We start from the raw sequence: 144,179 nt of genomic DNA, 5'->3' as shown, positions 1-144,179 counted from the left end.
CTGATGGACACATTTTATGTTAAGGGGCACTCTAATGGGCATATTTTATGTTAAGAGCAACACTGATGGACACGTTTTTTTTTTTTTTGCCCATCTTTCTGAGTCATAGCACAGACTTAGATTTGGACCTCGGCCCAAAGAAAATTTTAGCGACCGGACCTCCTTGAATATTCATTACCCCTGCCTTAGACCGATCATCTTCTGTGCTTTGTGTTGTCTGTTTTAGAACAAGGAAGGAAGGAAGGTAATTTGGCAGGATCAACCAGGTACTTTATATGGAAGTACCTGTAAATGATATACGAGTTATAAAATACATAGAAAAATAAATAACTAGAGTAATATACTCTCTAAAGCAGAACTCTATGCACACAGCTAAATGCCAGATGAAATGCATATATGGAGAAGTGTGTGTTTTTTTTTTTTTTTTTTTTTATCCATGCCAGATTTGTATTTGTTGTACACTATAAGATTTATACAGCTATGCAACCCTGCACATCCAGGTGAATGACAATGCTTTGTTCAATCACCACTGTATCCCTAGTACAATTGTTAACCCCTCTAGCTGACCTAACACAAATCATTGCTTAGCTAACATACACGTATGAGGAGGAGAATTTATTTTGAGTTTGTTCTTTGGTGGAAGGTTATGGTAGTACCAAGAAATATATAGTATTTTATATGGATTAAAAAAAAAAAAAAATATTTACCATCAAATGAAAGCCTAATTTGTCCTGAAAAAACAAGGCATGATCCACCTGGATGCACAAAGTACTTGTAATATGTACGGTTTTACGAACACATGTCAAAGTTGCAAAATTGTGCTTAGGCATTTAGATTTGTATACCCTTAGTCAAGCAGGGGTTAATGTACTCCACTACCCTGCCAGCTGATTGGACAATGAAGAAGCAGAATTAGATGTGGTGATCTCTCTGCTCACTCTCCCTCTCCTTAGCGGCATGTCCCTTGCATGCTGCGTACCTGATTGGCTCTTAATCCTGCCTTTTCCTATATCCGTTCTCCTGTAAAGGAGATTTCTAGAGGCCAAAGCCAAGTCAGATTCCGGTACTTAAATTTGTTACATTGAAAAAAGTATTCATACAGTGTTGCAGTACTTTTGTCTATCTCTAATAGAGGTCATACCACTCACCTGAGCTTAGAGCACTATTTACAAACTGATCAGATTGGTTAAAGAGAGTCCACCTTTTTTGAGAAAAAAAAAAAAATTTGCATATTTTTTTTTTTTTTTCCATATGCTCCTGTATTGTTTTCATCCAAGGTCCATGCAGAAATATACCTTCTGTTCTGGGGATGAAGGAAGTAATCAGTGGACTACAAGTGCAGTGACAATAACCCAATGTTTTTTTATGGAAATCTAGTTCTTCCACTGCAGTGGAAGATGGGACTTGTAGTCTTTCCATTCACAGGGGTCTGTGTATGTATCAGTGTACAGTACTGCGGAATGTAGGAGACCCGGTCCTTTATGTCCCCACCCCTTTTCTGCGCTACAAAGCCAACACCCCCTCCCTTTCTCTGCAATGCATGTCTGTGTGAGGACACTTGTGCTGAAGGGTACAGTGTACCCCCATGTCTGCGCATGAATGCAAAGGTGTTCTGCTCATCCCCAGGCAAGAAGTCCCATTGATGTCTGTTGGGATGTAGACACTGCTTCCAATTTTACATTTATACCAGCACATACTGTCCAGGTTTGGGGCCATGCACCTACGCAGATGTCAAACTTGGAGCAGCGTCAGTCCTTGCATCTGTTGCGTCCCATTAGAAATTGAGACTGTTTGCCCAGTGACACAGAACACCTTTGTATCCCCGTGTGGGGGAACGTGGCCCTTACATGAGCGTAGGCTCTAGTATGTGTATGTGAATGAAGCCTAAATGTTAATAACTGTAGGCTGATTTTATATACTGAGAACGTAACTAAAACTCATGTTGGCAGTGATTCCAGTACATGTAAAACATGTTTTTTTTTTTTTTTTCTTCTTTTAAGATGTATCCGTGTAAATCGATATCAGGGTGTTGATCCAGACCTCAAGAAGGCTTGTTTTAACAGTGGTTTAGTGTATGAAGACTTGGGGTTACCCAAAGAAATGACATTATGGGTGGATCCATGTGAAGTGTGTTGCAGGTGAGTAACCAATGTAAGGTGGCCATAAAACTCTGATAGTATTTGGATGTTCAAACACAAATCTGACAATTCCTGTGTTCGATTTATTTTTAGCCATACACAGGGTGTCCTGGTTGTACAAGCATTTTTTAGTTTTTGTAGGACGGAGGAGAGGTATAGCAGAGCAGTGATATTGCCTTGGCAAAGCTCTTCTTCCTTTTTTTATTTTTTTTATTTTTTACAGATGTCTTGTTAATCGTCGGTGTGTGTCAGGCGCCCTAGGTAGTTCAAACTGCCAGTCTGTATAACTCTGTGCTCTATTGCCCTATATGGGGCTTTGGGAGGCGCCAGTGTCAGACTTGGCGGCAGGATAAGTATGTATGAGCGGTTGTCTTTGCGTGGGTCATTTTAACTTTCAAATTCTTTCTAATGACCGGGTTGCTTTTGAAATTATTTTTAAGTAAAACCTAAAGCAGAGCTCCATTCAAAAGGGGGAATTTCTGCTTTAAGCACTCCTCCCTCCCCCAGATTTTGGCATTTTTTTTTTTTTTTTTTTTGGTTAGGGATTGTTTTGTAAGGTACCTGCTCACACTTTCGCCTCGAGCGGAAGTTCTCCTCACCCCCTTTCTCGTTGCAATCTTCTGGGACACGTTACAAGTCCCGGAAGATGGCCCAACCAATGGGGAGGCTCTGTGTGCACCTGGCTGTGAAGCCGCAAGGTGTCTCAGCCGGGTGCCCACAATCGCAATGCTGGCGCCGCGGAGAGGGAGAGGAGCAAGGCTTCGGGCGGCTGGATCGTGGGACAGGTGAGTGTGCGTTTATTAAAAGTCAGCAGCTACACTTTTTTTTTTTTTTGTAGCTGCTGACTTTTAATAAGCACAAAAATTAGTGGAACTCCGCTTTTAAGTGACAATAAATCATCCACCTTACTCACCGCTCAGTGTCTGCTACCCCTCTGTCAATCCCTCCTTTGGCTTCCTCTCACCCAACAAATTAAATTCAACAAGATACTATCAAAAAATTGCAAAGCAATCCACAACTCTCTCAAACATTGCTCTGGAACTCCCAACCCTAATCTGTCTGACTAGCTCCTACTCTGTCCACTTTCAGACGTTCCCTAAAAAAATTAATCTTTTAAATCGAGGCCAGATAGGCCTCTCTAAACAACTGTACATTAATTTTCTCCATCAGCTCATCCAGCATAGCGATTACCTTTGTTTTGTATGTCTTGATCCTCCCTCTTGGATTGTAAGTCCTCTTATTCCTACTGTATTGTAACTCTACTGTCTGCCCTTATATTGTAAAGCACTGTGCAAACTGGTGACACTATGTAAATCCTATATTGTAATACTTTTGTAATTTTACCACATTAGCAAAGCTCTGAGGAAAATTCCCTTGCAAAGTCAAGCTGCCTTTGCAAAGTGAACAGTATTTGCCTTTAGTAAATGTCATTGGCAGTTGTTAACAGAAATGGTCAATTATGTGCGGTGTAGTAACCATGATCAGTCCTTTTGCATGGATCTGCCCTGCAGTATGTTGTATCCTAGATGGCACATTGTACTTTAGCATTGCCATTTGCATGGTCTTACAAAACATGCCCATTTTTGTGCTTCTTGCAGTTCATCAACAATTTATTAGGCTACATTCACACCTGAGCGTAGCGTTTTCGCGCGTTTTTTACCGCGATTTGTACCGCGATTTACAGGCGTTTTTTGATTGAATAGATACCAATGGAAAACGCCTGTAATCTGCCCAAAAAGAAGCTCATGTACTTTTTTGAGCGTTGGGCGTTTTGTAAACAGCGTCAAAACGCTCAGATGTGAACAGTAGCCATTGAAATGAATAGGAATTGTCTTGTTGGGCGTTTTTAAGAGCTGATCCTAGAGCAGAAAAACCCCCCAAAAATGCCTAGATGTGAACAGAGCCTTACTGTTACTATTTATTTTACTTTTTTGTTTGTTTGTTTTTATTTGTTTGTTACAAAAACTCCAAAGAAATTTTGAGAAAAGGAACTCCTCTAAGCAGTGCTTGCATCTCAGTAGGCCATAAAACATGACCACAGGGAAGAATCAGAAAAGCAACATCCCATTCTGTGACAATCATTTTCTGCCTACGAGGCTGCTATGCCTTTGACAGGGAGATGCTTGGAACAGACTTCCAGCAGAGGTAGTGGGTCCGTCAACAGTAAGTGGTTTCAAACATGCTTGGGAGACACACAGATCTTTACTCGGACAACAAATTTAACAAAAAATAATAAAACATGTATAAATGCATTTTTTTTTTTTTTTTTTTTTTTTTTTTTTTTTTTCTTTGCCTTCACTTTTCTATGTGTCTTTGAAGATGTGGAAGAAAGGGAAAATAAAATGTACGTTTTCTTGTAATCCTCAGCAGGTTTTGAGCTAGAGGAGAAAAAAAAAATTGTTTCCATAACACAATAGCAAGTGATGTTATCGGAGGGGGTCTGATGCTGACTGTTTAAGGTTAAAGAGGCTGTAAACCCCCCCTCCTTTTTTTTTTTTTTTTTTTTTTTTTTTTTTGTTTTTGTTTTTAATATAAACATGTCTATACTTGCCTGCTTTATGCAATAGTTTTGCACAGAGCAGCCTCAATCCTCTTATTCTGGGGTGCCCCTGGCCCCTCCTCTTTATCCAGTGCCCCCGCAGAAAACCGCTCACCCTGGGGGCAACCGTGCGGGCTCGCTCCCGAGTCCCGCTGCTGCATCTATTAACACAGACAATGGTACTTGGCCCTGCTCCTGTGTCACTGAATTTTGATTGACAGCAACTGAAGTCAATGGCTCCTACTGCTTTCAATCTGTCCACTGAGGAGAGCAACCGTGGCTGGAGCTCCTGGATCAGATCGGGCTCGGGTAAGAAAAAGAAGGGGGGGGGGGGGGTTGTGTCCATTGAATTGCATGTAACACTGTGAGCAGTGACGCATTTCTGGTGGGTGACTTCCTGTCGACAACCGGAAGTTTGCGAGATGACGCATTTCTGGTTCGCTGATTGTGTTTTTTGTGCTTTCTCCTTGGAGAATTTTTGTGCTTTCTCCTTGGAGAAATGTAATCTGCATAATTTCTTTAACTGGGTAAAGCTGTCTATACGTGGATTGAAGGTCAGCAGGGACCGGACGAATTTTGACTCATGTATAAGCAGTGAGGTTGTACAGATGTCAATCTACCGATCGACATTTGTACAACCGCCCTGTCAGATTATCACTACTCAAATCAGTTTTGACTAATTTGATGACAAACCTAAAAAATCCTTTGTTTCCCTAAACGTCTTTCAGGACAGCACCTTGAGAGATGGCTCCTCTCTCTAACCAACAGGAAACACCCATTACACCAAGCTTTAAAAGGAGGCTTCTCCCCACAGCTCCTAAAAAAAAAAAAAAAAAAAAAAAAAAAAAACTTTAAGGTTTCCTCCGGCCGAGGAACACCTAAGTGGGAGTCAGGGGCTCTTAAGGTGTTGTCCTGAGACCAGGCTCCCTGCCTCCACCTTGCCTTTAATCTTTTGGAGAGTTTGTTCCTCCCATCCACATGTTTGGCAGTGCTGTATGGGCTCCTTCTTCCCCCTTCAGTGCTCAGGAAGAGCCAGTACTGCTTGTGAGCAGCAACTGGCGGTGAATATTCTTCTTTTTTTTTTTTTTATTTATTTATTTTTTTTTTCTTTCTCCACCGCCACTCGTGTTTTTTTTTTTTTTTTTGGCTCTGTCTTTCCGGATGCAAGAAGAGGCTCGTCTGGCCGGAAGTGAGGTTACCCGGGAGGGGCGGCGCTCGTGGAGCAGGCGCACTGCATCACTTCCGCCGGAAGCACAGGGGGAGAGGGGAGGAACAAGGCTGGTGCTTATTTCCAGTTCCAGTCTGGCGCAGGGGCGCTTTGGGAATCCGGAACCGGTCTCCTGAAGCCATCAGAACACGCTGCCAACACCGCTATGGACGGAGTCTCTGCAGCAGGTGGGACAGGCACCAGCAAGGCCCAGGTAAGGGGTAATTGTGTACTTGCCCTTATTTTTACTGTGGAGTCTCTCTCCTTCTCTCTTTATTTCTTTCTCCTGCGCCCCCCCCCCCCCCCCCGGTGGCCTGGGGCCTGTCTGGGCACACGGGGGTTTATTTTGACACTTTGACCCTGAGGTTTATAGGCTGATTCATTAGAAGGATTTTGTTTGGTGGTGGTGTTCTCGTTATGGCAGGCTAAAAGTTATGACCTAATGGTTAAATCAAAGTTACCTGAACTTTGGAAGAAAACACTTTGTCAGGCATGCATTGACTCCCTGGTTAAAGAGGAAGCGTCTTCGGCATGCATCGACTTAATCGCATCAGTTAAGAAGGAACTGGATGCTACCATTCAATTTTTTTTTTCTTTAACAGATCTTTCCTCGAGTCAGCCATCTGCTTCGCAATCCTCTCAGGGCTCACAGTCAATCCCTTTGGTGGAAGTGGAAATGGGTCCTCCTACCCAAGGAAGACTTTTCCCCCTCTCATTCTAAAGAAGGTTCGGGGGAAGGGCCAGAAAATATACCCTCAAAGTATAAACTGTCCTTAGAACAAGTAGACGTTTAACGGCAGTTTATATCACTTTAGGCTTGGGAGAAGAGAGAGATTTATCCCTGGATGATAGGATGTATGCAGGTCTGGGTGAACCTAAAGGTCGCACCTTCCCGGTGCATTCAACCATCTCAGAGGCCATTAAAAAAGAATGGGCAGAACTAGAGAGGAAACCCTTTTTTCCTAATTTAAAAGGCGTTTTCCTTTTTGATGAAGACCCAGAGGCACTTTGGAATAAAATACCAAAAATTGATGCAGCTTTCTCCCAAGTTTCCAGATCGACTGATTTGGCATTTGGGAATATTAAAAGATCCCATGGACAGAAGAATGGATCCAGCAGCTTAAGAGCTTGGAAATCCATCACGGGCAATCTCAAACCAGCTGTGGCTGTCACTTGTGTATCCAGAAACTTGGAGTACTGTGTTAACCAGCTCAAAGCCCATATAACCGCAGATTCGCCAAAGCAAGAAATCTTGATTCTTTTTCCACTCTAGTAGGGGGAGGGTGGTAACCAGCGCTATGGATAAGACTACCAGGCTCGTGGGGTATTTAGGTTGCAGCCACCAACCGTCCCCTAAGAAAAACTTAGGGGCTGATATATAATGTGGGGGTTTTTCCACTCTGTCTACGGCCATAGCGGATGCATCGGCAGAATCTGTTAGCTAAAGCTGTTGATCTTGCCGTCATTTTAACTCGGCCAAAAGAGCTCTGTGTTTGAAGACTTGGCCCGGGGATACGGCATCCAAGAGCAAGCTTTGTGGGATTCCGTTTCTAGGGGATCTACTGTTTTGGTCCTGAGTTGGGCTCGGTTTTGGTCAGGACAGCTGACAAAAAGAGATCATTCCCTATTAAAAAGAAAAAACAGCCAGCTAAAAGTCTTTTTCGACCTCAAAGGGCTCAGCAGGATATTAGGCCCCAAGAGAAAAGGAAAAATTGGTCGGTGCAAAATTCTAGGGGAAAAGGAAGCGTTCTTTTCCATCCTCCTATGTCAACCAACAAAGCACAATGACCATCTGTTGCCAGTGGGAGGAAGGCTGAAAGAATTCCTCCCCCACTGGGCAGCTATGTCAAATCAATATATTTTGGCTATGCTGTCCCAGGGTTAACAGATGGAATTTTCGAATCCTCCTCCAGAAAGATATTTTGTCACAAACCTTTCAAGAGACCCAACAAAAGCCCTGGCTACGAAGGACCTATTAAAGGACTTTTTTTTTTTTTTTTTTTATTAAAAAAAGATATATATATATATATATATATATATATATATATATATATATATATATATATATATATATATATATATATATATATATATATATATATATATATATATATATATCATATTTTTTTTTATAAGAATTGAAAAAAAAAATGTTTTTAATAATTAAAAAAAAAGAAAAAATGTATTTTTTTTTTAATTTAAAAAATAAATTAATAATAATAAAAACACTCCCTGTCCACTTACCTTTAAGCAAAGGTAACTGGACAGAGAGCTGAAGCCTGCAAAAACTTCCCATCTCCTTCCAAAGAGCAGATGAGAAGGAAGGCATTGAGAACATGCATTACTCCCGGCCACCACAAGAGGGCGCCAGTTCCCCTAGCCTCTCCTCTAACAGAAGAAGGCCGAAAAGCCGGGGCCTCAATTTTTGGATGGCGTGGAAGTCCGTGCACTCGGGAAAGAAGGTGGGGGCGCAAAAGGGACAGGACACCTCCTGCAGGGCCCCCCAGGCGCCAGGTCGCTAATTCTAGTCGCAAATGCGACCTGGCGCCCGGGGTTTGTCGAGGCCTGCCATAGTCTAAAACTGATTATTATATACACCAATAAAACACATTCTATTTGACCAACTTGTGACCCTGTGGTTTCATTATCCAAAAGGCTCTTTTTGTCAGATGCCAGCATGTTGGGATGGGGAGCCCACTGGGATCAGAATCTGGCGCAGGGTGTTTGGTCCCAGGCCGAGGCAATGAAGTCCTCAAACTGGAGATGGTTAAATGTGGTCGCTTTGGTTGCCTTCTCTCTGAACCTCCAGGGGTCCCATGTGTAAATCTTATCGGACAACGCCACGGCGGTGGCTTATTTAAACAAGCAAAGGGGCAGGACCCTTCAGTTGCTGTCGACTGAAATCCTGGAGTAAGTCAGTTACTTTCCTTTATCAGCGGTCCATCTCAAAGGCACGTTAAACAAGGTGGCAGATTTTTTGAGCAGACGGAAGATTTGGGAAGTAGATTGGAGCCTGAATCCCGAAGTCTTTGCATTAATCCCCAGGACTTGGGGACGGCCAGAAGTGGACTTGTTTGCGTCAAGAGAACACAAAGCTCCCTCATTTCTTTCCTCTCCACTGAAACGACGGTTCCCTGGGGATATGTGCCTTGGCACATCCTTAGAACTTTCTACTGGGTTATGCTTCCCTCCCCTTCAGCTCATTCTGCTGGTATTACGGAAAATGCAGAAGGAGAGAGCGTCGGTGATTATGATCGCCCCATTTTGGCTAAAGAGAGCTTGGTTTTCAACTATTCTACAGTTGGAAGTCAAACCTTGTTTTCAGCTCCCTCCCAGAGGTGGCCAGGCTGAACCTCACCGCCTGGTATCTGAGGAGCAGCTATTAAAAAAATAAAGGACTCTCAGAACCTCTAGTGACCACTTTACTTTCTAGTAGGAAGAATGTTACTAGGGCCATCTACGCTAATATTTGGAAAACCTACAATACTTGGTGTCATTCAACGAATTGGACCTTGGAAAGTATTGTATCAGTTTTGGAGTTCCTGCAGAATGGTGCGGAAAAGGGTCTGGCAGTTAGTACTCTTAAGGTGCAAGTAGCCACCTTAGGAGTATTTCTGGAGAGACCAGTTGCCTCAGAAGCTTTGGTCGCAAGGTTCTTCAAGGCGCTTACTCGTTCCAGCGCCTGCAAAACTTTTCCCCAAGTGGGATTTGTCAGAGGTTCTACAGGCCTTCACAAAGGAGCCTTTTGAACCTTTAGAGCAGGGGTGTCAAACTCAATTTCATTGCGGGCCGCATCAACATTATGGTTTCCCTCAAAGGGCCGGTTATATTTGTAGGATTTGATGTCCAGAGCACCCCACACCCCCTTACACCCTTACATGAGATGTCAAGAGCCCCCCCACCATCATAAGTCAGTCGCCGACCCTTCCTTACATCACAATTCACCCCCTTACCTTGTGCTACTGCCAGGAAGAAGATGCGGATGGAGGACCAGAGAAGGGCTAGAGTCAGCTTACAGAGTCTGCTGAATGCTGAGACCAGGGGAGGCAGAGACAAGGTGGTGTTGTGGCTGCACAGAGGGGTGCGGGATCTGTAGGAGGAGTTCTGCCCTCCTCTCTGCTGAAGACTGCTGAGAAGGGGGGGTGGGCAAAGACGAGCCTTTTCTGCAGCAGCACAGAAGCACACGATCTGCTGCCGACTACTGAGACAAGGTGGGAGCAGAGACAAGGGGGGTACCGCAGCTGCAGGAGAGGTGTGAGGGCCACATGAAATGACCTGGGGGGCCGCATTCGGCCCGCGGGCCTTGTGTTTGACACCTGTGCTTTAGAGTCCATTTCCTTAAATCTTTCCCTCAAGACATTATTTCTAATTGCAGTTACATCCGCAAGAAGAATCGGTGTACTGCACGCTCTTTCTGTTAATGAGCCTTTGTCTATCTACCCTGATTTAGAATTATTCTCAAAACAGATACAGGTTTTTTACCAAAGGTGGCGTCAGTTCAAAACCGGTCTCAAGATATTGTCCTAACAATTTTTTTGTCCTAACCCTTCAGGGGCTAAGGAAAGACTGTTTCACAATCTAGATGTGAGAAGAATCCTGTTACACTACCTTGTGGTTACAATGGACTTTAAGTCTTCAAACTCTTCTTTTTTCAGGCAACAAAAAGGGCCACCAGGCATCAAAGGGGTCAGTTGCCAGGTGGCTTAGGTCAGCTATTTTAGAGGCTTACTCCCAAATGAAATTTATCTCCCTCGTCTGGGATTCAAGCACACTTGATTAGAGTTCTTGCCACTGCATGGGCAGAAAAAGCTGGTGCCACCCCGGATCAGATTTGTAAGGTCGGCAAGTGGTCAAGCTATCTACGTTTTTACGCTATTATAGGTTGGACCTTCTGTTAGCAGGGGACCAGGCTTTTGGCAGAAAGGTCCTTCAGGCTGTGGTCCCTCCCTAATTAGTAAGTCTCGTTAATCCTCTCAAGGTGCTGTCCTGATAGACGTTCAGGGAAAATTCAAGTTAAACTTACCGTTAACGTTTTCCAAGAGGCTTTCAGGACAGCAGCAGCCCGCCCTGTTGTATTTTTTACTATTAGCCATATTTTGATTGTGTTCAGCATGGGCCGGAGGTACTCTTCTCCAACTGAGGAGCTGTGGAGAGAAGCCTCCTTTTTAAAGCTTGGTGGAATGGGTGTTTCCTGTTGGTGAGAGGGAGGAGCCATCTCTCAATGTGCTGTCCTGAAAGACTCTTGGAAAACAAGTTACCAGCGGTAAGTCTAACTTGAAGTTTTAGTATGCAATCTGGCTGGCAGGACCTTGTACTACAAAGGTTAAAGGAGATTGTCCAATGAGATCTTATAAAGGGCTAGCCGACTGCCTTAATGAATACTTCTGTTCAGTTTTTACAGAAGAAAAAGGAGAAGGACCTCCACTTGAAAGGATGACTAATGAATCGTTTGATGCATGTGTCTTTACAGAGTAAGACGTTCTAAGATTGCTGTCTAAAGTGAAGACAAATAAGTCACAGGGTCCTGATGAGATACACCCAAGATTATTAAAAGAGCTTAGTGGTGAGCTGGCAAAACCATTAACAGATTTATTTAACCAATCATTAGTAACAGGTGTCGTCCCGGAAGATTGGAAATTGGCAAATGTCGTGCCCATTCACAAGAAAGGTAGTAGGGAGGAATCGAGCAACTATAGACCAGTGAGTCTGACATCAATAGTAGGCAAATTAATGGAAACCCTATTAAAGGATAGGATTGTGGAACATCTTAAATCCCATGGATTGCAAGATGAAAAACAACATGGGTTTACTTCAGGGAGATCATTTCAAACAAATCTTATAGATTTTTTTGACTGGGTGACTAAAATAATAGATGGTGGAGGTGCAGTAGACCTTGCATATCTAGATTTTAGTAAGGCTTTTGACACTGTCCCACATAGAAGACTTATCAATAAACTGCAGTCATTGAGCATGGACTCCCATATTGTTGAGTGGATTAGGCAGTGGCTGAGTGACAGACAACAGAGGGTTGTAGTCAATGGAGAACATTCAGAACAAGGTCATGTTACCAGTGGGGTACCTCAGGGATCTGTACTGGGACCAATTTTGTTTAATATCTTCATAAGTGATATTGCAAAAGGCCTCGATGGTAAGGTTTGTCTTTTTGCTGATGACACAAAGATATGTAACAGGGTTGATGTTCCTGGAGGGAAATGCCAAATGGAAAAGGATTTAGGAAAACTAGAAGAATGGTCAGAGCTCTGGCAACTGAAATTTTATGTGGATAAGTGCAAGATAATGCACCTGGGGCGTAAAAACCCAAGGGCAGAATATAGAATATTTGACACAGTCCTGACCTCAGTATCTGAGGAAAGGGATTTAGGAGTAATTATTTCAGAAGACTTAAAGGTGGGAAGACAATGTAATAGAGCAGCACGAAATGCCAGCAGAATGCTTGGATGTATAGGGAGAGGTATAAGCAGTAGAAAGAGAGAAGTGCTTATGCCGCTGTACAGAACACTGGTGAGACCTCACTTGGAGTATTGTGCGCAGTACTGGAGGCCATATATCCAGAAGGATATAGATACTCTAGAGAGTTCAGAGAAGAGCTACTAAACTAGTACATGGATTGCAGGAAAAAACTTACCAGGAAAGGTTAAAGGACCTTAACATTTATAGCTTGGAAGAAAGAAGAGACAGAGGGGATATGATAGAAACTTTTAAATACATAAAGGGAATCAACTCGGTAAAGGAGGAGAGCATATTTAAAAGAAGAAAAACTACCACAAGAGGACACAGTTTTAAATTGGACGGACAAAGGTTTAAAAGTAATATGAGGAAGTATTCCTTTACTGAGAGAGTAGTGGATGCATGGAATAACCTTCCTGCAGAAGTGGTAGCTGCAAATACAGTGAAGGTGTTTAAGCATGCATGGGATAGGCATAAGGCTATCCTTCATATAAGATAGGGCCATGGACTATTCATAGGATTCAGATATATTGGGCAGACTAGATGGGCCAAATGGTTCTTATCTGCCGACACATTCAATGTTTCTATGTTTCTTATAGTCAGCTTTAAGCTGGCTATAAACTGTTAGGTTTCGAGCAGGCTGAATGGGGGTGGGGGGGGGGGGGGGGTAAAAAAAAAAAAGATAAAAGATTCCTACAATTAGACAAACTCTGTTAATGGAGGAATCCCCCAAGTGCCGGTCTGTGCTGGATCAGCCAAATTTCAGTCAGTGTATGGCCAGCTTTAATCCTAACACACAAGTTGAGCTTATATAAGTAGTTGCCAGTCTACTACAGTCCTACTACAACCGGCTGGTAAAATTTTAATTTTGAGGCGTTTTTATTTTTAAGACACACGCTTGATTGTACATTTGCTAGAAGCAGAGACAGTGATTAGAGTGCAGTACCCCTCTGCAGCCACCAAAACCACAGAAAGCAATGGGCTCTGCGTTTCTTCCAAAATAAATACCACCAGGCAAGCTGTGTGGATGATGTATAGGTGGGACTTCAATCACTTTTTGCAGATAAGAACTTTTGACTTTAAGGATTTGCCTACAGGTTGCAGGTCCATGGTTCAGAAATCCAGTTATGAAGTAAAAAAGCCAGGCAACTAGCGTTTTCAGAAGGTCGTCAGAATTACCTATACTTCTCTCATGACGGTCATAGTTTTAATAGTTCAGATGACACTGCAAGTAGTCTTTTAGTACTTATTCAGACAGCTGATCAGGCCCGTCCTTCAATCTGGTACGCTGTGTGTGGACAAACCTCAGAGCTGCATGCATGCAGCCCATAAAAGAATGCAGACTAAACAGATTTACTGGTACAGTCATATGTCAAAATTTTGACAAGCAGACAGGAGCAGGTGCAATCACAACCATGCAATTGTGTGCATGCTGCTGAGTCTGCATCCATTTCTATGGGCTACCTGCACACAGCTCCGTGGTCTTTTTGCTCGCAGCGTACATCGGCTCAGATCGGAGGTCGAATCTGATTTCTCCCCCCCCCCCCCCCATCTGAATAAGCCTTTAAAGCAGGGATCTTCAAACTTTGGCCCTCCAGCTGTTGTGGAACTACATGTCCCATGGGGCATTGTAAAACTCGGACATTCACAGACATGACTAGGTATGATTGGAAATTTAGTTCCTGAACTGGAAGGCCATAATTTGGATACCCCTGCTTTAAAGCATACGTCAAGCCGAAGAGTGGGAAAGATGAGAACTGCTATCTGGGCCTCTTGGAGTGATCTATCCTCCCTTCCTGACCTGCTGGCAACAGTTTTCCTAAGACTGGAAGTAAAGGAAAATTTGCATAGCAGATTCAAAGCATCCTGCTACTCTACTAAAAAAAATCTTTTTTTTTTTTTTTTTCCTTCCAGTCTTCATTGCTGTTGGAGGGTTGCTGTCACTTTCTGCCTTGTAAAACGTTATAAGCAGGACAGCAAGTGAGGACAAATCACTAAAAGGTAGCTTTGTATAGCAGTGAAAGGCTGACGTGGGTTCTAATCCTCCACTCAATCAAAAACTAAGATAAAAGGTTTTTTGGCTGAACATATACTTTAAGAAACTCATCTGATTTCAGCATTGCAGTATACTTGAATGCTGCACTAATACTTTGGTTTTCTGGGTAAATCGGTGAGTCTTCTGCTGGGACTTGTTCTGAGGTAGCCAGGGAATTAAGTGCGTTTCATTTAAACGTATGTCCTTTTACTCTGTTTCTGGGGAAATGTCTGTTTTTGGTGTGGGTTGTATTGCTTTTCTTGCTCAGCCCTCCTCTACCTGGAACATTGCTCAGTTGGGCACATGTCTCCAAGTCTAATATTCTTTCATGGAAAATTCTGTAATTTGGCATTTACAGAGCCTCATAATGGCAGGATTAGAAAGGTACGGCATGTAACGAACAATAACCTATTTGGCAGCCACATTACAAATGTCCACTGGAGTCCAGAGAGTTTGGCCAGGCAGTTGATACCTTAAGAAAAGCTAAACTGCGCTCTTGTTGATATACAAAATAAAGTTTAAAGTGATAATAAACCCAAAAGCAAGAACTTTATTCTGCAGCTTACCAGTTCTTAGATGTGGTTGCTGAATTCATTTTCTTAAGACTTTCAGGATCACCAGATGAAAATAAAAGAAAGTGTTGGTTTTTCAACAGAACAAGCTGTCCTACGGATGTAGCACTTAAGATTGAGAGAAACCATTTAACATGGACACGGGTACTAACAATGATCAGCTTTTATTTATGAAAAACCTTTATCCCAAAGGAACAAACTGGTGCAGTAACTGCTTAAAAAGTTGTCAGTGTATTTAAATCTGCTAGTGCATCTAATATTGCCTCCCCCCAGACTGACTATGCTGCTTTCCAAATGTCTCTCTGTTGCACCTTCATCCAGTATGGAGGCACACTAATACAGGAGGGGTGCTACCAGCCAGATCACTAGGTGAAAAAAGCGGGGGGGGGGGGAGGGGGAACAAAATATGAACGCAGTAACCACATGCAGTGATTGGTAAGCAGCAGTATATAACATTTTTGGGGTTTAATACCACTTTAAAAAGGCACCACAAAAAATAAATTATCTTTGGGTTATTTTGTGTACTCTAATGCAGGAATAAAATTAAATCTAAAAATTGTGCAGCGCGGCCTTGTCCCAAGATTAAGGCTTTCTGGGAAGCCATCACCCTGTGGATCCAAAAAACAACCCTCAGACTTAAAGTTCTCTCCTGTGCACTCTTTCACAAGACCCCCTTCCTTCGTCAAATTGTGTAAGAAAAGTGTCACTCCACACTTATTGAATGCAGCGAAATCCCCGATCCCCAGATTCTGGAAACAATCAGTGTCCCTCGTTACTGGACTGGAAAAGGGAGGTAGATGCTATTATGGAGACGGAACGGTGGATACACAGTCGAAGACCAACAAGAGAAATTCAAAGACACTTGGATGTAGGTTGGATCGAGGTTGGATGTATTACTCTTCAGAGGTCCCTACGAACAAAATTTAATTACAGGAATTGCCTAAAGAAAAGTCTGCAATCGCTGCATGATCCCCTTAGATGTACCCAATATTAGTTGTTAGAGTTGTTTGCTTTCCTTCTATTCCTCTTTTCTAGGGTTTTTTTTTTTTTTTCCCCCTACTACCTTCTTTCTCCATGATGATGCTTTGCTTGAATCGCATCTGAACATTGCCTGCTCATTGCAAAACTGCGGCTAATTCAGGTATGTTCAAATGGTTGTGATATGTATTGTACTTTTGGTTTACCGCTACCTAGTCGCTCACCTGATGAAGGTTTGGGGACAGGTGGAGAACTTAAAGGGTAACTCCACTTTTGTGGGGGGGGGAAAAATGGCAAAGAGAAAATATAGCGTATACAATTGTGACACACGTCGTATTTTAATTGAATGTTCTTAAAAGTGACCTTTCATTTTCAATCTGCAGTGCTGTAATTTTCTGAAAATGCAATATGGCTATCTGGAGGTGTTCTGTACACAGAATGTGTTCAAAACGTCCCCAGAAACATAATTTCCGGCTTGTGTGGATAAAAAAAATCTGAAAGTACTCCAGTATTCAAAGAATAATGTTAATTATCAAAATAAAAGATGTATAATATATAAACCATACAGTATAATCACCTTCAACAAATCCAATGCAATCAAATGTTAAAAACAAATGCAGTGCCTTGCGAAAGTATTTGGCCCCCTTGAACTTTGCAACCTTTTGCCACATTTCAGGCTTCAAACATAAAGATATAAAACTGTAATTTTTTGTGAAGAATCAACAAGTGGGACACAATCATGAAGTGGAACGAAATTTATTTGATATTTCAAACTTTTTTAACAAAAAACTGAACAATTGGGCGTGCAAAATTATTCAGCCCCTTTACTTTCAGTGCAGCAAACTCTCTCCAGAAGTTCAGTGAGGATCTCTGAATGATCCAATGTTGACCTAAATGACTAATGATGATAAATAGAATCCACCTGTGTGTAATCAAGTCTTCATATAAATGCACCTGAACTGTGATAGTCTCAGAGGTCAGTTTAAAGAGCAGAGAGCATCATGAAGAACAAGGAACACACCAGGCAGGTCCGATATACTGTTGTGGAGAAGTTTAAAGCCGGATTTGGATACAAAAAGATTTCCCAAGGTTTAAACATCCCAAGGAGCACTGTGCAAGCGATAATATTGAAATGAAAGGAGTATCAGACCTCTGCAAATCTACGAAGACCTGGCCGTCCCTCTAAACTTTCAGCTCAAACAAGGAGAAGACTGATCAGAGATGCAGCCAAGAGGCCTATGATCACTCTGGATGATCTACAGCTGAGGTGGGAGACTCTGTCCATAGGACAACAGTCGTATACTGCACAAATCTGGCCTTTATGGAAGAGTGGCAAGTAGAAAGCCATTTCTTAAAGATATCCATAAAAAGTGCCGTTTAAAGTTTGCCACAAGCCACCTGGGAGACACACCAAACATGTGGAAGAAGGTGCTCTGGTCAGATGAAACCAAAATCAAACTTTTTGGCAACAATGCAAAACGTTATCTTTGGCGTAAAAGCAACACAGCTCATCACCCTGAACACACCATCCCCACTGTCAAACATGGTGGCGGCAGCATCATGGTTTGGGCCTGCTTTTCTTCAGCAGGGACAGGGAAGATGGATGGAGCCAAATACAGGACCATTCTGGAAGAAAACCTGATGGAGTCTGCAAAAGACCTGAGACTTGGACGGAGATTTGTCTTCCAACAAGACAATGATCCAAAACGTAAAGCAAAATCTACAATGGAATGGTTCACAAACATATCCAGGTGTTAGAATGGCCAAGTCAAAGTCCAGACCTGAATCCAATCCAGAATCTCTGGAAAGAACTGGAAACTGCTGTTCACAAACGCTCTCCATCCAACCTCACTGTGCTCAAGCTGTTTTGCAAGGAGGAATGGGCAAAAATTTCAGTCTCTCGATGTGCAAAACTGATAGAGACATACCCCGAGCGACTTATAGCTGTAATCGCAGCAAAAGGTGGTGCTACAAAGCATTAACTTAAGGGGGCTGAATAATTTTGCACGCCCAATTTTCAGTTTTTTATTTGTTAAAGTTTGAAATATCCTATAAATTTTGTTCCACTTCATGATTGTGTTCCCACTTGTTGTTGGTTCTTCACAAAAAATTAGTTTTTTATATCTTTATGCTTGAAGCCTGAAATGTGGCAAAAGGTCGCAAAGTTCAAGGTGGCCGAATACTTTCGCAAGGCACTGTATCTAGTGATTCTACTAAAGAAACAGTAGTGCCAGAAAATTCACAGTGGGTTTGATTTACTAAAACTAGAGAGTGCTAAATCTGTTAGCCAATCGGCTTCTAACTTCAGCTTTCTCAATTGACCGTTTGTCGACCACCCGACGTAGATTTACTGCGGCAAGGTGGCTCGGTCACGCACCCTGACGTAACTGTATGTCGGTCGCGCACGGGGTCCCCGCGATGTTCTGAACCAATCAGTCATCAGGTCCAGGCCAATGATTTTTTGCCTGGACCTGGTGATCGGTCCTGACCAATTGCAGAACATTCTGTGCCTGTGTAATGTAAATACAGGCACAGGAAATGATGCAATCTCCTCTCCTGGAGCCCTTTTCAGTTCCAGCGTGAGAGAAGAGCGCTTTAACTTTGAGTGCACAAGCACTACACTGACACCAGTATATGTAGGCACACATTTAACCCTCTGATCACCCCCCAGTTAACCCTTTCACTGTCAGTGTACACTGTATTTGTGTCACCTGTGACTTCAGTTAGTGTGACACACAGTTATTGGTAGTTAGAGGGAGTCCCAGATAGGTTTAGGGTACCTGCCATATATCCCCTAATAAAGATTTAACCCTTTCACTCCGTTAGTGTCACTACTATAGTGTACAGATCTTTTTTCTGATCACTGTATTAGTGTCACAGGTGACATCGGTTAGCGTTCACATTAGCGTCAATACAGAATAGCGTCAGATTGCCCACAGCATATTTTGTAATACTTTTAACTTGGTCAGTGACACACACACTCACACTAAAAACACCTCCATTTCTAGTATAGTGTCTGAACGGATGAATATCTTTGATCCTATAAGAACTATACTAGCGTCCTCAATAGTTTAGTTTGTAGTGTGTTCAAAACGCTGCATTAGCAGGATCAGCCCCGACACCTGCGTTTTAGCCCATCCACCCACCCATGAAGATTTAGCAGATTACCATCACTTCCAATACACAGCACACTAAATCGCAGCATTAGCAGAGTCAGGGCTTCTCTGCTAGCACTAGCAGTTACATTTTTTTAGTAGTGGTTCAAACAGTCCTTGACAACCAGGTGCTTTTTTTTACCTGTAAATCACACTATGTACATAATAATAATAATAATAATAATAATAATAATAATAATAATAATAATAATAATACATTTATTGGCCAAAATGTCTAAACAGTGGTACTCTAGAGAAGAGGCCTGCACGATGCTGAGCATGACAGATGAGAGCAATGGGGAAGCCTCACTGTCAGAACCAGGTTCAGTATTCAAACCTGTAGGGAGCAGTGGCACCCTGACAGCTCTGACGATGGAGTAGTGGTCCCTACTAAGGTCAGGCGTACCCGACCCTGTTCTTCTGTTGCTGAGTTGCAACAAATGCAGGGTTCTCATATGCAGCAGAGTGTTGGTACTAGTGCCGCTCAAACTTCTTGTGAACTGGCAAGCATCAGCGGCCTAGTACATCCTGGTCATAGTCAAACCAGCACTGCAGTAACACTTGGTGACGTGGCGAGTCCCATAAGTGCAGTTCAAGCTGGTGCGGTGGCTAGCACAAGTAGTGTCCCGCAGCCACCAAGAATTGGAAGACAGGCCATAGACCCCATAGTGTCCTTCCTGATGCGCTTGCAACTCCTGATTGGAAGCCCAACACTTCTGCAGCGCCCATACTCTCCTCTCCCCAATTCACTAGCCAACCCAGAATTCAGGTGGAAACAGCCGGTTTTATTCTCCTTTTTGTTTATGAGCCTTTTTTTTTTTTTTTTTACGCAAGATCTGTACAGATCTATTGTGGACCAAAGCATTTTATAAGCCGACCAATTAATCGCCACAAATCTGAATTTGCATGGAAACGAATCACTGTTTCCGAATTTAAAACCTTTCTGGGCCTATCCCTCCTCATGGGCATTACTAAAGAGTGAGTTGCAGTCATATTGGTCCACTGACCCAATTCATCATATGTCTGTGTTCTCTGCTGCCATGGCCATAGAAACATAGAATGTGTCGGCAGATAAGAACCATTTGGCCCATCTAGTCTGCCCAATATATCTGAATCCTATGAATAGTCCCTGGCCCTATCTTATATGAAGGATAGCCTTATGCCTATCCCATGCATGCTTAAACTCCTTCACTGTATTTGCAGCTACCACTTCTGCAGGAAGGTTATTCCATGCATCCACTACTCTCTCAGTAAAGTAATACTTCCTCATATTACTTTTAAACCTTTGCCCGTCCAATTTAAAACTGTGTCCTCTTGTGGTAGTTTTTCTTCTTTTAAATATGCTCTCCTCCTTTACCGAGTTGATTCCCTTTATGTATTTAAAAGTTTCTATCATATCCCCTCTGTCTCTTCTTTCTTCCAAGCTATACATGTTAAGGTCCTTTAACCTTTCCTGGTAAGTTTTTTTTTTTCCTGCAATCCATGTACTAGTTTAGTAGCTCTTCTCTGAACTCTAGAGTATCTATATCCTTCTGGAGATATGGCCTCCAGTACTGCGCACAATACTCCAAGTGAGGTCTCACCAGTGTTCTGTACAGCAGCATAAGCACTTCTCTCTTTCTACTGCTTATACCTCTCCCTATACATCCAAGCATTCTGCTGGCATTTCGTGCTGCTCTATTACATTGTCCTCCCACCTTTAAGTCTTCTGAAATAATTACTCCTAAATCCCTTTCCTCAGATACTGAGGTCAGGACTGTGTCAAATATTCTATATTCTGCCCTTGGGTTTTTACGCCCCAGGTGCATTATCTTGCACTTATCCACATTAAATTTCAGTTGCCAGAGTTCTGACCAGAGTTCTGACCATTCTTCTAGTTTTCCTAAATCCTTTTCCATTTGGCATTTCCCTCCAGGAACATCAACCCTGTTACATATCTTTGTGTCATCAGCAAAAAGACAAACCTTACCATCGAGGCCTTTTGCAATATCACTTATGAAGATATTAAACAAAATTGGTCCCAGTACAGATCTCTGAGGTACCCCACTGGTAACATGACCTTGTTCTGAATGTTCTCCATTGACTACAACCCTCTGTTGTCTGTCACTCAGCCACTGCCTAATCCACTCAACAATATGGGAGTCCATGCTCAATGACTGCAGTTTATTGATAAGTCTTCTATGTGGGACAGTGTCAAAAGCCTTACTAAAATCTAGATATGCAATGTCTACTGCACCTCCACCGTCTATTATTTTAGTCACCCAGTCAAAAAAATCTATAAGATTTGTTTGACATGATCTCCCTGAAGTAAACCCATGTTGTTTTTCATCTTGCAATCCATGGAATTTAAGATGTTCCACAATTCTATCCTTTAATAGGGTTTCCATTAATTTGCCTACTATTGATGTCAGACTCACTGGTCTATAGTTGCTCGATTCCTCCCTACTACCTTTTTTGTGAATGGGCACGACATTTGCCAATTTCCAATCTTCCGGGACGACTCCTGTTACTAATGATTGGTTAAATAAATCTGTTAATGGTTTTGCCAGCTCACCACTAAGCTCTTTTAATAATTTTGGGTGTATCTCATCAGGACCCTGTGACTTATTTGTCTTCACTTTAGACAGCAATCTTAGAACGTCTTCCTCTGTAAAGACACATGCATCAAACAATTCATTAGTCATCCTTTCAAGTGGAGGTCCTTCTTTTTCTTCTGTAAAAACTGAACAGAAGTATTCATTAAGGCAGTCGGCTAGCCCTTTATTCTCTTCTACATACCTTCCGTCCTTTGTTTTTAATTTAGTTATTCCTTGTTTTAATTTCCTTCTTTCATTTATATATCTGAAGAATGTCTTCTCCCCCTTTTTCATAGACTGAGCTAGTTTTTCTTCTGCCTGCGCTTTAGAAGTTCTTATAACTTGCTTGGCCTTTTTTCTGCCTAATCTTGTAGATTTCCTTATCTTCATTGCTCTGGGTTTTTTTATAATTACAAAATGCTAGCTTTTTATTTTTAATGATGTGGGCCACTTCTGCTGAGTACCACAGTGGTCTCTTCCTTTTTTTGCTTTTACTGACAAGTCTAATGCAATTTTCTGTTGCCTTCAATAGTGCACCTTTTTAAGTAGTCCCATTTCTCCTGGACTCCATGTAATCCGTTCCAGTCTGATAAGGACTCATTTATGACTAATTTCATTTTTGAAAAGTCTGTTTTTCTAAAATCTAAAACTTTTGTTTTTGTGTGGTGTGATTCTTTCACAGTTCTTATATTAAACCACACTGACTGGTGATCACTAGATCCCAAGGTTTCGCCTACAATGACATCATATACCGAATCCCCATTTGTGAATACCAAATCCAAAATGGCCTCCCTCCGGGTTGGCTCCTCAACCACTTGTTGCAGAGACAACCCCAGTAGGGAATTTAGAATATCTGTACTCCTGGTAGAACTTGCTATTTTGGTTTTCCAGTTTATATCTGGAAGATTGAAATCTCCCATAATGATAACTTCTCCTTTCATTGTCATTTTAGCTATTTCTTCAACTAGTAGATCATCTAGTTCTTTAACTTGACCAGGTGGTCTATATATCACACCTACACGAGTTACTGCATGATTAGCAAACTGCAACGTAACCCAAACTGACTCTATGTTGGCCTCACCAACTTGTATTAGGTTAGATTTAATGCTATCTTTCACATACAGGGCCACTCCTCCTCCTTAATTGCCTTCTCTGTCTCTTCTGTATAAAGAGTATCCTGGTATGGTTATGTCCCAGTCATTTCTTTCATTAAACCATGTCTCCGTAACAGCCTCTAAATCTACAATCTCTGATGCCATTATTGACCCAAGTTCATTGATTTTTTTTACCTAAACTGCGAGCATTTGTAGACAGGACTCTGAGCTTATCATTTCTTAACCTCTGTGCTTCTGACCTGTTCTGGCATTGTTTCGGGGGGCAATTGGACTCTTGTATTTTCACTCTTTTGCCCCCCCCCCCCCTTCCTAGTTTAAATACTCTTTCGCAAATATGAGCAAATCTTGCGGTTCATGCACTTCTGTGACAATGAACTCTGTCGTCCTTGGGGTCAACCTGTATATGACCGGCTCCACAAAATTCGGCCCCTCGTAAATCACTTCAACCAGAAGTTTGCAGCCTAGTATACGCCCCAACAAGCTGTCTGCGTTGAGTCCTTGATTACATTTTTTGGCCGCCTTGCTTTTAAACAGTTTCTCCCCAGCAAGCGTGCCAGATATGGGGTCAAGATGTATAAGCTCTGTGACAGGGCATTAGGCTATACATGTAGTTTCCAAATTTACGAGGGCAAAGATCGCAATGTGGAACCCCCCAACTGCCCAGACTACATGGGGAGCAGCGGCAAGATTGTTTGCAACTTGGTGTCACCCTTATTCGGAAAGGGGTACCATTTATACTTGGACAATTATTACAGAAGCCTGACACTTTTTAGTCACCTTTTTTGATTTTTGAATTGGTGCTTGTGGCACCGTGGGATCTAATCCTCGGGGCTTCTCCCAACGGCTTGTAGATTCCCAGCTTAAAAAAGTGGGACAAACGGAATGTTTTCGTTCTCCATTCACGCAGATACAATGTCCAAATTGCAACAGTGACTCGTGGTGTTGGGAAGCCCCTCTGTGTCCACGGATACAACCTTAATATGGGAGGGGTGGACTTCAACGACCAGATGATGGCGCCGTACCCAATTCCCCGTAAGGCCAGACGCTGGTACAAAAAAGCATCTGTATACTTATTTCAATTGGCTCTGCTGAACGCTTATGTGCTATAGAAAGCACCAGGAAGAAGTGGATCTTTCCTAAAATTCCAAGAAGAGTTTATCACAGCCCTTCTGGATACAGAAGGTGCTGTGGCCAAAAATCACAATCCAGATACAGTTAACCGGCTGCATGAGAGGCATTTTCTGGATGTCCTCCCTGGTACATCTAACCAAAGAGCACACCAAAGAAGTCGTGTCTGTAGAAAACACTGATATAGGCGTGACACCCGCTATTTTTGTCCCTCCTGTCCTGGCCAACCTGGTGTCTGCATCGGAGACTGTTTCCGTCGCTACCACACACTAGTAGAGTATTAGTATAGGGTACAGCACGGCACAGTCTAGGGCACACTTTTTTGCACAGGGTCTCGAAAGATGTTAGACACCTTGGGGTGTCTACTTTCCGAAAAGGGGTAATTTGGGGGGTTTTTGTGCTATCTTGGCATTTCATGACCTCTGTTGATTTCACTCCTCACTACCGATCAGTTTCAGAAGCCATGAAATGCCAAGAAAGCATAACCCCCCCCCCCCCCAAATAACCCATCTTGGCATTTCATGGCCTCTGAAACTTTGATAGGTAGTGAGGAGTTAAATCAGCAAAGGCCATGAAATGCCAAGATAGAACAAAACTCCCCCAAATGACCCCTTATTGGTAAGTAGACACACCAAGGTATTTGCTTAGAGGCATGATGAGTATTGTGCAGCGCTCATTTGTTTTGGAAAATGAAGACCGAAAATACTACTTTTTTTTTTTTTTTTGTTTAAATTTTCAAAACTTTGTAACAAAAAGCAAAATGCCACTCAGCAAATCGCTTAGGGAGTCCACTTTCCAAAAAGGTCATTGGGGGGGGGGTTTGTGCTGTCTTGGCATTTCATGGCCTCCGCAACTGTGATAGGTAGTGAGGAGTGAAATCAACAATTACGAATTGCAAATACGCCCATAGAAAGCCTGAAGGCAGTAATTGGGTTTTCGGAGTCCAGTACACGGCTAGACTGCTAAAGTCTCACGTGTTGTATCTCAGTACTCAGGAGAAACTGCAGAATGTATTTTGGGGTGTCGTTTCACATATGGCCATGGAATGTTTGCGCAATATATCATTTTAAGTGACAACTTTGTTTAAAAAAAAACATTTTTTTTTTTGTCTTTTTTTTTTTTCCCCCCAAAACTTGTGGCGAAGCATAAAATTCCTCTTTTGTTCATTGACGGACACAGCTCCTGATTCTTCTTAACCATTTGGTTATACTGCCCCCTACAGGAGTAGGACACAAGGCAGGAAAAAGCTTGACTACGCCTATGAGCAGTCCCAGGGGGTATACACCCACACTCAACTATAGGCACTATAGGCATCCTTTTAAATAGATTTTTATCTTATCTTTATTTTGTTCCTGTGAGAATCTACCATCAACTTCCGGACTGGCGACGGACTGGATTATCTAGATCCAGAGGGTCCCCCCAGTCTGACGAGCGTGCGCACAGGCCTTCGTTCCGGGCTAGGTCTGTTGCGAAAGCCCCACTGGACGGGGGTTGGCCTGCGAGTTAAATGTCTCGTGAGGGCGCATACGACCTGGCCTCAGCCTGAGTCGCAGCGTTTCTCCTAGCTGACAGCCACCCACATCCCGATGGAGCAGTGGTCTTGTCAGCCAGGAGTGGTGCCCACCCGGTTCCTGGTATGGTAAGACGCGGTCTCCTCCCCTCCCCCCGTACCCATGGAGGGTTTTTGGGTTGGACGTGGGCCCCTCCCTGGGACGGTGGGACCCCTGAGGTGGCGGGGGGGGGGTTGCCCCAGTGAGTCTGGCTGGGGTGAGTGCACTTACGGCTGGGCCTCCAACAATTGAGGCCGTGGCTTGCGGCCAGCTTGGTACTACCCTTTGGGAGGGGTGGCGCTGTGGGGGCGGTTTAGTTTGTTATGGCAACAATGCAGCCATTAATGTGGAGGGCACCTAACCCTTTTAGCGCTGCGGGACCATCAGGATATCCTGCCTGCGTGTCTGCATCACGGTGGGCGGCCCCCTTTTTAGGGAGGCTGTTTCCTATTGTGCGGGCCTCTATGGAGGGGCTTGGAGGGCAACCCCCTTGTTTTTTGCGGGGTCCAGTAGGTAGTCCATTTGTGGAACCTGGATTGGCGTTTCCCTTGCGGGATCGCAGTCGGCGGCCCTCCCCTGATATGTTTTTCCAGGTGACCTTTAGTATATAGCGTCCACCGCCCTCCCTTGACTCATCTGTCCATCAGATCCTGAATCTGTTTTGGCTGCCACGGATGCGAGCCACTCTACTGGGTCTGCGTCCATGCACCCTGAGTGCTTACAGTGAGGATGTTTCCTCTGCTCCTCTAGCCATGCATGAAAAGGTGATAGTAGATGCACTGTTTGTGTCGGAGCGTGAAATTTTAAACATGGCTGAGATGCTGCGTCGTTATAGCTGCAAAGGTTGGGTCAACTCAATATTGAACCCTACAGACTTAGACTGGGATGCCATTCAAGTTCCTGTGCATGTAAAGACAGGCGTCCCAATAATTTTGGTAATATGTATGTCCAAACTAGGTATTCTGGTCAATAATAATCACACTCCATTTTGGCAGAATCAATCTTTGAACATGGTATTGTGCCTCATCCTGAGCTCAGCTGAAGTGTTGGCATGGTGTCGCTTGTTTCGCTCAGATCCTAACTTGTAGACCACGCAAACCTTTTTTGGTTCGAAAACCGGAATTTAATTTGCTGAATTCTATCCTTTTTCACGTACCTTCAGCATGAATGTGCGGTCACCATTCAGTTTGGCCTTGTTTTACCTGTGCTCCAAACAAAAGATTTTTGGAATTCTTCCTTCCAGAACCCTAAGCACAGGCCTATAATAGAAAGAATTTGTGGGGGCTGATTTGGGTCCTGTTGATAAGACCGGGGTTCTAACCAACCACCAGTTAGTCTCCCTTTTTCATGTACTGTTATCAGCTCACTCATCTATTTATATTTCATCTTGTTTATTTGATGTCAGTTCAGTTACAAAGATATAAACAGTCTTATATCCCATTATGCCCGAAGTATCAAGGAGCCCCTTGCTTTTTTCCATCGGCTCTGATCCTGCACACAGATTCAGGCTTACTCGAAGCAAATCACATGGGTTCCCTGTACAGTGGATTATTTTGCGTGGTATTGTTTACTGCTGGGGTGTCATCCTTAGAACACTGGAAAACCAAGATTAATAAAACACTCTGTACAGGTCCCTCTCAAAAAATTAGCATATTGTGATAAAGTTCATTATTTTCTGTAATGTACTGATAAACATTAGACTTTCATATATTTTAGATTCATTACACACAACTGAATTAGTGCAAGCCTTTTATTGTTTTAATATTCATGATTTTGGCATACAGCTCATGAAAACCCCAAATTCCTATCTCAAAAAATTAGCATATTTCATCTGACCAATAAAAAATAGTGTTTTTAATACAAAAAAGTCAACCTTCAAATAATTATGTTCAGTTATGCACTCAATACTTGGTCGGGAACCCTTTTGCAGAAATGACTGCTTCAATGCTGCGTGGCATGGAGGCAATCAGCCTGTGGCACTGCTGAGGTGTTATGGAGGCCCAGGATGCTTCGATAGCGGCCTTGAGCTCATCCAGAGTGTTGGGTCTTGCGTCTCTCAACTTTCTCTTCACAACATCCCACAGATTCTCTATGGGGTTCAGGTCAGGAGAGTTGGCAGGCCAATTGAGCACAGCAATACCATGGTCCGTAAACCATTTACCAGTGGTTTTGGCACTGTGAGCCAGGTCGTGCTGAAAAATGAAATCTTCATCTCCATAAAGCTTTTCAGCAGATGGAAGCATGAAGTGCTCCAAAATCTCCTGATAGCTAGCTGCATTGACCCTGCCCTTGATAAAACACAGTGGACCAACACCAGCAGCTGACATGGCACCCCAGACCATCACTGACTGTGGGTACTTGACACTGGACTTCAGGCATTTTGGCATTTCCCTCTCCCCAGTCTTCCTCCAGACTCTGGCACCTTGATTTCCGAATGACATGCAAAATTTGCTTTCATCCGAAAAAAGTACTGTGGACCACTGAGCAACAGTCCAGTGCTGCTTCTCTGTAGCCCAGGTCAGGCGCTTCTGCTGCTGTTTCTGGTTCAAAAGTGGCTTGACCTGGGGAATGCGGCACCTGTAGCCCATTTTCTGCACACGCCTGTACACGGTGGCTCTAGATGTTTCTACTCCAGACTCAGTCCACTGCTTCCGCAGGTCCCCCAAGGTCTGGAATCGGTCCTTCTCCACAATCTTCCTCAGGGTCCGGTCACCTCTTCTCGTTGTGCAGCATTTTCTGCCACACTTTTTCCTTTCCACAGACTTCCCACTGAGGTGCCTTGATACAGCACTCTGGGAACAGCCTATTCGTTTAGAAATGTCTTACCCTCTTGCTTGAGGGTGTCAATGATGGCCTTCTGGACAGCAGTCAGGTCGGCAGTTTTACCCATGATTGCGGTTTTGAGTAATGAACCAGGCTGGGAGTTTTTAAAAGCCTCAGGAATCTTTTGCAGGTGTTTAGCGTTAATTAGTTGATTCAAATGATTAGGTTAATAGCTCGTTTAGAGAACCTTTTCATGATATGCAAATTTTTTGAGATAGGAATTTTGGTTTTTCATGAGCTGTATGCCAAAATCCTCAATATTAAAACAATAAAAGGCTTGCACTACTTCAGTTGTGTGTAATGAATCTAAAATATATGAAAGTCTAATGTTTATCAGTACATTACAGAAAATAACTTTATCACAATATGGTAATTTTTTGAGAGGGACCTGTAATATGAAACTGATCTATGACCATTGAGGTTGCCTGAAAACCTTTTCAGAAAATTTTGCGGGGTATGTGGCTTGCAGAATCCTCTACTAATATTTATAGGAAACGTTTATCCAGGGAATATCTGATTGCCTCTCGGGGGATCAGGAAACAATTTTCTACAGCAGGGGGAAAAATTCTATCATGCTTTTGCTGGGGTTTTTCGCCGCCTTCTAGGTCAACTGTGGGTATAGGATTGTGTAGGTGGGATTGTAGGGTTGGGTTTTCTTTTTTTTGTTTTGGTTGAACTAGATAGACATGTCTTTTTTTCAACTTGACTATGTACTTGTTCGCCATTAGACTGAGAGAGAGAGAGAGAGAGAGGGCACAGGTGGATGTTCTTTCAGAGTGCATGCGCCGATGACGTCATCGGCTGCATATACAGTAAACCTCTCCTAAACAGTGCACGTTAAGGAAATATTTACAGTACCTATGAGTAGGCCTATAATAAGGCTTACCTAATAAGTACAATCAATCGATGGAAGTTTACTTCCCCTTTAATGCTCTACTCGCCTGGCCTGTCAGTTTAGGTGGACGGCCATTTCTTGGTAGTTTTGCAGTTGTGCCATACTCTTTCCATTTTTGGATGATGGATGAAACAGTGCCTCTTATACTGAGCTTAAATTACACACTTTAGATAGGGGTATCAGAGTAAAGGGAGTTAAACGCAAATGCACGCCATGCTTTTCAGATATTTTATTTGTAAAAAAAATTTGAAAACAATTTATTTTCTTTACACTTCAAAATTATGTGCCACTTTGTGTTGGCCTCTCACACGTCAAACGCAAGGCGCGTGGGCCGAATCTGGCCCTCTAGACTATTTCATGTGGCCCTCGCACTTTTCCTGGAGCTGCAGCACCCCTTCGTCTTGGCAGCAGATAAGAGGACAGAACTCCTCCACCAGATCCAGTGCTTCTCTACGCAGCGGTGGAGAGGCTAGTCTGTCTGCCCCTGCCCCCCTCAGCAGTCTGCAGCAAAGAGGAAGACAGAACTCCTCCTACAGATCCTGCATATGACGTCCGGTCAGGATAATGTAACCACCTTCCCACCGTCATTTGCCTATAGGGCGGCGGGAATTGGTTAAGGCGCTTAATATGAACTGACTCCATCGAAAGCCGGTTTGGTCCACGTCATATGAAATGATTAAGGTTCAAAAGGCATTCAATTTACATATATGTGAACAGAGCCTAACCTGCAAAAATATGTGCATCATATTTTATTTTTCCTACAAAGGTGAACTTATCCTTTAACTGTCAAAAGTAGATCTGTTTGTTAAACATGGTGGAGTTCCTAAGTCCTAATAAATGTCTTGTTTAACAAATTACTTTGATTTGTTTCACATAGACTAATCAGTGTTCCTGCCAACCAGAATCCTGCTTGGGATATTTACAATTACCGATATACAGTGGGTACGGAAAGTATTCAGACCCCCTTAAATGTTTCACTCTTTGTTATATTGCAGCCATTTGCTAAAATCATTTAGGTTCATTCTTCTTCCTCATGAATGTACACATAGCACCCCATACTGACAGAAAAACACAGAATTGTTGACATTGTTGCAGATTTATTAAAAAAGAAAAACTGAAATATCACATGGTCCTAAGTATTCAGACCCTTTGCTCAGTATTTAGTAGAAGCCCCCTTTTGATCTAATACAGCCAGGAGTCTTTTTGGGAAAGATGCAACAAGTCTTTCACACCTGGATTTGGATATCCTCTGCCATTCCTCCTTGCAGATCCTCTCCAGTTCTGTCAGGTTGGATGGTAAACGTTGGTGGACAGCCATTTTTAGGTCTCTCCAGAGATGCTCAATTGGGTTTAAGTCAGGGCTCTGGCTGGGCCATTCAAGAACAGTCACGGAGTTGTTGTGAAGCCACTCCTTCGTTATTTTAGCTGTGTGCTTAGGGTCATTGTCTTGTTGGAAGGTAAACCTTCGGCCCAGTCTGAGGTCCAGAGCACTCTGGAGAAGGTTTTTGTCCAGGATATCCCTGTACTTGGCCGCATTAATCTTTCCCTCGATTGCAACCAGTCCTGTCCCTGCAGCTGAAAAACACCCCCACAGCATGATGCTGCCACCACCATGCTTCACTGTTGGGACTGTATTGGACAGGTAATGAGCAGTGCCTGGTTTTCTCCACACATACAGCTTAGAATTAAGGACAAAAAGTTCTATTTTGGTCTCATCAGACCAGAGAATCTTATTTCTCACCATCTTGGAGTCCTTCAGGTGTTTTTTTAGCAAACTCCATGCGGGCTTTCATGTGTCTTACACTGAGGAGAGGCTTCCGTCGGGCCACTCTGCCATAAAGCCCCGACTGGTGGAGGGCTGCAGTGATGGTTGACTTTCTACAACTTTCTCCCATCTCCTGACTGCATCTCTGGAGCTCAGCCACAGTGATCTTTGGGTTCTTCTTTACCTCTCTCACCAAGGCTCTTCTCCCCCGATAGCTCAGTTTGGCCGGACAGCCAGCTCTAGGAAGGGTTCTGGTCATCCCAAACGTCTTCCATTTGAGGATTATGGAGGCCACTGTGCTCTTAGGAACCTTAAGTGCAGCAGAAATCTTTTTGTAACCTTGGCCAGATCTGTGCCTTGCCACAATTCTGTCTCTAAACTCTTCAGGCAGTTCCTTTGACCTCATGATTCTTATTTGCTCTGACATGCATTGTGATCTGGAAGGTCTTGTATAGACAGGTGTGTGGCTTTCCTAATCAAGTCCAATCAGTATAATCAAACACAGCTGGACTCAAATGAAGGTGTAGAACCATCTCAAGGATGATCAGAAGAAATGGAAAGCACCTGAGTTAAATATATGAGTGTCACAGCAAAGGGTCTGAATACTTAGGACCATGTGATATTTCAGTTTTTCTTTTTTAATAAATCTGCAACAATTCTGTGTTTTTGTGTCAGTATGGGGTGCTATGTGTACATTCATGAGGAAGAAGAATGAACTTAAATGATTTTAGCAAATGGCTGCAATATAACAAAGAGTGAAAAATTTAAGGGGGTCTGAATACTTTCCGTACCCACTGTAGCTATAGTCTATCCATGTTTGGGCAGAGTGGGAATGGTGGGTGTAAAAGAAAGCTTTGACCTGTTTCCTGTGGCAATGATTGCATGGAGTGTCTATTTATTGCTGTTTCACTTTCTTTTCATACTAGGTATGGGGAGAAGAACCCTTCTTTTGTGGTGGCCAGCTTTGACAGCAAAGATGATGAAAAGATAGAGATTTCTCAGAAAGTGAATTATGCCATGGACAAAGTTACATCCGATTACCATTCTGGATCTTCATCAGAAGACGAAGTGTATATAAGTCCTAAAAAGACCCCTCCCACTCAAGTAATACCAAGAACATGTGACGTTTACCAGGTAATCAATCTCAGGGTTTTTCTGCATGCTTTTGTGGGTCAATCGGACAGAACAGTCCCCTTTCGGAGGGGCTATAGATGGGCTACATGATCGACACTTGTCTACCTTTTTTTCTTTCAAAAATTACATACATACATTATCATACCTTTTCTTCCTTCCAGCTGTCTGCTGGCCACTCCAGTGACCTCTACTTTGGTGTTGAGCAATCCTTACTGAAGGATGTTCACATATGACGTGTAGACGCTATGCAGTGCTGCAGTGGCACCACCCTCCTCCCCATTCAGGTGTGTCCGTGACATTCTGGGTTTAGAGGACGTGGGTTCAATAACCGGGGTGCGAGGGCATGTGTGTATGTGTAGATAGATGTATATAATATTGGGTATATATAATATTGGGTATATGTGTGTATGTATGTGGACAGTGTCAAGCTCGGCTGTTCGTGCACTGCAGTACTAAATGCTATGCCCAATATAGGAGAGATTCACACATAATCCAAGAATCCAAATTGGTACCAGAACATTGCTGTTTATGTATTAACAATTGTTAATGTATAAAAAAAAATGAGGTGTGTAGTAGTATATAAAAATGGTTGTCTCAGTTGGATCAGCTTTCCAACTGTGGAGGGGGTTATCCCCATCACTGAAGATTTGTATTCTCGATGCTTGTTATCGTCCCATGTTTGTGGGAATTAATATGGTGGTTAATAAATTTCATTGGTGTTGAAGGTAATACACTAGGTTATGCAGAGATGGATAACCTCGCGCTTATGGTAGATATTGTGCATAAATTAATGAATTATTAATATGTGACTGTGGGTGTATAGCTGCTAGGTATTTGTGCCTTGTAGTGTTTTGGAGTTTCCCTGCCAAGGAGAGCAAAAGCTAAAGATAACCTAACCATCAGAGTGAGCGCTGAGGCTTGATTGTATATAGGACCAAATGGCTGATGATTCAGTCCAGTCAACTGCCCATCGTTTCTACATATGCAGTGCCCGCCCACACTTTAAAACCTACAAGAAAGACATTCTAACTCCTGCCCTACCCATGAAACCAGGTCCATAAATGATATCTACATTTTAGACAAAATTTAACCCTTTTACTAAGCCTACTTCAAAATAAGAACATTTAGGAGATATGCCAAACATATGCCTGCATTTTTAAGTATGTATATTTTTTCCTAATAAGGCTGATGTGTAAGAACACCCATTTACCACACTGGCCACTTTGTGCACTCTTACTTTATGCACTTTACTGGGCAAGGAATAGTTAATGAGCTGTACAGCAAGTGGAGCTGAGGTCATGTTTAAATCTGATATCCTCTCTTCTCATTTCCTTGTTTTTTTTTTTTTGTTTTTTTTTTGCATTTGAATGTCAGGCTCATTTTGCTCCTAAGCAACAGTAACTGGTTCTAAAATAAGCTGTATGTAGAGAGGACTGCCTTTGTACACAGTGTAGTGTGAGCCTGCCGCCTGGAAAAGGCTTGCTGCAACCTTTTTAATTCCTAATAAACATGATTCTGTATCCTGTAACCATAGGGAATCTGATGTACATGTTGGATGTAGCAAGATATCACTGAAGAACATAAAGGGAACCTGTAGTGGCAGAAATATGGGAATTGCCATTGCAGACTTATTTGTGAAGGTCAAAGCTTCAGGGCTGTTAGCCTTGTCCTTGGTAAGCTTTGACCTGGAACAAGCGTATGTATATTAGGCGGTAGGACATATGGCGAGATAGGTAGTGGTATATTAGGTGGTAAGACACATGGTGAGAGATGTAGTGGTAGATTAGGTGGTAGGACATATAGTGAGAGATGTAGTGGTAGATTAGGTGGTAGGATATATGGTGAGAGATTTAGTGGTAGATTAGGTGGTAGGACACATGGTAAGACATGTAGTGGTAGATTAGGTGGTAGGACATATGGTGAGACATGTAGTGGTAGATAAGGTGGTAGGACATATGGTGAGACATGTAGTGGTAGATTAGGTGGTAGGACATATGGTGAGACATGTAGTGGTAGATAAGGTGGTAGGACATATGGTGAGACATGTAGTGGTAGATAAGGTGGTAGGACTTATGGTGAGACATGTAGTGGTAGATAAGGTGGTAGGACACATGGTAAGACATGTTGTGGTAGATAAGGTGGTAGGATATATGGTGAGAGATGTAGTGGTAGATTAGGTGGTAGGACATATGGTGAGAGATGTAGTGGTAGATTAGGTGGTAGGACATATAGTGAGAGATGTAGTGGTAGATTAGGTGGTAGGATATATGGTGAGAGATGTAGTGGTAGATTAGGTGGTAGGACATATGGTGAGAGATGTAGTGGTAGATAAGGTGGTAGGACACATGGTAAGACATGTAGTGGTAGATAAGGTGGTAGGATATATGGTGAGAGATGTAGTGGTAGATTAGGTGGTAGGACATATGGTGAGACATGTAGTGGTAGGACATATGGTGAGACATGTAGTGGTAGATAAGGTGGTAGGACATATGGTGAGAGATGTAGTGGTAGATTAGGTGGTAGGACATATGGTGAGACATGTAGTGGTAGATAAGGTGGTAGGACACATGGTAAGACATGTAGTGGTAGATTAGGTGGTAGGACATATGGTGATACATGTAGTGGTAGATAAGGTGGTAGGACACATGGTAAGACATGTAGTGGTAGATAAGGTGGTAGGACATATGGTGAGAGATGTAGTGGTAGATTAGGTGGTAGGACACATGGTAAGATATGTAGTGGTAGATAAGGTGGTAGGACATATGGTGAGAGATGTAGTGGTAGATTAGATGGTAGGACATATGGTGAGACATGTAGTGGTAGATTAGGTGGTAGGACACATGGTGAGAGATGTAGTGGTAGATAAGGTGGTAGGACATATGGTGAGACATGTAGTGGTAGATAAGGTGGTAGGACATATGGTGAGACATGTAGTGGTAGATTAGGTGGTAGGACATATCTTGAGAGATGTAGTGGTAGATAAGGTGGTAGGACACATGGTAAGACATGTAGTGGTAGATAAGGTGGTAGGATATATGGTGAGAGATGTAGTGGTAGATTAGGTGGTAGGACACATGGTGAGAGATGTAGTGGTAGATTAGGTGGTAGGACATATGGTGATACATGTAGTGGTAGATAAGGTGGTAGGACATATGGTGAGACATGTAGTGTTAGATTAGGTCGTAGGACACATGGTGAGAGATGTAGCGGTAGATTAGGTGGTAGGACACATGGTGAGACATGTAGTTGTAGATTAGGTGGTAGGATATATGGTGAGAGATGTAGTGGTAGATAAGGTGGTAGGATATATGGTGAGAGATGTAGTGGTAGATAAGGTGGTAGGATATATGGTGATACATGTAGTGGTAGATAAGGTGGTAGGACACATGGTAAGACATGTAGTGGTAGATAAGGTGGTAGGACATATGGTGAGAGATGTAGTGGTAGATTAGGTGGTAGGACACATGGTAAGATATGTAGTGGTAGATAAGGTGGTAGGACATATGGTGAGAGATGTAGTGGTAGATTAGATGGTAGGACATATGGTGAGACATGTAGTGGTAGATTAGGTGGTAGGACACATGGTGAGAGATGTAGTGGTAGATAAGGTGGTAGGACATATGGTGAGACATGTAGTGGTAGATTAGGTGGTAGGACACATGGTAAGACATGTAGTGGTAGATAAGGTGGTAGGATATATGGTGAGAGATGTAGTGGTAGATTAGGTGGTAGGACACATGGTGAGAGATGTAGCGGTAGATTAGGTGGTAGGACACATGGTGAGACATGTAGTTGTAGATTAGGTGGTAGGATATATGGTGAGAGATGTAGTGGTAGATAAGGTGGTAGGATATATGGTGAGAGATGTAGTGGTAGATTAGGTGGTAGGACATATGGTGAGACATGTAGTGGTAGGACATATGGTGAGACATGTAGTGGTAGATAAGGTGGTAGGACATATGGTGAGAGATGTAGTGGTAGATAAGGTGGTAGGACATATGGTGAGACATGTAGTGGTAGATAAGGTGGTAGGACATAGGGTGATAAGCAAATGTGTATTCAAGGTCCGTGACCCACAAAGTTGTGATGGAAGGATCTGGATATCACTTCTGGAGTTTTTACCATCAGAAACCCATAACAGGTTTTCTTTTATTATATTCTTTAGAGATCACTACCCCCCGAACCTGCAATGCTATTTTGAGATTGCTGGACTCATTGTACCCCAACCACAGAAAATTTCTAATCTGACTGGTTGCTACATGGCGAAGACAGTTCCTATAAGGAAACTTCAAAGTGACCTCATTACAGGGTCACATAAAGGCAGGGACTGGGCAGCCTTGAAAAATTGATCTATACATACTTTGAGTTGGCCCATCGTTCAATGCGTGTGCTTCACTGCTTCCTGGCAACTGCAGGTATTCGAGGAAATAAAGTGTGGGACAGGCGATCGGTTTTCCACATACATCAAAAGGGTTGGTTAATGGCAGCTACCAGGGAGCAGTGAAGCGGCAGCACATACAGGCCACTGGAAAGGTAAGTGTAGCTGATCGTCTTTACAGGACTGCATTGTGGTGGCTTTTTTTTTTTTTTTTTTTTTTTTTCGACCCTGTGGTGACTAAATAGGGAAGGGAGATGCCTGATCTCCTCATTCTGATCATTTGGTTCCATTACCAGGAATCTGCATACCAGTGTTCTGACTCAAAATATATTACACAGCTTAGCCAGCACCTGTCTTGACTAGTTTCCTTTTACATTGCTGTTTTTATTTTCTGTTTTTATCATTTTTGTCCAGGTGCCTGAGTTTGTGCCACAGCTGACTCTTCCTATTTGGAACAAGAACCCAAAGAGGAGGCAGAATGCCAATTTCCAATATCAGCCACAGTTTGTGCCTAGCTATCAACAAGGAAGGAATAAGATATATGGGCAAGTACCATGGATGCCGCCTATGATGCAGAATGAACAGAACCATTGGACTAATCTACATATGCTGAGTGCTGGCCGCCAGTGCTTAGCCTAAGGATGAAGTGTAGTCACAATATGGATGGGAGTGTATACGTGTGTAGCACATAGGTCACATTGTTACCGTAGTGTGTTGCCCTAAGTGCTCTATTTCCAGAGCAATTTGAAAACCCCCTTATATTTAGCACTTTCTCCATGTACTACATGGAGGTTTTTTTCCTCCTCCAGCAACATATAACAAGGCTATCTTTTGAACAGCACCCTCTTCTGACCAAATGGAATATTGCAGTGGTTGGACTGTAGTCCTACCACGGGGGGTTGCAGTGCCTCCTGTTTTACCGCATTGATATTCCAAGCAGATTGAGGGTTTCTGCCATTAAGGCGGGGTTCACACTTATGCGAATAGAATGCGGGTTTCTCCACATCCAATTCGCATGAAAGGAGAGTGTGACCGGTTCTCAATGGAGCTTGTTCACACATCTTTGTGGCTGCTGCGAAGCAGATTGCACAGTTTTTGACTCGATTTCAGGTCCGAATTCAGGCAAAAATTTGGGACTGGTTCGTCCCTGAAACGGAGAACAGGGACACACCGGACCCCTACAGTGAGCCGCATCCGCATTGGGTGTGAACCCAGCCTCAGTCTTTTTTTTTTTTTTGCCTCGTGAACACAAGGAATTTTCCAAACTGCAAAACTGTATGTGGTCTCCATAGAGATAATGTGTATTTCAGGGTGCATTCACTACCTGAACACATCTCTATGCATGTATATGCTCTCTGAGTCTAATATTGATGCTGGACCAAACTGCAGAAGCATCCTTTTTTCTTTTTTTTTTTTTTTTATTTGTTGCACATTTTGTACAAGTAGTTTGCGAAACACTCTTGTTGTGGTTAGGGTTCTAGTTAAGTGCCTGAGTATTTTTTAATATTTAAATATTGTGACTTGCACAAAATCATGTTAATCAATTGTTGTCCTGGAAGTTTCTATACCAAATATTTATTTTCATGCTCGATTTAATTTTATGTATTAGACTAATGTCATTTTATTGTAATAAATATAATAAAAATAATGTATTACAGCAACATTAAACCATGTTGGAATGATTAAGCAGATGTTACAAAGATGGTATTTGTATTATATTTATGTATTTGTAACACCTGATATACTACATAAAAGTTAATGAAATAACACCGCACATCCTGGCTCGTGTATAATTTGTCAATTTCCAAGCTATGAGAGGACCTCTTCACTACTACTACTATTGTGCGGACCCTAAACATAAGCTTTGCATCAGAACTCCAGCCAAAAAAGATATAAAATGATTCAGCTTTTGCAGTACTTGCCTTTTTAATCAAATTTCCACCTTACCACTTTTCTTTCTGCCACTAGATATCCTCAGTTTGTATCTAACCCAGGCTGTGACTGAGCAGTAAATGGAGAAGCTGCAAAGTGATGAGTGCATCTCTCACTCTGTTCCTATCATCATGCTTCTTGTCAGCACATGAACCGATGGGCCCCTTGTACTGTTTCTTCCTCACACTTCCTGCTGTACAGGGACTGCAAGAGGCTAGTACTAGGGTAAATCCAGGTACTTGCAATGCTTGCATTTATTGATGTATAATTCCCAGCTGTAATCAAATCAATACAATAGCAGGCTCCCATCATCTGTACAACTGGTTCTTTGAAGCCTCTTTTCTGAGACACTTAAGCTAGTGAGTATCAGCGCTGCTCAATAATTGGCTTGTGCCAATTACAGTGGGTACGGAAAGTATTCAGACCCCCTTAAATTTTTCACTCTGTTATATTGCAGCCATTTGCTAAAATCATTTAAGTTCATTCTTCTTCCTCATGAATGTACACATAGCACTCCATACTGACAGAAAAACACAGAATTGTTGACATTGTTGCAGATTTATTAAAAAAGAAAAACTGAAATATCACATGGTCCTAAGTTTTCAGACCCTTTGCTTTGACACTCATATATTTAACTTCCATTTCTTCTGATCATCCTTGAGATGGTTCTACACCTTCATTTGAGTCCAGCTGTGTTTGATTATACTGATTGGACTTGATTAGGAAAGCCACACACCTGTCTATTTAAGACCTTCCAGATCACAATGCATGTCAGAGCAAATGAGAATCATGAGGTCAAAGGAACTGCCTGAAGAGCTCAGAGACAGAATTGTGGCAAGGCACAGATCTGGCCAAGGTTACAAAAAGATTTCTGCTGCACTTAAGGTTCCTAAGAGCACAGTGGCCTCCATAATCCTCAAATGGAAGACGTTTGGGACGACCAGAACCCTTCCTAGAGCTGGCCGTCCGGCCAAACTGAGCTATCGGGGGAGAAGAGACTTGGTGAGAGAGGTAAAGAAGAACCCAAAGATCACTGTGGCTGAGCTCCAGAGATGCAGTCAGGAGATGGGAGAAAGTTGTAGAAAGTCAACCATCACTGCAGCCCTCCACCAGTCGGGGCTTTATGGCAGAGTGGCCCGACGGAAGCCTCTCCTCAGTGTAAGACACATGAAAGCCCGCATGGAGTTTGCTAAAAAACACCTGAAGGACTCCAAGATGGTGAGAAATAAGATTCTCTGGTCTGATGAGACCAAAATAGAACTTTTTGGCCTTAATTCTAAGCGGTATGTGTGGAGAAAACCAGGCACTGCTCATCACCTGTCCAATACAGTCCCAACAGTGAAGCATGGTGGTGGCAGCATCATGCTGTGGGGGTGTTTTTCAGCTGCAGGGACAGGACGACTGGTTGCAATCGAGGGAAAGATGAATGCGGCCAAGTACAGGGATATCCTGGACAAAAACCTTCTCCAGAGTGCTCTGGACCTCAGACTGGGCCGAAGGTTTACCTTCCAACAAGACAATGACCCTAAGCACACAACTAAAATAACGAAGGAGTGGCTTCACAACAACTCCGTGAATGGCCCAGCCAGAGCCCTGACTTAAACCCAATTGAGCATCTCTGGAGAGACCTAAAAATGGCTGTCCACCAACATTTACCATCCAACCTGACAGAACTGGAGAGGATCTGCAAGGAGGAATGGCAGAGGATCCCCAAATCCAGGTGTGAAAGACTTGTTGCATCTTTCCCAAAAAGACTCCTGGCTGTATTAGATCAAAAGGGGGCTTCTACTAAATACTGAGCAAAGGGTCTGAATACTTAGGACCATGTGATATTTCAGTTTTTCTTTTTTAATAAATCTGCAACAATGTCAACAATTCTGTGTTTTTCTGTCAGTATGGGGTGCTATGTGTACATTCATGAGGAAGAAGAATGAACTTAAATGATTTTAGCAAATGGCTGCAATATAACAGAGTGAAAAATTTAAGGGGGTCTGAATACTTTCCGTACCCACTGTATATGTGTACAAATAGATATCTTATTAAATCAATATCATACCATATGTGGTATATTATAAAGTGCTTAGTGATTAAAAAAACTCATATCATAAATATTTAAATCCAAGCAAATATGCAAAAATCTTATAAATTATAAAGTGCTATATATTCATTAGTGTAAACATATAATTAATATCGATTATAAAAGTGTCCAGTGCTCAGTGACCATATTTAAATTAATCTCCTCTTCATACAAAAGTGCTCAGTGCTTGTCTGCTGTCTTATGCCAGAAATGGTCAAAGTGCACAGTGCTCAGATGTCTGGGTGCTCCCCTCTCAGTCCCCTACTCACCGGACTGTAAGAGGAATCAAGCCTTATAAGCATAAACAAACGATCAGGATCCCAGGACAGCACCAAGTTAACAGCACCTCAGATCAGTATCTCCTCATATACAGGTCGCAGCAATCTCCGATACATATCCAGGGTTATAGATCCACCAAAAAGTTCAAATGGAGAGACCTCATCGTGCAGTATTGCCAACTTTATTCAAGAATAATTAAGATTGCACTTACAGCGTATAACATCAAAATATACGGTATCGGCTCCTAATATGGAGACGCCAATCTTTCCTCTGCGTTCCACCCGCTCGGACCGGAAGTGACGTAGTGCGTGAGAGTAACGGCTTGACACGCTTCGCTCTGCCAATCAGAGCATTCTCAAAAGCTTGAGAATCATCCTGTTTTCGAATTTAAAACTTTTCTGGGCCTATCCCTCCTCCTAGGCATTACTAAAAAGAGTCAGTTGCGGTCATATTGGTCCACTGACCCAATTCATCATATGCCCGTGTTCTCTGCTGCCATGGCCAGGACTAGATACGAGTAAATCTTGCGGTTCATGCACTTCTGTGACAATGAACTCTGTCATCCTCGGGGTGACCCTGAATATGACCAGCTCCACAAAATTCGGCCTCTCGTAAATCACTTCAATCAAAAGTTTGCAGCCTTGTATATGCCCCAACAAGCTTTCTGCATTAATGAGTCCCCGATTAAATTTTCTGGCCGCCTTGTTTTTAAACCTATTCTCCCCAGCAAGCATGCCAGATATGGGGTCAGGATGTATTCGCTCTGTGACAGGGAAAAAGGCTATACATGTAGTTTCCGAATTTACGAGGAAAAAGATAGCAATGTGGAGCCCCCCAACTGCCCAGACTACATGGGAGCAGTGGCAAGATTGTTTGGGACTTGGTGTCACCCTTATTCGGAAAGGGGTACCATTTATACATGGACAATTATTACAGAAGCATGCCACTTTTTAGTCACCTTTTTGATTTTGGAATTGGCACATGTGGCACCATATGACCTATTGCCAGGGCTTCCCCCAACAGCTTGTAGATTCCCGACATAGACAGGGGGAGAGAGCCTGCTTGAAGTGTAATAAATTGTTTGCAGTGAAGTGGAGGGACACACGGAATGTTCATTCTGTCCTCCATTCATGCAGATATTACGCCCAAACTGCAAAGGCGACTGGTGGTGTTGAGAAGCCTCTCTGTGTCCCTGAATACAACCTTAACATGGGGGGGGGGTGGACTTCAATGACCAGATGATGGCACCGTACTTAATTGCCCGTAAGGCCAGACGCTGGTACAAAAATGTGTCTGTATACTTATTCCAATTGGCTTTGCTGAACGTCAATGTGCTATACAAAGCGTCAGGAATAAGTGGATCCTTCCTAAAATTACAGGAAGAGATCATCACAGCCCTTGTGTATCCAGAAGGTGCTGTGGCACAAATTCACAATCCAGGCGTGACACCCACTATTTTTGTCCCTCCTGTCTTGGCCAATCTGGTCTCTGCATTGGGGACTGTTTCCGTCGCTACCACACACTAGTAGAGTATTAGTATAGGGTACAGCACGGCACAGTCTAGGGCACACTTTTACACAGGGTCTCGAAAGATATTAGAGGACTATCGCATTTTGAGAGACCCTAGCCTGGAACATTTAAAGTCCTTTTACAGTTCCAAAAAAAGTGTAAAAAAGAAAAGTGTAAAAACAAAACAAAATGGTTGTTGTTTTATTGAGTTAATTTTCTGTTCTTACTCTACTTTTTCTACTTTTACTGTACTTTATAATACTGTTATACTGTAATGTTTTATTGTTACTGTTTTTCATTGTTAACCATAGTTTGCTTTGCAGATACCACCATTTGCAGATACCACCATTCTTCTGTACTGTATGCTATTATAATGTAATGTTTTATTGTTACTGTGTTTTTCATTGTTAACCATGGTTTTCTTTGCAGATACCACCATTCTACTGGTTTACCGCACTGTATACTATTACATTGTAATGTTTTATTGTTACTGTGTGTTATTGTTAACCATTGTTTGTTTTGCAGGTACGCCCAACAGCGTTTGCTCTCAATATATACGGGAATCAATAATTGCAGCACTGTAGGAGGTGTTTTCCCCACCGCAGTTAAAAAAAAAAAAAAAGAGCATATATGGCGAAGCATAGGGGATGGGGTGGACACAGAGTGCAGATCTCCCCTATGCTTCGCAATATATTTTTAACACTTTTCTTGGCTGAGATTTCTTCATCCACATCATTCCATGCGAATGGAGGAATCTGCTCTTCTTTTTTTTGTTCAGTCCATGGTCTGAACGGGAAAAAAAAGAACATTGCATGTATTTCCATCATTAGAAGTGGGTGGATGATGAGAGGTCTAATGGTGGGCATATCACACACTTTCTGGTGGATGAAGAAATCGCTACATCGATCAATGTCAATGGAGGAATCTATTAGGTTCTATTTTTAGTCAGCCTAAGGCTATATGAAAAAAAAAGAACCTTACAACATATGCCCAACAAGGACCAGCAACATACTGGTACGTCACTGGACTTTGAGTGGTCATACCAGGATTATGCCTGCATATTTAGGCATCTTGGTATCGTGTTTTTTTTTTTTTACAGCTCCCGGTCAGCTTTCATGTAAAAGCAATCCTAGCAGATAATTAGACGCTAGACTGCTTTTACAAGCAATGGGATGGGGACCCCCTCCCGCCACCTTCCACGTTTTTCTCTGGCTCTCCTGTCACACTGGGTAACCCTAGACTGCAGCCGGTGGTTCTGTCAGCTGACTATAGAGCTGATTGGAGACCAGAATGGCTTCAATTATTTCTATGGCCTAAGATACTGGAATTACAAGAATTTCATGACTTCGGTTTCGCCAGATATAAACAGTGCCGTTTGTAAATTGGGAAAGCATCTTATCGTGCCAATCTTGATGTGGTCACATGCTTTAAGGGCAGAGGAGAGATCTAGAGTCTAATAGACCCCAATGTTTTTTTAAAAAGAGTAACTGTCGCTACTTATTGCTATCATAGGGGATATTTAAATTCCCTGTGATAACAATAAAAATGATTAAAAAAAAATATATAAAAGGGGAAGGTGTCCAAATAAAATAAAAAGCAAAATTAATTAGAATAATAAATACATTTCAAGCAGCCCTGTACTCCCCGTGTTTGCACGCAAAGGCGAACATACGCATCGTTCTGGTTTCATATGTAAAAAGCAATTGCATCATGCATATGAGGTATTACCACGAACGTCAGATTGAGGGCAGTAATTCTTGCAGGAGAGATTCTTTATAAATCTAAAGTGGTAACCTGTAAAGCCTTTTAAAAATGTACGTAATTTGTTGCCGTTGCATGGGCGTCCGCAATTTTAAAGCATGTCATGTTTGGTATCTATGTACTCAGCATAATATCATCTTTTATATTTCCCAAAACAATTGGGAAATATGTAGTGTATGTGTGCATTAAATTTTAAAAAAGTGTTTTTTCCCAAAACATTGCATTTGGAAATTTTCTGCGCAAATACAGTGTACAAAAAAATTGCAACACCCACAATTTTCTTCTGTAGGGCTTCTGCTTTAAAAAAAAATATAATGTTTGGGGGTTCAAAGTGATTTTCTAGTAAAAAATAATTTTTTCATGTAAACAAAGTGTCAGAAAAGGCTTGGTCTTCAAGTGGTTAAAAGAGTGGGTGATGTGTGGCATAACTTTTTAATATTGCGCATAAAATGCCAGGACAGTTTAAACACCTCCCAAATGACCCCTTTTTGGAAAGTAGACACTCCAAGGTATTTGCTGAGAGGCATGTTGAGTCCATGCCATATTTTATATTTTGCCACAAGTTTTGGGAAAATTACAATTTTTTTTTTTTGTGCTGAACACCCCTGATCAGTGTCCAGACCCCCTTAGCAGAGTTCCGGCCTAGGATGCCTCCCCACCTGGTCAGGCTGGCATCCGTGGCGACCACTGTCCAATCCAACGGAGAGAAGATTTGCCCTGTTGAAGCACTGGAAAATGAAGCCACCAGATCAGGGACCCTCTCGTTCCCCAGCTCAGGCAGTTCTGATTTTTCAGAGACTGCGGACACTTGTCCTATTTCACCAGAATCTCCCTTTGCAGGGACCTCCTGTGGAACTGTGCAAACAGAACTTCTTGTGAAGGTAGAGACCATCAGGCCCAACACCTGCATACAGGTCAGAAGGGAAGACCAGCTGCTGGACAGCAGGAAATGAAATGCAGCATGCAATTTCTGGAGTTTGTCCAGAGGAAAGAACATTCTGGCTAGAGCCGAGTCCAGAGTCCGACCCAGATAGTCCAACTTTGTAGAAGTAATCAGAGCAGACTTCTGATAATTCAGAAGCCAGCCGAACTCCGTCCGTATAGTGATGTCCACGTTGTCCACCAGCGCAGTTGGGGACTTCGCTCGCAGGAGAAGGTGGTCCAAGTAGCCCAGTACCACGATCCCCCCACTGATGTAACAATGCCAGGGGGACCACCCAGTCACAGATGAAGGGGAGTGCCTAACAGACAGGAGGGGAACCCAGGGGTCAGACCGTCCCATGGAGGGACCCACAACCATCCCAAGACCCTCCAGGGGAAGAGGGGGGACAACTACGTACCAGGAACCAAGTTGGCACCCCCATCAAAATGGGGGTCTGTCAGCCAGGAGTAATGCTGCAATGCAGCCCGAGACCCGGTCGTATGCGACCTTGGGAGGCGTTTATCTCGCAGGCCAGCCCCCGTTCAGTGGGGCTATGTCGGGGCTTGACTTTTTACCTATTTTGTTACATTACAGTCTTAGGTTCAATGTTTTGTTAATCTGATATTTATGTGATGGATCAGAACACAACAGTCTAAGTTGGTGAAGTGAAATGAAAATATGCTCATTAGAGCAAAGTTTGTAAACCGCTTTTTGTTCTTGAATTTAAATAAACTATTTTGATGGAAAAAAAAAAAAAAATGGTATCTTTGAAGGAAACCCTTGGTAATAAATGGAGGCATTGCAACTGCTTAATCGCCATTGTGACTTGGAACAAGCATACACCTTTTTTTTTTTCCTATAACTTTCAAGATCAGTGAATCCAGGATCCGCATGGCATTTTCAGATACACTTGTTCTAGTTTATTATTTAAGTACACAACTAAGAAGAAAAATGAGAAAATATGGCTTTATTTATACATTCACAGTAAACTGCTTTAATTTTCCATAATACAAATCATTCCCATTATCCCAAAAATTCACAGTAAAATATTTATGATTTCTAGAGCAAGCGGCACATTTTGCTTACTGTTGGTCAGTTTGTTCCTTGACGTTGGTTTCCATGCAGATATCAGGCTTTGTTCTCTTATTGCTTTTGTTTTGTGCAAATTTAACAAAAGACTCAGAGGTTGGCCATATGAGGCAGCCAATCAAATTAAGGAAGAAGGAACACAATTCTGTCATATGGAAAAGGTTTTAAAATAGCTCTGTACGTAGCCTTGATAGAAGGTTATTACTGATAAATGGAAAAGGTCAGCAACTTTCAAAGTAAACAAGAGAAATTTTTGTATTGCTGGAGAAACGTTTCAAACATCTCAACCCAAAATAAAAAAAAAGTTTTTCATTAAAAATCAAAGTCCTTTCTATCACATTTTATGAATATTTCATAGTAATGGCTTCAAGAGCAATTTAACCAAAAGAATTTCACGTGTCTCTGCTTGAGCTGACAGCAGGGGTTGATATAATGAAGCCTTTAGACCAGGGGTCCTCAAACGATTGCTCTCCAGTTGTTCAGGAACTACAATTCCCATGTCTGTGAATGTCAGAGTTTTTCAATGCCTCATGGGACCTGTAGTTCCACAACAGCTGGAGGGCCGAAGTGCCACTATTCTTCCCACTGACACCAATGATAGGATACTATTCCTCTTACTGACACCAACTGCAGGGCCCTATTCTTCCCCATCTGAATGGAGAAATGTCATCAGCACACCAAAGAATCCTCAGACGGGTCCAAAGCTTTATTCATGTAGTCACACGGTACACATACAGTGTTTCAGAGCCACACAGGGCCCCTTTGTCAGGGGCCCTGCATGGCTCCGAAATGTTGCTGTATGTGTAAAGTGTGACCATGTGAATAAAGCTTTAGACCCTTCTGAGGAATCCTTGGTGTGCTGATGACATTTCTTCATTCAGATTGCCTGTGGTTTCCAGCCGGTGGTCATTACAGCACCCAGCATTATTCTAGCTATTCTCATGCATGTGTGCGTGGGGAATATTGTGTTTAGTCTATTCTTCACCATGACACCAACAATGGGGCACTATTCCTTTCCCTGATACCAACAATGGGGCACTATTCCTTTCCCTGATACCAACAATGGGACACTATTCCTTCCCCCGATACCAACAATGGGGCACTATTCCTTCCCCCGATACCAACAATGGGGCACTATTCCTTCCCCCGATACCAACAATGGGGCACTATTCCTTTCCCGATACCAACAATGGGGCACTATTCCTTCCCCCGATACCAACAATGGGGCACTATTCCTTTCCCTGATACCAACAATGGGGCACCATTCCTCCCAATGACACCAATGATGGGGCACTATTCCTTCCCGATACCAGCAATGGGGCACTAATTCCTCCCACTGAAGCCAACTGCACGGCCCTCTTCTTCCTTCTGATACCAATGATGGGGCACTTTTTCTTCCCCTATACCACCAATGGTGCAATAATCCCCCCACTAATACCAATAATGGGGCATTCTTTGCTCCCATTGAGGCCAGGGAAATTTCTACTCCCACAGTCCGGCCCCCTCAAACTCTAACGGACAGTAAATTGGACCTTTGTTTAGAACGTTTGGAGACCCCTGCTTTAGACCCTAAACACACAGACATTGTCCAAATGCTGCCTAATATACATCATCTTCAGCAAATATCTTCTATGCATATAGCAACCTAGGAGCAGCTTTCTTGAAGCACCCTTCATTGCCAGTCAGGTCATAGCAAATACATCTTAAGGGGCATACTGGCTGTAGCAAGCTTTGGCATTGTTTGAAGTGTGCGAAAAGCTTATTTAAAGCCGCAGCCAGTACTCTTTTTGAGATCTGTATTTACGACTCCTATAGTAAACTGAAGGACACTTCAAGAAAGTGGTACAAAATGAAACTGATAGGATTTAGATTCGTATTCACAAGCCAAGGATAAAAAAAAAGGTTGTAAGATTAAAGGATTACAAGAGGTATGACCCAATTCACAAAAACACAATGTAAATTTTTCTTAAATGCTGATATTTGCTTTTCCTATTTTAGGAATGTTTGATGCATTTTGATTGCAAAGGTAAAATCACAAAGATTACGACAATACATGTGAGTTTTAATGAGGTGCCTTTTCAGGAGAGCAAAGGAGCCATCTCATGGGATGATATCACTAAATGAGGAAAAATGATTAATAAGAAAATAAGGCTTTTCTAAAGGTAAAGTCCGAACCCAAACATAAAAACACAATATATTACAGTTTATCATTTCTTTTTTATTAGGTGACTACATTTGTTTTCTCTTCTCCTTATTTTCACTTAGTAATTGTGCGCATATACACCTCTTGTCCTAAGATGACAACGCTCGCTATATCTATTGAGAGAGTCATGGTTGTCACCCAGGCTGAACTTCAAACATGGCTTCCTCTATTCATCTCTACTATATGAGGAATAGCCGTTTACACAAGGAAGATAACATTGTTGTGCTTTTAGTTCAGCTCACAGGAAGTGACCAGGACAGTGCATCTTTGGCAGGATCAACAGGTGTTTTGAGGTTTAGATTTTTTAAAGTCCATTTTGTGTAAAAAAAAATAAATCTTTTAACACAGGGCTGTAACTTTGTTTGACAGAGCCCCATAGCAAAAACATTGAAGGGATTAAAGTCCACTTTTTGATTTACACCTACAGGTACAAGCCTATAACAATGCTTACCTGCAGGTACAGTAAATATTATACTTTTTACTTTGTTTTTTTATGGGGCAAGAGGCTGCAGCCAATGATATTGTTTGGCCCAGCCAGCATTCTAGCAAGCGACATTTGCAAGGATGGGCCAACAGCAAATATGGCTGCCTCTGACAGCATCTGCCCCCAGCATTGCCATAGTTTAGCTTCCTGACAGTGTTCTTTCTGATGTCTGTCCCACTGCAGATGTTTCCCTTTATTTTCTATCCCAGAGACACAACAGGAAGTAAGGAAACCTCTCCAAAGGGAAGGGGAATCTCCTCTTATTTCTTATAGGTCAACAGGCACCTCCTTAGGAAGATTTCCCTTTAACCCCTTATCCTATGACAACTCTTGATTTCTCATCACTTTCTGTACTGGGGACAATGGTCACCATTTTAGATAGAGAGAGTAAATCTCCATAGTGGCAGAAATGGCAATAAAAACCTGACAGACGGTTAATCATCTCCCTATTGAACTGTTGATCCTGTGAAACTTTAGAGCTGTTGATCATAGGAAATATGTATTATGAACGTCAGCTCCATCTAATGCAGAATTTTACTTCTATTCTACATGAAGACATTCCACCTGCAGAAAAAAATAAATCTAAGAACATTCGTTTTTGCCACCATTTGCACAGATCGAACGTTCATGTAGTTTCACAGGATGAAAAGCTCTACAAATTTGTTTTGATAGGTTCACACCTCATAAACGCATTCTGTATGCGTGTTTTTAACATGTTGCAGTGCGTTTTTGATGCAGTTCTGGGTACATTGCAGATGCTTTTTTTTTCCCTGATTTTTTTATTTAATTTTTTTTTTTACTATACTGAGGTCTAGTGCATTTTTGATGCATTCCAGTGCATTTTTGCTGCGTTTTACAGCGTTCCAGTACAGTCCAGTGCAGGAAATATGCAACATGTTCTACTTTTTTTTTTGGGAACTGGAATGCCGTGGAACTGACCGCACTGGTGTGAACGATGCCATTGGAAGCCATAAAACCTACTTTCCAAGCGTTTTTGATGCAGAAAAAAAAACACACTGGACTGCCCTATATGTCAAGAGGGTCTCTTTATCGTCACAGCTCCCAATCAGAGATCTGACCTTCAGGGTAAGGCCACCTATACAGGTCAAAAGCTGGAGAAAAAAAAGAATAATTTCTGTATGTATTCATATATTTGTGATAACCTGTTGGCGCCGAGCACACGCAAATAGGCGGACTCTCCGCGGCCAGGCCTTGGCGCCGAGCGGCTGCATATTTTCGCACAAAAGTGCTGATAGAGCTGTGCTGAGAGAATGCACGTCAGTGACCAGCGGCTAATGGAAATCTTGTGATCGGGAGTTTCATGATCATGTGACAGCCAATCAAGGCGCTCACATGGCCAAAAGCTCCACCCCCTCCTCCCCGCATTTTAAAGCTTTTAAAGGGGTGGCAGGGGGCGGCGCCAAGGAGTTAAATACCAGAAGCACAATTATTTGATATAAAATTGATTAGTAGAAAAAACATCAAAAGGCTGAGGAAATATATATATTGATATTTATTTGTTCTTTCCAGTAATCACTCCTATATTAAATGATTTACCTTTTCTTCTTCCGGTAATTAACACTTTATCTGGATATATTATGACTCCTTGTTCTTGACACAGTGAGCCTCATCAGCGCACATCAGTAAAAGAGAAAAATTACATTTGCAATTTTTTTTAACAAAAAAAAAAAAAAAAAAGTTATTTTTTTCAAAAATTTCGGCCCTTTTTTGTTTTTTTAGAAAAACATAAATAACCCAATGTGCGACAGCACTGAAAGCTGAGAATTGGTCTGGGCAGAAAGGGGATGAAAATACTAAGTAGGCACGTGGTTAGAAGCTTGCTGCAAGCTCTGCAAATGCTTTGTGAATGCTTGGTGTACACACAGCTCTTATACAAACTGAAACCCGTGTGAAACAGACCTTCATCATTTTCCAAATTATGTATATTTACTTGTCCAGTTTTTGAAGTCTTTCTGGCCTCACCCTTCTTTTTTTTTTTTTACAAATTTGCTTGTTGCCACAATTTATATCCAACTGTCAACTTACCAGCACGTCTCTAGATGGTTGGAGGAAAGTAGAGCACCTGCAGTGAACAATAAAAAGAAAAAACTCCATGCAGGGTTCCTGTCCTGGTGGGATACAAGCTTTCTTGATCCAAAGGGTCAGAACAAAGCCACACCTGGATCCTCCTGCACTGATATATTTTAACCAACACCCAAGCTTGTGGAGGTAGAGCTCCTAAGCCCAAATGTTGGGTGAAGTACATCACAATGGGGTGATCTAGGCAGGGCTTTGTCCTGATGATCTGGCTCAATAATGTTTAATGAAAATGCTGGGTATACGTTGTGTACAGGTTTCCTCTGTAACGCATATAGTAAGCTTGGACGCGCTCCTGATGAATACCGGCACCCACAATGTCAGAGATGAAATGCAGTGGCTTGCAGTAGTATTGTCCTTTTGTTTCATCGTTAAGTCACCAAGATTTTGGATTTCAAGAAACTGGAGTCACCAAGATTTTGGATTTCAAGAAACTGGAGTCACCAAGATTTTGGATTTCAAGAAACTGAAGTCACCAAGATTTTGGATTTCAAGAAACTGAAGTCAAACAGATCATGCAAGGCTTTGGTGTGTGGATATGAATGTGCCTCTTGACATAAGTATCGGGTACATTAGAGAAGAAGGAAGGTAAGCAATGGTAAAACTGAGGCAGATGCAGTTCAGTAGAGTCTGAATTCTTTGGTCCTCCACAAATGTTCGCAGCCTCAGGATATACTCTCCATATTGGTAAGGCAATAACATTGCACAGGCCAGGTAAACAAGTTTGTGTGGTTCAAACGCAAACCATTAAAAATGCATCAGTAAAGCAAATCTGGTGTCTGTGTCCCGGGCGCATCTTGTGTTGAAGGAGGTGTCCACGTTATACAACAGTTAAGCCATGATACTTGAATGAAGGAGAGAAAAGTGATGTTAGATATTATATGCAAATTGTCTCTTGCCAAGTGAAATTTATAGCACATCAACTGTGTTCTTTAAATAGATTTTTGAGCTTTTAAATAAGGGTTGTATGTGTTACAGTTTATCTTAACCCAGGAAAACTAGAACTATTGAAGCTCAGCATTCCTTAGATGTGGTGGCTGCATCAGTTGTCTTTTTTTCCTCTTTATCTGGGCTGGATGAACCTGCCAGTGCCACACATCCTGTCCTTGGGTGACAACACTCACTGTACTGTATATATGGAAGAGCAACGTAGTCACCGGACGACAGTACTACAGAACACTTCTATTAGATTCTTCTATTACACAAAGGGGGAGGGGTTTTTCTGTAGAACAGAGAGAGCATACCGAACAGAGGATAAAAAGAGACTTTCATTGTTCAGGTTTACATGCACATTAAATATACCAAAATGGGAGGATTTTTTTTAATGTCCAAATTATAATCTTTTTAATGATCCATAAACATATAAGCAGATGTGCCTATAACATAGAATAGCTGTGCTTGCAGCTCCTACAAAACATGTATGTGATGGCAAAGCCACCAACTTTCTAACTGACAATGGAATCGGTTTACTAAAACAGGAGAGTGCAAAGTCTGGTGCAGCTCTGCAAAGAAACCAATCCGCTTCCATGTTTTATTGTTAAAGCTTAAATCAACTATTTCCCACCCAGGCCAATTCTACATGTAAAAATCTGTATTTCTTTTTTCTTAGAAAATTGCTCATAATCCCAAACATTATAAATGTTTTTTAGCCCCTAGAGAATAAAATGGTGGTCATTGCAATTTATGTCACATGGTATTTGCACAACACCATTTGTTTGGTGGAAAAAATACATTTTAATGAATTTTAATGCAAAAAAAAAGAAAAAACCACCATAACCCATTTTTTTTGTAAGATATAACAAAATGATGTTACGCCGAATAAATAGATACCTCACATATCACGCTTTGAAATTGTGCATGCTCTTGGAATGGCGGCAAGCGATGGTACTTTCAACTGGTAATCTGTAAAAGTGTTTAAAACGTCGCCTATGGAGATTTTTGAGTTGCAGGAGAGGTCTAGCACTAGAATTATTGCTCTTGCTAGAACGTTTGCTGCGATACCTCACGTGTGGTGCAAACACAGTTTACATTACATATGCGGACATGCCCTACGTATTCATTCGCTTCTGTGTGCGATGTAGGGGCTCGGAAATCTTATATATTTTTTTTTTCTACATTGTCCCTTTAATTTCTTTTTTTTTTTTTTTGTTATTACTATCACAAGAAATGTAAACATCCCTTGTGAAAGAAATATGGCATGACAGGTCCTCTTTATGGAGACATCTAGGGTCTATAAGACCCCAGATATCTCCTCTACCCTGGAAGGCATGAGATAAAAAAAAATGTATCTCCGGTTTCTAGAAAAAAAGGCAGTTTACATCTACCAGAGACGGAAGTGACGTCATGATGTCACTTCTGGTTCTGGCAGATGCCTCCCCTGCCTGTAAAGCCCCGTACACATGCAACGATTATCGGCTGACCGATCGTCCGTCTTTTGTCCAGAGTTGTGTTTTGTTGGTTGGAATGTGCCTAGACTGCACACAAATTTTCTCTTCCAACAAAATTCTACTTCAGAAGTGATGTCATGTGTTGGTTTGCTTTCTTTGTGTTCTTTCTTCACTGAGGATGCCTAGTCTTGCTCATTAGATTTTTCCCTGTCGAAATCTGTACTGACTGCACGAAAATCGGTCGTTATGTTGACGGCCAACAAAAATTTTATAGTCTGCACACCAGATTTTTTTCGGCCGAAAAGTCGGAGTTGGTTGTCGGAAGCATCATACTAACAAGCCGAAAATCAGCAGATCGGACGTTGGCCAAAAATTCCCTGCCAATTTTCGACGTGTGTGTACGAGACTTAAAAAGAATCCAGCGGAAAACCAGCCACTCGGATTGCTTTTAAAGTATAGGGAAGTGGTAGCTGAAAAAAAAAAAAGCTATCTGGATGATGCCTACATCCAGATTTAGTCACTTCAAGTCCATTATGTCATATGACGTCATGCTGGCAGAAGGTGGTTAAACAAGCTGACATTAGAAGCTGATTGGCTACCATGCACATTTGCACCAGATTTCTCACTCTCCAGTTTTAGTTAATCAACCTAAGTGGGCTCCCACGGTACTATAGAAAAAGCTGAATAGAAATGTAGATTGTGGTATCTACAATTACACTTCCATCAGACAAGCTAATATGTAATAATGCAGCACAATGGATGTGCTTTATTTATATCAGACAGCAAAGAGTGGTTTAATGAGGAGTTCACTGGAATTCTGACAAATAAATAGGCATTTTCCTGTACTTACATCAAATTTAAAGGGATAAAACCCAGGGCTATGTGCGTATATTACATAGATGTACGGATTTTTCTTTCTTTTTTTTAGGAAAACTGGAAATTCTATTTGGCACTGTTGTCAACTAAATACTGCAGTTGACTGCGGACGTACTGATAAGAAACTGACTGGGGAATTGAGAGCCCTCTGTATTATTCCATCCCTCTGCAGAGGAGATTTGTTTTTTGTTGGGGTATAATGGGAGGGGGGATACTTACATAGGTGGTAAGGTCAAATAAAGCCTGTCCATCCTGTGGTGTGTGTGAGTTTATGTCAATATTAAATCCCATATCCCTGCATGTTGTGATCATTAAAATGCCCATCTAATAGTTCTTTTTAAAACTATCAACACTCCCTGCGGATACCACTGCTTGTGGAAGGGAGTTTCACATCCTTACCGCTCTCACAGTAAAGAACCCTCTATGCAGTTTAAGGTTAAACCCCTTTTCTCTTCCAATTGTAATGAATGGTGGTCAGTGATTGCAGCGCTGCTTTAAGATGATTGTGCAAATATGCTTAAATTCATGTGATCAATAAAAAAATAAAATTCAAACAATTCATAAAAAATTCATATAAAGTGCTTCATTAAAATATAAATGTCCATATAACAATCCTCCCGAAATAATAAGGTGCTTGGGTGCTTGATCCGTGCTGTATGCGGGGTTGCCACCTTTGGTTATCTACTTACCACCAAGTGGTTAATAGCAGGCACGAAATGTTGTTAGACTTTGCACACAGCTTCTCCGGTGTATATGGGAAAATTGTTGCTGTAAAGATCCTCAGATGCCGTGATATATCCCGAGTATCCTCAACATCCCTTAACAACTTCCAGGATTTGTTGCAGAATATCATAAATACGATGTACCGTATTTTCCGGCGTAAAAGACGACTGGGCGTGTTAGACGACCCCCCTAATTTTCATCTACCGGTAACACTTATACTTAGGTTACCTTAGAGATATTATACTCGGCGTATAAGACAACCCCCCATTTTTGGGGGATTTTTTTGAGGTTCAAAAGTAGTCTTATACGCCAGAAAATACAGTAGTCTCCTTTGAAAAGACATTCTTTACAAAAGGCTGGCAGCTGGCGGTGTTGTGCCGATATCGGTTTCCCCTTGGTTTTCGGATGTGATCGGAACTCCAGCCCTCCCAGCTCTGCCTCTCCAGCCGATGTACTGCACGGGCTTCGACTCGCATTGCATTGGAAGCCTTAGTGGAAGTCTCGTACTCGCGGAGCGATGTAAATGCGAGTCGATGCAATGCGAGTCGATGCCCGTGCAGTACATCGGCTGGAGAGGCAGAGCTGGGAGGGCTGGAGTTCCGATCACATCCGAAACCAAGGGGAAATCGATATCGGCACAACACCGCCAGCTGCCAGCCTTTTGTAAAGAATTAGTCTTTTCAATGGAGACTACATCGTATTTATGATATTCTGCAACAAATCCTAGAAGTTGTTAATGTGTTTTCTTTTATGAGGATACTCGGGATATATCACGGCATCTGAGGATCTTTACAGCAACAATTTTCCCATATACACCGGAGAAGCTGTGTGCAAAGTCTAACAACATTTCATGCCTGCTATTAACCACTTGGTGGTAAGTAGATAACCAAAGGGGGCAACCCCGCATACAGCACGGATCAAGCACCCAAGCACCTTATTATTTCGGGAGGATTGTTATATGGACATTTATATTTTAATGAAGCACTTTATATGAATTTATATGAATTTTTTATGAATTGTTTGAATTTTATTTTTTTTATTGATCACATGAATTTAAGCATATTTGCACAATCATCTTAAAGCAGCGCTGCAATCACTGACCAACATTCATAAAAGAGCACCAGCACTTTTCACTGCAGCTAGCAGTTTAAATTACTATTTTTTGCACTAAACTTAAGCACTTTAACCACAAGGATCACATACACCATAAGCGCGAGGTCCCACAGTCCCATAATTGTAATGAATGGCCTTGTGTCTTTTTAAACTCACTCCCACTGAAAAGTTTCCTGCTAGAGTCACCAATAAAGGATTTGTATACCACCATCATGTCTCCTCTCCAAGGAGAATCGGTTTAATGCTTGTAGTCTTTCCTCATAACTAAGGTCCTCTAGTCCCTTTATTACTGATATGCCAATCTCTTGGTTTTATCCCACGAGTCAAGGTCCACCTATCACACAGCATCCTTCTCTTCATTGTGGAGAAAATGAAGGAGTGTTTTCCTGTAAGATTTGGGATTCTCAACATTTCACTGAAAAGACTGAAATCACCCACAGACAACAGAAGCTGAGTAACAAGGTAACTTAATAATAGGTATATTTTCAATTTTTTTTTATTTTTTGCAGGATTGGGTGCAGCTGTTTAGGGTGAGGTATGACTTTCCCCACTGCCATTACTGTGGTTGCATTTGTTTTCTTTTTTTTCTCCCCCCCCCCAACCCTGTTTTCACCTGGTGATCTGGCCAGTAACACAGCTCCTGTATTGAGTGCCTCCACTCTGGATGAAGGAGCACAGGTGTGCCCTGTTGGACAGCAACATTGTCAGTTTTGGGGGGTGGGCATGTTCGATGGATTAGCAGATTGGGATAAATTTACAAATTCACACTGCAGTTTTTTCTCTTTTTTAGAGAAAGGGTTTTACATGTAAGCACCCTTGTCAGTGTTTGTCTAAACCCTCTAAAAGTGTAGGAGAGCTTGTGTTCTTGAAAAATAACAGACTTTTAGCAGGATCACCTGGTAAAAATAAAGGAAAGAGTCTTAGCCTTTCAAAGGTTAAACACAACTTTTGCTTTAGATATGAATTCTGGTAATCTACAAAACCACCACAAGGTGGCAGCAAATACCTGAATAAATGTTAAACTGCTGGTCTAAGGAAAGAGAAATAAATAATAGGAACATGGAAGGCATTGCATGTGACACCAGATCATGAAGACGCAGAACAGACGGAATAACGCAGACATTGCTTATAGTTTAACTTTAATCTGGCATTGTGAAGAAATCAGTAGATGAAATACGGAAGTTGTGAATTCTGCACAGGATTGGAGTCTCCAGCACAGATTAGTGGCTAACAATACCGATATTAACCACATGAGCTCCAGCAGGTTTTACTCCAATTCATGACCAGGCCATTTTTGGCTATACAGGCACTGCATTACTTTGACCACTTGCCGACCACCTAGTAGTACGTTTACTACAGCAGGCCAGGTTTATTGCATAAAATCACCTACCTGTAATGTGTGCAATAGCCTCTAGAAGGCACCGTCGCACCGCTGGAGGCACGATCGCGCTGTGATTGGGTAACAGGGATGTCAATCAAAGGGTCCCGCAGACCCGATGTCACCTGGCCACCCACGATTATTCCCTATAGAGGGAGAATAGCGATTTGCCTTTATAAACAAGGCAGATCGCCATTCTGACAGGGAAGAAGATGGAGATGTTGGGTTTCTGCTAAGCATGAAAACTGATCTCTGTCTTCATCCAGTCAGACCATCCCCCACACAGCAAGCATCAGCTAGGAGCACATTTAACCCTTTGATCACCCCTGATGTTAACTCCTTCCCTGCCAGTGTCATTAGTACAGTAACAGAGCATATTTTAGCACTGATCATTGCAAGAATGTCACCGGTTCCCAGAAAAGTGTCAAGTGTGTCAGTTAGGTGTCTGATTTGTCTGCCACAATGTCGCAGTCCCGCCTGCATTACTAATAAAAAAATAAAAACAATTATTTCCCATACCAACAGGTGTGCCAAAGCTTCCTCCAATTGATTAAGTCAGATTGTGACATCATCCTCCCACCTCTCCGCCTTGGCCAGTCAGAGAAAGCTTTGTATTCCTTCAGAGAATACAAAGCAGCACTCAGCCTACCTAGATTTTGTTTAGAGTGTGGAAAGGGAAGTCCCCATCTCATTGCCAGGACACAGCCCTGTATACATAAGCTGAAGCTACATACAGTTCACAAGGCACACCTGTTTGTGTACAAAATGCTTGTTTGGGCCAGCTTGCAAAAACTTGTAGAGTCGAAGACCATGTGAATGGACACAACAACTTTTAAAGTCTAAGTTGAAGTTTCTATTAAATTTAAATACGGTAGTTTGTTTGGGCCAAGCTGGCCCAAATGGACCATTTCCATAAAAAAGCTATTCTGCAGCTGTCAGTGCTGTATTATACTGTAGTCACATCAGCTTCATATAGTATGCAGTGTGGAGTTCTAGCAGCAGCACAGGTAGCTTCTCGGCTGCTGCAACAAAACAGAATCAGGCTGAGAGCTTCTCAGCCATTCACAGGAAGCCTTGTATTCACTGATAAAAATACAAAGCTTCCTCTGAATGGCTGACAACAGAAGTCCCTGTACTGCTGATGGAGAACAGCGCTGCATACCATGTGCAGCTATTGTTACTACAGTATATTAAAGCACCACCTGCGGCAAAATAGCTTGTGTAGCACAACCCCATCCTGCACAGCCAGGCACACCAAATGTCCAGTCACTCCAGAGTCAGAGAAAAGTTTGTGACTTTGTTTTCGTTTTATTGAGGGATATAAAGTGGATAGGGGTGGGAGATTATGGGATGCCCACTTGACTTCAAACAAACTTCAGGGACAACTCTTTCTATTTACAGTCTTATTTACATTCCTCTTCTTCACTCCATCACACACTTGCTTGCAGAACTCCGCTATGTCGGCAGGGACTCGCAGCCCCTAGATTTGGAGAACAGATAGGGTGTCACAGTTCACCCTTTCCCAGTACTTCCTCTCTGTGGTCACTGCTCCCCGAACATCCTCATTAGGCCCAAGCAGCAGCCCCTTTCACTGGCCCTCTAGACTGACACTCACCAGCCCACCCAGCTGACTCTCAGGGGATCTCCCAGACGTGCCAACCTGCTCCTCCTGTCCTCACCTTGCTCCCGTGCCTCCAGGAAAAGCTTCTCCTGTGTGTTTTGGGGGATCCTTCCAGCACCTGAGCCCCAGGCCCCAAGTCAACCCCCACCAGGCTAGGGGGCACCCTCAAGGGCCACCAACAGCCTCCTCAGCACTCCATCTTCAGCCCCCCGCTGGCACGACTCATGCTTATTTAGGAGTAGAACCTGCCCCCTGCCAGCGCATTTGCTGGAGATTGTCCGAGACTCTCAAATACACATGACAGCCCCTCCTGGCTTTCACCCACTGGGTCTAGAACATTCTCCAATGTTCTAGAGAACAAGGGGAGGCACCAGAAGAGCTGTCAGGAAAAGACATCCAGCCACCCTGAGTCACTGATCCCTGACCCATATTCACAACCCAGGCCTGGCTCTCAGTTAAGCCAATTTGCCTACACTAACAAACCTATTTACACTAGCACACTAGTAGAGTGTGCTACACTTGGTTACAAAAATATAGTTATGCCTCGTTTCCACTGAGCGGTACGCAATGTTTGCCATTTCCATTGTCAAAAGTTGTGAATGGTACCCTAATTCCGAACCGTACCACTTTTTGGTACCCTTTTGTTCGGGTTCCTAGCACATTGGTACCGTACCAACAGGGTGGAGCTATACTGTTGAGGTACTATTGAGCTGAGGTACTGTTGGCGGTGGAAACGCCAGCCTGATCAAGGTGTATCGAACCGTACCGCTTAGTGGAAACGAGGCATTTGTGTGCCAACTCGGTCCAAACTAAAGCGAAAGGAAAAATGGACTTAAGCTTTTTGGCGCAGCACCATTCACTTTGCCCATTGCTCCAAAAATGCGCCAAAGTACCTCATGTAACTTTTTGTGGAGCAGACTGGTGAGTTTTTTTTAATACTGCATTTTTGGGTGTTATTTCGCACAACAAAATACCCCTTTCTTGTGTGTGTGTGTGTGTGTGTGTGTGTGTGTTTAGCTATGAACAGGGCCTCAAGCAGGTGTAATCCTAATTTGGCTGCAAAGGTGGTAAATATACAGCAATGTAGATAACAGACAAAATGGCCACTGTGCTGTGTAAATGAAAGAGGCCAGGTCTGCTATTACAGCTCATGAACTAAACAAGCAAGACCGAATAGAACTCTAATCTCATGTGATAGCCGAACACACACCATTTTATTTATATTTAAATGGAAAAGTCAACAAAAACTTAGTCAGCAAATAACAAAAGGAAAGCTCTCCAGAGCTGCCATTGATTACTTGTGTTTTATTTGAAGAAAACTGTGACTGAACAACCCCCTCCCTCCTCTGTAATTAAAGTGAGCCTTGTGTTGTCAGGAGATAAGAGGCAGGTTTGTGTATACTGCACTTTCTGCCAGTGACAGGACAGGCCGCTGGAAATGGAAGAGCAGGAGTTTGGGGCCTGAATTGATGAAGAAAGCCTCTGCCCTCTAAGAAGGTGGAAGTAGCCATTTTACCACATAAAAGGCAGCCATTTTGTTAGGTGAACTGATCGATAATATGGTGAAGCAGGATGAGACGTCACCATAGCTCAAGATGGCTGCCCTCTGGTCCTTAGCACAAGTCATTTTCAAGCGTTCTCTTCAGGGAGAATCAAACTGAATAATATGTTGAATATTAACCACTTCCTGACCACCCACTGCCTTTTTACTACGGCAGGGTGGCTCTGCTGTGCAAACCTAAGTAGATCTATGTCAGTCGCGCGCGGAAAGCTAGGGGGCGGTACACCCGCCCCCACTCATCAGCGGGGAAGCGGATGCATGGGTCAGGTGGCTCTGATTGCCGCCTAACACCAACAATCAATCCCAGCTGAGAGAGGACAGTCGGCTGTTGTAAACAAAGCTGACCGTTCTTCTCCCTGGGATGATCATAGGGCTCATGTGATCCTGCTATATAGGATTATGGGTCTCTATGGTAATCTCAGAAGCCACGCCCCCCCCCCCCCCACAGTTAGAATCACTCCCCTAGGGTCACATTTAACCCCTTGATTAACCCCTTCCCTGCCAGTGTCATTATTACAGTAACAGTGCCTATTTTTAGCACTGATTACTGTAGTAATGACACTGGTACCCCCAAAAGTGTCAAAAATGTCAGTTAGGGGTCCGATGTATCCGCCGCAATGTCGCAGTCCAGCAAAAAAAAAAAAAAAAAAACCGCAGGCCGCCACCATTACTAGTAAAAAAAATAAATAAAAATGACGAATCTTTCCCGTAGTTAGTAGATAACTTTTGCGCAAACCAATCAAAATACGCTTATTACATATTTTTGTAGAAAACAGAGTTGGCCTAAAAATGTTAAAATTTTTTAAAAATTTTTTTTTGAGAATGTCATATAGCAGAATGTGAAAAATAATTTTTTCTCAAAATTGTCGCTCTTTTTTTGTTTATTGCGCAAAAAATAAAGAATCACAGAGGTGATCAAATACTGCCAAAATAAAGCTCTATTTGTGGGGAAAAAAAAGGACGTACATTTTATTTGGGTACAGCGTCGCACAAGCGTGCAATTGTCCCTTAAAGTAACGCAGTGCCGAATCGCAAAATAGGGCCTGGTCATTAAGAGGGCAAATCCTTCCGGTCTTAAGATGGTTATTGAACAGGCCATGTCTGGGTTTTGTTTGTGGAGATGCCGCCTAAGAGCGATACTTTGAAGTATCACTCTATTCTTGTAAATGCATTATTATAAGATGAGTGACCTCGGATTAGAGAAAAAAAAAATAAAACTTTGCACCAACTTGCAGGGAAATCAGTTGGGCACTCTGCTGTGCAGATACCAGATATACACAGATTAGCCATAACATTATGACCACCCACTGAATATGGAGGTTTTTTTTTTTTGCCAGCAAAACAGCTCTGATCCATCACAGCATAGACTTCAAAGTAACATCTACATGAATGGAAGGACCCAAGTTTTCCCAGGAGAACATTGTCCAAAGCATCCCACAGCCTCCACCAGATTGTCTTCTTCCCATACTGCATCCTGGTGCCATCTCTTCCCCAGATAAGTAATGTCCATGTACCCAGCCATCCACATGATGTAACAGAAACCGCCATTCATCAGACCAGGCCACCTTCTTCCATTGCTCTGTGGTCCTGTTCTGATGCTTAACTACTTCAGCTTCCGGAAGCTTTTACCCCCCTTAATGACTAGGACATTTTTTGCGATTCAGCACTGCGTTACTTTAACAAAAAATTGCGCTGTCGTTCGACACTGCACCCAAATACAATTGGTGTCTTTTTTCCCCACAAATAGAGATTTATTTTGGTGGTATATGATCTCCATGGTTTTTAGATTTTGCGCTATAAACAAAAAAAGCGACAAAGTTGGGAAAAAAAAAAAAAAAACACAATATTTTTTACTTTCTGCTATAAAACATTCCCAATAAAAAAAATTAAAAAAATCAAAATTGCTTTATCATTTTAGGCCAATTTGTATTCTGCTACATACTTTTGGTACAAAAAAAAAAAAATCCCAAAAAGCGTATTTTAATTGGTTTGCGCAAAAGTTACAGCATTTACAAACTACGGTATAGATTTTTTTTTTTTTTTTATTAGCAATGGCGGCGATCAGCAATTTTTAGCGGGACTGCGACATTGCGGCGGACAGATCGGACCCCTGACTGACATTTTTGGGACCAGTGACATTACTATAGTAATCAGTGCTAAATAATATGCACTGTTACTATATAAATGGCACTGGCAGGGAAGGGGTTAACACTGGGGATGATCAAAGGGGTTAATGTATGCCTAATAATGCTTACTGACTGTGGGGGGGATGGGTTCTGTGACATGCACAGATAGATCGGGGTTTCAGCTCAGCTGAAACTCATAATCTCGCTCCGCCTGTCTGACAGAAGAGCCGTCTGCTTTGTTTACATAAGCAGGCGGGTCTTCCGTCAGTTTCTCTGACGATTCTCCCACGGCCCGCCAAGACCGCGTGCACAAAATCACGTACATCTACGTGATTTTCAGCAGCCGAGCCGCCCTGCCACAGTATATCTGGTGTGGGGCAGTCGGTGACTGGTTAAATGCCCACTGTAGGCACTTTTGGCTGTGGACACGGGTCAGCATTGTCACCCTAACCGGTCTGCAGCCCATACACAAAAAACTGTTTTGACACCTTTAGATCGGGGCTAACATTTGCTTTTTCAGCAATTTGAGCTACAGTAGCTCTTCTATTGAATCAGATTACATGCGCCAACCTTTCCTTTCCACCTGCATCAGCGAGCCTTGGCCACCTACCTGTCACCAGTTTCCATCCTTTGACTACTTTTGGTAGATCCTGACCACTGCAGGCCAAAAACATCCCACAAGAGCTGCAGTTTTGAAGATACTATGACCTTGTTACATAGTAGTTGAGGTTGAATAAAGACAATAGTCCATCCAGTTCAACCTGTGTAGGTGTGTGTGGCTGTAATCATCTCACATAGCCCTGAATGTTCTGATCTTTGAGATGTACGTCCAATAGTCTTTTGAAAGCCACCATACTACCCGCAGAAACCACCTCTTGTGGTAGAGAATTCCACAATCTTGTAGCCCTAACAGTAAAGAACCCCCCACGTTGCCTGAGGTTAAAACGCTTCTCCTCGAATCGCATTGTATGCCCTCGAGTCCTCATGCAATCCCTTCGACTGAACAGCTTTTTTTCTAAGCTGAGATCCCCATTGAGATATTTATAAATTGCCATCATGTCCCCCCTCAGGAGTCTCTTCTCCAGGGAGAATAAATCAAGCGATTGCAGACGCTCTTCATAATTAAGGTCCTCCAATCCCCTAATTAGTTTAGTTGCCCTTCTCTGGACTCTCTCCAGCTCCAACACATCCCTCCTGAGGACTGGCGACCAGAACTGGACAGAATACTGCAGATGCGGTCGGACCAGAGTTTTATAAAGTGGAAGGATTATAGTTTTATCTCTGGAATACATCCCTTTCTTTATGCATGCTAATATTCTGCTGGCTTTGGCAGCTGCCGCTTGACATTGCATGCTATTGCCTAATCTATCATCATCAACCAAGACTCCCAGATCTTTCTCCATTTTTGATTCCCCCAAGGGTTCCCCTCCTAAGGGCTCTTTCACACGGGCGGTCCGATCAGATCCGCCTGTCAGTTTTTTAGGCGGATCTGATCGGATCCTCCATGCAGCTCTATGGGGCAGCGGAGACACCTCCGCTGACACCCGCATCCGATCCTGTGCTGAAATCTGGACGGATGGAAACCCTATTTTTCCATCCGTTCAGTAATCGGAGCGGAGCGGATCTGATGAGAGCGGACAAGCGGTCCGCTCTCATCCGATCCCCCATAGAGGGCAGCGGGTGCTGAGACACCTCCCTCTCCGCTCTGCAAGCAGAGACGGAGCTGTCATCCGCCCGGCTCAGCGGGGATCGCGGATCGATCCCCGCTGAGCAACACGGATCCGCCTGCGGAGGCGGACCGTGTGAAAGAGCCCTAACGTGTATTGTGCTTTTAGGTTTTTAAAAAACCTTACACTTCTCCACATTAAACCTCATTTGCCATGTCGTTGCCCACTCCGTTATTTTGTCCAGGTTATTCTGTAGGACAGTGGTCCTCAACCCTGGTCCTCAGGGCCCACTAACAGGCCAAGTTTGCAAGATAACTGAAATACATCCCAGGTGATATCATTTGCTGCTCAGTGATTGCAGTACTCTAGTCTGCATCTCCCCAAGGTAATACTTGGGTAATACCTAAATCTGGCCTGTTAGTGGGCCCTGAGTTGAGGACCACTGCTGTAGGATATCTGCTTCATGCTGTGCAGTTATTGCTCTGCCCAATTTTGTGTCATCTGCAAAAACTGATATAGAACTATTGATCCCATCCTCAATGCTGTTTATGAATAAATTGAACAAGGTTGGTCCCAGGACTTAGCCTTGGGGGGACCCCGCTTACCACCTCATACCAGTCTGAGTATGCACTGTTTATTACCACCCTTTGGACACGCCCTTTTAGCCAGTTCCGTATCCAAGAGCAAACCCTGCTGTCGATGCCTGCAGACCTTATTTTATAACTTGAGCGCTTGTAGGGAACTGTATCAAACGCCTTAGCGAAATCCAAGTACACCACATCCACTGGTCTGCCCCTATCTAGCTCACAGCTCACCTCCTCGTAGAATGCTAAGAGATTGGTTTGACAAGAACGCCCATTTGTAAACCCGTGCTGGTTACTGCTGATGATGTTGTTGTCTTTTGCAAACTCTACGATATAGTCCCTTATCATCCCCTCCAGAAGTTTACATACTACTGATGTCAGACTGACAGGCCTAAAATTTCCCGGGACATGCCTCTGCCCTTTTTTGAATATCGGAATCACGTTAGCTTTCCTCCAATCCCCTGGTACCTCTCCTGTCCTAATACTGTCAGTAAAAGATCAGGAACAGTGGTCTAGATATAACCTTACTGAGTTCTTTGAGTACTCTCGGATGTACGCCATCCAGGCCTGGTGATTTGTTTGTGTTAAGTTTATCCAGCCTTTCCCTGATTTCACTCTCCGTTAGCCATAGTGGCAAGTCCTGTGTATTACTACTAACCATACCATCATGGTCATTGTACTCCTCCGTTTCCTGTGTAAAGACTGACGAGAAAAAAGCATTCAGCTTGGTTGTTTTTTCAGTGTCCTCTGTAACCATCCCCCCATCATCGCTAATTATGTGTGCAATATGCTCTGCCCTAGTTTTTTTGCTGTTGATATATTTAAAGAATTTCTTTGGTTTTTTTTTAACTATCCTCCGCTATTTGTCTCTCAAAGTTGATTTTAGCCATCTTGATTTCGTGTTTACTTTTCTTATTTGCCTCCTTGTATTGCTGGAAGGCCGATACTGTGCCCTCTGATTTATATTTCTTGAAGGCCAATTTTTTTCCCCTAATAAGTTTTTTAACGCTACGGTTTAGCCAGCCGGGTTTGGCTTTGTCTCTTCTAAATTTATTTCCCATAGGAATGCACTGCAAGATGCATTTGCTTAGTATGTTCCTAAAGCATTCCCATTTTTCCTCTGTGGTCAGTGTCTTCTAGCCATTATAATTTGGACCTGGTCAAATCCTTATCCATGCCCAACTTCAGGGACAACATGTTCACTTGCTGCCCAATATTTCTCACCCACTTTCAGGTGCCATTTTATCAAGATAATCAAGGTTATTCACTTTACCTGTCAGTCGTCAATGTTGTGGGTGATCAGTGTATAATGGAGTGGATAACGGTCATGCTTTGCACCAGAAACAATGTTAACCACTTCAGCCCCGGAAGGTTTTACCCCCTTTATGACCAGGCCATTTTTTGCAATACAGCACTGCGTTACTTTAACTGACAATTGCGCAGTCATGCAACTCTGTACCCAAAAAAAATTGATGTCCTTTTTTCCCACAAATAGAGATTTCTTTTGATGGTATTTGATCACCCCAGCAATTTATTTTTTTTGCGCGCTATAAACAAAAAAATAGCAACAATTATGAAAATAAAACAAAAAAAAACAAAAACAATTTTTTACTTTCTGCTATAAAACATATCCAATAAAAAAGAAAAAAAAAAGTAAAAAAATAAAATGTCATCAGTTTAGAGCAATATGTATTTACCTACATATTTTTGGCAAAAAAAAAAGTTCCAATAAGCTTATATTGATTGGGTTGCGCAAAAGTTATTGTGTCTACAAACTATGGGATATTTTATGGCATTTTTATTTCTTTACTAGTAATGGTTGCAATCAGCGATTTTTAGCGGGACTGCAGGCGGACAAATCAGACAGCTGACACTTTTTTGGGAACCAGTGACATTATTACAGTGATCAGTGCTAAAAATATGCATTGGTACTGTACTGACACTGGCTGGGAATGAGTTAACAGCAGGGGTGATCAAAGGGTTAAGTGTGCTCCTAGCTGGTGCTTGCTAGCTGTGGGGGGGGGATGGTCTGACTGGATGAAGACAGATCGTTGTTCCTGCTTAACAGAAACACAAGATGTCCATCTTCTTTCCTGTCAGAACGGCGATCTTCCTTGTTTACATTTCGCTGTTCTGCCTCTCCAGGGAACGATCGCGGACCCGTTGATTGACATCCCCGTTAGCCAATCACAGCACGATCTCGCCTCTGGCAGTAGATTGGCGCCATCTAGTGGCTATTGCACAAAAGGCCTTATAGGCACGTGATTTTGCGCAATAGAGCCAACCTGCCGCAGCAAATGTACGTTAGGCGGTCGGCAAGTGGATAAAGTGACACTAAGGCTAGGTTCACACTTGTGTGGGTGATTGCCACTACAGGATCGCACCTGCTCCCATGCCCACAGAGAAAAATGCACTGCCACTCAGGAGATGCGAAGTGGTACCATTAATCCTAATGGCACCCCCACGCACTGGGAACCGCACTGAGCATTATCTTAAAAAAAAAAAGTTTCCCTGCCTTTTCAGTTCATACAGCAGCCCTTTACAATGAATGGGCTGCTGTGCACAAAATATGCAGCTGTGGGGAAACCACGTATGTGAACTACTCCTAAACCATATTCTTATTCTCCAAAAATAGTCCATAAACATTTAGAGCTTAGTATTATAAAAGCAGGAAAGAAAATGAGCAATTTTTGTTTACAGTAACACTAGTTCAGATCACACCAATGCATTGCGTAAATGCACGATATCGCGCATCACTGCGCAGTTGGTTGTCGTGCCAATCATTCAAAAAGGCACCGGACAGGTCACCTCCACTGCTAAAATATTTACCCTTCCATGTTTGGCTGTCAGTGCCCTGTAATGTACCTTGTACTCCTGAGTATAGGGGAACATTCATTCCCAATGGCACCCCAATGAACATGAATAGTAACCGCTAAAGGGCCGAGCTGCAGCTCTACACGTGCCTTGCTTCAGGTTGTTCTTTCTGGTGTTGGCAGGCAATTCAAAATAAATTGGCCTCTAATGCATGTAGGGTAACACACCACAACACTATAGTGTAAAGGGAGTCTAAAGTAACACAAAATACCTAGTGCTTCGGGCTATGGGAGCATGTGACCGCCTCCCATGTTGCAGTACTTGGGTCTACTGGCCAATGCCAGGCCCAAACCACCATCATATGATGGAAGGTGTGTTATTGCTCCAACAGCAATTATGCAGATGGTGACTGATGAGGAAGGAGCCGCTGGGCATCACAGGATTGCTGAGGAAGGAACAGCTGGGCATCACAGGTTTGATGAGGAAGGAGCAGCTGGGCATCACAGGATTGAAGAATATCAGTGGGTCAAGAGCTCTATGGAAAGACACTGCCAATCTGCCCTAGACAGGTAGGTCAGTGTCACTTTAAGGATATGGTGTTGACTGATTTTTTACCACTTGTGAAGAGGAAATCAATATGTAACCCTGAACTCCTGTGCAAAACTGTCTATGAAAGTTTATTGTTCCCTCAAGGTATACAGCCCGGAAAACACCATGGGAAACCCCCTGCTACAAGCTGTACGCTCTTCAGCTTTGAGCAAGCATTTAAAAAGAACTTGTACTTTGCCCATTCAGGGCGAGGTAACATTTTGACAGGTTGCCTCCTCTGCTGAAACCTCTACCCTTTCAGGTTAAAAGGTATTGTCTGTACTCACTGAAAATGTTCTTAGATATGTGTTTGGTTGCAGTTTTCTTCTATTTACAGGCTAAGGACTGGTAAGCTGCAATATACAACACTTCTGATCTTGGGTTTAGTCGTCCATTAACCAGTTTTCAGTTACCCACTACAGCTTGATTGTGCGCACTCCCATGACCAGCTGTTCCATGCAACACCCCCACATTTTAAAGGAAGGCATCTACAATAAGAACGCCTACACTCATATTTGGAACAGTAACTGGCGTCCCAAGAATGCCAGATTAGAGGCAAAAATGGGGACTTCATGAGTTGTAGGAATTGGGCAATATAGTTATGTCTACAAATCCACAGTTCTGTGCAGCCAAGATAAGACCGGATTAAAAACACAGCTGTCAATTTCGATTGGGATGTAGCCTTAGGGCCTCATGTACAATGAGCTTAAAAAATGCCACTCTGCAGACATTGACTTTTTTTCCAGCATGTAAACGCACACACATGCGTTTACAGGCATATTAGAGGAGCAACATTTAGACAGTGAAAAAAAATAAAAAAATACATCACTTGCATGTTCAGGAGAGGAGCTTTTGGGCAGGAAAAAATGCTAAACGGGCTGAAATAGATGCAATCACATCTAAACAATCTTAAATGTTCATGCATTCCAATGACCAGATTGAATTAAAGTGATACTAAAGCTTGTTTATTTAAAATAACAAAATATGTTACACTTGTGTGCTCTGTGCAGTGGATCTGCACAGAGCAGCCAGGATACTCTTTATGGGTCCTCAGCTGGCGCTCCTGGCTCCTCAAGCAGTGCACCCAAAGAAAGCTGCTTTCCCTGGGGGAACCACTGTATGATCGCTCCTGAGCCACTGCTCTATGCGTCCATAAGACACAGAGCTGCCCCCCCCCCACTCTCTCCTCATTGGCTCACTGGCTGTGTTTAACAGCAGTGTGAGCCAATAGGCTCCTGCCTCAGTCAATGAGGGAGAGTTCCCATGCAGCCGAGGCTATCATGAACATTACTGGATCAGAGGAGGCTTAAGAAAGGATAGGGGGGGCCTCGGCCACACAATGTTTTTTTACCTTCACGCATAGAATGCATGAAGGCAAAAAAACTTCAGCCTTCAGAACCACTTTAATAATCTGGCCAATGAAATCTACGAACTACCAAACGCTTAGCGCACCTAAAATCGTGTGCAAAACGCAGATTTAGGTGCCTTTTCAAGCTGCTTTTTCCAGCCGGGAGTAAAGATGTCAAAAGAAGGGGGAAAAAAAAAAAAAAAAGTCCTGTATGCTGAGGCCTAAATAAAGCTGTCTGCACTTCTTTCCATCTACGTACAGGCCACAGTAATTACTTCCTTAACAGATCCAAGCTATAATTAACAAAGCATAACAACGCCACACACGATTACAGAGCATGCCTTTGTTTGGTCTTCATTTCCAGCAGCTAGTATCATAAGGGTTAAAATGATAAACATTTTGTGTGTTATTGCCAATAATCCAATAATGAGACCAGAGTGGATCAGGTGGCTGCATTACACAGGACGATTAAATCTATCACAATAGGATATTAAGTGACTGCTGGTTTAAGAAACCCGAAAATCAAACATGACATTCATTGGACAGCCTTCATACTACACAAGTCCCATAAAAGTCATGTATGAAGTGTCTTTTCTCCCACATGTGCACACAAATGAGTTTGTACCATTTAGATCAGCTAAGAGTTCAGTTTTGAAGTGGCGCCTTTGCTCTAACCGGTACAATGATCAGCAGACTCAGAACAAGGGCACAATAGAAAATGACTGTTCTATCAGGGATGATAAGAGCCCGCACCCACCTAGCAAACAGCCAATCATAGGCATTCCTTGCAGTCACATGTATACACGCCGCCACAAGGCATGCCTCCCCTGACTACGATTGGCTGTTTGACATCGCCGGGTTTGGACTCATGTCTTAACATGTCTGTGCTCACTCTCTATATGCCTTATTCACGCCACACGAGTGGTGGTGTGCACTGTGTAAAAATGCAACGGGTCCTCATTTTTTACACAGTACAACAAACTTTACTGCATGTCGCAAGCTGCTGCAGTGCATAAAGTAAAAGCAAACCCCCCTCCCAAAAAACATTGTACCTCCCCTGTCACCATGCTGACAGAAGAATGAATGAACTGCCATAGCGCTGTGGTAGTTCATTGGAAACTACAAGCCGACAGCCATGAGGGTTGCTGGACCTTGAAGTGTTCCATTGACAGGACTCTAAATGAGTCATGGGGCAGGCGGAGCTGCGCTCAGCCACTTTTTTTTTTTAATTTTGACAGCTAGCGGGAAGGGAGAAGATCCCCTGCTAGCTGTCAGATTGGGACGCAGGAGGAGCCGGTCTATTCATAGCATGTCTACACCCTGAATATGTATTTAACATGTTACAAGAGGTGAACTTATCCTTTAAGTATATTTGTTTGATTTTCTAAACATTAGTGGGGTCAAACTGATGTTCATTTTCAACAGCACTGGTGAGAAAATTCAAAGGAGTGGGATTGAAATTTTTCCTCTAATGAATTTTTAACAGTGGGGTCAATTTACTGGAGTGTGCAAAATCTTGTGCAGCACCTAGACGCCTTGTGGTTGGGGGCCTGGGGAAGGAGGGGACCAGTCTTTTCTTCCTTCCTTCCTCTTTTTCTTTAGGATTTGATGATTTTCATATTAATGACAATGGGGGACTACAGAGCCTCTCCCATTTGGGTGCAAGGCACCTTGCTTTGAGGCACTGGGAATATTAACCAAAACTATCGCCCTCACACTCTCAATGTAACCGACTTAGGCCCCTTTCACACATGCGGACCGTTCAGAACCGCCTGTCAGTTTTTTAGGCAGATCTGAACGGATGCCCCATTCATCTCAATAGGGCAGCAGATGTCAGCGGAGACATGTCCGCTGACATCCAATCTGATCCTGTCCGTCAAACCCTATTTTCCATCCGTCTGGCAGATCGGATGAGAACGGACAGGCGGTCCGTTTTCTCATCCGATTCCCCATAGAGGACAGCGGGAATCTAACAGCTCTGTCTCGGCACACAGAGCAGAGACAGAGCTGCCATCCGCCTGCTCAGTGGGTGATCGGCGGATCGATCCCCCGCTGAGAAAAACGGAGTCCACCAACGGAGCGGACAGTGTGAAAAGGGCCTTAATATTTGATTTGCTTTAATGCTCACAGTTATGTCTTTATCTTGTCTTTTGTGATAGCGTGAGAACACTTATTGAGCTTTAAACCCTTGGTAAGGTGTTGCTCCAATTGGTAGGGCCAGCCTGCCAGGTTTGGTTCTTTTGGTTTGGATGAATATTGATTAGGACAATCTGGCCGCTGACCATATTTGAGGTTGCATCCATCCTTTAACATTTGCTTGATAATGTTTGTATCATTTCATTTTGTAAAATCTCTTGAATAAAAATCTTTTGAAAGAAAATCTGGTGCAGCTTGGCAAAGAAACCAATGAGCTTCAAGGTTTTTCTTTTTTTAAATGAAGCTTAAACAAGCTGAAGTTAGAAGCTTATTGGCATGGCTGCACCAAGTTTTGCACTCTCCAGTTTTGGAAAATCAACTCCAGTGTATGTGGGTTTTCTTTCAGTAAAGTCCATTTGTTTCAAAATCAAATGTTAAAAACAAACAAAATTTTAAACTACTTTCAAAACAGTCATCAAGCTGCGAATGTACTGAGAATTTTCATACAACTTTTGATTAGAAAATAGTCTAGAGCAGTGTTTCTCAACCTTTTTCCAGTCAAGGCACCCTTTAAAATTATGGACATCGAGGCACCCTCAAAAAATTACAGACAGTCTTGATGCCCCCCATTCTAAAATGTAGAAACTATTCTATTAGTTTTACATAATGCAGCCACATCCACACGTAGGACACCCAACGTTAGAGGTGATTTATTCTCCCAAAGCAAATACACTTTTGCAAACGGTTACCAACTAGTATTCCAATGTTTCTCTTCTCCTTTAGTTTTTTTCCCCATCACTCAGCTAATGTGACCCAAAGCTGATGGAGAGAAGCAAGGGAGGGTCAAACAAGGATGATATGCAGGCAACTGACATCCTCCTTTTCAACTGATGAGGTCATTGGTTGCTAGGACCCCAGCAGCTAGAAGGTTGTAATGGTACCCAATGAAAACCTGTGGCTTTGTGTAACTAAAAGGTAGGCTTTATCCATCCACTGGCTTAAATACACTTTTAGAGTAATGTTTAGGCATTTTGCCAAGGCACCCCTGAAGAAACCTCAAGGCACCCTGGTTGAAAAAGGCTGGACTAGTACACAAACAACTTAATTGGTAAAGTCTGCTGAGATATCAGCCACTCAGGGAGGGCATTGTTTTCGCAATCAGCCAACTCCTAGTCCTGCACTGTGAAAAAACGTAAACAACGCAAATCAGGATGCGAAACGTTCATATGTAATAAAAGCAAAATACGAAACATATTAACTTTAAAATCTTATGTAAAATCTGAACTTTAGTTTTAGATAGAGACTTTACCCCTTTTCTACTTTATCAGGTCACCATTTTCTTCCACTACTGCCTTCGAGAAACACCAGGGAATGAGAGAGAATTTCTCCAAGGTGAATGGAGTTCCCATGTTATAGCGCTGGCCCATTGGAGTATTTATCCTCACCTCTCGCTCCGTTGACCACTCAAAAGTTTTGGATTTTCCATCAATTACAATAGTTAAAAGGACAACTAGAGGAGTGAATAAAACCCATAACACAGGCCTTACACACCATGAAGCCATACACAGCAAAATAACGGATTTCCACCACATTAGAAAAAACTTAGGTATAGTAATCTAGACAAAAGTTTGAAATTCCCCGATTTGTAAAGATATGAAGCAGAAGTGAAGAATCAGGAAGAGTCAATTAGTGTTTTAATTCAAAGATTTAAGTCAGAAAATCAAACTGCTGACAAAAAGCTGAAAGAGACCAGTCTGGATTTAACCGTAAGTTTTTATTTTAAAAAGTACAGAAGTTTCACAAAACTACGAAAAATATTACAAGTCTGAAAGCCCTTAGTGTACATAAAAAAGAAAAACTGAACACAAGTGTGTTGTTCAAATTCATTAGGATATAAAAACGGTAATTGTGCTCGATCAGATCTTCTGAAGGAAACACCCTTTAAAAAACGCCAGCTCAGCGCTGTGCCACAACCGCCACAAGTTCCTTTCTGATAAAGGTGTATTAAAAGGCGTATTATGTTCAATATGTACGGATTTGATTTCATCATTGCATTTCTAGATAAGAAATTTGATTTATTTTTCTTTGCTTTAGGATGTCAGCAATCAGATATGAGGGCAAAATATGTCTTGGCATATTTCAACACTAAAAAACTAGCCACTGAACAATGGAAATGGAAATCTGTAACAGGTATGTATTGGTTAGCAATAAAACAATGAAATCGTTAGACAAAAACATACATTCCCACCGAATTAGAATTTTAGAACATTTGTAATATTGACACGGTCCATCACATAACTGAAGAAAACCTGAAATTCATTTAGAATATACTCATAATGGATGTGGAAGTTTGGACCCCTTATTTTAATTAGGAAAAATTGTACAAATTGACCACACTCCTAAAAAGTATAGCTCTTCAACATTACAAAATTATGAATTTTAAGATAAAAAAAAACAAAAAAAAAAAAACTTTGTGGTTCCTGAAAAGACCTCTACTCTAGAGCAGCATATACACCAAGGGCCCCCTCTATCCTACTTCATAAAAGGCCCATTCCAAACTAATAGCTTCTTAAGGCAATAGCCAGGGGGTGGAGCTGCGACTCCGGCAACAACCGAAAGCTGAGTCTACTGCTGACTGGTTAGCACGGAATGTTCTCTGGTAATGGAAATTTTTTTTAACCACTTCTGGATCAGAAGGTTTTACCCCCTAATGACCAGGCCATTTTTTGCAATACAGCACTGCGTTACTTTAACTGACAATTGTGCAGTCATGCGACGCTGTACACAAATAAAATTGATGTCATTTTTTTAGCAGGACTAACATTGTGGCGGACAGATTGGACACCTAACTTACATCTGACACTTTTGGGGGGACCAGTGACATTACTACAGTAATCAGTGCTAAAAATATGCACTGTTCCTGTACTAATGACACTGGCAGGGAAGGGGTAACACCAGGTGCGATCAAAGGGTTAAATGTGTCCCTAGGGGGTGCTTCTAAATGTGTGGGGATAGGCTTGCTGGATGAACACAGAGACCTGTGTTCCTAAAGAGGAGGAACAAAGGATCCCTGTGTTCATCACTGGCAAAACAGTGGTCTGCCGCGTTTACCCAGCAGACCGCCGTCGTTCTGTCTCCACTGGGAGGGATCGCGGGTGCCTGGCGGACATCGCAGCTGCTGGACCCGCTGATTGGCTTCCCCTGTGGCCAATCGGCGCACAATCCCCCACTAGCTGACCTGCAATACGCCATACATGTACAGCGTTTCGCAGGACAGAGCTGACCTGCCGCCGTATAAGTATAGCGGCTAGTCGGCAAGTGGTTAAAAAGCCACAACGTTAAATAAATGTGCATAGAGTGATCTTAAAGCAATACTGTAATTTTACCCAGTGCCTGCAGAGAGCCCCATACCACCAGTTAGATTTACTGAGCCACACTACCAAGCCACCTTCCTCTCCCCTCCGAGAACAAAGCTAACAGTGCAAGGCTTCCATGTTCAAGCAAACACGTGACCATCCCCATGTGACAATACTCAACCCTACACAGCCAATCACCAGGCCCGAATACTATCGTGTGCAGAGGGGTGCACTGTGTCTTCATTCCCCTTGTCTTGGGCTTAGACCTGCTGGCATGCGGCAGCAGGGAGGAGGTGAAGGAATGTAGCGTGGCAAGTGTAAATGCCAGGGGGTGGGCTCTTAGGCCAAGTGACAGTGTGCCTTTAAGGAATCATCACCATATACCCTTTAAAAAAGGTCAAACAAACCCAAGTGGTGAGTGAAGATACATTTAAAGAGGTCTTGAGGAACTTATGTTAAAAATGTTATATGAATTTATTCGGGAAATTTGTTATTTTTAATTTTAATTTTGGACAAACAAGATAAAAATTTGGAGAGAGAAACCCCCCCCCCCGCCCCATAGCTGTCCTACTGCTTATTAATCCCACTGAATGGCCCTTCAGGCAGACTCATGAGACTCCCATCAAAAAATCAGCTGACAGCAGACAATCCTTACAGGTACAGCAGCGTACAACATCCGCAGTCATAAGTGGTATTGATTGCTATTGCACATAAAGGTCACAAACTTTACTTTTATTGGTCCTTCAACATGCTAGTCGGTAATGTAAGGAATCAGCATCATTCCTATAAATACAAGTACAATGCAGGGAGTGACTTTTATATAGCAGTGATGGAGCGTGTCAATATGAAGCAGAAAAATACAGCAAGCTCATCGTCATACTCGGGCTTATAACTCATTAGGAGAACACATTTAGTCATATTGCATTGTCTCTCATTCACTCGAGTACGAGGATGGCTATGACACAGAAACATTGAATCATTCAGTGTAGTTAGAAAGGACATGAAAAGGTCAGTGCCTTCACATTTAAAGCACCTTCAGAAAAGACAAATGTAGGCACACGCGTCTTCAAAGATACATTCCTGCATAAAGTTTTTGATTGATAAAAGGCACCATCGGGTCAATCTGGAGCAGGTGTGAAATGGGTCTGTACTGCACATCTCCGTATGACAGCACAATAGGACTATCCAAGGATGGGACTTCAACACTTGCAACAGCACTTTGTTAATCCTTAATGAGCCCACAAACTTAACCAGAGTCAAGACTTGCTCCGTCTCTGACTAACAAAGGTTTACAAGACTTAAGAATCACTCCTCCTGAAACAAATTTATCCATTCTGTAATCAGTGAGGCAAATAAAAAAAAAATCAATGCCACAACCTTACAGCCACCCTGGGAACCCTGGCAGAGAGATCATAGCTTCACTTTTTACTGCATCGGTCATCACCTGGTCTATGTACCATATATTCTAATGCAATTTTTACTAGAAAGCAGATGGCAGCACCTGCATATCATTCATTCTCTGCTCTACTTGAGATCATCATCTAGAATTTAAAGGGAAACTAACGGTTTTGGGTTAATGTTATTTTATATGCTTAACTTATGTTCTATACATAGAAGGCTTTTTGTAGCACAGCTGAAAAGTAATGGTGTCAATTGACATGAAAAAGAGACTAGCACTCCACCTGCTGGCTTAATAAGAGGACTACATAATAAGCAATATTTCATATTTACCCAATTTTAAAGCAACACTATCCACAACTAGGAAAAAAATCTGAAAATGTGCCTCTTTTAAAAGATGACTTTTATACTTGGATGTCCCACAAACCTACTCTTTTGACGATATAGGACTGCCAATAAATCTTCTGGATGTTTTGTATGCCTGGTCCCCCACAGAGTGCTCCACTGGCAGCAGTGTCTCTACTGTGTCCTGTAGTGGCCAGTGGATGAAAACAGCGCACAAAGTGGGGCGAAGAACCTAAAAGAAGGTCTTCGGATCTTGCCAGTGGCATCTCTAAGAAACCAAAAAAACAGGGCTTTCAGGCATTTTTTTTCTTTTAACAGGCAGCATTTGGTCACCTCCTGCAAAAATTGAACATATTATATATATATATATATATATATATATATATATATATACACACACACACACACATATACACATATATATATATATATATATATATATATATATATATATATATATATATATATATATATATATATATATATATATATATATATATATATATATATATATAATTAGTCCTGAATAGAAACTATGTACAAAACCAATTCCTGGCCAGGGTCCCAGAGAGCAGCAAAGACCTGAAAGCAGTCAATATAAAAAGGTAAGGGGACTGCCAAGTGGAGATACATGGGGCAATCAGATCGTTAACCCAGCGCTCAACTCTTTACCCAATGCAATGATAGATTTTGTCAGCTAAGTGGTTTCAAAAAACACATTAGTCCACTCCTGCCAATGGTTTCTGTCACTAATCTCTTCTAGTTAATATTGAAATGCACTTGAAACAATCTTGAAAGAAAAAAGGTGGGTGGCATGGGCAAAGGTACCATATGCAGTTGTCAAGGAATCACCTGCCATCTAATCCAAAGGGACAACAACTGCTTTCATAATATATATACAGGAGTAGCTGTAGTTGACAACTGCCCATGCATGTGCTGACTACATTGTGCAAACTACCCAAACATATAATTTGATTCATGTCCGGATGTCTGCTACACTGTTTATTAAACACTACTAATTAATAACCAAAAAATAATAAATTAAAAAAAAACACATTACAAAGACTGAAGCATTGCCTGGCATTCCTGCACTTGGATGCATGCCATAATCAGTGGTTTCCTAAAAACAAGACCAACTTATCCAACAGTTCATCAAAAACAGTTTATAGCTATACAAGAGTGCCTAATACTTGTCTGGTACCTTCCAAAGAAATCTGAAATATGGGGACATACCATCATCTTCTGCACTTCAGCTTGTGTTTATACCCTTACCCCCAGTAACTTAAAACCTGATGGATTTTCTGCCCAAAATATATAGATTTTTCTGACTAAGCACATAAGTGAAGTAGTAACCGCTGTGCAGAATCAGTTATTAAGCTGAAGGTACAAGTGAATTCAGCCAGTGGTGGATCCTTATGGAATGTGCAGGGAAGGAACAAAACCTTTTAGATGCGGTGCCGCCTGCGTATACAGGATACACAATGAACCTTTCAGACTATGGAGCCATCCTTGCTCTGTGCTGGAATCATGACAGGAATGGCCCCCATTCTGCTAAGATTTGGACCTGCTACCTTGGGAGCTGAGAAGCTTGGATTTTGGCTTGCTGGACGATCATGATCTTCGCTTAGTACATGGTTGTAACGGGCTTTTGAATAGCCATCCATGTTTGAAGGGGACAAGGATCCCAAAGAGGAGTGATTGCTTCCTATGTAGCTCCGGGCAGTGGATGTCCGGCTTTTAGGTGGTGCAACGTCCTCTCTAGAAGAATACAATGAATTAAAGACACATTAAACATAAAACAGAATGTAAAAATACTATAACATCTGCTATCTAGGTTATTGCTCAATGTCAATCCTATGTTTGTGTGTACTGAAAAAGGAACCCACTAAAGTCTAAAACTCCAGGTAAGCAAATAAACACAGGGTGTAGCCAGTTGTGACGTCCTCACGGTTACCAGAAGTGACCCCCGAAGTGTGATTTTTACTTGGATTAGTGGTTTTATACAGCACGGTTTTATCTGCATCATTTGTGTGTTTTTAGTGTCCTCAATAAATTGTATGTTAGTTTTTACACTACGTGGAGCCCTTGGGTTTCGGTTTTGACATACTCATGTATGCAAGAGCCGAAAAGGGCTCTGGAAGTCGGGATCCTTCTCTTGTGGGACGCTTGACTGTTGGAGATGGCTGGAGACCTGGCTTGTTAATGTGCATTATAACACTACGCGTTACGTGACTTCTATATAATTTGAGAGTCATGCATATCTGCTAAGCATCTGTGTGTTCTTGGTGGAGGAGCCACACGTGATGTGGAATACACAAAAGGATGATTAAAAGAAAGCACTGACCACTTTATGGAGAATTTTTTTTTTTAACTTTTCACATTGATCTGATTTTATGAAGCACAGCACATTGGTTTTAGGTATAGTTAAAGAGTTAGAATGTATATGAATGTTTAGACCTGCCCATTGTGCTGAACTACATTGTGTAGGTGTATTATTGTTTTATGCAAAAGGAATGGCACCACAACGCATCCGACTGTGCTGCATGCATCCCTGTGTGTTGAAGTGTTGAAGTAACTTGGATTATCTGGTGTGAAGGGGCCCTAACGTGTACCCATCCCCATGATACATATTGCTTGGTAACTTGGGCCACACTGGACTCCCCATGTATCTCAGAGTACTAGCCAAATCTAGATACATGCATGGTTTCTGAAGCCAATAAAACAGATTAATATTCCCACCTTATTTCATGCTCGATTTCCTTCTCATATTTTTTTTCTTTTTGTTTTCTGCAGCAACAGAAGATCAAAATGCCCAGAATAATAAGGAAAAGTAACGTCCCAATAATGGCTCCAGCGATAATCCCAGCTGTGTTTGCAGCTAAAACAGGGAAAACAAGCCAACTTAACATAAGCACAATTGTTATTCCACATCAGCCATTTACAGTAAAAAAAAAAAAAAAAAAAAAACTATAGAACATTTCCTACCAAGGTTAAGAAAATGAAAAAAAAAAAAAAAAAAAAAAGATTTTTGCCTTATCTGTAAAATCAATTACCTGTGACATGCAATTTACTAAATTTTTTTTTTTTTGCTTTGCAAATGTATTCTCTCGCTTTGTTAAATTTCCTGCTTTGTTGTATACACAATATGGAAACCAAATGGAGTTTTTTGGGCTTTGTACCATGCGATGTACATAACATGCCTACAGCTTTGACGTTCCATAAAAAAAAAAAAAATCTTGAGTGAATAATTATTTCATCTCTTTTGGGCTAAGAAAACCCCAAATAAGATGTGGTCATACATATCTGCTTCAAAATCCCAAGCTGTATCCTCCAGCAGGGCTTTTTGGAACAGCGGCCAGAAAAGAGGAAGAGCCCAAGCATGGAAATTAAGTCTGGAGGGTTTCCTGTGGAAAGAAGTCCTTGAACTGTATACAGTAATAGGCCCAGATACTGCAAGCAAATAGAGACTTCTAGTGCCAAATTTCTGGCAATTTAGGATCCACCCAGAGTAGACATCCATCTACGTATCCAACAATGGGGATGCCCTGAGAGTAAAGCAAGAACGGGGTTAGCACCTTAGTGACAACCCAAGGAGCAAAGGGCAGGCCAAAGGAAGGGCCACAGATTGGTAATGTCATGCATTCACAGTAAATCCAAGGTAGTGTTGATCAACTAGGAGGGGGGATGTGGAATGAAGAATGAGAGGTCAGAACAAAACCTGGGTGAACCGAAGTAATGACTGACTGGCAAATTCCATACTGAATTTTTGAACCCAAAAGAAATCTATTGAGAAACTTTGGTTTCAGTATGGGGAAGATGCCACCCATCGCTTTGGGGACTGTGAAATAGATGTTGGAAACCCATCTTCCTCCAGCTCCATTGCCATGACCCCTTGGAATTGCAGCTGCTCCACAACAGCATGGACATCTGCCAACGTTTGACATGAAGTGGGGTGGAGACCGAAATTCTGGTTTTCAGTTCCATGGAAAAAAAATATTCCGCACTCAAGCATCTGAAATGCCTGGGACTAGAAAACCAAGAGAGGTTTCTCCCACTTATATTAAATACAGTAAAACCTTGGATTGCGAGCATAATTCGTTCTGGAAACATGCTTGTAATCCAAAGCACTCTTATATCAAAGCGAATTTCCCCATAAGAAATAATGGAAACTCAGATGATTCATTCCACAAGTCCTTCAGTTTATAGTCTATATACAAAGATTATAGCAATGTGATAGGTTGTGCAACCATAAAATGCTCATCCACAATATGCAGCCTTCCCAAGGGGATTAGAAGCAAAATCTAGCAGAGCTACAGAATATAAGAGAGATGAGAGGCGCATCTAAGTGTAGCAATATGGTTACATTTAATGAAGGTTCAACATTTAGCAACTTACATGATTGATGATTAAAATAGGCACCCCTAAGTATGCAGGCATCCGGGGTAAAGCTGTCCACATAGACCATCTTCTGAACCACCGTCTCTCACCACTGTCAGTCTGCAATCCTGACCGGGAAGAATAGCCTGCAGTAGAGTTATCTGAAAGTGAGGCTTTGAATCACTCTTGGAGTGCAGCGGGGAAGGGATGATGAAGATGGCTGTGCAGAGGATGGGTCTATGTGGACAGCTTTACCCCAGATGCCTGCATACTTAGATGTGTCTGTTTTAATCATCAACCATGTGAGTTGCTAAATATTGAACCTTCATTAAATGTAACCATATTGCTACACTTTAGAGGCTCCTCTTTTCTTTTTAATACATGACGCTACTTGTATATCAAGACATCGCTTGTATATCAAGTCAAAATTTATTTAAAAAATTTGCTTGTCTTGCAAAGCACTCTCAAACCAAGGTTTTACTGTAATGTTTTATTTTTTTTTAAATAAACATGTTATACTTGTCTGCTTTGTTAAGTAGTTTTGCACAGAGCAACCCAGATCCTCCTCTTCTCGGTTCTACCGCCAGCACTCTTGGCCCCTCCCTCCTGCCAAGTGCCCCCACAGCAAGAAGCTTGCAATGGGGGCACCCAAGCAGGCATGCTCCCAACCCACGGCTGTGTGTCCATTCAGAGTAGTGGGCTCGGTCCCACCCCTCTGTCTCCTGATTGGCTCACTGGCTGTGACTGACTGCAGCAGGAACCAATGGCTCACGTTGCAGCCAAAAGCCAATCAGGAGTGTGAGTAAAGGCAAGGCTCTCATGGACATCACTGGATCGAGATGGGGCTCAGGTAAATATTAGGGGAGGCTGCTGCACACAGGTTTTTTTTACCTTCATGAAACGAATGCAAGAAGATAAACAACGTGCCTTTAAAACCATTTTAAGTCTAGCTGTAAGTAGAATGAATTAAAAAGAACAAAAACAGAATATTTAACCCAATTTCTTTGTAAAATATGAGGGATCATGTTATGCCGAGTAGACAGACACCCAACAGGTAACGCTTTAAAATTGACCACACTTGTGTAGGCTTGTGACGGTATCAGATTTTCATGCTGCGATTAATTGATTAAGGTTTTGCCACGGTATACGGTATTATCAAGGTATTCTATTATTAAATTTAAATTATTAATTTCCACCTCACTTCAATTTCATTGCTGAATTTAGGGGCTTTGGTTCACTTATGCACATTATTATATAGTCAGTCAGTACAGACTCTGAACCAGGCCTAAAATAGGTCATCAAGCAGTGTCTGGCCTAACTGGTGATAACTGGTCCTGGCGCTCGGCTCCGATCCGATGGCCTGGTCATTAAGAGGGCAAATCCTTGTGGTCAAGAAGTGGTTAAACCTGAAGGAGGTGTTGTTTATAAATTACTTTACTATTGCTTTAGGCCTGGTTCACATGTATGCGGGTTGGCGGCCCACATTTGCACAGGCATAGCAGCCCATTGATTTGAATGGGCTGCTATGCCCTCATTTTCCGCAGAAAAAAGGTGCATGCAGCATTTTTTTAAAATTCAGTGGCCTTGAAATCCATCCTGCTTTTGCACCATGCGACTAACCTGCAGTTCCTGCTCTGGCAAGCTTTCTGCATTTTTTGTATACATGGGCACGGCATTTAAAAACAGTTTGCGTGTGCAGCAACGGCAGGTAAGTCGCATGGTGCAAAAGAAGGATGGATTTCATGGCCACTGCATTTTTTTAAATTCTGCATGCACCTTTTTTCAGCTGAAAACACAGGCATAGCAGCTCAAGCCCATTCACATCAATGGCTGCTATGCCTGTGCAAATGTGGGCCCCCAACCCGCATACATGTGAACCAGGCCTAAAGCAATAGTAAAGTCATTAATTGGTTAAACCTGCAGGAGGACCGGTATTTTTATCTATTAATGACTTTACTATTGCTTTAGGCCTGAAAACCGGCATATGTCTACACTTGTGGAATGGTGCCAAACTACAGTACTTAAAATTCTCCATAGACGAAGCTTTAAAATATTCTACAGGTTATCAGTTTAGAGTTACAAAGGAGATCTAGTGCTAAAATGAATGGCCTAGTCAGGAAGGGGCGCAAATCTTCTAGAGGTCAAGTGGTTAAGATCTAGTAATGATAATGAAATCCCTCAGGCCCCAATGGTCTAATTTGCTTCTGTACTCCCTCAAGATTGTGTATATTGTGGTCAGATAACTTGCTATTGGATACTTGTGGCAGCTGACCAGGAGTACCAACCTGCAGATCCTGGCAACACCAGATGAGGAGCTAATTTTGGGTAATTGGTTTTGGATCTGTGATGACACATGGGACAACCCTGATAAGGCTAAAAACTACTTTATTGGTTGAATTGTAGCTTATTATCCAGTAAATGGAAAGACACCAACATAGAGTATGCTATAAAAAACACCAATGGAATACTTACGGGGAACAACATTGAGGATGAGCACGCACTCATCGGTACCAACTCTGTTCCGGGATGTACATCTGTATGTTCCACTAAACTCCTGAGAAGCATTTTTTACACTGAGAACACCTCCTGATGAATCTAAGCAAAATATAGATGAACAGAGTTAGGAACAAAGGAGGGCCAAAATACTTGTTATAAATTATTAAGTCTAATTTATCAAAAATTTCCAAATCAAGAGCCATCAGTATTTCCACAAAGCAGACAGACTACTGCCTAAACCTGTCACAAATCTGCACATTTTTAGTGAGGGAATGGCAAAATACTCTTCGCTGGAAAAGGGTCCTTGCGTCCTCCGATCCGTTTCAGGTGCAAATTTAGTCAAAAATTTAGAACCAATTCGCACCTGAAAAACGGAGAACAGGGACGCACCAGACCCCCTGCTGTGAGCCGCGGCCACAGCAAAGAATGGCGATTAGGCAGGCCAAGCAAAAATGTATTGATCTACAAATATATATTTGCGGCGCCTATCAAAGTTAAATCATATGTGCCAAAAATTAGAAGTGACAAAACCCTAGATACTAGAAACTCTACTCCAAAAGGCAAAAATATTTCAGCAAAGTAAAAACACACAACAGTCATGTAGGTGCTCTTTAATTGCATAACAAGTCCATAAATAATATTATTGTGAATAGAAAGTCTATAAAATTATATAGGGATTTTAAAGTGAATAAACCAATCCGTGCAAGTGCAAAATTCTTCCTAAATTCTATCTTACACCAAAGATGATCGCCACCAACTCTTCTAATGTAGGACCACACAATTGGTCACTCATCAAACTTGAGATGAAAAAGCATTTGGCATGCTACACCAATTACTCAAAGCAGCTCTTCCCTCTGCAACCAGCCAGAATGCTGCAGGCGACAGCTTGGAAGTCATACACTAGACAAGAGTTGGTGGCAATAATATTTGGTGGTGTTCAATATAATTTTGGAAGAATCTTGCACAGATTGGTTTATGGACTTTAGGATCACAATATCATTTTATAGTCTATTCACAATAATATTTACGGACTTTTTATGCAATTAATGAGTACCCACACAACTGTTGTAGGTTTTACTTTGCCAAGATAATTTTGTCATTAAACTCATTATCTATGGTTTTGTCACTTATGATTTTATGGCACACGTTAAGATTGATTCTTTTTAATCAAGAATTTGTATCTCAATACATTTTTGCTTGGCCTGCCTACTCGCCATTCCTTGTGCCGACTTTAATTTGATTCTATGTAAAATGCTGAAGTGTGCATCCTCTGGGCACAGGTTCACTTTAAGAACCCCCTACCAATTTAGATTTTTTTAAAGTGAAAGTTCACGCAAAACCTAACCAAGGCTAACCCTACTCCCATCTGCACTCTAAGCCTATTCTATCTAGCCTGTAAAGAAAAGATATGTTTACTTACCCAATTCTGAAGCTGCTCTGGTCCAGTCCCATGATCCGCATGCTCAGCAGCATTTCAATGTAGAGGAAGGGCAGCAGACAATAGAGGCCCTATAGTAAAGCCTATGGGTGACATCTCCCTGGCATTTGCAGCCGTTGTTGGCGATCTCTCTACACAGAAGCTGCCGCTAAAGAGATCATGTGACCGGACCAGCTTCACAATAGGTAAGTACACAGATCTTTCCTTTACAGGGTTAGAAAGAATAGGCTTAGAATGGGGGTGGGAGTAGGTTTAGCCCTAGATTTTGACTGAACTTCTACTTCAATGCGATGGGCAGAATCAATATCAAAAAGTTTACATGGCAGGACCAGATTCCACTATTAAAATAGATTTTCGCAGACAAAAATTGCTTGTTCTGGTCAACATCAGTCCTGAGAAACTGGTAGTTAGGAACAACACACAGCCAGTGTAACTAAGGTCTCCAATGTTCCAATAATAGCCTGCAGCACGGTTGATGTTACAGAAGAGAGACCCAAAAATATTGCACCTGGTGTTGAGGGTGGAAGCTTCTCCAGCCCACTGATTTTCTCCCAGGAGTAGGTAACTGGAGCAGATCCTTCTTTGGCGTCACATTTTAGGGCAAGGTCACTTCCAATCTCCTGTTTTCCATCAACGAAGCACCTGGTCTTTCCTGGCTTAACTGTATGGAAAGACAATAAATTAGGTCTTCTAAACTTGTAACTCCCAAAATTTCCTTCTAAGACTCAAATCACTATATTCACCCCCATCATCTGTGCACCAAAAACAGACACCATTTTCATACTGCTGTTGCCAACCAATTAATCTCAGAGAAGACTTACTATACACAGTCAGACGCATCTTCCTGTTCTGGGAGCCGGGAAGCTTCTTTACTTTGCACTGATAAGCCCCAGTATCTGATTCCTTCAGATTAACAATCTCTATGGAGCCGTCACCATTTGCAGGGTCACTAGATGAAAAATGAACTCGATCTTTCAGTGGTCCGGTCTCCTGGTACACGACACCCGTATTGAAATTAATAATCTGTTCCAAAACAGGGAGAGCAGAAAAACGAATCATTCACACTCCAGTTTACAAATCTAGACAGTTATGTTACCGAGCTCATGATTTTTGATGCAGCATAGGAAACGGAGATTTGTTAAAGTGGAACTTTAACCATAACAACTTAATGAAACAATAGATATGGTAGTGTAACGCTACCCTACAAAGAATTAAATGTGTATAAATGTTTTCACAGACTCATGTGGAAAATAAATGATTAAAGGTAATCATCAAGACATGTAAAATGAATAAAGTGCAACACAAGTATATAAAGTGATCAATGTGCTTGAACGAGTATGTAAATTTAATCCCAATGTGTTTTGGGAATACACACAAAACAGTGATATGAAAAATCATATGTAAAAACTGGGAAAGCAGAAAAGAAGAAAACTATTAAAAAAATAATACTATATACACACATATATATATATATATATATATAAGTATTAAGTCCATGTAACGAAAAATCCTATAAAATTATTAAATCCCTTCAAACATGGTAGGTGGTATGTGGTGGTCCTCTTTAACCACTTACGGACCACCCACTGTGTATTTACTTTGGTTCTTTGATGTTTAATACCGGGGTTATGGCAGCAGATAGATGCTATAACATCCGTTTATAACCCTGGTATATATTTTTTTTTAAACGGCGGGCGGTCCGATTTGACATAAAGGTGGTCCCAGAGGCGGATTTGCCATGGGATCACCTTAATGGGCAGTGGGAGTGGTGTCCCCCCTCCCTCCGCTTACCGGAGAAGTCGGTAACATGGAAAAATGATCCGGTGTCAAGACGCTTCCTCCCAATGGCCTTAAAAAGCCATTTTTTCCATCATGAAAAAAAATAAATTAAAAAAAAAAAAAAAAAAAAAAAAAAAAAAAAAACACACGGAATTTTTGTAAAATCTTACCGTAAAATTCCTTTCCCTGAGTCCTCCGACAGTCGCCGCCCACTCATACAGTCTTCACTAATGGGGTATTGCTTCCTCTCCGCAGGAGTTTCTAGGCATAAGACTTGTAAAAGAACAATTCATCTACATAATCACACCCATGGGGGCTGTCCTAGTCCAATACCCCCCTGCAATAGCCATCCCAACTCAGTTTGGTCACAAGCAGTAACAGTGTAGAAAAAAAACCCCAAAAGAGGGGTGGGGGCAGCGACTGTCGGAGGACTCAGAGAAAGGAATTTTACGGTAAGATTTTACAAAAATTCCGTTTTCTCTTACGTCCTCCGACAGTCGCCGCCCACTCATACAGTCTTCACTAATGGGGATGTCCCAAAGCCGTGTAGACATGAGGGGTGGGCAACGCAACCGTCAGAAAGGCAACGCAGTACCCACATCAGAGAAAGGAACCTTACATGAACAGAAAGGCAACCTTCTGGGTAACAAAAAAGGGCTCAACAGGAGCAACAACCCAGGAAAACAAATAACCAAGAGGAAAACAACCCCAACAGCCAGCGACCCATACAAAACCAGAGTTCCCTATGGCACTGCCGCACAGAGAACTTTGCGGCCAAAGGAGGCATCAGCTGACGCCAGAACATCAATTTTATAGAATTTTGAAAAGGTGTGCACCGACAACCAAGTCGCAGCCTTGTTCCCCTGGGCCACCGAAGCCTGATGCCGGAAGGCCCAGGACGCACTCACCGACCTGGTAGAATGCGCCTTGACAGGGAAGGTAGGAACCCGTTCCCGCAACGAATAGGCCTGTACAATGGTCTGTCTGATCCATTTGGCAATGGTTGCCGCAGACGCAGCCATAGCCTTCCGAGGTCCCTCAGGAAGGACAAAGAGAATCCAATTTCCGAAAGGATTCAGTCGACGACAGGTAAACACTGATCGCCCTGACAACATGCAAAGAATGCAAGGCAACCTCTTTTGGATGCTTAGGGTTCGCACAAAGCGAAGGTAAAACAATGTCCTCATTCAGGTGAAAATCCGAAACCACCTTTGGCAGAAAGGATGGATTAGGTCGCAAGACCACCTTATCCCTATGAACCACCAGGTAAGGGGAACGGCAAGACAACGCCGCCAACTCCGACACTGTGTTCAGTGATCGCTACCAGGAACGCAACCTTCTTAGATAGCATAGGTAACAAAATTTCCCTGATGTTTTCAAACGGGGAACGCTGCAACATGGACAGAACCAAGTTCAAGTCCCATGGAGGTAAGGGCTCCCTTCTAGGAGGGGCCAAGTGACGCACACCTTGACTAAAGGTGCGAATCAAGGAATTTGACGCCACAGGGTGCTGGAAAAGAATAGCCAGTGCAGAGACCTGGCCCTTAATCGTGGCCAACGCAAGATGCTGGCCCACACCAGGCTGGAGGAAAGCCAACACCCTCGCCACCGAATAGGAACGAGGAGAGAAACCCCTGGACTCACACCAGGCAAAATAAGCTTTCCATGTACGGTAATAAATCTTACCAGAAAAGTTTTTTCTAGCCTTGATCAAAGTAGGAATGACCTCTGAGGAGAGACCCCGGTCTCTCAGGACCTGGCTTTCAACAGCCAGGCTGTTAAAGCCAGCGACTGTAAAGCAGGATGGAAGATCGGTCCCTGAGACAGTAGATCTTCCCGCATTGGCAGCTGCCACGGAGGCTCTACGGCCAGGTGAACGATGTCCGTGTACCAGGACCGGCGAGGCCAGTCCAGCGCCACAAGAATCACCAGTGATTGTTCCGAGGCCAACCTGCGAAGGCACCTGGACAACAACTGAATCGGAGAAAAGGCATAGATCAGTCGATACTGATGCCAAGGTACCACCAGCGCATCCGAGGCGTCTGCCAGAGCATCGCGTGTTCTTGCCACGAACCTTTCCACCTTGTGGTTTAGCCAAGACGCGAACAGATCCACATCCAGGGATCCCCACTTCGCACACAGCATCTGAAACACCTCCGGGTGTAGGGACCATTCCCCCTGGTCCAGGGTCTGGCGGCTCAGATAGTCGGCCTGCCAATTCTCCACACCTGGAATGTGAACTGCCGATATCGCCGGGACATGAGTCTCGGCCCAAGACAGAATACTGGTCACTTCCTGGGCCGCACGGTCACTCCTGGTGCCCCCTTGGTGATTGCTGTAAGCCACCGCAGCGGCATTGTCCGTCTGCACCCATACAGGACGGCCCTGAAGACGATCCGACCAATCAGGCACAGCCTGATCGCTCTTAATTCCAAAATGTTGATCGGGAGGGAGGATTCCTCCTCTGACCAAGTGCCCTGGGCAGATAGGTTGCCCAGAACGCCACCCCAGCCCGACAGGCTGGCATCCGTGGTCATCACCGTCCACAGAATTGGCCGGAAGGATTTTCCGTCCGACACAGCCGGGGACTGAAGCCACCACAACAGATCCATTCTGATCTGGCGACTCAGACACCCTCAGGTCCAAGGACTGAGGCAGTCTGTCCCACCTGGCGAGTATCTCTGCTTGGAGAGCTTGCATGTGAAACTGCACAAACTGTATCGCCTCGAAGGCCGACACCATCAATCCCAGGGACTGCATACAGGTCCGGAGTGACGAGGATTCGTTGGCCCTAAGGGACCTGACCTCACCCTGCAGGGTCCAGAGCTTGTCCTCCGATAAGAACACCTTTGCTTGAGCAGAGTACAGAACCATTCCCGGATACGGGAGTCGAACCGAAGGCGACAAGGTCGACTTCTGAATGTTGATCGTCCAACCGAACTCCTGGAACGTCTGGACTGTAGTGGACAGATCGCGTAACAGGCTCTGACTGGCACTCGATCTTAACAGGAGATCGTCCAGATAACCTACTACCACAATGCCCTGTGCCCGCAACAGGCCCAGAACAGGCGCCAACACTTTGGTAAAGACCCTTGGAGCCGAAGCGAGACCGAAAGGTAATGCCACAAACTGGTAATGATCCTCCGCGATAGCAAATCGGAGGTGCCTCTGATGACCCTCGAGAATGGGGATGTGCAGATACGCATCCTTCAGGTCTATAGAGGCCAGGAACTCCCCCGGATTCAGGGAGGCCACCACCGAGCGGAGTGATTCCATGCGGAATTTCTGAACGCGCACGAAGCAGTTCAGAGCTTTTAAGTCCAGAATCGGATGCACTTTGCCCTCCTTTCTGGGCACAGTGAACATATTCAAATACAACCCCCCAAAACCTGTCCTGATGAGGCACCGGGACGACAACCCCCTGGGCGAGGAGATCCTGCACCGCCTGATGCAAGTCCTGCAACCGCCCTGGGGTCAAATGAAGATTTGAGGGAAAGAATCTGTTTGCCGGCCGAGAAAGTAATTCGATCTTGTACCCTGACCAAATGATTTCCTGAACCCACCTGTCTGATTCGGAGCAGCCAAGGTTGGAGGAAACCGCGCAAACGTCCCCCACCCCTGAAATGGGTGAGGGCGCCCCCTTCAGGCAGAGGCGGACTGAGCCGCCGTCCCAGCTTTGCCGGATTTTTGTTTGCTGAACCAGGGCTTCTTCTGGCCACCTTGGCCCTTGAAGGCTTTTCCCTTGTTCTGCGCCTTGAAGGCACGAAAGGACCCCTGATTAGGTTTAAAGGAGGCGCCCGCTTACCGCGGAAACATTTCCCCTTAGGGTTCTGGGGCAGCAAAGTGCTCTTACCCCCAGTGACTCCTTTAACCAATTCATCCAGGGATTCTCCAAAAGGGCGAGACCCCACATAGGGGATATCAGCCACCGTCTTCCTGGATTTCTGGTCAGCCGACCAGCTTTTTAACCAGATTAGTCGACTGTTAATCACTGCGACACTGAACAGGCGTATCGCCAAAGGGGCCTCATTTAGGGCCGCATCGCACAAATACATGACCCCTTGATAAATCTGATCCACCATCTCCACCGTAGTGGGGGGGCAGAGTCAGCGTCTAAGCACCTTGGTCCAATCCGCCACAGCCTGAGCCACCATTACAGAGGCAAAAATAGGCTTGAGCATGGAACCTGCCACCATGTAGGAATGTCGGGCAAGGCATTCTAGCCTCCTATCAGTAGGGTCCCTAAACACCGGAGAGTCCTCGGTGGGGACCAGAGTAGCCCTGTTCAATCTGGCTACCGTGTGATCCACTTGAGGAGGCACACACCAGAGCGCAACCGTAGTAGCCGCAAAAGGGTAGAGAAGTTGAAAACCTGCGCCGTCTTGCGGGTCCTGTGTGTACCAAAAGAGGACAAAACGCCCGGAGGAGTGGGCTCATCCTCCAAATGTAGTGTTTCCTTTACGGCAAGAATCAGCGCATCCATAGCTGCGCGTTCCTCGGGCAACCTCCGCCTCCCCCTCAGACTCTTGCGGGTCCTGAGAAGAGTGAGACCCCGAAAGGGCCACACTACCTACAGCAACCATGTCACACTCCGAATCAGAAGAAAAAGAAATCCTAGGCCTTTTTCTAGCAGCCCGTTCAGTCATCAGCACATCCATCTTTGACACCAAAGTTGCCACAACAGCAGCCAAATTAGTCACAGTAGAGGATTCAGAGAAACCTGAATCCCCCACCAAAGCTGGCAGGAATTTGCTGTCTTGGGATTCCATAGCAGAAATTTTTGTACTGGCCCTTTAAGAGTGCCGCGGACCCCCGCAGCACACCGCTATAAGGACTGTGAGACACAGACCCCCCCCCCCCCCCGCAGGGACAAAAGTGACCAGGAAGATTGCACAAATAGGAAAGAAAAGGAACAGCAGGACAGGACCCCACCAGTGTGTTACCAGCTCCTTCGGTCGGCTCTGTGAGAAAGGAGGAAGTGATGTCACCGCCAGAGGCTGAAATGAGGCTGCAGACCAAGGGAAAATGGATGCCTATTGAAACTAATGGGAGGCTTCGGCAAGATGGCCGCCGACATGTGCTCGGAACGATCGTTTTGCCACACGCAAGATGGCGCCGCAAGGCGCCAAAAAACACTACATAGCATGCTGTATAAGCGCCCATAGTGAAGCCAGATGTGCTGCCCACACTTAAAATGGCGGACCGGCGGATTTTAACCCGGGGGGGGGGCCCCCAAAAACCCCACACAGCGCTGCTGTGAGAATAAAACCCCCGCAGGGACCGGGACCAGGGAACCCAAAAACGCACAGACATAGGGGACACCACAGACACACAGGACTGCCGACCCCATGACAGAGGGCCCCACACAGAGTGTACTTACCTGTACCCGATATCGTGGGGTGCCTCATATCAAGCGGGAAACCACCCACCTTCAGATGGCAGTCCCGCCAGCCAGAAACGCAGGACACTAGTAGTGCACGGACGAAAATATGCTGTGTCCAGTGAGGTAGCCACCTCACATGGCTGCATCCCTGAGGACAGGGATGGGTAGTTTGCGAGGCCAGGGCGAACACATAGCCTGCAAAACGCTCAATGACAGGCTGGGATTCCATCTGACCCTCTGTCCTGGAGAACCAGGAAGGTCAGTCAGATTCCCAGCTCCACAAACGCCGTCTTCATCCGAAGATCCAACTAACTAGCGCTGATAAAATAAACAGCTAGCAATGTAAAGAAAAAAGACATTTTCAGAAAATAAATAAAGCGAAAAGAAGGCTGAGACTGTAGCCTCAGCACAGGGAAGCCTATCCACTCCTAAGCTAGGCAAAAGACAAACTGAGTTGGGATGGCTATTGCAGGGGGGTATTGGACTAGAAGAAGGACAGCCCATATGTAGATGACTTGTTCTTTTATAAGTCTAATGCCTAGAAACTCCTGCGGAGAGGAAGCAATACCCCATTAGTGAAGACTGTATGAGTGGGCGGCGACTGTAGGACGTAAGAGAAATTGGATTTTTGTAAGAACTTACGGTAAAATCCTTTTCTCCGAGTCCTCTGACAGATGCAGCTCTCAATGCTTCTTTATTGGGTTATGCGCCATCTACAGGAGTAGACTAGGCAGTGAAATGTTTTCACTCGACACGCCTATAGGGGCTGTCCCTTACAACATAACCCAAGACACACTGTGCTCTCAAATCAGTTTCATAGCAAGCAGTGAAAGACACAACCAACCCCATATAGAGGGGCGGGAGAGGCGTCTGTCAGAGGACTAGGAGAAAAGGATTACCATAAGTTCTTACAAAAATCCAATTTTCTCTATCGTCCTCTGACAGACGCAGCTCTCAATGCTTCTTCACTATTGGGACGTCCCAAAGCAGTGTAGGCATGAGGGGTGGGAAGAACGCAACCAACTGTTAATGTACATTCAAGGCTAAAACGTAGCCAACTGGGTGACAAAAAAGCTCAACCCAAAACAAAAATTCACCCCCGCAAAGAGAAAACCAAATCTATTTGTCAAACAGCATCCTGCACAACCTTGTGGCCAAAGGCAGCATCCAAGGATGCCAACAAATCAACTTTGTAGAATTTGGTAAAAGTGTGAACAGACAACCAGGTCTCCGCTTTACACACCTGAGCAACTGATGCCCGATGGCGAAAAGCCCAAGAGGCACTCAGCGCTCTTGTAGAATGTGCCCTTACAGGGAATGGAGGAAACTGACCCTTCAATGGATAGGCCTGAACAATGGTCTGCCTGATCCATTTCGATATGGTCGCAGCAGATGCAGCCGAACCCTTCCGAGATCCCTCAGAAAGGACAAAAAGAATCACATGTCCGAAAAGACTCTGTGGCTAAGAGGTAAACAATGATCGCCCGAACCACATCCAGCGAATGCAAGGCAAATTCCTTGGGATGCTTGGCTTAGCACATAGCAAAGGCAAAACATTATCCTAGTTTAGGCGGAAGGCAGACACCACCTTAGGGAGAAAGGATTGGTTCAGTGGTTTGGTCGTAGAACAAACTTGTCCCTATGAACGACCAAATAAGGCGAACGGCAGGATAGAGCCAAGCTTCTGGGACAACAAAGGCAGAGAAACTTCCCTAATATTTTCAAAGGGAGGCTGTTGAAGAACAGAACCAGAACAGACAGAACCAAGTTCAGATCCCAGGGAGGCAAAGGGGATCTTCTTGGTGGAGCCAGATGACGCAACCCTTGAATAAAGGTGCAGATCAAAGAATTAGTCGCCAAGGGGCGTCGAAAGTAAATGGCTAAGGCAGACACCTGACCCTTAATTGTGCCTAAAGCCAAGCTTTGCTCAACTCCCTTCTGTAAGAAGGCTAAGACCCTCGCCACCGAAAAAGAGCGAGGATGCAACTTTTGCGAGATTCACACCAGGCAATATACATCTTCCAAGTGCGATGATAAATCTTCCTGAAGTCACCTTCCTAGCTCTCGACAAGTAGGAATCACAGAATCAGAGAGACCCCTGTCCCTCAACAACCACACCAATAAAGACAGTGACCGTAAAGCAGGATGGAAGATCGGCCCTTGAGACAGCAGATCCTCTAACAGAGGCAGCCGCCAGGGAGGCTTGACGACCATCTTTACTAGGTCTGCATACCAAGACCGGCAAGGCCAGTCTGGGGCCACCAGAATCACTGGCACCTTTTCCACCGCCAGCCTATGGAGGAACCGTGACAAGAGCTGAATTGGAGGAAAGGCATAAATTAGCCGATATATATTAAAAAAGAATAGCGCACACATGCAAAAGAAATGACTATCAAATATGGAGACAATCCATAAATAAAAATGGGGATTTAGTCCCACCATATGGCCATATCGTGCTCAAGCCCACCACTGCGTCAAAGTACCCCATTATCAGTGGGTCCTACACTATCCATAAAAAAGGGGTGAATCCAGCCTCTCTAACCCTTGGAGACAACACTCCTTGCTGGGAAAGATGTGCTAATGCACTACAGGGGACTCCTCCTATATCTACTTGATAGTGGACACCGATAGAGTACAGGTGTGTGTGGGGGATGGGATGCTCCACCTCAGAAGTCTGGTCAGACCGAAAAACATAACAAGCAAAAAATTGGGGGAGCAAACCCTGAACATGTATATCTAAAGCCAGTGCAGCTATGGACCAAGCAACATGTATATTAAAAAAGAATAGCGCACACATGCAAAAGAAATGACTATCAAATATGGAGACAATCCATAAAAAAATTAGCTGATAGTTGCTCCATCCTGGTGCGCTCTCTTCCCTATCGATTCACACACACCCAGCCATCCATATGGTGTAAAAAAAAAAAAAAAAAATTAAAAAATCACACCAGGCCACCTTCTTCCATTACTCTGTGGCCCAGTTCTGATGCTCATGTGCTCACTGTACACTTCTGGCTATGGACATGGGTCAGCATGGGTACTCTGACCAGTCTGCAACTACGCAGCCACATAAACTGCAACACCCATTTTTTCTGATTTCAACACATCAACTTCAGTGACAACATGTTTACTTGCTGCCTAATATATCCCACCGACTTTCCGATGCCATTGTAACGAGATAATTATTATTCACTTAGCTTGTCAGTGCTCATAACATTATCGTGGTATCTGTGTATATTTTTAGCATTGGCAATCTCAGTACACATTGCAGTGACTAGCTGTGTAAAATATGTAGACACTCTTGCAGTGTTGCCCCAACCCATGGCTATATGTGGATAGAATTATTGTCATCATAGCATGGTAAAGTTCACTCTCTACAACAGCCAGCTTCCTGGTAAAGACAGAAAAAAGCCTGAATGTGTCCATCCTGCACATGGCGGACTGCCAAGGCGGCCACTCCTCAGAGTATGGATGAGAGAAAGGACTTTCAATATCTGCCAGGATATAGAATATCTCACACTGAATAACAGTTTAAACTCTGAAGTCAAAAACGTCCATAAAAGCCTGAGCCAGCAAGTCCCCGATCAAACACTTAAGTCACAGAACTCTGACTTGACTTCTGATATCTTTATTAAAAAAAAAAAAAAAAAATCCCTAAAAGCCTAAACACTAGATGAACTGCTAAATGCACAGCTTAAATATATACAAGGGAAAGGTTTTACCTTCCAAAGGACTTCTGTTCAACCAGTTCTGAGATTTACATAGCTCTGCCACACAGTAAAGACTTATCTGGCAGGGCAGGAGACCTGGTCTTATTCTGCTACAGATAACACTTAAGCCCCGTACACACGCGTCGAAAATTGGCAGGGAATTTTCGGCCAACGTTCGATCTGCCGATTTTCAGCTTGTTAGTATGATGCTTCCGACAACTAACTCCGACTTTTCGGCCCAAAAAAATCTGGTGTGCAGACTATAAAATTTTTGTTGCCCGTCAACACAACGGCCGATTTTCGTGCAGTCAGTACAGATTGCGACAGGGAAAAATCTGATGAGCACGTCTGGGCATGCTCAGTGAAGAAAAAACACAAAGAAAACAAACCAACACATGACATCACTTCTGAAGTAGAATTTTGTTGGCCGAGAAAATTCGTGTGCAGTCTAGGCACATTCCAACCAACAAAACACAACTTGGACAAAAGTCAGACGATCGGTCGGCCGATAATCGTTGCGTGTGTACGAGGCTTTAGGCTCCTTTCACACGGTCCGCTCCGTCTGCGGACTCCGTGCTGCTCAGCGGGGGATCAATACACTGGTCCATGCTGAGCAGGCAGGTGACATCTCCCTCTGCGCTGTGTGCGGAGAGGGAGGTGTCAGAGCCCCGCTGCTCTCTATGGGGAATCGGATGAGAGCGGACCGCCTGTCCGCTCTCATCCGATCCGTTCGGATTTCAGAGACAGGATCGGATGCGGATAGCAGCAGACATGCCTCCGCTGACATCCGCTGCCCCATAGGGATGCATGGAGGATCCAATCAGATCCACCTAAAACAAAAAAAATTAACAGCCTCCCCTCTCCCCCTCCAAAAAATTAAAAGTCAGCAGCTACACATACTGTAGCTGCTGACTTTTAATATTAGGACACTTAGCTGGACTCCTCCAGGACAGGTACGTTGGCACCACAGCCGATGTTTCCATCGGCTGTCGGGTGCTGCCGCCGCCATTGCTTGCATAGAGGTAACCCGGCAGTGAAACATTGTGGCTTCACGAGCGGGTCCTAATGCGCAAAGCGCGCTGCACATTCGGATTTGCTCGGGAGCGGGGGAAGGAGGAGGGGGCCAAACTTCAGAGGGACAGCGCTGCGACGCCGTCTCCTGAAAGTGGTGAAGGGTACCTGTCAAAAACAGGTACCCATTCCCCCCTCCCCCCTGAAAGGTGCCAAACGTGGCACCGGAGAGGGGGAGGAAGCAAATGAGTGGAAGTTCCACTTTTGGGTGGAACAAAGTGGAACCCATCCTTTTAACAGTTTCAAAAACAGTTCCATTACTGGCAGGCCGGGAATGTAACTGTCACATTGGTTGTGCTCTTAACCAAAACTGTCAAAACCATCCAATGGCTGATGTCATAACTGATCACATGTGCAGCATCAGGGCAGTTAAAGATGAAACAGAGGCCAAGAGGACAGCTTCCTCGGCTGAAAACGATAGGAGGGTTTGGTTCCACTTCAAGCCTTAGTACACAGGTGTAATGTCAGGCGGCAGTCAGTCAGTTCAATAGAAACTATCCGACGTTCGGCCACTGTGTTTGGCAGCCATCCAATAGAACAGGCTGCTGTTGAAGCGTCGTGACCGAAAAAGGTCTGCTGATCGGCTCCCTAACAGCACCGTTCGCCAAAGACAGAACACGGACCAACGTCAGAACACAAAAGCACGGGTGATCGCTGTACTAACATCGGGTTGACAGTACAACGGCTCTGACCTGAGCTGTCAATAAAGTGTACAAAGCTTTACAATTGATGTCCCTCCCAGTGTGACTAGACACTAAAAGGAGAAGCATGCGACTGATGAGCTCATCCCTCTAATTCTGATCTCTCCCCTGATTGGCTCCTATGGCTGTTCCTCTCAGGCTACTTTACAATGCTTATGTTAAAGACTTCTGAGAATGTCAATGTATTAATGCAAACACCACGTCCTTCATTTGTGTTTTTTATATTTACCAGAAGATAAAGGGGTTGTAATCCCTTACATATACCCAGTGAAGTGACTGGCCTCAAGTGATGCACAGAAATTAAACAAATCCTCCCAACATAAGCTGTACCTGTTTATCTACATCATTTCACAAAGTGCAGAATTTACACAGGATCTCTCTTGCTCTGAAAAGCAGAGGGTGGAGAGCTGAATTCTGATTTGAGGGAAGCTCAAATCAAATGCTCGTTGCACACTCCAGCACAGGGACCAAGCTGTTAAAGATACCTCTCGGTCCCCAACAATGATTGGTAGCCAGCGGGACCAGATCCTGATCAGATCAATAAAAGAAAAAGCTCCATCTAGCCAGAATACAGCCAGCACATCCAAGAACCAGTAAGCTACAATATTATCAGTTTTTGTTCTTGGGTATAATCGCAATTTAACATTACACTGTAAGGTATGGTGAAAGGGTCTCCAAGTCAACCCAATGACTAAACTAATTTTTGTTACATTTGCACCCCTCTTCATTCACACGTTTAGACCCCTGCAACTATCTGCTGCTAAAGAGTGTTACTTCAACATTTCATATTCCTGATATGTGTCTGTTGTACCATGTGCCTATGTTAACCACATCCGGACCACCAACTGCATATATACTGTGGCAGGGCAGCCCAGCTGCGCAAAATCACGTATACGGCTTCAGGGTCTTACCATAACCTGTAAATTGAGAAAACAAGTTATTGTAGAGTCCAATATAAGAATTGAGCAATAAATAAAAAGCAAATGGACACATGGGTGGCCTAAGTAGTGAATAATCCAGGTGGACCAACAGAAGAGGAGGCGGAGAGAACAGCAAAGGAAGGAGTGTTCTTAAACTGAATCCACGTAGCCCAGATCTTATATCCCAGATCAAAATGCCCTTTGGAAAAAAAGGTCAAATCTTCCATAAGTGCAACCAAATACACTTTGCTGACCCACTGACGTAGGGAGGCTGGATCAGGATGGCCCCAGTGGGCCGGTATCAGGGCCTTCGCAGTATTCAAGAGGTATGGTATTATTGAACGTTTATATGATCCCAAATGATCTTGGGTGCAGTGGAAGAGGACAGTCCATGGGTCCAAAGGTATAGTGAGACATGGTAGAGAGTATAGTTCTCCAGTACGGCTGTATTACGGGGCAGGACCACCAGATGTGAGCATGGGTAGCTATTTGTCCAAAATTCCATCCAACATAGCGGTGAATGGGATGGGAACACTGCTGTAATTTAGATGGTGTATAGTGCCACCTCTTTAAAAAGTTTGCAACTGACTTCTGCTGTTCTTGTGGATAGGGAAGAAGACAGTGTTAACCGTAGGATCATGAATTTTTGAGAGTCAGAGAGTGGAGTAGTCAAATCATGTTCCCACTTAAATAGCCCGGGTCATCAGGGAATTGCAAATCCAAGAGAGCCTTGTAAAACATGGAGACAGCATGGGGGGGGGGGGGGGGAAATCAGCTGCTGGTTGCGAAGTATGGACTTGACGGGATTAAGTTCTGAGTAACTGCCTAGGGGCTGGGGGAGTGACCGTAAAAAGTTTGACAGTTGCCTATATCTCCATTCATCCAGAAAAGAGGGTTGCCGCGGGTGTAAAATCTCACATAATGGCTTGAGTCCATGGTCTTTGAGGACATGATGAGGAATCTCAGAGTGGGGCTTCCACTGCTTAAAGCCTGGGTCCATGTGTCCGGGTGGAAGCAGTGCGTGATCCAGAAGGGGCATAAGAGGCGAGTTATACTCCCATGAAAACTTTTTGTGCAAGGAGTCCCAGATGTCCAGAGTAGAAGTGGTAAGTGGAGAAGTCAGAGGAGAGGAACCTGTATTTGCGTGGAATCCATGTGGACCCGGATAAGTCAACCCAACTCAGGTAACGCTCAAGCTGAATCCACAGTTTAGCATTGCTCGCACATTTCAAATCAGCTATCCTGGACAAGACTACAGCATGGTAATACAGTTTCACCTGTGGAAGAGCCAGACCACCCATCACTTTGGGGCGGTGGAGTATCGACCTGGCTACCCTAGGATGTCTCCCCTTCCAGATAAATTTAGACATCAAACCCTGCACAATACAGAAGAATCCCATGGGCCCTCCCAATGGCAACATCTGGAACAAGAACAAGATATGGGGAAGTATGGACATCTTAATAACATTAATTTTCCCTAGCCAAGAGTGCGGTATGGATGACCACTGATGGAAAAGGGCCTTAATGTTATTAAGCAGCGGAATATAAATTATAGCGAAAGAGCATGTCAATTTTGGGGGTGAGATGGACACCCAGGTATTGCAGACTATGTGTTTGCCAATGAAAGGGAAAGAAGGAGCGGAGTGTAGAAGCTATGGAGTGGGGGACATTAGTATTCAGAATTTCAGACTCAGTAATATTTATTTTAAAGTTGGAAAGGGATTGATATTCATTAAGAGCAGAAAGTAAGTTGGGTAGTGAAAGGTGGGGCTGTTGGATATAAAAAAGGATATTGTCCGTATATGCGGCATACTTGTGCATGGAGTGGCCAACTTGAATGCCATGTATATCCGTGTTTTTTCTGACAGTGGCTAAAAAGGGCTCTAGGGAAAGGGCAAACAATATAGGTGAAAGGGGGCACCCTTGTCGGGTGCCATTGTGTAGCGAAAAGGAGTCACTAAGAGCCATTGATTTTAATACAGGCTGTGGGGGCTGAATACAGGGAGAATATCCAAGATAACATTTTAGGGCCTAGTCCAAGGTATTGACGTGTGGCACGGAGGTAGTCCTAGTCGACCCTATCAAACGCTTTCTCAGCATCCGTAGAGAGGAGAAGGGTGGGCTGGGACTGGCGCCTTACATAATGTAAATAAAATGTGTAGTGACAAATAAAAAAAGCAGCAACTTAAAGTGTGACCGCACCCAAAACACATACACATATATATATATATATATATATATATATATATATATATATATATATATATATATATATATACACACACACACACACACACACACACACACACACACACACACACACACACACACACACACACACACACACACACACACACACACACACACACACACACACACACACACACACATACACATATATATATATATATATATATATATATATATATATATATATATATATATATATATATATATATATATACATATACATACATATATACACATATATATATATATATAATAGTAGCGCTAAATATTAATAAATGAGAAAAATATCAAATGTCCTTTAGCGAGTCCATAAAAATTAAATAGTGACGTGAAGATACAGGAAATTTTCAGGTGAAGATTCCTGATGGTATTGTGCTTACCAGAAAGCCAAATATAAATAGCAGGAAATCAAGGTCAGGATATCTTGATGCCTTTAACCAACGAAAGCCCTTATGATGTAGTGATGGAGACTCCCAAAAGGTTCAGATGCATTAAAATAAAAAAAAAATGGTAAAAAAAGAACGCAATAACGTAAAACCAAACAAGGAGGAAAACTGAAAATAAGATGCACTCACAAATAAAAGTGCAGTGCCTTCACCAGTGAGTAAACACCGATAAGTGAATCAAGCACATGCAGGTACTCCTTACCAAAAAATATAAAATAAGTGCTCATTGAAAAAATGCCAAGAGGTTGCTGACAGACAAAAGGCTACTGAATCCACCACCAATATCAGCGCTTCTTACCAGATCCCCGGAGGTTATGCGCACATAACTTATGTTCAAGATGTTGGACAAAAAAAGGCCAAAGAACATAGGAAATTCAGCTGGCTCCAAAGATGCGCTCAAGATATTGACACCCAGGCATGTATCACTGTTTGTGGGGCCAATATGCCTTTACCAGGCATCGCATCTGTTCAGACCTGCCAATCCTGAACAAATCAGCGGCTAAGAGAGAAAGCCCAGCTACTGACTCCTCCTTCCCGGCCTTACATAATGTATCAGGGAAATGGTCCTCAGCGAGTTATCACGGGCCTCGCGGCCCGGTACAAATCCCGATTGATCAGGTGAGACCCACTGATGTGGATTAGTGGCATGAGACGAGTGGCCACAACCTTAGCAAGTAGTTTAACGTCTGCATTTAAAAGTGAAATAGGGCGATAGCTAGCGCAACAGGAAGGATCTTTGCCAGGTTTTGGCAGGACCGAAATGTGGGCTTCGAGCGATTCAGGGCGTAGTTGGCAGTGTGAAGAGATCGAGTTAGCCTACGCGGGTAGAAGCAGGGAACTAAAGGTCTCAGTGTACAGTAAACCCACCGGGGCTGGGGGGGCCTTTCCCGTAGGGGTGGATTTAAAAGCTGAGTGGAATTCTGTTACAGTGAAATCCGTTTCCAGGGCAGCAAAGAGCCATTCAGGGAGTACCGGAAGGTTAGAAGATTTACGGCATGAATTTATTTTTTCATGTTTAGCATCAGTGGAAAGATGGAAAAGGCCCCCCTGGATGTGGTAAAGATCGGAGTATTATTCCCGAAAGACCTTAGCAATGTCCGGGGTAGAGTGTACCAGAGAACCAGCTCGTGTCTTAACCTTGGATATAAAGGAGGCAGAGTGTTTGGATTGCAATGAACGGGCCAACTGCCTACCGGGCTTGTAACCCCCCCCCCCCCCCATTTGTAGACGGATTGGGAAAGATTTTTGAGCGCGATTCTTAATATCCAGGTTAAGAAGCAAGGTCAGTTCCTTCCATTTACATTCCAGTGCCTCTAGATGTTAGGTGTGCAGGGAGAGTTTATGGAAGCTTAAGTGGTTAAATGGTATGTTCTCTTTGTATGAAATACCTGGCAAGCCTGTCAGATCACCCGCAAACCAATTTCAAACTGACGAAGCTAGGCATGAGAGCACACCCTTCCCTGTGTGGCCAGTTTTCTGGCTGTGCTGGGAGAACAGCCTGCCTGTCCTCTAATGGCCAAGACTTGTGCTGACTAGCGCCAGACCTATGTAACTCTAAACAGGTAACCTGTAAAGGCCTTTAAAGCATCGCCTATAGAGATTTGGAAGTACTGCCGTTTGCTGCCATTCCACAAGCGTCTGCAATTGTAAAATGTGACATGTTGGGTATCTATTTGCCCGGTGTAACAACTTCTTTTATTTTCTACCAAACTACTGAGTATTATATTGGGTTTTTAATGCATTAAAATTAAAGTGTTATTCTTTCCAAAAAAAAAATGTGTTTGAAAAACTGTTGTGCAAATACTAAGTGACAAATTGCAACACCATTTTATTCTGTAGAGCCTCTGCTTCAAAAAAAAGCATTTTTATCATGCGTTGTCCTGCGTTTTAGAACACTTGTAAAATTCGAGTTAATGCGAGTTAATGCATAGACAAGTTGCGTTAAAATGCATTGTGAGGCATTAAAATTGCAACCAAACTTTTTTTTTGCTTTCAGAAAAGCAGAAGGGGGAGCCATATGGCGAACACCCTGAATAAAAGTGCAAATCAGAGCATGCGTAGATAAAGGACGTTGGAAAAACACAGCCAGAGCTGACACTTGGCCTTTAATAGTAACCAAAGCCAACCGCTGATCGACACCTTTTTGAAGAAAAGTCAAAACCCTAGCCACCGAAAACAAGCGAGGGTGCACCATTAATGATTTACACCATGAGATGTACGATTTTCAGGTTTCAGATTTTCCTGGAAGTATACTTCCTGGCCTTCAGTAGTGTAGGAATCACTGAATCAGAAAGACCTCTATCCTTCAATACCGGGCTTTCAACAGCCACATCGTTAAAGCCAGCGACTGTAAAGCAGGATGGAAGATCAGTCCTTGAGACAGCAGATCTTCCCTGAGAGGAAGTCTCCAGGGAGCATCGGCGACCAACCTTATCAGGTCAGCATACCAAGATAAGCGAGGCCAGTCTGGGGCCACCAGAATGACCAGAACCCTTTCCACTTCTATCATGCGCACAAGCCTCGGCAGAAGTTTTAGCGGAGGGAATGCATAAATCAGCCGATACTGACTCCCAGGAGCCACCAGTGTGTCTGGAGTCGGCCAGAGGATCCAAAGACCTGGCTACTAACCTCTGAACCTTCTTGTTGAGTCGAGAAGCAAACAGGTCGATGTTGGGTGTCCCCCACCGGACACAAAGGAGATGAAAACACCTCCGGGTGAAGGGACCACTCCCCCTGATCCAACACCTGACGACTCAGGTAATCCGCCTGCCAGTTCTCCACACCAAGATGTGCACAGCAGAGAGGGCTGGAACCCTACTTTTCTGCCCAATCCAGGATCTTGGCCACCTCCAGGGCCGCCAAGACACTCTTTGTGCCCCCATGATAATTGATTTAAAGTAGAGTTCCACCCTATTTTTATACTTACCTCCATCTTCTCGCTCCGGGTCACCTGAAAAAGAAATGGATAATCGCATATTTTTTTTTTTTTTTTACTTACCTCGTAGCGAAGAAAATATACTTACCTTACTTCCTTCTTCCTCCTTCCTCGGCCCGTCGTCACTTCCTGGCTCTGCAATGATTCCTGGGAGCTGGACGTCATAGCTCCCAGGAATCATTGCGCCTGCACCGGCCCCGACGTCAGTTCCGGGTCGCGCGCGTCATCCCCTTCTAAACAGCTTCTGGGCATGCCCAGAAGCTGTGGAGGGATGACGCGCGCGACCCGGAACTGACGTCGGGGCCGGCGCAGAGCATCGTGGGACCAAAGAAGGCGGAAGAAGACGCCGAAGAGGACGCGCTGGCTTCAAGCTGCCCACATCTGAGATGGCAGCGCTGGACAAGACGTTTGCAAGGTAAGTATTTGTCCTAACAGGTAAGTGCAACCCGGGACAGATCAGAGGCTAGCCATTGTGGAATGCACTAGCCCTGACTGTCCCGGGGGTATTAAAAAAAAAAAAAAAAAAATCCAGGGTGGAACTCCGCTTTAAGCCACGGCAGTGGCATTGTCTGATTGAATCTGGACTTGACAATCTTGCAGAGGATTTGTCCAGTGGCTCAGGCAAAGCTTTAATAGCTCTGAGCTCCAAAATATTTTAATCTGAAGTTTTGGACTCTTCTACTGTTCAGGATCCCTGGACACAGAACTTCCCCAGCACTCCTCCCCAGACTGACAGACTGGCGTCCGTGGTTACCACCCTCCAATACAAAGAAAGGAAGGACTTGCCCATAGTAAAGCAGTCTTTGTGTTGTGACTCAACCAACTCAAAGCGTTCTAGGACTTTGGATCTTTGTTCCATTTGACAAGAATCTCCCTTTGTAAGGGTCTCATGTGGAACTGAGCAAACGGAACCGCCACAAAAAGGTTGACACCATCAGACCCAAGACCCACATGCAAGTCCGCAGAGAGGACAGATTGCTTGCCAACAGCAAACGGATTGCCCCCTGCAACCTGTGCAGCGGAAGAAAGACCATCCCAAAAGCAAAATCCAGAGTCAGGCCCAGATAATCCAGTCTTAATAAAGGTATCAGGGCAGATTTAAAAAAAAAAAAAAATGATGTTCCAACCGAATTTATGCAGAATGAGTCCGCCCTTGTAACGGATCAACCCGCACCCTGACCAGGTACCTCTGTTGACGGATGCTCCTAGTGCTTCCCGAGGGCTCCAAGCACTCCACCAGACGCCATAACCGTATCAGACCCCACGAACCGCCGCAGCTTGGTTAGGGTCTTGCAGTCTCCTACCCACACTGGACCTACGACAAGGCTCCAGGTTCCCGTGGGTGAACCCCTCTTTCCCCAGAGAGGGCATCAGGAACAAGCTCTACACAAGCTCTTACAAGAGCTTAGTGATTATCCAAGGGAGTATGGAAGACCATAGCAATCCCATGTAGCATATTCCCCCAATAAGAGACAGGACTTTAGATTGAGGGTGAACAACTTTATTGAACAAGAAACAGACTTGTATACAGTTTTCCCCCACAAAGGTTACCACCCAGGTGGAACTTTTTTGGAGGACTGGATGTGACATTCACAATCCAATTGAAACAGGGTTATACACTCAGTCATTCCCATACAGTGTACACAATCCCTCCCCCTAACCTAAACTAATTATCTAGCCATCTGGACAGAACAATGTGAGGTCATTACCATTAGATAATGAGACAGGTACATTTTAACACAATACACATTCCCTCCCAATACACAAACAATAGGACAAGGCTGCCAGTGACAGTCTATGTCTCTCTCACATTGAAGCTGGAGTACACATTATCCCAATCCACAAACAATAGGGAAAACCTGTCTGACATTGAGGAACATGTAATACAAACATTTAGGAATTACAGATTTCATGGCAAAGGGAATAAATCTTCATATTTCTATATTGAGATATTGCTGACAAATATGACTGTCCCATCTGAAGCAATTCAAACCATTATCTGTTTTTAACTTCCAGTGACGGTGAATACTGTCACAGCCCTCAATAGGCGATTGTCCAGGTATCCCAATACCGAAATCCCCCATTGGCGCAGTAATGCCAACACCGGAGCCAGCACCTTGGTAAAGACCATGGGGGCGGAGGCGAGACCAAAGGGTAATACTACAAACTGATAATGCTCCTCTCCTACAGCGAAGCAAAGAAAATGATGGTTTCCAGCTTAGATAGGGACGTGTATATATGGGTCCTTGATATCTAGAGGCCAAAAAGTCTCCTTGGTGTAGAGATGACACTACCGTTCAAATGGATTCCATTTGAAACTTCAGTACCCGCACAAATCGGTTCAGAGCCCTTAGCGGATTCCAACAACTACCCAAATAGGTGGTCCCCCGTAAAGGGGAGATCTGTAAAGCCCTTTCAGAAGCCTGATCCGCAGACCAGCTTTTTAGCCACACCAAGTGTGGTTACCATTTTTGTGTTCAGAACAACGCCACTGACGCGCAACAATTTTGTCACAGTAGGCGGGAAAAGAGAGTACCTTTGCCACCCTTAGGGGATCTGCAGGAAACCGGCGCCCCTCCCCCATATTTTAAAATTTTCTTCACCGATACAATCAGTGCATCCACCAGCGCCCTTGCATGTGCAGTAAAAAAGGAATCATCCTCACTGCAAAACACCCGAAGTGTGTGGACGCAGACCCATTAGAGGCGCTATATGCCAAGCTCACCCTGGGAGCATAACAAGCAGGGGAGGTCGCCGACCGAAATCCCGCAAGGAGATGCTGGCTAAAGACCATAAATTACATAAGAGGACATAGCCCCCTATAAAGGGGAAGAGGGGGCCAGCCAAGACGGAGACGCGCAGGCAGAGTACCCCTACACAACAATGTCCCCACAGCACCCCCTCGGTTCAACAGGCAGTCCATATGTCCACCCCCCTGAGTGGGCGGACGCAGGTTGGGGGGGGTAGGGGGGAGGGCAGATGCCCATCTGCTGCTCTATCACCCTGGTCAGCAGCTCAAACCGCCTGGTCGGCAGCTCGATCAGCCTGCCTCAAGTAGGCCCCAAAGCCGTAACCTAAATTTGGGGCCCGATACGGTCACATGTCCGGCATCAGCTCTATCAGAAGTTTGGACAGCTCGTTTAGGAGCTTGGAAAGCCGGACATGGTACCCGGACAGCCGTGAGTAGGCCGCAAGCTGCGGCCCCAATATGTGGCCCAATCCGGCCGTGTGAGTCGATCTGTCAGCATCCGCTGGTCAGCTTAGTCAGGCACTTCGGCCAGCCGTGAGTAGGCCGCCATTCCGTGGCTTCCATTTTTGGCCTGATCCAGCCACGTGAGGCGCAGACCCGTGGATGAACAGACAAGCTTCTCCCACTCAAGTATATAACCGCCGCAGGGAGCCCAAAAGACACCCCTGCCCCATTCACCAATCCCCAGGGGGACGGGAACTTGCTCAACGACCCCCTGTGCGATCCGGACAGGCCTGTCAGCAACAACTGCATCCATCCCTCCCTTACTGGAACAAGTGGCAAAGCCAGCTCCTACCCAACCCAGTGGGGAAGGGGGGTGGGGGTGCTTGGCCGGTTGGTTGAGGCCAAAAGACCCCCGTGACTCTTTGAGGAGCTGGAGGAATGGAAGGGAACCCGGGGGTCCAACCATCCCGGGGGGGGGGGGGGGGGCCACGTCCACCCCAGGACCGCCAGAGGATTGGGGGGACAGTATTACTCATCAAACCACGGTACCAGATGGGCGCCACTTTGAACAGTCCAACTTCCACCCAGGGTGGGGGTGCTGCCAGCCAGGGGGTACGCTGCGACTCATGGCATTCCAGGTCGATCGCATCCCAGCGACGCTTATCCACTCGGGGCACTCTCGTGGCGCGGCCAAGTTCTAGACTATAACCTGCTCACTAGCCAAGCTGGGAGACCTTGAGGACCTAGATTATCAAGTCCCAAACCACAGCCGGCTGTTGCTTGTAGTTCTCCAGGAACTAACTAGTAAAAATAAAATAAAAATCATAAAACAACAACATTTCCCTATTAACAGCTAAGACTGAAGTCCCAACGGGGAGCTAGGTCCGATTTCTAAACTAGGCAGAAACAAACTGTAGGCTGAAGCAGAGTGTATGGGGTTATACCTACAGAAAAAGCACCATAGGCGTGGTAGAGTTTTTTTCCCTGCCTAGTGCCTATTCCTGATTGAGGGAGCATAACCCACTGGTCTAAAGAAGATGGAGCTGCGTCTGTCGAACGATAGAGAAAATGATGTTTACATGTATGAGAAGTATCAGAATTGGCATAGGCAGCATGTGGTTAATGAGACCCCAATGCCAGATCATTCAATTTCAACAAAACTCTTATAATATGCATGTAACATTTTGTGTGTGATGTCTACACAAGACAAGCTTTTACAGGTAAATATCTAACTGCTTGGTGCCACCATCTTTGATGCAATGTCAGCAACTCCAGCAGACTCAGAGCTGCCACTAAAGTAACACCACAGCATTCCATTTTTCTCCTCCACTGACAACTACCTACTACAAAGGTTTTTTTGGAAGGTGCAGGGAGGGAGCAGCAGAGGAGCTGGGCCAGCACAGTAATAAAACACTCCCTAGAGAGGAGAGGGCATGCAAAGATGGTGGGGGGTTGTGTCTGGAGCATCACATTTTCCAGCAAGTTCAAAGGCACATTGCAAGAAAAAAAAAAAATGATTATATATATATATATATATATATATATATATATATATATATCTCAACGGAAAGAATAAGCAACACTAGTCCAGCAAGAGCAGATAACATTATAAATGGTTGTACTTCATGCACACCGATAGTGTGGATGGTTAGATTGGATGTTATTCTGTACTTACCATCTGGTCAGCTTGTTGGGAATCAGCTGCCACTAAAAACCATTCTATGTCCAGTGCTCCAACGTCTGTAGGTGCTATTGTGTACTTGCACTCCAGAGTAATTTTGTCACCCTGAACACCATCATAAGACGTCTTGGTTGACGGAACCAGGTCCAGAGCATTCAGAGAAGCTGGAAAGAGAAGACAAAACACGTAAGTCCATATTACTGGAACAAAAAAGGCTTTTATACCCCCTTTACCTTCACCTGGTGATCCTGCCAGTAACATGTCCTGTCTTAGGTTGAATATGCTGTACTGTATTCTACAGAGGAGTAGGTGTGTCATCCCAGAACAGGGGCTACAGAACACCTCCCTGTTCATCGCCTCCAAACACATAGCACAAACTCTCAGACAATTCACAAGAACTGGCAGGCAGGAACACGTGCATATTGCGGCAGATATAACAAAAACACTTCGTGCCGGTTCACACTGGGGCGACCTGGTCGCCTCACAGGTCGCCTCCCATAGGGAAGCTGCGGACCCGTTCTAATAGGAGCAACACAAGTCGCTCCGACCTAGAAAAAGGGTCCGGAGCTTCTTTGGGGCGACCAGGAGGCGATCGCCATAGACTTCAATGTTATGAAGTCCGTGGCGGCCGCTCTGAGGTCGCGGCGCGCTGCTCGCACCGCGATCTCGGAGGTCGCCCCTGCAAGTAGCGTCGCGGTAATGTGAACCGGCGCTTAATGATATAATTAACAGACCAGAAGGAAGCAAAAACAATTTTCAGTGTTTGGGTTTGCATAAAACTAACATGGCCAGAAGTGTGATGGTACATAGCTCTCCATACCTTTCACACACAGGACTCACCCTAAGGAAAAACACACAAAAGAATGCAATCTATAAAATTTATAGGAGGAGAAAGCAAAGGCAGAACACAACATGGTCTGTAGGAGTGAGCGAGGTACATAACATTCATTCTCTGCTTGTTTCACCATTAAAAGGAAAAGTTCCAAGAAAAAAGAAATGCATATATTTTTGTAGAAAAAAAATGTGCATTATTTTTTACTGCAGGAGCCAAGTTAAAAGCATTGCACCCATGATCAGTGGAACATGATTGCATTGTCAGGCTTCTGCAGATTTCTGACCATACCTCCATACGGGGTGACTAAAAGTTGCAGGGCTTATAAATGAATGAGCACTCAGCAACCCCACAGTTCATTCAAAACTACAAGCCATCAGCTGCAGTGGAGGATGGTACTTGTAGTTCATTCATTCACAGGAAACTGAATGATGACTGTGGGCAGAGCCCTGCACAGCTGCGCTCTTATCAAAAAATGACAAACTGGTACTGACTAGTATTCCAATGTTTCTCTCCTTAACTCAGCTAATGGGACCCCAACACGGATGGAGAGAGGCAAGGGGGGAATCAAACAAGGATACTATGCAGGCAAATGACCTCACTCTGATCAACTGATGGGCTTGATCGTTAGGACACCGGCCGCTAGAAGGTTGTAATGGTGTACAATGAAAACCTGTGACTTAGTGGAACTAAAAAGGCAGCCTTTATCCACATACTGGCTTGTATACAATTTTCGGCAACTTTAAAGGCATTTTGCCAAGGCAGCCCTAAAGAAACCTCAAAAAAAAAAAAAAAAAAAAAAAGGGTTTTACCCTACGCAAAAATGTAAACCAAAAGTTGGCTTTAAATATACTTTAACTAGCAAATTTTACCTTTTTCCCTCTATACAAATTTAGCAAAATCATTCATCTTTTCTGCCAAGGCTTCTATGGATTCCCTATACATTGTGGGAATGGTGCTCACATTTGTCAGATAAAATCAAAACCTTGTCTGCTCAGCAAGTCAGAGCCCATTTAAAGGATAAGTGCACTTCCATTGTAGAGCCATTCAGCTGTCAGACTAAATGGGATTCTGTATGTTACACGAAGAGATCATTGTGCTTTCTCCACACTGATCTGCTGGTTCTTGGCTTTTTGCAACAGAGATGGTCAACGTATTTTGTCATGGGGATACAATAGTGGCCCATGAAATGACCAAATGGCACACACAACATTCGGTGAATGCAACGTTACAGAAAGATGTCAGACTGTTGACAGAGGACCCAAGTCAACCATAAATGGTTTGAATCTCGGCCGATTGAACAGTGACCCGCCAAGACTCAAACCCTGTATGGACAGGCTGATTATACCCAAGCTGAACCATCGATCGACTAGGGCACAATCAGCATGTCGGATTTTTACATGCAGTTAATGCCAGCAGCTATAGCTGCTTGAAGCGCTGCACAAATAATCGTTTAATAAAGAAACAAATATGCCAACAAAATATACCCTTATAGAGCCGTGCATTCCAAACTACACAGAGCGGTTTCTGGCTTTTTGGCCATCATCAGTGCAGTAGCTCATTTACAGATAACATTCAAATTGTGGACAAATTATATATTAATAAGAGACATACAAACAGAAAAAAATTGCAGAAGACAGAGTTTTATGAAGTATTCGCTTTAAAGCCAAGGACAACGACCAATGTGGAAGCAGAAACTGGATGACAGCGCTCCCAAGATGCTTGTGAAACTACCTGCCTGAAATTTGCATATTATCCCTGTGCACGTGTGGGCACTCCGGTTTCCTCCCACACTCCAAAGACAGAAGCGCCAGGGGCGGAGGCTTCCCGCGACCAGAAGCGCCAGGGGCGGAGGCTTCCCGCGACCAGAAGCGCCAGGGGCGGAGGCTTCCCGCGACCAGAAGCGCCAGGGGCGGAGGCTTCCCGCGACCAGAAGCGCCAGGGGCGGAGGCTTCCCGCGACCAGAAGCGCCAGGGGCGGAGGCTTCCCGCGACCAGAAGCGCCAGGGGCGGAGGCTTCCCGCGACCAGAAGCGCCAGGGGCGGAGGCTTCCCGCGACCAGAAGCGCCAGGGGCGGAGGCTTCCCGCGACCAGAAGCGCCAGGGGCGGAGGCTTCCCGCGACCAGAGGGAATAGTGATATAGGCTACGTATGACCAGACCTGATAGGGGTGTGGACCTACTTCTGACCAGCAGTGATAGGGACTGGATTTTAACAAAATGTTTTTCTGCACAATGTCTTGCATTTTGTTCTAGTACCATATAATGCTCATTCCTTACATTCAGACCTTAGACTCACTTGAACAAGCCATATCCCACCACTACTACTATTTCAGGATTCCTCACAACTATGTAATCATAGGGGAACTCACATGTGGGCAAAGTTTTGGATGGAGCCATTAACTGCACAGCCCATTAAATTATCTGGACTCCATGCAGCACAAAGTCACCATGTCTTTGCAAAGGGCATCCCCCCCGACTCCCATATACTCACCTAGCCTCCACTCCCTCCCCCGCAGCTGGCAAAATATCCAGCACATCCAGCCCAGTACCCCCTGGTGACAGAGCCTGGGCCTAGCAGCCTGATGACAGACAAAAGTACAGTCATTGTTCCAGCACTGTGTTCATGGCTTTTTATCAAGTCTAAGATAAACAATGTCTTTATCAGTACATGGTACTTGCACTTTTAACTTGTGGGTTTTCACTTGTAGACAAAGCTTCACAGTTCCACTCTGAAAATTTGCATTGAGATTTTGAGGCCATTTTTTAAAACTCCAGGCCCAGGGGGAAAAAAAAAAAAAAAAAAGGAAGAATTAAAATTAAAATTTGCTAGCATAGAACTTGTTCACTGAAAAGGAGGTGTATGCCACCTCCTGGATCTCTCTCTTGTTTACAGTTTATAGGTTCACCGAGCACTAATGGAATAGCTTTCTCTATACTCCAATGCTCGGAGGGGAGAGATGCGGCTCTCCCACACAACAGCCTCGCCGCACGCCCCTCCTCTCCTATGTCTATTCACAGAAAGCTTTGGATTTTGTGAATGGGTTCACAGAATAATAAATGTTCTAAGATTGGGAAAAGGAAGAAGAGGCAGGTAGCAAAGCCTCAAAAGGATGCTAGGTCTGTTGTGTAGGACACCTGTAGCTGAAGTGTCAGAGCACCAGAAGTATAGTGATAGCTATCCTATAAGTGTGAAGAAGGGGACATACCCCGAAAGCTTGTCCTGAAAAATTGTATGCTAGTGCAAATAAAAAAAGTATCACGGACAGTTCTCAATTGTCTGTCGCAAGTGTACTAATACGGCTACAAAGACCAAGCTATAAGCGTGTGAAACCATAAACTGTAGATAAAGAGGTTCCAGGAGGTGGCATACACCCCACTGAACCCCTCGTGTGCCAGCAGATTTTATACATTTTTTTTCTTCCTGGGGTTCTTTTAGAAAACCAAAATAAGTCACTGAAACCAGGTGAATTTTTTTTTTTTTTTTTTTTAGATCATGCGTTTTTTATGTGGAGAGCCAAATAAATTACTGAAAAAGCTATAAAAGACATTTATGGGATCCTCTACAGAGCTACACGCACCAGTAATCTGAGCACTGTTGTACTTGATTAGGAAATACATTCTTTATCACTGAATCACTCAGATTTAAGCAGTGTCTAATGGTTAACAAGCTTTAAAGCTCTGAAAGCTGAACTATGAGCTATTAATGTATTGGGGGAAAAAAAATGGGATTTTTAAAAAGGTGCAAAAAAATAATCAAAGTAAATAGACTGTATGTTGCTCAGGAGAGACCACTTTTTGGATTGGATTTGAGATACTTACCCTGAAGTCTACTTGGTGGCTTGTTGGCATTTGTAGAAGCTCATAGCTGGGGAATGAATTTATACACCTTCTGGTAGTCATTAAATTGGTCCGTTTATGGGCCTCTGTTCCCGTTCCCAATCCTTTTTGGGGTGTACATCTTGTATCCACGTGCTTTTTTTTTACCCCTGTACGGATCCTTTAAATCTATCACCCTGCGGTTGCCGATATCTCCTCCCGGGTTACTCTTCCAATATGCACATTGAGTTTGTATGCTGGACTCAAAGTCTCGTGAGGAAGCCAATGTTTGGCGAAACATGTAGAGCTGCGGGTATAGGATTGTGTATCTAGAATTGTATGGTTCAATTTTCTTTACTGGTTTTATTTATTTTTTTTTTATTGGTTGAGCCAGATGGACTTGTGTCTTTCTTCAACCTAACTATGTAGCTGGAGTCACTGCATACACACATTAATCGTATGAACGTTGTGCAATGATTTCAACATACGGTATGTATGTTTTTTTGTTTTTTTTTTTAAACATTTGTGATGCTTTTAACAATTTTAAATTACAATTTTGATTTTTTTGCACCTTTAAAATCCCATTTTTTTCTCCCAATACATTACTTTCCAATAAGGGATGTGGTGCACCTAGCTTAGACACCTGGTTGACACATTCTGCAGTGAACTATGAGCTAGTTCTCATTCACCTGCCCATCAGATCCAGCGTTGTTCTGCAGCAATCAGCTGTTCAGGCGTAACAGCCGGTGTCCCATGCTGCCATCTTGGTCCTCTGCCTCTTCAAGGTTCAGGCAGCCCAGCCTCTATTCCCCCCATCCACCCCCCCCCCCCCAAATGCACCTCTGAAAATGATCCACGCTCGCTTTTCAGAGTCATTTGACAGGCAGTGAGAAGGCAATATGTTGCCTCCTCACCGCCTGTTTTAACCCGTAAATGGCCCATTGCACAGGGTTGTGGGGCAGTTACGGGACGGCCCTATTTTCTTGAATGACTTGTGTTTTGCTTCAAAACTGCCTGCCGAACATTCGTTGCCAGCACTGATCAGTGTTATGCCGGGGGGGTGGCAGTCCCCTGTCAGAACGCAGAAACAAAACAGAGGATGGGCGGGGGGGGGGGGGGGGAGAGAATCGCTGCACTAACATAGCTTATGATAAGGGCGGTACACACAGGTCAAGTATAAGGTGGTATCACATTCACCCCGTGTGTAGCGCAGCGGGTCTGACAACAATTGGCTAAACGTCTGGCTTCAGATGAAGGGGCATGACCGAAAAAGCCAATGGCTGCGAGCGCTTAATGGTGTGTTCAGGCAGGAGGCTGTCCTCATGTAAGTGCATTATAGCCCAGCAGAGGAGATCACTGTACTAACATTAGATAGTTCATATAGGATCTCCTCCTAAGCTCTAAACACTTCTGGTGTTTACTAGGCTTTACAGTCAGAGCCAAGAGTCAAGCTCACCTCCACCGTATTAGGACAGACCAAATTACATTCAGAGTAAGGTAGTAACTTTCTGAAGCCGTAAATGAACTCTGTTCCTCAGTTCCCACCCTGGATCACGTGGTCTCTGACTACCAAGATCATTCTGGTTGATTAACAGCAGTTGGGCTGCAGAATGTATTGTTCTGGGCAGGCAGACCCTGTCTGCTGGAGTCAGTCTGAGATAAGAGGATCAGGATATCAGAGGCAGCTTATACAATGAGAAAACATGGCTGTTCCTTTTTCTTATAGTCAGACAGAAGGCAGGGAGTTGTCTAGGCTACTTATGACCAGGAAAAAAAAAAAAAAAAAAACACAGACCTTAATTGGTTATATTTTTCTTTTTTTCGTCTGTTGCGTTTTTGGTTTTGCTATACAGTATCCCTTGGCTGGCTACCAGTATGTCACCACCATCACCAATACTAAAGCCGGCCACAGATGGATTGAAACTGGAAGAAATTCTGATTCTATGGGGCAGCCTGGCTTACTGAAGTTGGTCGACTTCAGTACAACCAGCCTGTTGAGTTTTTTTTTTTGTATGATCACTGTCAATGGCAATAGCCAGGAGCAATGATCGTAGTATTCCGACAGCAGGGAAACCACTGCAGAACACAATAGTGCTGCGGGAAGGATTCCCACGTCAACACTGACTGTAAAATTGCATTATGTATGGTTTGCCTAAGACAGACCCGACAGAAAAAGAATTAGGCCTTATACGCACAGGCATCAAAACACATGTATAAGTCCTGGTTCACATATGTGCAATGACAGACATCGCATGCGATTTGGAGTGCACTACTTTGAAAATCACATGTGATGTCAGTGTCTTCAGGACACTCTCCTTCGTATTCTCTTTCTTGCTTTCTGGCACCCGTCCACTGACTACCCTTCTCCTGGGATGGCCCCCCTTAGGTCAGGCCCCTTGAAACGATCCCCCGCACTCACTATACTGTTTTTCCAGGGTCTCCAGCGTCTCCACCTTATTCAGCTCTCCTGGACCTCTGGGTTCAGCTTCATTCATCCTGAGGCCACGTACCACTGCTATAGAGGAGGCGGCGGCAGCAGCCACCACTCTTCGGGACTCTGCTCTCCAGCCAAAGACCTTGCAGCACATGTGCTCCTGGCTTTTATACAGTATCCCAGAATGCTCTGAGGCGACATGCCCCTGCCAATCACCAGGACTGTACCAAAGCCTATGCATCCGTTTGTCAGGTTTCCTCCCACTGTCCAACATGCCTCCCTTTTGGATCAGTGTGAAACACTCTAGACATAATGAATCGCATACTGAGCACAATGAGCAGACCTAATAGGCAGAGAGCAATATAGATTTGCCTGCTGCTCCTCCGATAGGCAGAAAGAGCCAAAAACTATACTCTCTCACTAGCACCTACCTAGGAGGGTGCTGCAGAAGTATAAAAGCGGTCCCGAGAAACTGAGTTGATAGTTCATGTTGGAAAGGTATTTGTATCTATGATCTTTGGTTGATGAACAGACCTTGGCTCCACTGTCTGGCATTCATTGGCACGTTAACTAGCTGCACAAAATTACAAATCCTCTGGTAAGGAGTTACGCTTTAAAGTGCAACTCCAGGAAACAAACTAAATATATACAGTTCAAGGCGAAGACAACTTCTATGGATAAAAAAAGAAATACACATTTATTGCATGGGAGCCTGCAAAGCATTGCACCCACGATCAGTGGATGATGGGGCAATGCATCCACGATCAGTGGATGAAGGGGCAATAATGCCAGGCTCCTGCAGACTCTTCCAGTTCCAACAGCGGATTCACACCAGTGCATTGAGATTTGGATGCAGTACAATTTATCCACATTTTACACATGGTTTTAGGTGTGCTCCCATTGCCTTAATCCCATTTGTACCAGTTTATATTACAACCTAAATATGGGTGTAACATGGTGCAAAAGGTGGAGTTAGACTTTAAAATGTGTTACCTATTTTCCTGCCAACGGATTAGCAATAGTGGCCACTGGCCAGTCATTACGGTGTGTCACACACCTCAGCTCGTCACCAAGATCACCAAGTCACTTCTTGGTTTAAGAATCACAAAAAGTACCCCGCGCCCTTAAATAAGCAGCAAACTCCAAACACTGGTATGTTAAAACTGCAATGCATATAAAAAGAGTTGCGCTTAAAACAATTGAAGATCTCAACAGTCCACATGCATTCAATTGCTTGAAGACGTAGGCGTGCAGGATGATGGCAAAATCTAGCAATAGTTCAACATTGCAATGCTTAAGGATGTGTAATAGCACACTTATAGGTCATCCACCCAGGTGTTTGATCACTACAAACAAAAGTGAGTTCCCAGCCACCACATACTGCCTCTTACCAGACACTGGTGGGTTTGGAGCAGTGAGTGGTTAAGGACCACTACAGCCTCTTTCCAGAACAGTGCAGCTCCCAATACTTCCAAAGACAAACGTGGTTGCAAGGTAGTGGATACAAATTCCTCTCAGAATCCTGGTGGTACCGTGTCTCACATGCAGTGGGGGATATCAAACAAAAAGGGAACAGGCCCATAGTGCATTATCTCAAGACCACTTTATTGGAGGTATAAAAAACACAAAAGTGCACTCACCCATTCAATGCAAAAATCAGGCATGTAACATCTAAGGTTGCAGCAAGCCGGAGGCTGTCTCGCAGTGTTCCTTCCGTATAACCAACAAAATGGCCGTGCTCGGACTTCTGGGTGTGACGCGATTGACGCTCGGCTAGCTCCTTCTGACGCGTTTCGTCATTACGCGTCTTCAAAGGAGGGGGCGTAGCCAAGCGTCTGCGTCACCACCCTTGAATAGTCTGACTCCGCAGAATTCAGCTAAAACACCTGTGTGTTTGGTCCCAGCGCGACCGCCCAGGAACTGGAAATGACCCGTGCGCTCCACTGAGCAGAGCCAGGAAGCCACCAGATATACGGTCGGTACAGGAAATACAAACACATAATCCCATAGGGGACACAGCCCCAGATGCCTAATGAGGCTATTTGTAGACCAAAAAATGTTTAATTATATAAATTGGAGACACCACACTCAGAAATCCGAGAGGAACACATGCAAACCGGCAGACTAAACTTCTTGGTTTAGTATTCCCAATTCCCGGGTCAGCTCCCTGCTCACAGGTGAGGAGTTTTTTTTTTCCCCTTGCAATAGTCATGCTGTGCGCACACCCCTGCAGTATTCCACACTATAATGGGGCCTAAATTGCACTATTTATAGAGCCAGTGCAAGCCCCTAGTGTGTCCTCTGGTCAATCAGGATGAAAATATGACTGGAGTATAAAGCAGCAGATATCCAATGTCAGCCTCTGTGATCCATTACTGTCCAAGACTCGTCCCTTACCAATGTTCACCATACATGCTTCAAACTTCGATATTCGATTCAATCTGCAAACTGCGGAATAGCCATAACATCTCTTTTGGTTGACTAACTCGATTTACATAAGATGCGATTAAAAACTTAGTTGACTGGCTAGGGCGGAATATTGATAGTTTTTATACCAAATCAGCAGCACCAAGATACTTCTTTATGGAAACAATGGTATGTCAATTTATTAGGAGATTACTTGGAGGAAAAACAATGTGATCAATGATAATTAAAAAAAAAAATTAAAAAATAATCGCATCTTTGGATAAGTTAATCTTGAATTTATAGCACCTGTTTTTAGGGTGAACATGTTCCAGCATCTGCACCCTCTCCCCCCCCCCCCCCCCAACGCACCTCCCTGTGACAATTTGACAACAGCGGGGCTGAATTAATGTCTGTGCAAGTACCTTCAGTCATTGCGGCTGACAGCTTGTAGTTCTCAATGAGCTGCAAGGGTGCTGGTGAATTATCTCAGTCCATTGATCTTCCTGCTCTAAAGTAACTACCTGCCCATATGAGGTACAGACAGACAACTATGCTGACAGTCTGCAGTAGCCTGAGATCACAGATCACAGGTGCAATGCTCTGCAGGCTCCTTAGAAAAAAAAAAAAAAAAAAATGAATGTGCATTTTTTTTTTTTTTTTTTTAAAAGGTGAACTTTTAGCCATCTATCAAAATCAATCAACGTTGATGACTATAGATTGATTATTCCTATCGGTAGAGATTGATTGGAAAGTAATTATTAGAGCATTTATGGCCACCATAACATATGGCGCTGGATAGGACTCTCCTACTCGTTTCACCCTACAGGCATGCATAGTAGAGCAGCAGAACAGCTCATACTTGTAATCTGAATACTGACATACAACTGGAGAGCTCAACCAAAAGCACTGGAAGTCCTTTGAATTTTCCTGTAACGCACACTTTCTACAGGCTCTGGTGAAGAGGGGATCCCCCCTCGAAACGTGTCAGCCATTTGTAAGGTACTACAGCATGCTGGACACTGCCCTGATGACCTGGTCACATTGGGTCCATTGTGGATCGATATACTCAAAAACATAAAAGTGTAAAAAGCATATTTCTTCTTATTAATGTTAATAAATTCCATTTGGGTAATGCACAAGGTCAGTATGTCCTCTTTTCTTTACACAGGTTTTCCTATTGGGTTTCCCCTGACCCCAGTAGGGCAGAAAAATCTGTGCTTATACCCGGAGATTTAGAGACCCACCGCCGCATCTGCTGAGCGCAGGAGATTTTGTCTATTTGTTCACAACTTCTACAATACCAGAAGTAAAGCATGATTACAGAGCAGGTTATACAGCGAACCGGTTAAGCAACTTACAGTGGGTAATGTACTGGTCTACTGCATTCTGCTGTCTACAGATTACAAGTACCAGCCTAGAGAATACCACCACAGCTTATAGTACCACAGATGCTTTACTAAGGAGGTGGGATGTTCATTTTCCAATGATGAGGCTGGAGGTGGAGACGTGCCAAACAGAGCTCTATAGCTGAACCAGGAGGATCAATGACTTCTAATGCATGGATTACCTACAAACTTACAGGCGTCACTTGTCTGCCTGTGCAGCTCAAAAAAATGTGGCTGAACAGATTTAGAGGGAGATGTTGCAAAGAGTCAATGAAGTAAAACCACATCTGATGCAAAGAACACCGACGTTAAAGGTCCATTTTTGACCAGATTGCAAGAAACTCAGGTGAAGAGAAGCAGGAATGAGCTCAGGCATGTTTGGATCTAATGCTGGCCATACACTATATGAAAAATTGTTGAAATTCATTTTGAAAAACTAAGGCCTCTTTCACACGGCCGCTCAGGTTTTTTGCTCCACTGCGGGACTTTTTTTCACGGAGCGGACGACACTTGTGTCATCCGCTCCGTATGTACGCATATCATCCCATCCGTTTGCGGATGATATGTGGACATAATGTAAGTCTATGGGCATTGCGGATGTCATCCGATTTTGCGTCCTTTCCGTTTTTTGAACGGAGGAAAAATAGGGTTCTGTTCCGTTCCAAAAACGGAACAGAACTGAAAGGAAGAAAATCGGATGTCAGCAGATGGTATTCCGCTGACATCCGCAATCCCATAGACTTACATTATGTCCGTAAATCATACGCAAAAAAAAAAAATAGGATGATTTGCGGACATACAGAACGCCCGTGTGAAAGGGCCCTAACAAACACTCGGCCGTGAGAGCAGACTATTGTGCCATCAGACAGACAAATCATTCAATGGACATAAATGAATCAGTTTTTCATATACCTATTGCAAACAGTTTGGACAAGAAACACATTACCCTTCCAATTTATCGTTCTTTAGAAAATTTCCAAACTCATCCTTCGTTTTTTTTTTTGATCAAAAACACCACAACTGATTACCAATTTGTGTGCATTAATTGGCCAAAAAACAAAAAAACTGTTCAAATGACCGAAATTCAGACGATTTTTCCTATAGTGTATGGCCACCATTAGTCCAAAGGTTGGTTTCACACAGGCGATCCTGATCAGGTCCACTTGCCAGTTTTTCAGGCAGACCTGATCAGACCATCCATTGGTCTCTGAACACGTGTCCACCAACACCCACCGGCATCCAATCCTGTCCACCAAAAACAGACAGATGGGGGATCCACTCTCCATTCATCTGGCGGATCGGTCTGGATGACAGTCGGATGGAAAGGACAGGCGGTCCGTTTCTATCCGACCATCCCATAGAGTTGAGCAGGGCTGTGTCTGTGTCCGCTCTGCATAGCGGAGGGGACATGGACCTGTCACCACCTGCTCACCAGGGATCAGCAATCAACTGGCATTAGAGATCCTTGCCAGGAAGCTGTCACTGCACACCAACAATCAAAGCGGCAAAGACATGGCCTGCAGCTGCGCATATAAAAGAGGTGGGTATATGTGTGGCTGCAGGGTGGGGAATGCCTCGGCCGCTTAGGACTGTGCAACAACAGCCTCCTAGTGGGATTGCTCAGATAGGTTTAGAATAGGATCTGACCATGCTTAATTGTATGCCTGGAGATGACCTGTGTATGTCCTGAACCCCTGAACGCATTAGGCCAAAGTGTGGGCACCACTTGGTACAGCGTTCAGTCCTGTCCAGCCCATTTTGGACGTCGACAGGCTGCCCCTGTGGCTCCCAGGGGCATTAAAAAGGCCAGCATTGGATGCACACAGGCTAAAAGCCTATTGAACAGTTTGGGCTCATATACCAAAGTCCTGTTGGGCTGCATTGGGTATTGTTGCCCAACAGTCCCAAGGCATGGACAAGGCAATTTGCCCAAAGTCTTATTGTTTCTGTTCACACCACTAAGTTACATTGGTCTGACTTGAAAAAAGGACAAAGTTGCATTTTTTTTTTATGCAGCAAGCATTGTAATATTTCAATAACTCATCGCACACCAGTGTGAATGGGCACTCAGTCTTCCAAAATACTGTATACAGACTTCTGTTAATTGCAGTTTGTGTACACAGGAGCCAAGATGACTGCAGGGAAAACTGAACTCACTGGAGTCATGTTTAGCCGGTCTGTGGGTTCCCTAGCAACATCTCGAGTGATGACCTCGCTCTACAGGGACAGCTAACAAAACAAGTCATCCTGTACACTACAACACTGCGCCGCGTGTGCTACAATCTGCTTCCAGACACTGGATACTCCGCCGCCAGGACAACACGCCAATAATCCGCACACTCAACTGCTCTCACTGACCAGATTATAAACACGCACAGGAAGAAAAAGGAATTAAAGTATAAAAAACAGCAAATGATCAACTCACAGCTTAATAATCTCCTCCAAGAAAAAGGTTTCCCAAGCCTTTCCTCTACCAATGTTTACATGAGCTGCTGCCAAACCAGAACAATTCACCTTATCATTACCTTACTGGTGTATAGTCAGTGAGCAAACACTTCTCCCGTGACCCCTCCATCGGGGGCTGCCATCTTGCCTGCACTACATGCTTAGCATTGAGTAACAATGTATTCTAGGGGAGCTGCAAAACATTATCCAGAAAAGTTTTTGTTTGAATTTTTCTCAAGACTTAAATACTAAACCATTTACCTCCTCCAGGTCACACAGAGCCGCTTCCCTGAACTTCTGGTAGTTGAGCACCCCTGGATGCATGCACTGTTTTAATGGACATAAGGAGAATCGTCATAAGTTCCACCCAGGAACATGCACACAACAGGTGGCTCCTTGGGGCCCAGTAAGCAGATGGAGCCACCTTAAAAACAGCAAGTAGGGAAGGAGCCAATTTTCAAAAGAGGAATTAAAGGGCAAAACAGAAGCAAAATAAATAAAAAAAGAGGAAAGCTGCAAACCAAGGCGAGGTCTGAAGTCTACAGTACTATATGATATTTTTTATTGCAATCAGTGTGTATACACAAAAAACATCTCTGCTAATAATACCATGAATCAGTTAACACTGAGGGGTTAGGACTGGAAAAGGAGGGCTGGCTAGCATTTCTTGATGAAAAGTCCAAATTTGCATGAAATCTGTAACATAACATGATTTAAGGAGATAAAATGTGCCTGAAATAACTGATCAAGCAGACGCTCTAGGAAGTCCCAGCATAGCTCTAGTCATTGTCACATGATGCTCTAGGAAGCCCCAGCATACCTCTAGTCATTGTCAAATGATGCTCTAGGAAGCCCCAGCATACCTCTAGTCATTGTCACATGATGCTCTAGGAAGCCCCAGCATACCTCTAGTCATTGTCACATGATGCTCTAGGAAGCCCCAGCATACCTCTAGTCATTGTCACATGATGCTCTAGGAAGCCCCAGCATACCCCTAGTGATTGTCACATGATGCTCTAGGAAGCCCCAGCATACCTCTAGCCATTGTCACATGATGCTAGAGCTGCATGACTCTGGATAAAATGAGAATCACAATTTTTTTGCTTCCAATAAAGATCACGATTCGCGGCGTAAACGCTTTCATATTATACAAAAAAAATTGAACTTTACTGTTTTTTTTTTTTAATTCAATGAAATTTATTTTTCACAAAAAACTGCATTTGAAAAACCGCTGCACAAATACAGTGTGACAAAATATTGCAACGACTGCCATTTTATTCTCTAGGGTCTCTGCTTAAAATAGGGGGTTCTAAGTAATTTTCTAGCAAAAAATACTGGTTTTAACTTGTAAGCAACAAGGGTTAGAAAAAGACTTTGTCTTTAAAGTGGTTGTTTTAACTTTCCGGCAACTTCCCAGCAAGGAACTCTGAAGGTCCGCCAGACCTGCAGTGCAAATATCTCCTAAACCGTGTAGGTTTAGGAGATATTAATTGTACCTACAGGTAAGCCTTATTATAGGCCTACCTGTAGGTAAAAGTCTCAAAAATCGGTATACTACCACTTTAAGGGTTAAACTGCCCTCACAGACGGAAGTTCATTCCTTTGAGCTAAAAGAACAAAATGATGCAGTCTGTTTAGTTATCTAGCAGCCTTAAAGCGGATTTCCGGCCGAAAACACTTTTTTAAATTAAAAACTCCCCCTTAATACTAGCAAATGGCCAATTACATTAACACTATCCTCACATTACAGTACAGTTTTTAATTGACAATTTCTTTCCTTTAAAATTGATTGCAGAGCGCAGCCATCTCCGGTTTGGGCGTCTGAAGCCGCTGTGTCCTTCCCGATTTCTGGCTACCCAGAATGCTGATCGCAATTTCGCACATGCGCTGTAGATTGCGATCGGCAATCAGAGTAGCGGCCGGCCATGCCCATTGCCTCCTGGGATTGATGACATCTCCCAGGACATGATGCGAAACCAGAGGCCGCAGAAGGAGGAAGTCGGACAAAGATTCCACCAAAATAAGGTAAGTGACCCCCAAAAAAATATATATATATATAGCCCAATTCCTTTTTAAAAAGCATATGCTTACTGAAATCCGTTTAGTTGAAAAAGAGGGTGGAACTCCGCTTTAACAATGTTGATAAACATTTGCTCTTTTTTTTTTCCTGACAGCTGTGAGTGAGAAAAGAGAACCGCTCTGTATGAATTGAGAAGGTCGTGAGGGGGGTGAATCAAGACCTTCATTTTTTTTGAAGGATTAGTAACGCAGCTCTACTGGACAGGTAAGTGTCCTTAAATCAGCAGCTACAGTATTTGTATCTGCTGACTTTTAATACATTTTTTTTTCAGACTGGAGCTTTTTTTTTTTTTTTTTTAACTATTAATCTTTAAACATTTATGTTTAATATTTTTATATATTTACACATTTTTCCTTTTAAAAAGCAAAATTAAAAGAAAAAAACTTCTCTTAGGCCCCTTTCACACATACAGTCCGGTCAGATCCGTCAGATCAGTTTTTCAGGCGGATCTGATCGGATGCTCCATGCATCCCTATGGGGCAGCGGATGTCAGCGGAGACATCTCCGCTGACATCCAATCCGATCCTGGCCGTCAAATCCGGACAGATGGAAACCCTATTTTTCATCCGTCTGGTGGATCGGATAAGAGCGGACAGGCGGTCCGTTCTCATCTGATCTCCCCATAGAGGAGAGCGGGGATCTGACAGCTCCGTCTCCTTACACAGAGTCATCCGCCTGCGCAGCGAGGAATCGGTGGATTGATCCCCCGCTGAGCAGAACGGAGTCCGTCGGCAGAACAGACATTTGTGAAAGGACCCTAATAAATAACTTTGCAATTCTTTGAACCAAAAATCACAATTTTAGTGTCATTTTAAAAAGGACAAATTACAGAATGAAATGTGCACATTTAATGTGCAATAACACTATTTTTAAACTAACATTGCTCAAAAAAAAAAAAAAAAAAAAAATGTGCTTGTTTAGTTTTGTTGCATTTTATTGTCCAAGGATTGCGGAAAAAAAAATTGTTGCAAGACCAGATCATAAAAGTAAGCCTTGTTTGTCCTTAAACAAAACCATTGAGTAATGACAATGTTATTGCCGAATAAACAGGTCCATAGTAGAAAAGTAAACTCTGCTCTGGTCCATATGGGGTGAACAGGTGGGAGAGGCAAAGTGGTTAAACCTATATTTTTATTATATTCTCAAATGTACTGTATATAATTTCAATTCTCCGTTTTGTCATCTGTTCTTTATTTTGCATTTCATAAAAAAAGAGCCGCACATTTTGTAATTATTCATTAAATTCTCCAATTTCCATTTATGCTCGCTTCGCTGGCATTCACATCTAAGGCCTTGTCATTGCTTGCAAAATCTGCATACTTGTGAATAGCGGGCAATATACAAATTAAATCCAAAGTGTTTTGCATATCTGAGGCTCCTTCCTCCATGCAGCTTCCACCACATTTATAGTCAGCAATAAAACGTATTTGTCACACAATGTGTCACCGCTTACCCAACTGAGGTTTCTGACCATAGGAATCTATCTTGTGGGTTAGGAATGTAAATAGCGATGCGTTAGAGGTTTGTGCATGACCATGGTGCTCTCTGCATTCATTGTTGACAACAATTTAGGCCAGACAAGTCAACCTGGTGTTTTTTTTTTTTTTTTTTTGGGCACCAAGTTCAGGATGGAGGGGAAGGTGGGAACAGTGTTGGGTAGCTGTGCTAATACAAATGACTTTGGTGCTTTTGCAGTAAACTCTAAAGTTGGGTTCACATTTAGGAGCCGAAAAGGTCTACAGATCGGCTCATCAGTCCTCTCAGCCAATGGCTGAGGAGAGTTGACTGAGGTGTTCTGGTGGGGGGGGGACCGTCCCCCTGGTCAGAACACAATAGAACAGCTAGGGAGATCAATGATCAGTGTGTATGGGGCTTAAATGGGTTGTAAATCCACCTATACTTACCTGCTTTGTGCAATCGTTTTGCACAGAGCATCCCCAATCCTCTTCTACTGGGATCCCCGCTGGCGCTCCAGGCCCCTCCTTTTCATCAGGTGTCCCCATGGAAACGTCCATTGACACAGACCGTGGGACTCACCCCTCCTGCTGCTATCAATCTGTCCAAGGAGGAGAGAGCCAGTGGGCTCAGGTAAGGAAGAGGGGGGATTTCTGTGGGGAGGGGGGGGGGGGCTGCAGCACAGGTTTTTCACCTTAAAGTAGAGTTCCGCCTCCCCCTCCAAAAATTAAAGTCGGCAGCTACACATATTGTAGCTGCTGACTTTTAATATTAGGACACTTACCTGTCCTAAAGTCCAGCAATGTCGGCACCGCAGCCAATGTTTCCATCGGCTGTTGGGTGCTGCCGCCGCCATTGCCGGTGAGGGAACCCGGCCTTGCGGCTTCACGGGGGGGGGGGGGTCCCTACTGCACATGCGCGAAGCACGCTGCGCATTTCTATTGGCTCGGCAGCGGAGGAGGTGGCCGCACTTCCGAGGGACGGCGCCGTATCCCGGAAGTGGGGGGAAGGGTACCCCCTCCCCCCTGAAAGGTGCCAAATGTGGCACCAGAGGGAGGGGGAGGGGGGGGGAGACAAAAGGGCGGAAGTTCCACTTTTGGGTGGAATTCCGCTTTAATGCACAGAATGTATTAAGGTGAAAAACCTTGGGGCTTTACAACCACTTTAAGAATAAAGCGTTCCATAGTACATGACGCTACAGGGGACAAACACAATGTAAAGTACTCGTAAGTTTAAAGTCTGGTGCCAAGTTCTCTTTAAAGCAGAGCTCCACCCAAAGTCGGGCTACGCTTATGTGCTTCCTCCCTCCTCCGGTTCCACATTGGACACCTTTCGGGGGGGGGGGGGGGGGAGAAAGGAGGGGGGACAGGTACCCATACCCACTTCCAGGAGACCTGGCTGTGACAAGGTCCCCTGGAAGTTCGCCCCCCCCCCCTCACCAGGCCATTCACAAAAAGCAGTACACTACACACATGTGCAGTAGGGAACTAGCTGTGAAGCCACACAGCTTCACTGCCAGTTTCCCTTATAGGCAACGGCGGCAACACCTGAGAGCCAACAGAGACATTGGCTGCGGTGCCGAAATCGCTGGACTCCAGGACAGATAAGTGTCCTAATATTAAGAGTCAGCAGCTACAATATCTTAAGTATATGTAGCTGCTGACTTATTTTGTGGGGGGGCTGGACCTTTTCTAAGGATTTAGGGCTCCCGCAGACAGGTTAGTACCTCTGCAATGTTTAATTTGTCTGTACCCTCACTAAGATTTAAACTCACTGTCAGGTTTGAGGCAAAATAAAAATTATTTTTGGGGGGGGGGGGGGGGGGGCGCGAGAGAAGGACGACAGACCAAACATGAAGGGGGGGGGGGGGCGCGAGAGAAGGATGACAGACCAAACATGAAGGGGGGGGTGCGAGAGAAGGACGACAGACCAAACATGAAGGGGGGGGCGCGAGAGAAGGACGACAGACCAAACATGAAGGGGAAATCTCCCTATTCACTGCTGTAGAGGCTAGTATATAAACAGGGTAAAGAAAATAACGAGGCCACAGAAAAGCCATTCGTGCACCAGAGCTGGTGGTCATGCCCTCATTAGGAGACTAGGTCATGATGCCGCTGTACCAAGCAGATAACTGGAACAGATTCTGCTGCTCTGTGAATGTTGGTGCTTTTTCTGAGCACATTATTCATCTGAGGTTAGCAATTTTGCCTGCTGTAAGGATGCTGAGCTTGCTAAAAGACAAATATAGTGCCTGCAAAAAGTACACCTGGTGACAAGCATACAAGGCCTCCTGATGACATTGTGATAAAGGTAGATCAGAACATCCGTACCGGGAAAGGTCACAAAGTCCATGCACTGATCCAGTAAATACAGCTCCATATCACATTGATGCTTCTGAAAAAAATACTTCTGTAACCAAACACGGAGAAGAGCTTCTCATCAATATATTCGCTCAAGATATAGGTTTAGAGCAGAGGGTCTTAAAGCGGAGTTCCGGCCTCAAATACCTTTTTTAACTAAAAATACCCCAATAATACTAATCCATCACCCTTTACAGAACCGCTATTCTCATACTTACAAGGTGTACAGTATTTGATTTTAGTCAAAATAACTTTTAAAAACGCTGTCTGGGCAGGGCCATCTTGGATGTGGGCATCTGAAGCCGCAGTGTAATCTGCTGTGTCCTTCCTGATTCCAGGGAGTGTTCTGGGAGTTCTTCCTGATTCCAGGGAGTGTTCTGGGAGTTCTTCCTGATTCCAGGGAGTGTTCTGGGAGTTCTTCCTGATTCCAGGGAGTGTTCTGGGAGTTCTTCCTGATTCCAGGGAGTGTTCTGGGAGTTCTTCCTGATTCCAGGGAGTGTTCTGGGAGTTCTTCCTGATTCCAGGGAGTGTTCTGGGAGTGATGACAAACAGCTCCCAGGATGCAATGCAAAGGCGGAAGTGATGTCGGTGGCCGTGGTCACAGAGCGGGGAGAAGGAGGAAGTACAATCAAAAATGCCCTGAAAATAAGGTAAGGGACCCCCGAAAAAATGCCCAATTGTTGATCAGCATAGCGAGCACTCCAGGAATTACTAAAGTTGCAAAATAGGCCGGAACTCCACTTTAACCATGGATTATTAATCAATACAGATTAAGGCAGAAAGACCAACAATTAGCAATCAGATGACAGCTTCCACTATCCAAGGTAAAATATTGGCATAGCCTCAGTTAAAGCAGACCTCTGCCCCTTTAAAAACCACATTTGCATGCACCTCACTTGCATTATTCTAAATGGTCATGGTTTATGCACGTACAGTACTATTGTTCCGTCTCACTTCCACCTACCCTAAGGTGATGGTGATGTAGCCAGGGCCCCCCACTGCCTCCTGGGAAATTACAGGTATTTATATAGCGCCATCAATTTCCTCGGCGATTCACATATAAAATTATACATTCTGTTTCCTGTGAAGCTCATCCCATCAGTATTCTGCCGGGTCAAACACCGCAAAGGTGTGAGCAGATTTTATATACCAAGCGAAGGCTGGAGCGAAACTCAGGAACTTGCAAAACGATTTGCCTCTCTTCCCAAAAAGTTCAGTGTAGTAGTAAGAGGTCAGTATTGGATAACGAAATCGCTACTATCACAGAATGTCGCTTAGTTTGGCAGCAATCCTCACCTCTTAAAGCGGAAGCAAGGTCTTTGGAGTGTGGGAGGAAACCAGAGAACCCGGAGGAAACCCACACAGGCATAGGGATATCATGCTAACTTCGTGCAGGTAATGCTGTGATTCTTTACATCAGCAGTGCCTTCCAATAAGCTCTCTTTGTTAATCTGAAATCTCAGGGAAAAAAAAAAAAAAAAAAAAAAAAAAAAAAAGAGGACTATGGTTTTCTGGGATCTGGGGAAAACCAACATCATCTGAAGTCATACAGGTTTCCCTAATAGGACTGTGGATGATGATTTCTACAGAAAAGGAATCATGACAGGTGGATAAATGGATAGATTATTTCTAAAGGAAAAGAGGAATCTAAAGGAAAGAGGGTATGGGGGAACTATTTGGCAATTGATTGGGAGGTATGCAATCAAAAAAAAGGTTAATGAAATACTCCACTTTTGACTTTTGTTGGGGGGGGGGGGGGGGACACATTCCCCTCTGGGTGATTATATACATTGCAGTGATTTTAACAAAATAATTGTTTGGAGATTCCATTCTTTTGTTATTCTGAATGATAAACTGTTTGTGTCCATGTGCAAAGTGAATCTAATAGGAATGGTTTTATAATCATCTATCAGCTGCTGCACCTGCATGGCTCTAATGAGGAAAGTGGCAGGGTTTGGATCCCTTTAGATGCGATTTCCTTCTGGAAGTATCCCACCAAAAATGCAATTTTTGTTGCAGGGAATGCCTGAAATCTGACTTGTATCTTAGGCAGACTTCTGGGAAAATTGGTGAGCCAATCACACAAGCAGGAAATTACATTTTTTGGGCGCATTCTGTGCTCAGAATGTCTCAAGGTAGCCAATATAGCATTTTACAGAAAGTTACAGCGCTGAAGATTAGAAAGGTAATTTTTAATATCATTCAATTACAATAGGACTTGTGTCGCAATTGCATATGCTAGATTTGCCAATTTTCTCACTAAAATGGGGTTACCCTTTAAGGACTTCGGTTTTAGAGGCTCAGATAATCTAAAATATATGGTAAAGAGAAACTAATGATTTTCTGGTACACTTTACAATGTGGATAAAACATTGTTTTAAACTACACAATCTGTCACAGGGAGAAAAAAAAAAAAAATTGCAGCAAACATCTGTATACAACTATTAATTATACATAAAAAAAAAAGATCTATATCTCGACTGTTAGAAATCATGGGGCCCCTTACAGGCTTCCTGATGGGGGGACCTCCCAACTCCGCCTACAAAGCTGCAGTAAGCCATAGCATTGGCTTTGTCCACCTATCGCTCAAAAATGAAAAAAAGTCCCTCCTTAGCTCCCACCTCCTGTGCCCCTCAATTGACCCGATGGGGCCCAAGAAAATGCGATTTAGACACTGGTAAGCAGGTAGGAGCAGGGTGTGGTTTAGTAAATTCCATTTATTTGTTTAGGCAGAAAATGAATAAAGCTGCCCCAGGCTCCCCTGTTCAGCTGATGAGACTTGGGCCCAGTACTACAGGACCATTTGTACTGCCTTACCAGTGGCCCTGTACACATACACATAGTATTTTTTTTAATGAAATGTGAAAAAATAAATAAAAAAAGGTCAAAACCCTGCAGCTGCTGTCCACAAAGTGCTAAGTCATTCTTAAATCAAGTCTCAATAATACAGCGCTTACAGTCCAAAATAGATGACCCGTGAAAAAAGTCCAAAATCTTTAAAAAAAAAAAAAAAAAACACACACATGAAAAGCTCAGTGCTCCAAAATCCTAGAAAAAGTGCTGAAGTGCTTCAAGTAAACATGCCATGCAATGTGCCACACTCCCCTCTCGTATCCCCACTCCCCAGAGAAAATGGACCCTCATCTTTTCAGTGTGGGGGTCAAGCACGCATATGTCTGGTGTTGGGAATACCTGGTCTCTTTGGCGCCCTTAATGAGGTCTCCAAAAAGCTGTTTTGGGGCAGCGGGAATATCCACCAGCCTCAATAAAAGAAAAAAGTACTCAGTGAAGTACTCCAAGAAAGGTTTATTTGCGCAATAAAAAAAATTCACTTATGAAATCTCTGCATAAAACGGGCATTGAAACAGTAACGAGGCTCTTCCTGGTTTGCCACGGCTCTGTTTGCGTTTCATGGAGGGCGGAAGTGACGTCTTGGGTGGTGGAACCGGAAATTACATCAACGTGTTTCGCCCTTCCCACAATGTCATCAGAGACATCCATTTTTGTATATATCCACTTTGAGCGTTTTTTTTTTTTACAACATACAAACCAAAGGCTGCAAATTACAAATGCCTAAACCGGTCTCTCCACAGGCTTGTTTAAATGCCATCTGAAGAGCCACCTACAGTGGATCACTTTTTACAGGTCTTGACAGATGGCTGTGTGGTGTTATGTTGGTTTTCCAGCATTCCTTTTAGAGAGAAGCCAGTCTTCAGATCAGTGTATGTTAGACAGCGGTACTTTCACCTAAATGTTAAAGAGGTTGTAAACCCCCCCCCCCCCCCCCCCCAAAAAAAAAAAAAAAACCTGTAAGGCAAAGGCATAATAAGCTAGTATGCATCACATACTAGCTCATTATGTAATACTTACCTTAGATAAAAGCCCCACAGCAGCGCCTGCACATCGGTGTGACCATTGACATTTTCCCCAGGGTTACTCCCGGGTTCACGTGTTCCAGGGCTGTGATTGGCCGAAGCCGTGATGACATCACCGGTGGCCGTTCCTTCAGAGTGATGTCACTGGCTGCATGTAATCAAAATATTTCCTAAACGGTACATGTTTGGGAGATATTTACACTACCTATAGGTAAGCCTTTTTATAAGCTTACCTATAGGTAAATGTTTGTAGAGGAAGTTCACTTCCTCTTTAAAGCGGAGTTCCGGCCTCAAAATCGACAAAAATCGATTTTGGGCCATCTGCTTGCTGAGTGTCACCTGAAAAGCAAATGGATAATCACGATTTTTTTTTTTTATTTACTTTGTTATTGAAGAAAATATAAAATCGCCTTTCTTCCACTTCCTCCCTCTGCGGTCATGGCCCACGCCGTCACTTCCTCCTTGCATTGATTCCTGGAAGCTGAACGTCATCGCTCCCAGGAATCAATGCGCCTGCACCGGCCCCCCTCGTCACTTCCGGTTCAGGTGCATCATTCCCTGCTAAACAGCTTTTGGGCATGTAGCTACTCCTTCGGAGCAAAGTCTAATACCCCATATGTGACGAATATGAAGAGGCGGCGACTGTCGGAGGACGTAAGAGAAACAGCTTTTGGGCATGCCCAGAAGCTGTGCAGGGATGACGCGTCTGCACCAGAACTGACGAGCGGGGCCGGTGCAGTGCATTGTGGGACCGAAGGACACGGAAGAGGACGCAGAAGAGGACACGCTGGCTTCAGCTGCCCACACCTGAGATGGCAGCGCTGGAGAAGAAATTTTCAAGGTAAGTATTTCTTCTAAAAAGGTAAGTGCGACCCGGGACAGATCAGAGGATATCCATTATGAAATGCACTAGCCCTGACTGTCCCGGGGATACTTTTATTAAAAAATCATGTCCGAGGTCGGAACTCCACTTTGAGGTGAGGATTGCTGCCAGACTAAACGACATTATGTGATAGTAGAGATTTTTTTTTATCCAATACTGACCTCTTACTACTACACTGAACATTTTGGGAAGAGAGGCAAATCGTTATACAGCACAAAACAGTCACCGCACACCAATCATTGGAACTTTATGAAATGTCACTTTATCAAATTTCAATAAAGTTCCTGAGCTCTACTCCGGCCTTCTCTTGGTATATAAAATAATTCTGCTCACACCTTTGCAATGTTTGCCCCGGCAGAATACTGATGGGATGAGCTTCACAGGAAACAGAAGAGGAATGTGGAAGAGGATCCCGCTGACTGTCCACAACTGACAGTGTGATGATAACCATTTCCCCAGCACAATGCCGCTGATAAGATCCTCCTGGATTTCAGTGAGGTCATTCCGACCAGTTTGGCTGGAACACATAGGGCTCATGCACACAGTGTAATAAAATACTGATATCTATGCAGGACCTTGAAGTCTGCGTAAAAAAATAATAAAAAGGTCTATAAAGTGCTTTAGTTTACCGGTGTTTAGATGCGAAAACATTCTTAAAAAACCCACACTAGTAAAATTCTTATGCTATTGTCCATAGACAAATACAGTATGCCTCGCTCACCTTACAATGCAATGCCAGAGCTACCAACTGTTAGGTCCTCTAAATGACAATTGTCTGAAATAAAGCGAGTGAGTGGGAAGGAATGTCATCTGGCAGCCGGCTGATATCCATGCTCCGCTGTCTGCATCTGTCAGGGTGATGGGGACAGTTAGTAATGGGGGGGGGATATGGAAACAATATAAAAAAAAATGACAGGGGCTCTCATCCTTATCTACTCCTATAAAGTCAGTTATTTCTGGCTCTCACTTACTGTTCTTATAGGAAATGAGGGAAAAGCTCTTTAGCAGGAACATGGAATGGAAGAAAAATCGGACTAATCCTTTCCTAAACTATTAAAACAAAAAACACTGATGTGACCAGTCTGTCAAATTAGTCTTGGCAGCTGAGTGGTTTGAGATTTCAGGTTGGCGACACCTTCTGCAGGCACCAAATTGGGGAGAGAGAATAAGGCACCAGAGCGAGAACCAAGGGAGAGCATCATCACCATACAAAATGTATTACAGAGCTCTGTGCTGTAATCGTGGCTCCTATGCACTTGGCACAGAAGTGATGTCATCAAGACTCGCCCAATCAAATGGCCAGAGCCTGTGAACCCGGAAGCCCTGTAGGAAGTGACAGCACATCACTAGAAGGCTTCACTATAAAGTGGTGATAAACGGTCTTTCAAAAACCCGCTGACAGTCAGGGTTTTTATAACAGAAGTGACCCTAGAAGCATCCGCGGCTCAGAACGCATTTACATGCCGTGGCAAAGTGACCTCCATGGGCATTCATGGGAGTGACATCTCTGGAGCCTGGCCATTCCAATGGCCGAGGATTTGGAACCTGGAAGAAGACCGGCTTAACATGGAAGTGCCGTGGACCAGAGAGCCGAGACAGCCCAGCGCTGGATGGCTTCTTCTATAGGCAAGTCTCTCATAATGTACTAGTATGCAGTGCATACTAGTGCATTAGGACTTAAACCTGAAGGGGGGCACTTTTTTAGTCTCAATGAGACTTTACTACTGTTTTAAGGTAAAAGTTTCATAATGTGATAGTAAGTGGTGCATACCAGCACAATATGCCACTGGCTTGCAGTGGGAAGTTTTTTTTTTTTTTTTATTTCACAGCCTTTACTACATCTTTAAATAGGACTATCCGACGGGAGGCATTATCCGACAAGACACCGGCAAGAATCTAAAATTAGCTCTCAAATAGGTATTGCCTGTAGGTATGGAATTACATTTAACAATGTGATGCCTTTCTGTTAATACCTGGTTGACTAGCATATGTCAAACCTGTTATTTGTGTGAAAGTATGACCCTCATATGCAATGTTAGAAGCAGTCCTATCCCAAGTACATAGCTTTTTATTTTTTATTGCTTATGGGTACAGCAGTCCTTTAAAAAGAAATCATTGCAAATGTCCTCTTGAACAGGTCACCTGCCTGGCTTACTCTCGCATTCATTTCTGAGCTGCTGACCTGGAACAAGCATGCATTAAGTGAAGTCAGAACTCCTGATCTGCATTCTTGTTGCATTGGGGCTCATTCACACAGATGTTGAGCCCCACAGTCCATGAATAAGTTGTGTATTTATACAGCTTGAGCCACTAAATGTTGCGTGCAGGTGTCCAATGTATGTGTATGGGGACGCAGTGGCTGCATGAACACAGCTGCTCATTTTCATTTGACAGGCATGCAGGTGTATGTGAGCGCAGTCTGCATTTGGGGCTCATCTGCATCCCTTAAACATGTGGACTAGTGTCTGTCTGTGTAGTCACTACGTCCCCATACACTAACATGGGATGCCTAGGGGTAGCGCCTGGCGGCTCAAGCTGCATAAATGCACCCCATTCATGGTCCCTGAATGAGTCATAGGAACGCAACTGTACTCGGGCCAAGTGATACTAAAGCTGTTCTTTTCTCTTTCTTTTAAACATACAGATAATACTTACCTGCTTTGTGGTTTGCAGAGCAGCCACAAACCTCCTCTATTCGAGTTCCCATCGGCGTCCTGGGCCCCCCCCCTCATCAAGCCACCTGCGGTGGGGGCACTCATATGTACTTGCTCCCAAGCCACGTCCTGTGTGTCCATAAGACACACAGGCTTGGCCCGTCCCCTCCTAACTTGCTGTGATTGACAGCAGCCGGAGCCAATGTCAGGGGAGGAGGAAGCAGGGGAGGAGGCAAAGAGCAGGGACAGCAGCTGCTCTTGTGCACATCCCTGGATCGGACTCAAGACCGTATTAGAGGGGGGAGCAGCACACCGAAGGTTTTTACCTTCATGCATACAATGCATGAAGGTAAAAAACCTTCAGCGTTTTCAACCACCTTAAAGCCAAAGTTCAGTTTTAAAAAATAAAGTACATGGGACATTCCTAATTAAACCAATTTGTCCCTGGTGCTGGTGGCTCCTGCATTCCATGAAATCATCTTCCTCCGTTCCTCCCCATCACCAGTGCCATCATTTTCGGGTGCAGCATTCAGCTCCCCCATTCTTGGAAAAATACTACAACTTATATGAATGAAACACAATCTATGAATTGAAGAGGAGGGGGGATTTTAGTCATCCACCCATCCTCTATTAATGACTTGGCACTGAAAACTGACAAATGGCCTGGTAACGAAGGGCTGATACAGGCATGGTGCTCAAGTGGTTAAACAGTGCCAAACCTAAAATTCCAATAAGTTGCAATAAGGTGATCAGGGAAAGGAGTCTTCAGATGCTATTAAAATAAAGCTTGCCAAAATTAAGCTTTCAACCGTTCAATGCACAAAAAAAAAAAAAAAAAAAAGGAATTTCAAAGCTACAAGATATTCATTATTAAGAAACAATATTGTGAAGTGAAATTGAGTTTATTATAAAAACTCCATTGCAGCGAGGTGACCCCATGATGTAAACTCATGAAGCCTGTGTTCAGCATCAATTTGTACGGCACGGTGTTTACTGAGCAGGTTACAGATCAGATGAAAAATCGGTCAGTACCTAGAAGGGAAATGGTAATTATTTCTGGCAATCATGTGCTACAAACCAGCAAATGGGAAGAGTCAGAGCATAAAATTGCAGCAAGAGGCTCACATGATAGGGATCTAATCGCCTCTGTTGTTCACTCTGCTATGGCAAATCAGCAAAGCGCCAGTTATTTCTTTAGCTGCGAGCTAATTAAATCATCTACCAGGACAATGCACGGATTAACAAAGAACTGAAGAGGAAAATATACAGAATACAGGTTTATGCAGGGGCACCCACGTGTGAAAACAAAGATGCAATTTACATCGTTCTTTGTTCACACCATGTCTACTGAGCTGCATCTATATTTACAGATCAACGCAGGCTCAATGCAATGCGCTGCACACACCTTACACGTGCAGTGGTGTGTGCTGCGTAGAATTGCATGCATTTTTACACAGCGCAATGCACTTTGCAACGTACACACAGGCCGAATGAGAAGAAAAAAAAAAAAAAAGTTTTTAGTAAAAGTAGGGGGGGGGGGGCTATAACCCGTCAAATTCTTATTTCTGCCTGTGTTTCTATTGCAGATTCCGCATCACTTCCTCTCTGGTAACTGTTCTTATGGACCTGGCCACACGATACTGGTGGCCAGCTGCAGAACCGGGAAGGGACAGCAGTCTCCCGATGACGTCCAAAAAAATGGCAGCAGGGAAAAACAGGAACACACTGCATTCACTGGACAAGCAAATATGTTTTCTGGTTAGAACCCAACATAAGTAAAAGAGCATAGGAAGTAAGAAAGGTTGCCGAGTGTCGGAGGGAGGGGAGCAGAAGGTAGAAGAAGGTTGCCGAGTGTCGGAGGGAGGGGAGCAGAAGGTAGAAGAAGGTTGCCGAGTGTCGGAGGGGCGCAAGCAGAAGGTAGAAGAAGGTTGCCGAGTGTCGGAGGGGCGCAAGCAGAAGGTTGCCAAGTGTGGGAGGGGCGCGAGCAGAAGGTAGAAGAAGGTTGCCGAATGTCGGAGGGGCGTGAGCAGAAGGTAGAAGAAGGTTGCCGAGTGTCGGAGGGGCGCGAGCAGAAGGTAGAAGAAGGTTGCCGAATGTCGGAGGGGCGCGAGCAGAAGGTAGAAGAAGGTTGCCGAGTGTCGGAGGGGCGCAAGCAGAAGGTTGCCAAGTGTGGGAGGGGCGCGAGCAGAAGGTAGAAGAAGGTTGCCGAATGTCGGAGGGGCGTGAGCAGAAGGTAGAAGAAGATTGCCGAGTGTCGGAGGGGCGCGAGCAGAAGGTAGAAGAAGGTTGCCGAATGTCGGAGGGGCGTGAGCAGAAGGTAGAAGAAGGTTGCCGAGTGTTGGAGGGGCACGAGCAGAAGGTAGAAGAAGGTTGCCGAGTGTTGGAGGGGCACGAGCAGAAGGTAGAAGAAGGTTGCCGAGTGTCGGAGGGGCGCGAGCAGAAGGTAGAAGAAGGTTGCCGAGTGTCGGAGGGGCGCGAGCAGAAGGTAGAAGAAGGTTGCCGAATGTCGGAGGGGCGTGAGCAGAAGGTAGTAGGTACCGAGTGTTGGAGGGACAGGAGCAGAAGGAGGTTTCTGATGTCGGAGAGATGGGAGCAGAAGGTAGTAAGAGGTTTGTGACAGAGGGACAGCAGCAGAAAGTAGGAGGAGGTTCATGCGCATTAGAGCGATGGGAGCAGAAGGTGGAAAGAGGTTTGTACTTGTCTAAAGGATAGGAGCAGAAGTTAGGAGGTTCCAGAGTGTCAAAGGGATGAGAGCACCGACACTTCCTTTCCAGCAGAATTAAGGATGCCATTAGCCCTCTGGAAAGCCGACAACTTTTTGTATCGTTTTGTGGTCGACCAAAGAAGTTGAGTGCATGTGCTCAGTGTCATATCCAGAGGTTGTCTTTGGGAAATAGACGTACGAGTGCTGCCAGCATTGCTGCAGAGGTGGGTCAGCCTGTCTGTGCTCAGACCATACACTGCATCATATTGGTCTGCATAGCGGTCGTCCCAGAAGGAAGCCTCTTAAAGATGATGCACAAGAAAGCCAGCAAACAGTTTACTGAAGACAAGCAGACTAAGGACATGGATTACCGGAACCCTGTCTTGTGGTCTGATGAGAAGATAAACTTATATGGTTCAGATGGTGTCAAGCGCTTGTGGCAGCAACCAGGTGAGGAGTACAAAGACAAGTGTGTCTTGCCTACAGTCAAGCATGGTGGTGAGAGTGTCATGGTCTGGGGCTGCATGAGTGCTGCTGGCACTGGGGAGCTACAGTTCATTGAGGGAACCATGAATGCCAACATGTACTCTGACATACTTAAGCAGAGCATGATCCCTTCTATTCAGAGACTGGGCTGCAGGGCAGTATTCCAACATAACGTCCCCAAACACACCTCCAATATGACCACTGCCTTGCTAAAGAAGCTGAGGGCAAAGGTGATGGACTGGCCAAGCATGTCTCCAGACCTAAACCCTATTGAGCATCTGTGGGGCATCCTCAAACAGAATGTGGAGGAGCGTAAGGTCTCTAACATCCACCAACACCGTGATGTCATCATGGAGTAGAAGAGGACTCCAGTGGCAACCTGTGAAGCTCTGTTGAACTCCATGCCCAAGAGGGTTAAGGCAGTGCTGAAAAATAATGGTGGCCACACAAAATGTTGACACTTTGGCCCAATTTGGACAATTTCACTTAGAGGTGTACTCACTTTTGTTGCCAGCGGTTTAGACATTAATGGCTGTGTGTTGAGCTATTTTGAGGGGACAGCAAATTTACACTGTTATACAAGCTGTACACTCACTACTTTACATTGTAGCAAAGTGTCATTTCTTCAGTGTTGTCACATGAAAATATATAATAAAATATTTACAAAAATGTGAGTGTTTGGGTTAAGATTGTAAATATATCCAACTCCCAGGTCTGGGAAAAAGTTTTTTGCACGAGAGGTATTTTGAAAGTCGGGACAAGTCTACTACTTTTACCTAGCATCATCTAATGTCTTGCTTTTGTCACAAAAAAGTTAATAGTTTCTTTGTATGTAAATCCTAAACTTTGGCTGAATATGTCATTTCCTAAAGTCATTAGCAGTCCCAGTATCTGCTAACCATTCCCACCAACCACCTCAGGAACAAAGCCTCATCAGTGACCTATTGTTAAAGAAACTCCACTGGACAGGGTAACAATGTGTTGTAGTTCCACTGTATAAAAACACAACAGCCATTATATTCACCAGCAACAGCAGGAGTGAAGCCGGAGGATGGGCTCATTTGCATTTGAAGACAGTTTCCATCAGGAACATCCCCTTAGAAATGCAGCTTTCCACATTCTTGGCAGACACTATCAAAGCATTGTATGTATATAAATAAGCACACACTGGTTTTATGGTTAACATCAGCACAGTACAGATAAGAAGGCTCAGCGAGTATTGGTGTGCTGCTTATTGAAAGTCAACAGATCCCTTCTCCTGGAAGATAACTAGAACTACAGGAGTACAAAGGGCGCTGCCAGCCTACACCGCACAAGTCATCAACTTCCCCCTAAGCTCCATGTTCTTCAACAACACAAAAGCTGCCAACAGGTGGACTGCTGTTTACCTTTTGCATAAAATTTTAAAAAAATGAAGCTTTCCAGTGTGTGAAAAAACCCAGAGGCTCAATACAAGACAAGATTGCTGCTTCACAACGATTGTTTACAGGCAGCAGACGGAGAATTGTATGTATCCAGTGACAGGCAGCCTCCTATCTGAACCTTCAATAAACAAATCTGCCTCTGCAATGTCAGCTAGACTGATTACCACCAATCAGATTGAAAATTCTAATCATTTCTCTATCGTTTCAAAATGTCGGGGTCCCGGGTTCAAGCCCTACACGGGACCACCATCTTCGGAGTCCCGGGTCCAAGCCCTACACGGGACCACCATCTTCGGGGTCCCGGGTCCAAGCCCTACACGGGACCACCATCTTCGGGGTCCCGGGTCCAAGCCCTACACGGGACCACCATCTTCGGAGTCCCGGGTCCAAGCCCTACACGGGACCACCATCTTCGGGGTCCCGGGTCCAAGCCCTACACGGGACCACCATCTTCGGGGTCCCGGGTCCAAGCCCTACACGGGACCACCATCTTCGGGGTCCCGGGTCCAAGCCCTACACGGGACCACCATCTTCGGGGTCCCGGGTCCAAGCCCTACATGGGACCACCATCTTCGGGGTCCCGGGTCCAAGCCCTACACGGGACAACCATCTTCGGGGTCCAAGCCCTACACGGGACAACCATCTTCAGGGTCCCGGGTTCAAGCCCTACACGGGACCACCATCTTCGGGGTCCCGGGTTCAAGCCCTACACGGGACAACCATCTTCGGGGTCCCGGGTTCAAGCCCTACACGGGACCACCATCTTCGGGGTCCTGGGTTCAAGCCCTACACAGGACCACCATCTTCGGGGTCCTGGGTTCAAGCCCTACATGGGACACCATCTGCGGGTAGTTTGTATGTTTGGCAGAAAACTAGCATTTTTACCCACTTCTGCTCTGAAAGGTTTTACCCCCTTCATGATCAGAGCATTTTTTGCTATTCAGCACGGCGCTACTTTAACTGGCAATTGCACAGTCATGCAACACTGTATGTATATCTTTTTCACACAAATAGAGCTTTCTTTTGGGGAATTTAATCGCCACTTTATTTTTTGCAATATAAACAAAACAAAAAAAAATATCATTTTGAAAAAAAAAAACAAAGTATGTTCTGCTTTCTGTCAAACATATCCATTAAAATCTAATTTCTTCATAAATTGTACATGATTTTGCCTGCACTTGATAAGGCCTGGATTTGGCCCACGACAGGCCTTGTGTTTGACATGTGTGCTATAGTCCATATAAAAATATTATAGACAGTATGATAGGCTGTGTGACCATAAACTGTCCATCCACAAATGGCGCCTCCACAAGGGGATTAGAAGCAAAATCCAGCAGGAGCTACAGAGTATAAAAGAGAAGAGAGGCGCCTCTAAGTGTAGCAATATGGTTACATTTAATGAAGGTTCAACATTTAGCAACTCACATGGTTGAGGAGTACAAGAGGCACATCTAAGTATGCAGGAATCTGGGGTAAAGTTGTCCACAGACTGTCCTCCTCACCACCGGCTCCCATCACGACCAGGACGACCCTGCAGTAGAGAGATCTGAAAGCGAGGCTTGAAGCACTCGTGGAGCACAGCGTGGAAGGGATGACGTTGATGGCGGTGCGGAGGATAGTCTATGTGGACAGCTTTACCCCGGATGCCTGCATACTTAGATGTGCCTCCTTTAATCATCAACCATGTGAGTTGCTAAATGTTGTACCTTTAGTAAATGTAACCATATTGCTACACTTACAGGCATCTGTCCTCTTTATACTCAGTTGTGACATGACGCTACTTGCATACCAAGACATTGCTTGCTTATCAAGTCAAAATTTTGAAAAAAAAACGTTGCTGGTCTTGCAAAAACACTCTCAAACCAATTTACTCTTAGAGCCGGTTCACATTAGCGCGACACGACTCCTTACTACTTCAGGGGCGACTTGTGCATTACATTGCACCACGACTTCCGAGCGACTTGCAGGGACTTCACATAATGGAAGTCTATGCAAGTCGCTCCGAGGTCGCCCCGAAATAGTACAGGACCCTTTTTCTAAGTCGGAGCGACTAGTGTCGCTTCTATTAGAACCGATCCTGTAGTGGTCAATGGACCGCGACTTGTCAGCCTGACAAGTCGTGCTAATGTGAATGGGCTCTTAATCCAAGGTTGTGTAGTTTAGTTTTGACCTCATGTTATATGGTTTTGGTAAATCTAACTAGAAAATATTACAAAAAAAAAAAAAAAAAAAATTGTAAAATGTATGGCCAGCCTTAGCTGCAATTTATTAATGTAGAGACACGTTAATGTTTAAAGATTAGAGTGACCAGTGGTTAGCACTTTTGCCTTGCAGCACTGGGGTCCTTAGTTGAGGAGATTGCCTGAGATTCCTCAGGTACTCCAAAGAGGTGTTGGTAGGGTAATTGGCTCTTGTCTAAATTGGCCCTAGCATGTGCGAATCCAAGTGAAATAAGGACCTTCGACTGGAAGCTCCTTGAGGACAGGACTAATGAGAATCTACAGTGTAATATGAAGCACTGCATACATAGATGGCAATATAAATATTTGTATCTCTATATCAAAGAATACAAGGGGTGTGATTTACTAAAGATAAATTGTCTGTGCACTCCAAGTGCAGTTGCACTAGATCTGAGGCGGAAGCCTTGCATGTTCCCTTCAGATCTACAGGGCCTGCACTAGCAGTCCACAGACAATTTGCCTTTAATAAATCAACCCCGATGTGTCTCAGTAATGTGGTCACCTATGATCAGTAAAGCTGGCCATACACTATACAATCTAAGGCCTCATGCACACTGGACATTATAAAAATGGCGGTGGTGTTAGCTGTAGAATGAGCAGCGTTGTTTTGCAGAGTTCTTTTTTTTTTTTTCAGCAAAAACTATACTCCCACAAAATCTTATGGTTCAAAAAAAAAAAAAAAAGATCGATACGCGCCGAAAAAGCCACATTTTTCAGCATTTTTACAGCTGAAAAACTCCTAAAACCCACTAGTTCTAGGTTTTTTTCCCAGCCAGAAAACGCCCCTGCCAAAAACTGCCGAGAACAGCCCATGTGTGCAATGACACATAGGATAAGATGCTGGGGAGTTTACTGACTGTAGACAAATAGCAGAAGCCAAAAACCGCCGCTGTTAAAACATCCCGTGTGCATGAGGCCTAAATGTACAATCTCCTTTGGATTTACCAAAATATGTAATTAGAGGACACATCTATAAAATCCATCTCATTTGTATCCAATCAGGCTGGCCTTTGCAATACCTTGGTAATGGCAGACCTAAAAGAAGATTGTATAATTAAGTTGTACATTATATATTAGACTGGTGACAAAGCAGAGCTCCACCCAAAAGGGGAAGCTCAGCTTGCTTGCTACCCCCCCTTCAACTGCCACATTTGGCACCTCTTGGGGGTGGATAGCCGATTTTGCAGTTAGTGTTGGAGGAATCTCTCCCACAGCGCTATTGTGTTCCCGGTCAGCAGAACACAATGATCACTGCTAGTGGTTATAGTCACCAGCAGTAATCATATTTAAAAATCTGACAGGCTGGTTGTACCCAAGTCAATTAATGAATCAACTTGGGAGCAGTCAGCCAACTCATAGGCCCCTTTCACATGGCTCCGTTCCGTCGATGGAGGCGTTCTGCTGTGCGGGGGGAATCGATCCGTGATCCCCCAGGCGAATGACAGCTCCGTCTCGGCTCTGTATGCGGAGACGGAGCTGTCAGATCCCCGC

At 43.8% G+C, this 144,179-nt stretch overlaps 2 protein-coding genes across 3 annotated transcripts in view; one reads left to right on the top strand and one right to left on the bottom strand.

Annotated features, from left to right (window-relative positions):
• BTG3 (BTG anti-proliferation factor 3) overlaps nucleotides 1-37,272 on the top strand; it is a 73,396-nt gene extending 36,124 nt beyond the window's left edge. The window contains exons 3-5 of the mRNA XM_082246575.1: nucleotides 2,000-2,137; nucleotides 31,870-32,077; nucleotides 36,870-37,272. Of these exons, the coding sequence (XP_082102701.1) occupies nucleotides 2,000-2,137; nucleotides 31,870-32,077; nucleotides 36,870-37,094 (571 nt within the window). The 3' untranslated portion in view covers nucleotides 37,095-37,272. The remainder of the gene's footprint in view (nucleotides 1-1,999; nucleotides 2,138-31,869; nucleotides 32,078-36,869) is intronic.
• Nucleotides 37,273-51,283: 14,011 nt separating this feature from the next.
• CXADR (CXADR cell adhesion molecule) lies at nucleotides 51,284-140,100 on the bottom strand. 2 transcript variants are annotated; one of them, XM_082245667.1, is made up of 8 exons: nucleotides 140,049-140,100; nucleotides 109,204-109,373; nucleotides 85,962-86,163; nucleotides 85,649-85,801; nucleotides 83,679-83,801; nucleotides 79,569-79,707; nucleotides 78,401-78,587; nucleotides 51,284-51,652 (listed from the first exon to the last, which is right to left on the bottom strand). In XM_082245667.1, the coding sequence occupies exons 1-8, from the start codon at nucleotides 140,089-140,091 to the stop codon at nucleotides 51,629-51,631; spliced, it is 1,041 nt and encodes a 346-aa protein (XP_082101793.1). In that variant the 5' UTR covers nucleotides 140,092-140,100; the 3' UTR covers nucleotides 51,284-51,628. The 2 variants fall into 2 exon arrangements, with proteins under 2 accessions (XP_082101793.1, XP_082101792.1); XM_082245666.1 differs by lacking the exon at nucleotides 51,284-51,652 and having other exon boundaries at nucleotides 77,872-78,587.
• Between the last annotated feature and the right edge of the window lie 4,079 nt (nucleotides 140,101-144,179).

Source organism: Pelophylax lessonae (genome assembly GCF_965119305.1).
Source record: "Pelophylax lessonae genome assembly, chromosome: 2".
NCBI lineage: Eukaryota > Metazoa > Chordata > Amphibia > Anura > Ranidae > Pelophylax > Pelophylax lessonae.
Note: the sequence above shows the minus strand (reverse complement) of the source record. Positions and strands in the feature narration are given on the sequence as shown.

Excerpts from the sequence above, each read along its gene's own strand:
- CXADR (XM_082245666.1), bottom strand. The coding sequence starts at position 140,091 with ATGCAAATGAGCCCATCCTCCGGCTTCACTCCTGCTGTTGCTG. Across the intron at positions 83,802-85,648 it reads GCTTCCACCCTCAACACCAG|ATTCATCAGGAGGTGTTCTC; the intron begins GTGCAATATTTT and ends TATTTTGCTTAG. Across the intron at positions 79,708-83,678 it reads CATCCTCAATGTTGTTCCCC|CTGCAAACACAGCTGGGATT; the intron begins GTAAGTATTCCA and ends TCCCTGTTTTAG.